This window comes from Anas platyrhynchos, chromosome 29, assembly GCF_047663525.1.
Source record: "Anas platyrhynchos isolate ZD024472 breed Pekin duck chromosome 29, IASCAAS_PekinDuck_T2T, whole genome shotgun sequence".
Lineage (NCBI taxonomy): Eukaryota > Metazoa > Chordata > Aves > Anseriformes > Anatidae > Anas > Anas platyrhynchos.
The window spans coordinates 7,415,766-7,559,944 of NC_092615.1; the positions used below are offsets into that span (position 1 = coordinate 7,415,766).

At 42.5% G+C, this 144,179-nt stretch overlaps 3 long non-coding RNA genes and 1 pseudogene across 5 annotated transcripts; 3 read left to right on the top strand and 1 right to left on the bottom strand.

The window, feature by feature from the left end:
- Nucleotides 1-40,751: 40,751 nt before the first annotated feature.
- LOC139999739 (serine/threonine-protein kinase RIO2-like) lies at nt 40,752-101,486 on the bottom strand (annotated as a pseudogene).
- LOC139999741 (uncharacterized) lies at nt 74,439-78,011 on the top strand. Its single transcript, XR_011805247.1, has 2 exons — nt 74,439-74,551; nt 77,296-78,011. It is a non-coding gene; the product is annotated as an uncharacterized lncRNA (long non-coding RNA).
- A 101-nt stretch (nt 101,487-101,587) lies between the features above and the next one.
- Nucleotides 101,588-107,315, top strand: LOC139999740 (uncharacterized). 2 transcript variants are annotated; one of them, XR_011805245.1, is made up of 4 exons: nt 101,588-102,456; nt 105,779-105,841; nt 106,387-106,504; nt 106,686-107,315. It is a non-coding gene; the product is annotated as an uncharacterized lncRNA (long non-coding RNA). The 2 variants fall into 2 exon arrangements; XR_011805246.1 differs by lacking the exon at nt 106,686-107,315 and having other exon boundaries at nt 101,588-102,048; nt 102,368-102,456; nt 106,387-106,674.
- Nucleotides 107,316-113,078: 5,763 nt separating this feature from the next.
- LOC139999749 (uncharacterized) lies at nt 113,079-130,977 on the top strand. 2 transcript variants are annotated; one of them, XR_011805257.1, is made up of 3 exons: nt 113,079-113,699; nt 130,008-130,057; nt 130,627-130,977. It is a non-coding gene; the product is annotated as an uncharacterized lncRNA (long non-coding RNA). The 2 variants fall into 2 exon arrangements; XR_011805256.1 differs by lacking the exon at nt 113,079-113,699 and adding an exon at nt 122,836-123,367.
- Nucleotides 130,978-144,179: the final 13,202 nt, after the last annotated feature.

Consider the following 144,179-nt stretch of genomic DNA (forward strand, 5'->3'; position numbering starts at 1 on the left):
GGAGCCTTTACGCAGCCCCACATGCAACTGGACCCTCCGGGTTCGCTGTTCCTGAGCAAAACTAAACGTAGCCCTAGCCGTCATCGGAGACGAGTGAAAAATCAGGCCCCAGGAAATGCGTTGCGAACCCCATTGGACCATCCAAACATGCCCCCAAAGGAAGGCTTTGGGTACAAGTGAACTCCCCAGGGGAGCCTTTACGCAGCCCCACATGCAACTAGACCATCCGGGTTCGATTTTTCCGAGCAACGCTAAATATATCACTAGCAGGCATGGGAGAAGACTGAAAACCCGGGCCCCAGAAAACGCGTTGCAAGCCCCTTTGGACCATCCAAAAGTGTCACCAAATGAAGGCTTTGGGTACAAGTGAACTCCCCAGGGGAGGCTTTACACTGCCCCACATGCAACTGGACCCTCCGGGTTCGCTGTTCATGAGCAAACCTAAACGTAGCCCTAGCCGTCATCGGAGACGAGTGAAAAATCAGGCCCCAGGAAATGCGTTCCGAGCCCTTTTCGCCCATCCAAAAGTGCCCCCAAAGGAAGGCTTTGGGTACAAGTGAACTCCCCAGGGGAGCCTTTACGCAGCCCCATATGCAACTGGACCCTCCGGGTTCGCTGTTTCCAAGCAACCCTAAACATAGCCCTAGCAGTCATCGGAGACGAGTGAAAAATCAGGCCCCAGGAAATGCGTTCCGAGCCCCTTTGGACCATCCAAAAGTGTCACCAAAGGAAGGCTTTGGGTACAAGTGAACTCCGCAGGGGAGCCTTTACGCAGCCCCACATGCAACTGGACCCTCCGGGATCGCTGTTTCCGAGCATCCCTAAACATAGCCCTAGCCGGCATCGATGACGACTGAAAAATCAGGCCCCAGGAAATGCGTTGCAAGCCCTTTTCGCCCATCCAAATGTGCCCCCAAAGGAAGGCTTTGGCTACAAGAGAACTCCCCAGGGGAGCCTTTACGCAGCCCCACATGCAACTGGACCCTCAGGGTTCGATGTTCCTGAGCATCCCTAAACATAGCCCTACCTGGCAACGATGATGACTGAAAAATGAGGTCCCAGGAAATGCGTTACAAGCCCCATTCGCCCATCCAAAATTGCCCCCAAATAAAGGCTTTGGGTACAAGTGAACTCCCCAGGGGAGCCTTTACGCAGCCCCACATGCAACTGGACCCTCCAGGTTCGCTGTTTCTGAGCATCCGTAAACATAGCCCTAGCCGGCATAGAAGACGACTGAAAAATAAGGCCCCAGGAAATGCGTTGCGAGCCCTTTTCGCCCATCCAAAAGTGCCCCCAAAGGAAGGCTTTGGGTAAAAGAGAACTCCCCAGGGGAGCCTTTACGCAGCCCCACATGCAACTGGACCCTCCGGGTTCGCTGTTCCTGAGCATCCCTAAACATAGCCCTAGCCGGCATCGATGATGACTGAAAAATCAGGCCCCAGAAAACGCGTTGCAAGCCCCTTTGGACCATCCCAAAGTGTCACCAAAGGAAGGCTTTGGGTACAAGTGAACTCCGCAGGGGAGCCTTTACGCAGCCCCACATGCAACTGGACCCTCCGGGTTCGCTGTTTCCGAGCATCCCTAAACATATCGCTAGCCGGCATCGATGACGACTGAAAAATCAGGCCCCAGGAAATGCGTTCCGAGCCCTTTTCACCCATCCAAAAGTGCCCCCAAAGGAAGGCTTTGGGTACAAGAGAACTCCCCAGGGGAGCCTTTACGCAGCCCCACATGCAACTGGACCCTCCGGGTTCGCTGTTCCTGAGCAAAACTAAACGTAGCCCTAGCCGTCATCGGAGACGAGTGAAAAATCAGGCCCCAGGAAATGCGTTGCGAACCCCATTGGACCATCCAAACATGCCCCCAAAGGAAGGCTTTGGGTACAAGTGAACTCCCCAGGGGAGCCTTTACGCAGCCCCACATGCAACTAGACCATCCGGGTTCGATTTTTCCGAGCAACGCTAAATATATCACTAGCAGGCATGGGAGAAGACTGAAAACCCGGGCCCCAGAAAACGCGTTGCAAGCCCCTTTGGACCATCCAAAAGTGTCACCAAATGAAGGCTTTGGGTACAAGTGAACTCCCCAGGGGAGGCTTTACACTGCCCCACATGCAACTGGACCCTCCGGGTTCGCTGTTCATGAGCAAACCTAAACGTAGCCCTAGCCGTCATCGGAGACGAGTGAAAAATTAGGCCCCAGGAAATGCGTTCCGAGCCCTTTTCGCCCATCCAAAAGTGCCCCCAAAGGAAGGCTTTGGGTACAAGTGAACTCCCCAGGGGAGCCTTTACGCAGCCCCATATGCAACTGGACCCTCCCGGTTCGCTGTTTCCAAGCAACCCTAAACATAGCCCTAGCAGTCATCGGAGACGAGTGAAAAATCAGGCCCCAGGAAATGCGTTCCGAGCCCCTTTGGACCATCCAAAAGTGTCACCAAAGGAAGTCTTTGGGTACAAGTGAACTCCGCAGGGGAGCCTTTACGCAGCCCCACATGCAACTGGACCCTCCGGGTTCGCTGTTTCCGAGCATCCCTAAACATAGCCCTAGCCGGCATCGATGACGACTGAAAAATCAGGCCCCAGGAAATGCGTTGCAAGCCCTTTTCGCCCATCCAAATGTGCCCCCAAAGGAAGGCTTTGGCTACAAGAGAACTCCCCAGGGGAGCCTTTACGCAGCCCCACATGCAACTGGACCCTCAGGGTTCGCTGTTCCTGAGCATCCCTAAACATAGCCCTACCTGGCATCGATGATGACTGAAAAATTAGGTCCCAGGAAATGCGTTACAAGCCCCATTCGCCCATCCAAAATTGCCCCCAAATAAAGGCTTTGGGTACAAGTGAACTCCCCAGGGGAGCCTTTACGCAGCCCCACATGCAACTGGACCCTCCAGGTTCGCTGTTTCTGAGCATCCGTAAACATAGCCCTAGCCGGCATAGAAGACGACTGAAAAATAAGGCCCCAGGAAATGCGTTGCGAGCCCTTTTCGCCCATCCAAAAGTGCCCCCAAAGGAAGGCTTTGGGTAAAAGAGAACTCCCCAGGGGAGCCTTTACGCAGCCCCACATGCAACTGGACCCTCCGGGTTCGCTGTTCCTGAGCATCCCTAAACATAGCCCTAGCCGGCATCGATGATGACTGAAAAATCAGGCCTCAGAAAACGCGTTGCAAGCCCCTTTGGACCATCCCAAAGTGTCACCAAAGGAAGGCTTTGGGTACAAGTGAACTCCGCAGGGGAGCCTTTACGCAGCCCCACATGCAACTGGACCCTCCGGGTTCGCTGTTTCCGAGCATCCCTAAACATATCGCTAGCCGGCATCGATGACGACTGAAAAATCAGGCCCCAGGAAATGCGTTCCGAGCCCTTTTCACCCATCCAAAAGTGCCCCCAAAGGAAGGCTTTGGGTACAAGAGAACTCCCCAGGGGAGCCTTTACGCAGCCCCACATGCAACTGGACCCTCCGGGTTCGCTGTTCCTGAGCAAAACTAAACGTAGCCTTAGCCGTCATCGGAGACGAGTGAAAAATCAGGCCCCAGGAAATGCGTTGCGAACCCCATTGGACCATCCAAAAGTGCCCCCATAGGAAGGCTTTGGGTACAAGTGAACTCCCCAGGGGAGCCTTTACGCAGCCCCACATGCAACTAGACCCTCCGGGTTCAATTTTTCCGAGCAACGCTAAATATATCACTAGCCGGCATGGGAGAAGACTGAAAATCTGGGCCCCAGAAAACGCGTTGCAAGCCCCTTTGGACCATCCAAAAGTGTCACCAAATGAAGGCTTTGGGTACAAGTGAACTCCCCAGGGGAGCCTTTACGCAGCCCCACATGCAACTGGACCCTCCGGGTTCGCTGTTTCCAAGCAACCCTAAACGTAGCCCTAGCAGTCATCGGAGACGAGTGAAAAATCAGGCCCCAGGAAATGCGTTGCGAGCCCCTTTGGACCATCCAAAAGTGTCACCAAAGGAAGGCTTTGGGTACAAGTGAACTCCCCAGGGGAGCCTTTACGCAGCCCCACATGCAACTGGACCCTCCGGGTTCGCTGTTTCCGAGCATCCCTGAACATAGCCAAGGCCGGCATCGAAGACGACTGAAAAATCAGGCCCCAGGAAATGCGTTGCAAGCCCTTTTCGCCCATCCAAATGTGCCCCCAAAGGAAGGCTTTGGGTACAAGTGAACTCCCCAGGGGAGCCTTTACGCAGCCCCACATGCAACTGGACCCTCCGGGTTCGCTGTTTCCAAGCAACCCTAAACGTAGCCCTAGCCGTCATCGGAGACGAGTGAAAAATCAGGCCCCAGGAAATGCGTTGCGAGCCCTTTTCGCCCATCCAAAAGTGCCCCCAAAGGAAGGCTTTGGGTACATCTGAAGTTCCCAGGGGAGCCTTTACGCAGCCACATATGCAACTGGCCCCTCCGAGTTCGCTGTTTCCAAGCAACCCTAAACATAGCCCTAGCAGTCATCGGAGACGAGTGAAAAATCAGGCCCCAGGAAATGCGTTCCGAGCCCCTTTGGACCATCCAAAAGTGTCACCAAAGGAAGGCTTTGGGTACAAGTGAACTCCCCAGGGGAGCCTTTACGCAGCCCCACATGCAACTGGACCCTCCGGGTTCGCTGTTCATGAGCAAACCTAAACGGAGCCCTAGCCGTCTTCGGAGACGAGTGAAAAATCAGGCCCAAGGAAATGCGTTGCGAGCCCCTTTGGACCATCCAAAAGTGTCACCAAAGGAAGGCATTGGGTACAAGTGAACTCCCCAGGGGAGCCTTTACGCAGCACCACATGCAACTGGACCCTCCGGGTTCGCTGTTCATGAGCAAACCTAAACGTAGCCCTAGCCGTCATTGGAGACGAGTGAAAAATCAGGCCCCAGGAAATGCGTTGCAAGCCCCTTTGGACCATCCAAAAGGGCCCCCAAAGGAAGGCTTTGGCTACAAGAGAACTCCCCAGGGGAGCCTTTACGCAGCCCCACATGCAACTGGACCCTCCGGGTTCGCTGTTCCTGAGCAAAACTAAACGTAGCCCTAGCCGTCATCGGAAACGAGTGAAAAATCAGGCCCCAGGAAATGCGTTGCGAGCCCCTTTGGACCATACAAAAGTGCCCCCAAAGAAGGCTTTTGGTACAAGTGAACTCCCCAGGGGAGCCTTTATGCAGCCCCACATGCAACTGGACCCTCCGGGTTTGCTGTTTCCGAGCAAAGCTAAACATATCCCTAGCAGTCATCGGAGACGAGTGAAGAATCAGGCCCCAGGAAATGCGTTCCGAGCCCCTTTGGACCATCCAAAAGTGTCACCAAAGGAAGGCATTGGGTACAAGTGAACTCCCCAGGGGAGCCTTTACGCAGCCCCACATGCAACTGGACCCTCAGGGTTCGCAGTTTCCGAGCATCCCTAAACATAGCCCTAGCCGGCATCGAAGACGACTGAAAAATCAGGCCCCAGGAAATGCGTTGCAAGCCCTTTTCGCCCATCCAAAAGTGCCCCCAAAGGAAGGCTTTGGGTACAAGAGAACTCCCCAGGGGAGCCTTTACGCAGCCCCACATGCAACTGGACCCTCCGGGTTCGCTGTTCCTGAGCATCCCTAAACATATCGCTAGCCGGCATCGATGATGACTGAAAAATGAGGCCCCAGGATATGCGTTACAAGACCCATTCGCCCATCCAAAATTGCCCCCAAAGGAAGGCTTTGCGTACAAGTGAATTCCCCAGGGGAGCCTTTATGCAGCCCCACATGCAACTGGACCCTCCGGGTTCGCTGTTTCCGAGCATCCCTAAACATATCGCTAGCCGGCATCGATGACGACTGAAAAATCAGGGCCCCAGGAAATGCGTTACAAGCCCTTTTCGCCCATCCCAAAGTGTCACCAAAGGAATGCTTTGGGTACAAGTGAACTCCCCAGGGGAGCCTTTACGCAGCCCCACATGCAACTGGACCCTCCGGGTTCGCTGTTTCCGAGCATCCCTGAACATGTCGCTAGCCGGCATCGATGACGACTGAAAAATCAGGCCCCAGGAAATGCGTTGCGAGCCCTTTTCGCCCATCTAAAAGTGCCCCCAAAGGAAGTCTTTGGGTACAAGAGAACTCCCCAGGGGAGCCTTTACGCAGCACCACATGCAACTGGACCCTCCGGGTTCGCTGTTCCTGAGCAAAACTAAACGTAGCCCTAGCCGTCATCGGAGACGAGTGAAAAATCAGGCCCCAGGAAATGCGTTGCGAACCCCATTGGACCATCCAAAAGTTCCCCCAAAGGAAGGCTTTGGGTACAAGAGAACTCCCCAGGGTAGCCTTTGCGCAGCCCCACATGCAACTAGACCCTCCGGGTTCGATTTTTCCGAGCAACGCTAAATATATCACTAGCCGGCATGGGAGAAGACTGAAAACCCGGGCCCCAGAAAAAGCGTTGCAAGCCCCTTTGGACCATCCAAAAGTGTCACCAAATGAAGGCTTTGGGTACAAGTGAACTCCCCAGGGGAGCCTTTACACTGCCCCACATGCAGCTGGACCCTCCGGGTTCGCTGTTCATGAGCAAACCTAAACGTAGCCCTAGCAGTCATCGGAGACGAGTGAAAAATCAGGCCCCCGGAAATGCGTTGCGAGCCCTTTTCGCCCATCCAAAAGTGTCACCAAAGGAAGGCTTTGGGTACAAGAGAACTCCCCAGGGGAGCCTTTACGCAGCACCACATGCAACTGGACCCTCAGGGTTCGCAGTTTCTGAACATCCCTAAACATAGCCCTAGCCGTCTTCGGAGACGAGTGAAAAATCAGGCCCCAGGAAATGCGTTACGAGCCCTTTTCACCCATCCAAAAGTGCCCCCAAAGGAAGGCTTTGGGTACAAGTGAATTCCCCTGGGGAGCCTTTACGCAGCACCACATGCAACTGGACCCTCCGGGTTCGCTGTTCCTGAGCAAAACTAAACGTAGCCCTAGCCGTCATCGGAAACGAGTGAAAAATCAGGCCCCAGGAAATGCGTTGCGAGCCCCTTTGGACCATCCAAAAGTGCCCCCAAAGGAAGGCTTTTGGTACTAGTGAACTCCCCAGGGGAGCCTTTATGCAGCCCCACATGCAACTGGACCCTCCGGGTTTACTGTTTCCGAGCAAAGCTAAACATAGCCCTAGCAGTCATCGGAGACGAGTGAAGAATCAGGCCCCAGGAAATGCGTTCCGAGCCCCTTTGGACCATCCAAAAGTGTCACCAAAGGAAGGCTTTGGGTACAAGTGAACTCCCCAGGGGAGCCTTTACGCAGCCCCACATGCAACTGGACCCTCTGGGTTCGCTGTTCCTGAGCATCCCTAAACATAGCCCTAGCCGGCATCGATGTTGACTGAAAAATGAGGCCCCAGGAAATGCGTTACAAGACCCATTCGCCCATCCAAAATTGCCCCCAAAGGAAGGCTTTGCGTACAAGTGAATTCCCCAGGGGAGCCTTTACGCAGCCCCACATGCAACTGGACCCTCCGGGTTCGCTGTTTCCGAGCATCCCTAAACATATCGCTAGCCGGCATCGATGACGACTGAAAAATCAGGGCCCCAGGAAATGCGTTCCTAGCCTTTTCGCCCATCCAAAAGTGTCACCAAAGGAATGCTTTGGGTACAAGTGAACTCGTCAGGGGAGCCTTTACGCAGCCCCACATGCAACTGGACCCTCCGGGTTCGCTGTTTCCGAGCATCCCTAAACATATCGCTAGCCGGCATCGATGACGACTGAAAAATCAGGCCCCAGGATATGCGTTCCGAGCCCTTTTCGCCCATCTAAAAGTGCCCGCAAAGGAAGTCTTTGGGTACAAAAGAACTCCCCAGGGGAGCCTTTACGCAGCACCACATGCAACTGGACCCTCCGGGTTCGCTGTTCCTGAGCAAAACTAAACGTAGCCCTAGCCGTCATCGGAGACGAGTGAAAAATCAGGCCCCAGGAAATGCGTTGCGAACCCCATTGGACCATCCAAAAGTGCCCCCAAAGGAAGGCTTTGGGTACAAGTGAACTCCCCAGGGGAGCCTTTACGCAGCCCCACATGCAACTAGACCCTCCGGGTTCGATTTTTCCGAGCAACGCTAAATATATCACTAGGCGGCATGACAGAAGACTGAAAACCCGGGCCCCAGAAAACGCGTTGCAAGCCCCTTTGGACCATCCAAAAGTGTCACCAAATGAAGGCTTTGGGTACAAGTGAACTCCCCAGGGGAGCCTTTACACTGCCCCACATGCAACTGGACCCTCCGGGTTCGCTGTTCATGAGCAAACCTAAACGTAGCCCTAGCCATCATCGGAGACGAGTGAAAAATCAGGCCCCAGGAAATGCGTTGCGAGCCCTTTTCGCCCATCCAAAAGGAAGGCTTTGGGTACAAGTGAACTCCCCAGGGGAGCCTTTACGCAGCCCCACATGCAACTGGACCCTCCGGGTTCGCAGTTTACAAGCAACCCTAAACATAGCCCTAGCCGGCATCGATGACGACTGAAAAATCAGGCCTCAGGAAATGCGTTACGAGCCCTTTTCACCCATCCAAAAGTGCCCCCAAAGGAAGGTTTTGGGTACAAGTGAATTCCCCAGGGGAGCCTTTACGCAGCCCCACATGCAACTGGACCCTCCGGGTTCGCTGTTTCCGAGCATCCCTAAACATAGCCCTAGCCGGCATCGAAGACGACTGAAAAATCTGGCCCCAGGAAATGAATTGCAAGCCCCTTTGGACCATCCAAAAGTGTCCCCAAAGGAAGGCTTTGGGTACAAGAGAACTCCCCAGGGGAGCCTTTACGCAGCCCCACATGCAACTGGACCCTCCGGGTTTGCTGTTTCCGAGCATCCCTAAACATAACACTAGCCGGCATCGAAGACGACTGAAAAATCAGGCCCCAGGAATTGCGTTGCGAGCCCTTTTCGCCCATCCAAAAGTGCCCCCAAAGGAAGGCTTTGGGTACAAGTGAATTCCCCAGGGGAGCCTTTACGCAGCCCCACATGCAACTGTACCCTCCGGGTTACTGTTTCCGAGCATTCCTAAACATAGCACTACCCGGCATCGAAAACGACTGAAAAATCTGGCCCCAGGAAATGCGTTACGAGCCCTTTTCGCCCATGCAAAAGTGCCCCCAAAGGAAGGCTTTGGGTACAAGTGAACTCCCCAGGGGAGCCTTTACGCAGCCCCACATGCAACTGGACCCTCCAGGTTCGCTGTTTCCGAGCATCCCTACACATATCGCTAGCCGGCATCGATGACGACTGAAAAATAAGGCCCCAGGAAATGCGTTCCGAGCCCTTTTCGCCCATCTAAAAGTGCCCCCAAAGGAAGGCTTTGGCTACAAGAGAACTCCCCAGGGGAGCCTTTACGCAGCCCCACATGCAACTGGACCCTCCGGGTTCGCTGTTCCTGAGCAAAACTAAACGTAGCCCTAGCAGTCATTGGAGACGAGTGAAAAATCAGGTCCCAGGAAATGCGTTGCGAGCCCTTTTCGCCCATCGAAAAGTGCCCCCAAAGGAAGGCTTTGGGTACAAGTGAACTCCCCAGGGGAGCCTTTACGCAGCCCCACATGCAACTGGACCCTCCGGGTTCGCTGTTTCCAAGCAACCCTAAACATAGCCCTAGCAGACATCGGAGAGGAGTGAAAAATCAGGCCCCAGGAAATGCGTTCCGAGCCCCTTTGGACCATCCAAAAGTGTCACCAAAGGAAGGCTTTGGGTACAAGTGAACTCCCCAGGGGAGCCTTTACGCAGCCCCACATGCAACTGGACCCTCCGGGTTCGCTGTTTCCGAGCATCCCTAAACATAACACTAGCCGGCATCGAAGACGACTGAAAAATCAGGCCCCAGGAATTGCGTTGCGAGCCCTTTTCGCCCATCCAAAAGTGTCACCAAAGGAAGGCTTTGGGTACAAGTGAACTCCCCAGGGGAGCCTTTACACTGCCCCACATGCAACTGGACCCTCCGGGTTCGCTGTTTCCGAGCATCCCTAAACATAGCGCTACCCGGCATCGAAGACGACTGAAAAATCTGGCCCCAGGAAATGCGTTACGAGCCCTTTTCGCCCATGCAAAAGTGCCCCCAAAGGAAGGCTTTGGGTACAAGTGAACTCCCCAGGGGAGCCTTTACGCAGCCCCACATGCAACTGGACCCTCCGGGTTCGCTGTTTCCGAGCATCCCTAAACATATCGCTAGCCGGCATCGATGACGACTGAAAAATAAGGCCCCAGGAAATGCGTTCCGAGCCCTTTTCGCCCATCGAAAAGTGCCCCCAAAGGAAGGCTTTGGCTACAAGTGAACTCCCCAGGGGAGCCTTTACGCAGCCCCACATGCAACTGGACCCTCCGGGTTCGCTGTTCCTGAGTAAAACTAAACGAAGCCCTAGCCGTCATTGGAGACGAGTGAAAAATCAGACCCCAGGAAATGCGTTGCGAAACCCATTGGACCATCCAAAAGTGCCCCCAAAGGAAGGCTTTGGGTACAAGTGAACTCCCCAGGGGAGCCTTTACGCAGCCCCACATGCAACTAGACCCTCCGGGTTCGATTTTTCCGAGCAACGCTAAATATATCACTAGGCGGCATGGGAGAAGACTGAAAACCCGGGCCCCAGAAAACGCGTTGCAAGCCCCTTTGGACCATCCAAAAGTGTCACCAAATGAAGGCTTTGGGTACAAGTGAACTCCCCAGGGGAGCCTTTACGCAGCCCCACATGCAACTGGACCCTCCGGGTTCGCTGTTCATGAGCAAACCTAAACGTAGCCCTAGCCGTCATCGGAGACGAGTGAAAAATCAGGCCCCAGGAATTGCGTTGCGAGCCCTTTTCGCCCATCCAAAAGTGTCACCAAAGGAAGGCTTTGGGTACAAGTGAACTCCGCAGGGGAGCCTTTACGCAGCCCCACATGCAACTGGACCCTCCGGGTTCGCTGTTTCCGAGCATCCCTAAACATAGCGCTACCCGGCATCGAAGATGACTGAAAAATCTGGCCCCAGGAAATGCGTTACGAGCCCTTTTCGCCCATGCAAAAGTGCCCCCAAAGGAAGGCTTTGGGTACAAGTGAACTCCCCAGGGGAGCCTTTACGCAGCCCCACATGCAACTGGACCCTCCGGGTTCGCTGTTTCCGAGCATCCCTAAACATATCGCTAGCTGACATCGAAGACGACTGAAAAATAAGGCCCCAGGAAATGCGTTCCGAGCCCTTTTCGCCCATCTAAAAGTGCCCCCAAAGGAAGGCTTTGGCTACAAGAGAACTCCCCAGGGGAGCCTTTACGCAGCCCCACATGCAACTGGACCCTCCGGGTTCGCTGTTCCTGATCAAAATTAAACGTAGCCCTAGCCGTCATTGGAGACGAGTGAAAAATCAGGCCCCAGGAAATGCGTTGCGAACCCCATTGGACCATCCAAAAGTGTCACCAAATGAAGGCTTTGGGTACAAGTGAACTCCCCAGGGGAGCCTTTACACTGCCCCACATGCAACTGGACCCTCCGGGTTCGCTGTTCATGAGCAAACCTAAACGTAGCCCTAGCCGTCATTGGAGACGAGTGAAAAATCAGGCCCCAGGAAATGCGTTGCGAGCCCTTTTCGCCCATCCAAAAGTGCCCCCAAAGGAAGGCTTTGGGTACAAGTGAACTCCCCAGGGGAGCCTTTACGCAGCCCCATATGCAACTGGACCCTCCGGGTTCGCTGTTTCCAAGCAACCCTAAACATAGCCCTAGCAGTCATCGGAGACGAGTGAAAAATCAGGCCCCAGGAAATGCGTTGCGAGCCCCTTTGGACCATCCAAAAGTGTCACAAAAGGAAGGCTTTGGGTACAAGTGAACTCCCCAGGGGAGCCTTTACGCAGCCCCACATGCAACTGGACCGTCCGGGTTCGCTGTTCCTGAGCATCCCTAAACATATCGCTAGCCGGCATCGATGATGACTGAAAAATGAGGCCCGAGGAAATGCGTTACAAGCCCCATTCGCCCATCCAAAATTGCCCCCAAAGGAAGGCTTTGCATACAAGTGAACTCCCCAGGGGAGCCTTTACGCAGCCCCACATGCAACTGGACCCTCCAGGTTCGCTGTTCCTGAGCAAAAGTAAACGTAGCCCTGGCCGTCATCGGAAACGAGTGAAAAATCAGGCCCCAGGAAATGCGTTGCGAGCCCCTTTGGACCATCCAAAAGTGCCCCCAAAGGAAGGCTTTTGGTACTAGTGAACTCCCCAGGGGAGCCTTTATGCAGCCCCACATGCAACTGGACCCTCCGGGTTCGCTGTTTCCGAGCAAACCTAAACATATCCCTAGCAGTCATCGGAGACGAGTGAAGCATCAGGCCCCAGGAAATGCGTTCCGAGCCCCTTTGGACCATCCAAAAGTGTCACCAAAGGAAGGCTTTGGGTACAAGAGAACTCCCCAGGGGAGCCTTTACGCAGCCCCACATGCAACTGGAAACTCAGGGTTCGCTGTTTCCCAGCATCCCTAAACATAGCCCTAGACGGCATCGATGACGACTGAAACATCTGGCCCCAGGAAATGCGTTGCAAGCCCTTTTCGCCCATCCAAAAGTGCCCCCAAAGGAAGGCTTTGGGTACAAGTGAACTCCCCAGGGGAGCCTTTACGCAGCCCCACATGCAACTGGACCCTCCGGGTTCGCTGTTTCCGAGCATCCCTAAACATAGCACTAGCCGGCATCGAAGACGACTGAAAAATCAGGCCCCAGGAAATGCGTTGCGAGCCCTTTTCGCCCATCTAAAAGTGCCCCCAAAGGAAGGCTTTGGCTACAAGAGAACTCCCCAGGGGAGCCTTTACGCAGCCCCACATGCAACTGGACCCTCCGGGTTCGCTGTTCCTGATCAAAACTAAACGTAGCCCTAGCCGTCATTGGAGACGAGTGAAAAATCAGGCCCCAGGAAATGCGTTGCGAACCCCATTGGACCATCCAAAAGTGCCCCCAAAGGAAGGCTTTGGGTACAAGTGAACTCCCCAGGGGAGCCTTTACGCAGCCCCACATGCAACTAGACCCTCCGGGTTCGATTTTTCCGAGCAACGCCAAATATATCACTAGGCGGCATGGGAGAAGACTGAAAACCCGGGCCCCAGAAAACGCGTTGCAAGCCCCTTTGGACCATCCAAAAGTGTCACCAAATGAAGGCTTTGGGTACAAGTGAACTCCCCAGGGGAGCCTTTACACTGCCCCACATGCAACTGGACCCTCCGGGTTCGCTGTTCATGAGCAAACCTAAACGTAGCCCTAGCCGTCATCGGAGACGAGTGAAAAATCAGGCCCCAGGAAATGCGTTGCGAGCCCTTTTCGCCCATCCAAAAGTGCCCCCAAAGGAAGGCTTTGGGTACAAGTGAACTCCCCAGGGGAGCCTTTACGCAGCCCCATATGCAACTGGACCCTCCGGGTTCGCTGTTTCCAAGCAACCCTAAACATAGCCCTAGCAGTCATCGGAGACGAGTGAAAAATCAGGCCCCAGGAAATGCGTTCCGAGCCCCTTTGGACCATCCAAAAGTGTCACAAAAGGAAGGCTTTGGGTACAAGTGAACTCCCCAGGGGAGCCTTTACGCAGCCCCACATGCAACTGGACCCTCCGGGTTCACTGTTTCCGAGCATCCCTAAACATATTGATAGCCGGCATCGAAGACGACTGAAAAATCAGGCCCCAGGAAATGCGTTGCAAGCCCTTTTCGCCCATCCAAAAGTGCCCCCAAAGGAAGGCTTTGGGTACAAGTGAACTCCCCAGGGGAGCCTTTACGCAGCCCCACATGCAACTGGACCCTCACGGTTCGCTGTTCATGAGGAAACGTAAACGTAACCCTAGCCGTCATCGGAGACGAGTGAAAAATCAGGCCCCAGGAAATGCGTTGCGAGCCTCTTTGGACCATCCAAAAGTGCCCCCAAAGGAAGGCTTTGGGTACATCTGAAGTTCCCAGGGGAGTCTTTACGCAGCCCCATATGCAAATGGACCCTCCGGGTTCGCTGTTTCCGAACAACCATAAACGTAGCCCTAGCAGTCATCGGAGACGAGTGAAAAATCAGGCCCCAGGAAATTCGTTGCGAGCCCCTTTGGACCATCCAAAAGTGTCACCAAAGGAAGGCTTTAGGTACAAGAGAACTCCCCAGGGGAACCTTTACGCAGCCCCACATGCAACTGGACCCTCCGGGTTCGCTGTTCCTGAGCAAAACTAAACGTAGCCCTAGCCGTCATCGGAGACGACTGAAAAATCAGGCCCCAGGAAATGCGTTGCGAACCCCTTTGGACCATCCAAAAGTGCCCCCAAAAGAAGGCTTTGGGTACAAGAGAACTCCCCAGGGGAGCCTTTACGCAGCCCCACATGCAACTGGACCCTCCGGGTTCGCTGTTTCCGAGCAAACCTAAACATAGCCCTAGCAGTCATCGGAGACGAGTGAAAAATCAGGCCCCAGGAAATGCGTTCCGAGCTCCTTTGGACCATCCCGAAGTGTCACCAAAGGAAGGCTTTGGGTACAAGTGAACTGCCCAGGGGAGCCTTTACGCAGCCCCACATGCAACTGGACCCTCCGGGTTCGCTGTTTCCGAGCATCCCTAAACATAACCCTAGCCGGCATCGAAGACGACTGAAAAATCAGGCCCCAGGAAATGCGTTGCGAGCCCTTTTCGCCCATCGAAAAGTGCCCCCAAAGGAAGGCTTTGGGTACAAGAGAACTCCCCAGGGGAGCCTTTACGCAGCCCCACATGCAACTGGACCCTTCGGGTTCGATTTTTCCAAGCAACCCTAAATATATCCCTAGCCAGCATAGGAGAAGACTGAAAACCCCGGCCCCAGAAAACGCGTTTCAAGCCCCTTTGGACCATCCCAAAGTGTCACCAAAGGAAGGCTTTGGGTACAAGAGAACTCCCCAGGGGAGCCTTTATGCAGCCCCACATGCAACTGGACCCTCTGGGTTCGCTGTTTCCGAGCATCCCTAAACATACCCCTAGCCGGCATCGAAGACGTCTGAAAAATCAGGCCCCAGGAATTGCGTTGCGAGCCCTTTTCGCCCATCCAAAAGTGCCCCCAAAGGAAGGCTTTGGGTACAAGTGAACTCCCCAGGGGAGCCTTTACGCAGCCCCACATGCAACTGGACCCTCCGGGTTCGCTGTTTCCGAGCATCCCTAAACATAGCCCTAGCCGGCATCGAAGACAACTGAAAAATCAGGCCCCAGGAAATGCGTTGCAAGCCCTTTTCGCCCATCCAAAAGTGCCCCCAAAGGAAGGCTTTGGGTACAAGTGAACTCCCCAGGGGAGCCTTTACGCAGCCCCACATGCAACTGGACCCTCCAGGTTCGCTGTTTCCGAGCATCCCTAAACATAGCGCTAGCCGGCATCGAAGACGACTGAAAAATCAGGCCCCAGGAAATGCGTTGCAAGCCCTTTTCGCCCATCCAAAAGTGCCCCCAAAGGAAGGCTTTTGGTACAAGTGAACTCCCCAGGGGAGCCTTTACGCAGCCCCACATGCAAATGGACCCTCAGGGTTCGCTGTTTCCGAGCATCCCTAAACATAGCCCTAGCCGGCATCGAAGACGACTGAAAAATCAGGCCCCAGGAAATGCGTTGCGAGCCCTTTTCGCTTATCAAAAAGTGCCCCCAAAGGAAGGCTTTGGGTACAAGAGACCTCCCCAGGGGAGCCTTTACGCAGCCCCACATGCAACTGGACCCTCCGGTTTCGCTGTTCCTGAGCAAAACTAAACGTATCCCTAGCCGTCATCAAAGATGAGTGAAATATCAGGCCCCAGGAAATGCGTTGCAAGCCCCTTTGGACCATCCAAAAGTGTCACCAAAGGAAGGCTTTGGGTACAAGTGAACTCCCCAGGGGAGCCTTTACGCAGCCCCACATGCAACTGGACCCTCCGGGTTTGCTGTTCATGAGCAAACCTAAACGTAGCCCTAGCCGTCTTCGGAGACGAGTGAAAAATCAGGCCCCAGGAAATGAGTTGCGAGCCCTTTTCGCCCATCCAAAAGTGCCCCCAAAGGAAGGCTTTGGGTACATCTGAAGTTCCCAGGGGAGCCTTTACGCAGCCCCATATGCAACTGGACCCTTTGGGTTCGCTGTTTCCAAGCAACCCTAAACATAGCCCTAGCAGTCATCGGAGACGAGTGAAAAATCAGACCCAGGAAATGCGTTCCGAGCCCCTTTGGACCATCCAAAAGTGTCACCAAAGGAAGGCTTTGGGTACAAGTGAACTCCCCAGGGGAGCCTTTACGCAGCCCCACATGCAACTGGACCCTCCGGGTTCGCTGTTTCCGAGCATCCCTAAACAAAGCGCTAGCCGGCATCGAAGACGACTGAATAATCAGGCCCCAGGAAATGCGTTACAAGCCCCATTCGCCCATCCAAAAGTGCCCCCAAAGAAAGGCTTTGGGTACAAGTGAACTCCCCAGGGGAGCCTTTACGCAGCCCCACATGCAACTGGACCCTCCGGGTTCGCTGTTCCTGAGAATCCCTAAACATAGCCCTAGCCGGCATCGAAGACGACTGAAAAATCAGGCCCCAGGAAATGCGTTGCAAGCCCTTTTCGCCCATCCAAAAGTGCCCCCAAAGGAAGGCTTTGGGTACAAGTGAACTCCCCAGGGGAGCCTTTACGCAGCCCCACATGCAACTGGACCCTCTGGGTTCGCTGTTTCCGAGCATCCCTAAACATATCGCTAGCTGACATCGAAGACGACTGAAAAATCAGGCCCCAGGAAATGCGTTACAAGCCCCATTCGCCCATCCAAAAGTGCCCCCAAAGGAAGTCTTTGGGTACAAGTGAACTCCAGAGGGGAGCCTTTACGCAGCCCCACATGCAACTGGACCCTCCGGGTTCGCTGTTTCCGAGCATCCCTAAACATAGCCCTAGCCGGCATGGAAGACGACTGAAAAATCAGGCCCCAGGAAATGCGTTGCAAGCCCTTTTCGCCCATCCAAAAGTGCCCCCAAAGGAAGGCTTTGGGTACAAGAGAACTCCCCAGGGGAGCCTTTACGCAGCCCCACATGCAACTGGACCCTCCGGGTTCTCTGTTTCGGAGCATCCCTAAACATAACCCTAGCCGGCATCGAAGAAGACTGAAAAATCAGGCCCCAGGAAATGCGTTTCGAGCCGTTTTCGCCCATCCAAAAGTGCAACCAAAGGAAGGCTTTGGGTACAAGTGAACTCCCCAGGGGAGCCTTTACGCAGCCCCACATGCAACTGGACCCTCCGGGTTCGCTGTTTCCGAGCATCCCTAAACATAGCGCTAGCGGGCATCGATGACGACTGAAAAATCAGGCCCCAGGAAAAGGGATACGAGCCCTTTTCGCCCATCCAAAAGTGCCCCCAAAGGAAGGCTTTGGGTACAAGAGAACTCCCCAGGGGAGCCTTTACGCAGCCCCACATGCAACTGGACCCTTCGGGTTCGATTTTTCCAAGCAACCCTAAATATATTCCTAGTCGGCATGTGAGAAGACTGAAAACCCGGGCCCCAGAAAACGCGTTGCAAGCCCCTTTGGACCATCCCAAAGTGTCACCAAAGGAAGGCTTTGGGTACAAGAGAACTCCCCAGGGGAGCCTTTACGCAGCCCCACATGCAACTGGACCCTCTGGGTTCGCTGTTTCCGAGCATCCCTAAACATAGCCCTAGCCGGCATCGATGACGACTGAAAAATCAGGCACCAGGAATTGCGTTGCGAGCCCTTTTCGCCCATCCAAAAGTGCCCCCAAAGGAAGGCTTTGGGTACAAGTGAACTCCCCAGGGGAGCCTTTACGCAGCCCCACATGCAACTGGACCCTCCGGGTTCGCTGTTTCCGAGCATCCCTAAACATAGCCCTAGCCGGCATCGAAGACAACTGAAAAATCAGGCCCCAGGAAATGCGTTGCAAGCCCTTTTCGCCCATCCAAAAGTGCCCCCAAAGGAAGGCTTTGGGTACAAGTGAACTCCCCAGGGGAGCCTTTACGCAGCCCCACATGCAACTGGACCCTCCAGGTTCGCTGTTTCCGAGCATCCCTAAACATAGCGCTAGCCGGCATCGAAGACGAGTGAAAAATCAGGCCCCAGGAAATGCGTTGCGAGCCCTTTTCGCCCATCCAAAAGTGCCCCCAAAGGAAGGCTTTGGGTACAAGTGAACTCCCCAGGGGAGCCTTTACGCAGCCCCACATGCAACTGGACCCTCCGGGTTCGCTGTTTCCGAGCATCCCTAAACATAGCCCTAGCCGGCATCGATGACGACTGAAAAATCAGGCCCCAGGAAATGCGTTGCGAGCCCTTTTCGCTTATCAAAAAGTGCAACCAAAGGAAGGCTTTGGCTACAAGAGACCTCCCCAGGGGAGCCTTTACGCAGCCCCACATGCAACTGGACCCTCCGGTTTCGCTGTTCCTGAGCAAAACTAAACGTATCCCTAGCCGTCATCAAAGATGAGTGTAATATCAGGCCCCAGGAAATGCGTTGCAAGCCCCTTTGGACCATATAAAAGTGTCACGAAAGGAAGGCTTTGGGTACAAGTGAACTCCCCAGGGGAGCCTTTACGCAGCCCCACATGCAACTGGACCCTCCGGGTTCGCTGTTTCCGAGCATCCCTAAACATAACGCTAAACGGCATCGATGACGACTGAAAAATCAGGCCGCAGGAAATGCGTTACGAGCCCTTTTCACCCATCCAAAAGTGCCCCCAAAGGAAGGCTTTGGGTACAAGAGAACTCCCCAGGGGAGCCTTTACGCAGCCCCACATGCAACTGGACCCTCCGGGTTCGATTTTTCCGAGCAACGGTAAATATATAACTAGCCGGCATGGGAGAAGACTGAAAACCCGGGCCCCAGAAAACGAGATGCAAGACCCTTTGGACCATCGAAAAGTGTCACCAAAGGAAGGCTTTGGGTACAAGTGAACTCCCCAGGGGAGCCTTTACGCAGCCCCACATGCAACTGGACCCTCCGGGTCCGCTGTTTCCGAGCATCCCTAAACATAGCGCTAGCCGGCATCGATGACGACTGAAAAATCAGGCCCCAGGAAATGCGTTGCGAGCCCTTTTCACCCATCCAAAAGTGCCCCCAAAGGAAGGCTTTGGGTACAAGAGAACTGCCCAGGGGAGCCTTTACGCAGCCCCACATGCAACTGGACCCTCCGGGTTCGCTGTTTCTCAGCATCCCTAAACATAGCCCTACCCGGCATCGAAGACGACTGAAAAATCAGGCCCCAGGAAATGCGTTTCGAGCCGTTTTCGCCCATCCAAAAGTGCCCCCAAAGGAAGGCTTTGGGTACAAGTGAACTCCAAAGCGGAGCCTTTACGCAGCCCCACATGCAACTGGACCGTCCTGGTTCGCTGTTTCCGAGCAACGCTAAATATATCACTAGTCGGCATGGGAGAAGACTGAAGTCCCGGGCCCTAGAAAATGCATTGCAAGCCCCTTTGGACCATCGAAAAGTGCCCCCAAAGGAAGGCTTTGGGTACATCAGAAGTTCCCAGGGGAGCCTTTACGCAGCCCCACATGCAACTGGACCCTCCGGGTTCGCTGTTTCCGAGCATCCCTAAACATATCGCTAGCTGACATCGAAGACGACTGAAAAATCAGGCCCCAGAAAATGCGTTACAAGCCCCATTCGCCCATCCAAAAGTGCCCCCAAAGGAAGGCTTTGGGTACAAGTGAACTCCCCAGGGGAGCCTTTACGCAGCCCCACATGCAACTGGACCCTCCGGGTTCGCTGTTCATGAGCAAACCTAAACGGAGCCCTAGCCGTCTTCGGAGACGAGTGAAAAATCACGCCCCAGGAAATGCGTTACAAGCCCTTTTTGCCCATCCAAAAGTGCCCCCAAAGGAAGGCTTTGGGTACAAGTGAACTCCCCAGGGGAGCCTTTACGCAGCCCCACATGCAACTGGACCCTCCGGGTTCGCTGTTTCCAAGCAACCCTAAACGTAACCCTAGCCGTCATCGGAGACGAGTGAAAAATCAGGCCCCAGGAAATGCGTTGCGAGCCCTTTTCGCCCATCCAAAAGTGCCCCCAAAGGAAGGCTTTGGGTACATCTGAAGTTCCCAGGGGAGCCTTTACGCAGCCCCATATGCAACTGGACCCTCCGGGTTCGCTGTTTCCAAGCAACCCTAAACATAGCCCTAGACGGCATCGAAGACGACTGAAAAATCTGGCCCCAGGAAATGCGTTGCAAGCCCTTGTCGCCCATCCAAAAGTGCCCCCAAAGGAAGGCTTTGGGTACAAGAGAACTCCCCAGGGGAGCCTTTACGCAGCCCCACATGCAACTGGACCCTCCGGGTTCGCTGTTTCCGAGCATCCCTAAACATAGCACTAGCCGGCATCGAAGACGACTGAAAAATCAGGCCCCAGGAAATGCGTTGCGAGCCCTTTTCGCCCATCGAAAAGTGCCCCCAATGGAAGGCTTTGGGTACAAGAGAACTCCCCAGGGGAGCCTTTACGCAGCCCCACATGCAACTGGACCCTCCGGGTTCGCTGTTTCCGAGCATCCCTAAACATAGCCCTAGCCGGCATCGAAGACAACTGAAAAATCAGGCCCCAGGAAATGCGTTGCAAGCCCTTTTCGCCCATCCAAAAGTGCCCCCAAAGGAAGGCTTTGGGTACAAGTGAACTCCCCAGGGGAGCCTTTACGCAGCCCCACATGCAACTGGACCCTCCGAGTTCGCTGTTCCTGAGCAAAACTAAACGTAGCCCTAGCCGTCATTGGAGATGACTGAAAAATCAGGCCCCCGGAAATGCGTTGCGAGCCCCTTTGGACCATCCAAAAGTGCCCCCAAAGGAAGGCTTTGGGTACAAGTGAACTCCCCAGGGGAGCCTTTACGCAGCCCCACATGCAACTGGACCCTCCGGGTTCGCTGTTTCCGAGCATCCCTAAACATAGCCCTAGCCGGCATCGAAGACGACTGAAAAATCAGGCCCCAGGAAATGCGTTGCAAGCCCTTTTCGCCCATCGAAAAGTGCCCCCAAAGGAAGGCTTTGGGTACAAGTGAACTCCCCAGGGGAGCCTTTACGCAGCCCCACATGCAACTGGACCGTCCGGGTTCGCTGTTCCTGAGCATCCCTAAACATATCGCTAGCCGGCATCGATGATGACTGAAAAATGAGGCCCCAGGAAATGCGTTACAAGCCGCATTCGCCCATCCAAAATTGCCCCCAAAGGAAGGCTTTGCGTACAAGTGAACTCCCCAGGGGAGCCTTTACGCAGCCCCACATGCAACTGGACCCTCCAGGTTCGCTGTTTCTGAGCATCCGTAAACATAGCCCTAGCCGGCATAGAAGACGACTGAAAAATCAGGCCCCAGGAAATGCGTTGCGAGCCCTTTTCGCCCATCCAAAAGTGCCCCCAAAGGAAGGCTTTGGGTACAAGTGAAGTCCCCAGGGGAGCCTTTACGCAGCCCCACATGCAACTGGACCCTCCGGGTTCGCTGTTCCTGAGCATCCCTAAACATATCCCAAGCCGGCATCGATGATGACTGAAAAATCAGGCCCCAGAAAATGCGTTGCAAGCCCCTTTGGACCATCCCAAAGTGTCACCAAAGGAAGGCTTTGGGTACAAGTGAACTCCCCAGGGGAGCCTTTATGCAGCCCCACATGCAACTGGACCCTCCGGGTTCGCTGTTTCCGAGCATCCCTAAACATAGCCCTTGCCGGCATCGAAGACGACTGAAAAATCAGGCCCCAGGAAATGCGTTGCGAGCCTTTTCGCCCATCCAAAAGTGCCCCCAAAGGAAGGCTTTGCGTACAAGTGAACTCCCCAGGGGAGCCTTTACGCAGCCCCACATGCAACTGGACCCTCCGGGTTCGCTGTTCATGAGCAAAACTAAACGTAGCCCTAGCCGTCATTGGAGACGAGTGAAAAATCAGGCCCCAGGAAATGCGTTGCGAGCCCCTTTGGACCATCCAAAAGTGCCCCCAAAGGAAGGCTTTTGGTACTAGTGAACTCCCCAGGGGAGCCTTTACGCAGCCCCACATGCAACTGGACCCTCAGGGTTCGCTGTTTCCGAGCATCCCTAAACATAGCCCTAGCCGGCATCGAAGACGACTGAAAAATCAGGGCCCAGGAAATGCGTTGCGAGCCCTTTTCGCCCATCCAAAAGTGCCCCCAAAGGAAGGCTTTGGGTACAAGAGAACTCCCCAGGGGAGCCTTTACGCAGCCCCACATGCAACTGGACCCTCCGGGTTCGCTGTTTCCGAGCATCCCTAAACATATTGCTAGCCGGCATCGATGACGACTGAAAAATCAGGGCCCAGGAAATGCGTTACAAGCCCTTTTCGCCCATTCCAAAGTGTCACCAAAGGAATGCTTTGGGTACAAGTGAACTCCCCAGGGGAGCCTTTACGCAGCCCCACATGCAACTGGACCCTCCGGGTTCGCTGTTTCCGAGCATCCCTAAACATATTGCTACCCGGCATCGATGACGACTGAAAAATAAGGCCCCAGGAAATGCGTTCCGAGCCCTTTTCGCCCATCTAAAAGTGCCCCCAAAGGAAGGCTTTGGCTACAAGAGAACTCCCCAGGGGAGCCTTTACGCAGCCCCACATGCAACTAGACCCTCCGGGTTCGATTTTTCCGAGCAACGCCAAATATATCACTAGCCGGCATGGGAGAAGACTGAAAACCCGGGCCCCAGAAAACGCGTTGCAAGCCCCTTTGGACCATCCAAAAGTGTCACCAAATGAAGGCTTTGGGTACAAGTGAACTCCCCAGGGGAGCCTTTACACTGCCCCACATGCAACTGGACCCTCCGGGTTCGCTGTTCATGAGCAAAACTAAACGTAGCCCTAGCCGTCATCGGAGACGAGTGAAAAATCAGGCCCCAGGAAATGCGTTGCGAGCCCTTTTCGCCCATCCAAAAGTGCCCCCAAAGGAAGGCTTTGGGTACAAGTGAACTCCCCAGGGGAGCCTTTACGCAGCCCCACATGCAACTGGACCCTCCGGGTTCGCTGTTTCCGAGCATCCCTAAACATATCCCTAGCCGGCATCGAAGACGACTGAAAAATCAGGCCCCAGGAAATGCGTTGCAAGCCCTTTTCGCCCATCCAAAAGTGCCCCCAAAGGAAGGCTTTGGGTACAAGTGAACTCCCCAGGGGAGCCTTTACGCAGCCCCACATGCAACTGGACCGTCCGGGTTCGCTGTTCCTGAGCATCCCTAAACATAGCCCTAGCCGGCATCGATGATGACTGAAAAATGAGGCCCCAGGAAATGCGTTACAAGCCGCATTCGCCCATCCAAAATTGCCCCCAAAGGAAGGCTTTGCGTACAAGTGAACTCCCCAGGGGAGCCTTTACGCAGCCCCACATGCAACTGGACCCTCCGGGTTCGCTGTTCCTGAGCATCCCTAAACATATCGCTAGCCGGCATCGATGATGACTGAAAAATGAGGCCCCAGGAAATGCGTTGCAAGCCCTTTTCGCCCATCCAAAAGTGCCCCCAAAGGAAGGCTTTGGGTACAAGTGAACTCCCCAGGGGAGCCTTTACGCAGCCCCACATGCAACTGGACCCTCCGGGTTCGCTGTTCCGAGCATCCCTAAACATAGCTCAAGCCGGCATCGATGATGACTGAAAAATCAGGCCCCAGAAAATGCGTTGCAAGCCCCTTTGGACCATCCCAAAGTGTCACCAAAGGAAGGCTTTGGGTACAAGTGAACTCCCCAGGGGAGCCTTTACGCAGCCCCACATTCAAGGGGACCCTCCGAGTTCACTCTTTCACAGCAAGCCTAAATATATCCATAGATGGCGTGGGAGAAGACTGAAAAACCAAGCCCGAGAAAACGCGTTGCGAGCCCCTTTCGCCCATCCAAAAGTGCCCCCAAAGGAATCATAGAATCATAGAATATCCTGAGTTGGAAGGGACCCTTAAGGATCATCAAGTCCAACTCTTGACACCGCACAGGTCTACCCAAGTTCAGACCATGTGACTAAGTGCACAGTCCAATCTCTTCTTAAATTCAGTCCGGCTCGGTGCAGTGACCACTTCCCTGGGGAGCCTGTTCCAGTGTGCAACCACTCTCTCTGTGAAGAACCCCTTCCTGATGTCCAGCCTAAACTTCCCCTGCCTCAGCTTAACTCCGTTCCCGCGGGTCCTGTCGCTGGTGTTAATGGAGAAAAGGTCTCCTGCCTCGTACAAGTGAACTCCCCAGGGGAGCCTTTACGCAGACCCACATGCAACTGGACCCTTCGGGTTCGTTGTTTCCGAGCAAGCCTAAATATATCCCTTACCGGCATGGGAGGAGACTGAAAATCCGGTCCCTAGAAAAAGCATTGCGAGCCCCGTTCGCCCATCCAAAAGAGACCCCAAAGGAAGGCTTTGGGTACATTTGAACTCCCCAGGGGAGCCTTTACGCAGACCCATATGCAACTGGACCCTCCGGGTTCGCTCTTTCCGAGCAAACCTCAATACAGCCCTAGCCGGAGTAGGAGAAAACTGAAAAACCAGGCCCCAGGAAACGCGTTGCGAGCCCCTTTCGCCCATCCAAAAGTGCCCCCAAAGGAAGGCTTTGGGTACAAGTGAACTCCCCAGGGGAGCCTTCACCCAGCCCCACATGCAACGGGACCATCCGGGTTCACTCTTTCACAACAAGCCTAAATATAGCCCTTACCGGCATGGGAGAAGACTGAAAATCCGGGCCCCAGGAAACGCATTCCGAGCCCCTGTCACCCATCCAAAATGCCCCCAAAGGAAGGCTTTGGGTACAAGTGAACTCCCCAGGGGAGCCTTTACGCAGCCCCACATGCAACTGGACCCTCCGGGTTCGCTGTTTCCAAGCAAGAGTTAATATATCCCTTACCGGCATAGAAGACGACTGAAAAATCGGGCCCTAGGAAACGCGTTTCATGCCACTTTCGCCCATCTAAAATTGCCCGCAAACGAAGGCTTTGGGTACAAGTGAACTCCCCAGGGGAGCCCTTACGCAGCCCCACATGCAACTGGACCCTCTGGGTTCGCACTTTCCGAGCAAACCTAAATATATCCTTAGCCGTCGTGGGTGAAGACTGAAAAACCGGGCCCCAGGAAACGCGTTGCGAACCCCTTTTCCCCATCCAAAAGTGCCCCCAAAGGAAGGCTATGCATATATCTGAACTCCCCAGGGGAGCCTTTACGCAGCCCCACATGCAACTGGACCCTCTGAGTTCACTCATTCCAAGCAACCCTAAATATATCTCTAGCCGTCATCAGAGACGACTGAAAAATCAGGCCACAGAAAAATCGTTGTGAGCCCCTTTCGCCCATCCAAAAGAGACCCCAAACGAAGGCTATGCGTATATCTGAACTCCCCAGGGGAGCCTTTACGCAGCCCCACATGCAACTGTACCCTTTGGGTTCACTGTTTCCGAGCAACCCTAAATATATCCCTAGCTAACTTCGAAGACGACTGAAAAATTGGGCCCCAGAAAACACGTTGCAAGCCCCTTTCGCCCATTCAAAAGTGCCCCCAAAGGAAGGCTTTGGGTACAAGTGATCTCCCCAGGGGAGCCTTTACGCAGCCCCACATGCAACGGGACCCTCCGGGTTCACTCTTTCTTAGCAAGCCTAAATATATCCCTTACATGCAACTAAGACTGAAAATCCGGACCCGAGGAAACGCAATCCGAGCCCCTTTCACCCATCCAAAAGTGCCCCCAAAGGAAGGCTTTGGGTACAAGTGAACTCCCCAGGGGAGCCTTCACGCAGCCCCACATGCAACTGGACCCTCCGGGTTCACTCTTTCACAGCAAGCCTAAATATACCCCTGGCGGGCGTCGGATAAGACTGAAAAACCGGGCCCCTGAAAAAGCGTTGCGAGCCCCTTTCGCCCATCCAAAAGTGCCCCCAAAGGAAGGCTTTGGGTAGAGTGAACTCCCCAGGGGAGCCTTTACGCAGCCCCACATGCAACTGGACCCTCCGGGGTCACTCATTCCAAGCAACCCGAAATATAACCCTAGCCGTCATCAGAGACGATTGAAAAACCGGGCCCCAGAAAAATCGTTGTGAGCCCCTTTCGCCCATCCAAAAGTGCCCCCAAAGGAAGGCTTTGGGTACAAGTGAACTCCCCAGGGGAGCCTTTACGCAGCCCCACATGCAACTGGACCCTCTGAGTTCACTCATCCCGAGCAACCCGAAACATATCCCTAGCCGGCATCAGAGATGACTGAAAAATCGGGCCCCAGAAAACGCGTTGCGAGGCCCTTGCACCCATCCAGAAGTGCCCACAAAGGAAGGCTTTGGGTACAAGTGATCTCCCCAGGGGAGCCTTTACGCAGCCCCACATGCAACGGGACCCTCCGGGTTCGCTCTTTCCGAGCAAACCTAAATATTTCCCTAGCCGTCATGGGTCAAGACTGAAAATCCGGGCCCCAGGAAACGCATTCCGAGCCCCTGTCGCCCATCCAAAATGCCCCCAAAGGAAGGCTTTGGGTACAAGTGAACTCCCCAGGGGAGCCTTTACGCAGCCCCACATGCAACGGGACCCTCCGCGTTCACTCTTTCACAGCAAGCCTAAATATATCCCTAGCTGGCGTGGGAGAAGACTGAAAAACCAAGCCCGAGAAAACGCGTTGTGAGCCCCTTTCGCCCATCCAAAAGTGCCCCCAAAGGAATCATAGAATCATAGAATATCCTGAGTTGGAAGGGACCCTTAAGGATCATCAAGTCCAACTCTTGACACCGCACAGGTCTACCCAAGTTCAGACCATGTGACTAAGTGCACAGTCCAATCTCTTCTTAAATTCAGTCCGGCTCGGTGCAGTGACCACTTCCCTGGGGAGCCTGTTCCAGTGTGCAACCACTCTCTCTGTGAAGAACCCCTTCCTGATGTCCAGCCTAAACTTCCCCTGCCTCAGCTTAACTCCGTTCCCGTGGGTCCTGTCGCTGGTGTTAATGGAGAAAAGGTCTCCTGCCTCGTACAAGTGAACTCCCCAGGGGAGCCTTTACGCAGCTCCACATGCAACTGGACCCTCCGGGTTCACTCTTTCACAACAAGCCTAAATATAGCCCTTACCGGCATGGGAGAAGACTGAAAATCTGGGCACCAGGAAAGGCATTCCTAGCCACTTTCACCCATCCAAAAATTCCCGCAAAGGAAGGCTTTGGGTACAAGTGAACTCCCCAGGGGAGCCTTTACGCAGACCCACATGCAACTGGACCCTCCGGGTTCACTCTTTCACAACAAGCCTAAATATAGCCCTTACCGGCATGGGAGGAGACTGAAAATCCGGTCCCTAGAAAAAGCGTTGCGAGCCCATTTCGCCCATCCAAAAGTGCCCCCAAAGGACGGCTTTGGGTACATTTGAACTCCCCAGGGGAGCCTTCACGCAGACCCATATGCAACTGGACCCTCCGGGTTCGCTCTTTCCGAGCAAACCTAAATACAGCCCTAGATGGATTAGGAGAAAACTGAAAAACCGGGCCCCAGGAAACGCGTTGCGAGCCCGTGTCGCCCATCCAAAAGTGCCCGCAAAGGAAGGCTTTGCGTACAAGTGAACTCCCCAGGGGAGCCTTTACGCAGCCCCACATGCAACTGGACCCTCTGGGTTCACTGTGTCCGAGGAAGCCTTCATATAGTCCTAGCTGGCATAGAACACGTCTGAAAAATTGGGCCCTAGGAAACGCGTTGCGAGCCCCTTCCGCCCATCCAAAATTGCCCCCAAAGGAAGGCTTTGGGTACAAGTGATCTCCCAAGGGGAGCCTTCACACAGCCCCACATGCAACTGGACCATGCAGGTTCACTCTTTCACAACAAGCCTAAATATATCCCTTACCGGCATGGGAGAAGACTGAAAATCTGGGCCCCAGGAAACGCATTCTGAGCCCCTGTCGCCCATTCAAAATGCCCCCAAAGGAAGGCTTTGGGTACAAGTGAACTCCCCAGGGGAGCCTTTACGCAGCCCCACATGCAACTGGACCCTCTGAGTTCACTCATTCCAAGCAACCCTAAATATATCTCTAGCCGTCATCAGAGACGACTGAAAAATCAGGCCACAGAAAAATCGTTGTGAGCCCCTTTCGCCCATCCAAAAGAGACCCCAAACGAAGGCTTTGTGTACAAGTGAACTCCCCAGGGGAGCCTTTACGCAGCCCCACATGCAACTGGACCCTCCGGGTTCGCTGTTTCCGAGCAAGAGTTAATATATCCCTTACCGGCATAGAAGACGACTGAAAAATTGGGCCCCAGGAAACGCATTTCGTGCCACTTTCGCCCATCTAAAATTGCCCGCAAAGGAAGGCTTTGGGTACAAGTGAACTCCCCAGGGGAGCCTTTACGCAGCCCCACATGCAACGGGACCCTCTGGGTTCGCACTTTCCGAGCAAACCTAAATATATCCTTAGCCGTCGTGGGTGAAGACTGAAAAACCGGAACCCAGGAAACGCGTTGCGAGCCCCTTTTCCCCATCCAAAAGTGCCCCCAAAGGAAGGCTATGCATATATCTGAACTCGCCAGGGGAGCCTTTACGCAGCCCCACATGCAACTGGACCCTTTGGGTTCACTGTTTCCGAGCAACCCTAAATATATCCCTAGATGGCATCGAAGAGGACTGAAAAATTGGGCCCCAGAAAACGCGTTGCAAGCCCCTTTCGCCCATTCAAAAGTGCCCCCAAAGGAAGGCTTTGGGTACAAGTGATCTCCCCAGGGGAGCCTTTACGCAGCTCCACATGCAACGGGACCCTCCGGGTTCACTCTTTCATAGCAAGCCTAAATAAATCCCTAACCTGCAACTAAGACTGAAAATCCGGACCCGAGGAAACGCATTCCGAGCCCCTTTCACCCATCCAAAAGTGCCCCCAAAGGAAGGCTTTGGGTACAAGTGAACTCCCCAGGGGAGCCTTCACGCAGCCCCACATGCAACTGGACCCTCCGGGTTCACTCTTTCATAGCAAGCCTAAATATATCCCTGGCGGGCGTGGGATAAGACTGAAAAACCGGGCCCCTGAAAAAGCGTTGCGAGCCCCTTTCGCCCATCCAAAAGTGCCCCCAAAGGAAGGCTTTGGGTACAAGTGAACTCCCCAGGGCAGCCTTTAGGCAGCCCCACATGGAACTGGACCCTCCGAGTTCACTCATCCCGAGCAACCCGAAATATATCCCTGGCCGGCATCAGAGACGACTGAAAAATCGGGCCCCAGAAAATGCGTTGCGAGGCCCTTACACCCATCCAAAAGTGCCCGCAAAGGAAGGCTTTGGGTACAAGTGAACTCCCCAGGGGAGACTTTATGCAGCCCCACATGCAACTGGACCCTCCGGGTTCACTCTTTCACAACAAGCCTAAATATAGCCCTTATCGGCATGGGAGAAGACTGAAAATCTGGGCACCAGGAAACGCATTCCTAGCCCCTTTCACCCATCCAAAAATTCCCGCAAAGGAAGGATTTGGGTACAAGTGAACTCCCCAGGGGAGCCTTTACGCAGCCCCACATGCAACGGGATCCTCCGGGTTCTCTCTTTCTGAGCAACCCTAAATATATCCCTAGCTGGCATCGAAGACGACTAAAATCTCGCCCCAGAAAACGCGTTGCGAGCCCCTTTCACCCACCCAAAAGTGCCCCCAAAGGAAGGCTTTGGGTACAAGTGACCTCCCCAGGGGGGCCTTTACGCAGCCCCACATGCAACTGGACCCTCCGGGTTCGTTGTTTCCGAGCAAGCCTTAATATAGCCCTAGCCAGCATAGAAGACGACTGAAAAATCGGGCCCCAGGAAACGCGTTGCGAGCCCCTTTCGCCCATCCAAAAGTGCCCCCAAAGGAAGGCTTTGGGTACAAGTGAACTCCCCAGGAGAGCCTTTACACAGCCCCACATGCAACTGGACCCTCTGGTTTCGTTGTTTCCGAGCAAGCCTTTATATAGCCCTAGCCGGCATAGAAGACGTCTGAAAAATTGGGCCCCAGGAAACGCGTTGCGAGCCCCTTTCGCCCATCCAAAAGTGCCCCCAAAGGAAGGCTTTGGGTACAAGTGAACTCCCCAGGAGAGCCTTTACGCAGCCCCACATGCAACTGGACCCTCCGGGTTCATTGTTTCCGAGCAAGCCTTAATGTATCCCTAGCCGGCATAGAAGACGTCTGAAAAATTGGGCCCCAGGAAACGCGTTGCGAGCCCCTTTCGCCCATCCAAAAGTGCCCGCAAAGGAAGGCTTTGGGTACAAGTGAACTCTCCAGGGGAGCCTTTAGCCAGTCCTACCTTACCAGTCAGGCGTTTTTGTTAAATGCTCCAGGGAATTCTATACATATTGTACAAGTGTGACTTTTGCTTCAATATGTACATTACAGACCCTTCACTTCAGAATGAGAACTACCAAGAATTCACGAGCTTCTTCCTCTAAGCCCAGAATGCACGTTGATGTGTTTGCGTTCTGCTCTGCAAAATGGCATGGCAACTTTACAACAGCTACAGACTTCTGCGTAGTAGCTTTTTACTTATTGTCAATCCCAGCTAAGATGCTTGCTTTTCCCACCCAGCTAAGATGCTTGCTTTTCCCATGAGTCTTGTTTTCCCCATTATTTTTCCACTTCAAGAAAGACATTTGGTTATCTCTTTTCCTTTATCCGCATGTGACACTGCTACCTGTGTTTTTCTCAGATCTATTTCATGGCTGATCTTTGTCTCCACTTCCTCTGTTATAAATCCCTACATCTGTTAGATTTGGACTCCTGTTTTCAAACACCTTGGTAACTTTTTGCTTTTTGAGATGCTTCTACTTTCTTAAAGAAGAAAGACCTGGATGTACAAGTCAAGTATCTCCAAAGAAAGGAAGCATGCAGAATTCATGAGAAAAGCCACAAAGCAAATTGCCAGCTGATTCACAGCATACCTGATCATTTTGTTTTCCAAGATATTAAAAACACCACGGCTGTGCTGGCCAAGAGGAAATGTGGCAATTCCCTTCGGGCTTGGAGTACTTACGACACTCAAGATACTAATGCTTATCTGGTATCTTTTCAATATTGAGTACCTTGTGTTCTTTTGCCCAAGGTGAAGACAGGCAGTTTTGGAACCAACAGACTACACCTGGGTAGCCAGATAGCATACCATATAGGCATCCTTCTTCACTTCTATGAAATTCTGAAGTGGTTCACCTGGGAAATACAACAGCAGCATAGTTGTTAGACAGCCAGTCATGTGAAAGGCTTTGTTCAATTGACTGCTGCTTGTAAGCAATAATTACATCATGACAGAAAGTGACAGAGTGACATAATTTTTTAGTGCATAACTCCGGTCTGTATGTGAATAGCTGGATTAGTATGAATGGGAAAGAACCACTTAAGTAAATCTACACAGGAAATAAAGATAGATAGAATCATTTTTGTCTGTTCTTCTAAAAGCTGTCTATTAATTATGAAGCCACAGCACTGCTTCAAATGCTGGAATTGACACTGTTCCTGTAAATTGACACTGTTCCTTTCATTTCATTAGACCAACTATACAGAGTTGTATAGAGAAGACTATTCTTGTGAAGAAGAGTTGTATAGCATAGCCTAAGTACCCTAAATCTAAGCAGGAAAAATCATACCTAGTAAAGAACATGTCTTTCTTTCATGAGGTAAGTGTAAGAGCATTCCCAAAATTCCGTCCTGACTTGGGGAACAACAAACCAAAACTGTGCAAAAGAAATCATGAGCCACTGGGATGAGTGCTCTGGCAAGCAGACCCAGATTCTTCAGATTCTTTGCAGCAAATCTACCCAGGCTATCATTTGCACTTCCTATCTACTTCAGTGCAACCAACTTTTGATTTATCCTCGGAGTATTTCTCAAGTTTTTCAGTCCTTCCCCAGACCTCTCCCCTTCACACGGTCCATGAAGCCCACCTTCAGCCAGAGAGGAGGCATGGCCACCCTGAAGAAAGAAAATGAATGGGGACAGTCCCTGCCACCTCATCCTAGTACTACGTACTGGGACCAGGTTGCCATAGGCATCTGTCCCTGGAGTGGAGCAGGGTGGAGCATTAATCAGAAAGGAATTTGTCTCTATTGCCGAGAGCAAGCCACATTCCTCATGGATATCACAAGTCTTCTTTTCATTCCCTGTGGAGCTCTTGAAGCCCTCTGCTCAGGGAACCTCACTGCTGGAGACCCCTGTATGTTCTACAGGGACTCCTGGTACCTCAAGTGACCTGAGGCGTGGATTTCACAGCTCAACTGGAAGCTTGAGCGATGCATAAGCCTTAGGTATTGCAACCTGTTCCTTCCTTAGATCTCTCCTTACCTACGTATGGACAAGATTGTCAGGTGTTGTTTTTGAACCTTCCAGTACCCACTAATCACTGAATTGAAAAAGCCAATCTGCAAGCAAGGACTAGATTTCCAACAAAAAACGGAGAGAAGCACTGGAAAAGCTGTTGTGAACAATAGCCCCCTCTTGTGTGTTAAAGGAGCAGCAGGTCTGTGTCTGCATAGGCCTGAGCTTTGGAGCTTTACGCAAACTTGGTAAACTTGTGAGGAAAGCAACCAGTGCAAGTGGCTTCCCCAAGGGGCGACTGGACAGAAGCGAACGCCTGACAGTGGCTGCCCAAGCTGACGGCTTAGCTCTGGTCTGGATATATCATAAGCTTTGTTGTGCAGGGTAGAAGTGAATTTCCGTCGTGAAAAACAGCCCGGTGCTGTATGATATCATGTTTATTTCATAAAGAAGCAAGGAGGGAGGAAAACTTGACTGTTTTCTAAGACTCTTGCACATCCTCAGCACATTGAGCACGTAGGTCCTAGCACTGCACTAGTAAGGGAAGACCTCAATCAGGAGCAGATTATTCTTGATTAATTTAAACTGGGTGAGCGGGAATCACACCAGACAAAGACGTCCTTTTCACCAACATAGTTTATTTTGCCTGTCACGGCTCTACACGAAGACAGTAAAAAGGTAACAAATAAGGCAATATTCCCTCCTTCCCCTTCCCTCTCCTCCCCTCCACTTCCTTCCCCGACTCTCTCCTCCCCTATACTCCCATACATTCCCCCCACACACACTCCCCTACACTCTCCTCACCTACACTCCCCTACACACACCTCCCCTACACACTGCTCCCCTACACTCCTCTACACTCTGCTCCCCTACCCTCTTCTTCACCCAGTTCCCCTACACTCCCCTACACTCTGCTCCCCTACCCTCTTCTTCACTCAGTTCCCCTACACTCCCCTACACTCTGCTCCCCTACCCTCTTCTTCACTCAGTTCCCCTACACTCTCCTACACTCTGCTCCCCTACCCTCCCCTACATTCTGCTCCCCTACCCTCTTCTTCACTCAGTTCCCCTACACTCCCCTACACACACCTCCCCTACCTTCCCCTTCACTCTGTTCCCCTACACTCCCCTTCCCTACACTCCCCTCCACTCTCCTCTCCTACACTCCCCTATACTCTCCTCCCCTACGCTCCCCTACACTCTCCTCACCAAACAATCCCCTCCCCTACACTACCCTACACTACCATACACTACCCTACACTCCACTACACTCTGCTCCCCTGCCCTCCCCTGCCCTCCCGTGCCCTCCCCTGCCCTCCCCAGAACTCCCCTGCCCTCCCCTGCCCTTCCCTCCCCTCCCATTCTCGTTTTTACCCTTCCCTCCCCTCCCTCCCGTTCTCTTCATTCCCTCCCCTTCCCTCCCGTCTTCTCCTTTCTTCTTCTCCTCTCTTCTCCTTTCTTTCACAAATTGCAATGGAGAACAGGGAGAAGCATCACTTCCAGTCACTTCCGTCGTTCTCGTAGCTTGTGTCACTGCCTGATTCGTGGCAATCCATCAGCAGTATCCAGAAGCGTTCCAGCTGCTGTGCTACTAGGTGAGCAGCAGTCTCCAAGGGGCAATCACGGACTTCTTGCTGTGGCTCGGACACGGCACTTTCAAGTCCACCCTGGCTTGGCCATGTCCTCTTGCTACGTCCCCACCTACATTACAGTTCTGCTTAGAAGCCGAAGCACGGTGCTGAAGTAGTTCCACTCCTTCCATTTGCAATGATTGAGTTTGTCTAGCCAAGTGGTTTCTGTCCATAGAACACAAGAAAGAGGTTTTGCTTAGAAACAACGCAAGGAGGACTTCTTTTCCACATGGGCAAGGAATAGTCACGCTTTTCTAATGGAGACTCTAGTGGAAGAGAGAATGACAGATCATTCCGAGAGCTTTGAAATATCCCTTGGGGATGCTTAGTGCAGAGGACCAGAGGAAAGCTGTCCAAAGGACACCAGAGAATCACTCTGAATTACTTCCTCACAGACACATGTCCTTACTATGTCTGATATGGCTTCATGTCTGATATGGCTTCAGCTGGTTTCAGGGTTCTTGTTCACCTAAAACCTAAATTCGGAGTTGTAAATGAAGATGGAAAGATTGACAAATGTATAAATCACTGATGGGGAAAAAAAAAAAAAGAAAAAAAAGTGCTTTGAGAACTTTGGCCATTAGCCCTGGAAAGCATCAAAGTACTGTCCTCTGAAGCAAATGCCTTCTTCTCTTGATACCTAAAGAGGTAAATCAATCCAATGTTGTAACATTAGAAAAGCAAACACTAAACACAAGCAAAGGAGAAGAACACAAGTAAGCAATTGCAATGCTTATGGGGCTATTGCAGGGTTAGGCAAAGAACTATTGTACCATGAAATCTTGGGATAGAAGAAATATTATGTGCATTTTTTACTGTTTCATTTGTTGAGCTAATTTAGAAGTGGATATAAAATTGTTTTCTTTTTTTTTTTTTTTCCTCTTGAGTTCACTCCTTTTTATAGGATTTCATAATAGAATAGATATATACAAAAAAAAAAAAAAAAAAAAAAAAAAAGATTCCAAGCAGGTAATCATATTCACAATTATTTTTTCAATCCAGAAACAATAGCAAGGATGAGCTGAAAAGTATTTCTATGCCATTAGAGTGTCAAGGTGTGTCCCATACGTTAGTAACAGTCAGAGGATTCATTTTGGAGAACAAAAGATATCTTGAAAGAAGTAAAGACAGAAGTAAATATGTATGCATGTACATCTCTCTCTCTCTACAGAAACCTAAGAAACTCGTATGCAGGTTAGCTTCTTGTGCTCTCTTCTCAAAGTTCTAGTGAATACAGCATCAGTGTGTGTTCCAAACATTACCCTCAGTCCAGCACGGATACACACGAGAGGTCAGTCTGCAGGTTGCGCAGGCCAAGAAACTGCTCTGGCTTGATGGGAAGAGCCAAGGCAGAAGTTGCTGTCAGAGAAAAGATGCTGTCAAAGCGTGTCACGTCCATGCTAGAGCCTCTCTCCCACCATCTAGCTCTACTGCATCTAGATGCATCTATACTAGAGCGTCGCTACTTAGCCAGTCTGGGGGATCTTAGGAGCCTTCTGAAGACCCAGAGGAGGGGCTCTTTGTCCTTTCTGTTTTAACAGCCAGTGAAAACTCTTAGCGTTTGACACAGAGTGGCTGAAAAACACAAAGTGGACTTGCAATCTTCACAGCTTCGAAGCAAGTGGAGATTGTGGAGGTTGTGGAGTAACCAAGGAAACTGTTGATCTAGAAGCAGCCTACAGATTGTGTTTAGCCAGGGTCTTGTATTGCCCTTCTGGCTGATCTGCCAGCAATTCAAGAAAGTCTCCCTGGCAAGCCAGCCCTGGAGTCACCCAAAACTTGGTGAAACCCATGAGATTAGAAAGGAGACAGTTGCACTCCATAAACTGCAGGTTTCTGTGCTTTTTGATTGCTTGCTTGCTTGCTTGTTTTCCAGGCTGAATTGGATTAGCTGGACAAGTTGGCAGCTGCCTACAGACAAATACCTTATCAGGAGTCTAAACTACGGGATTGCTCTAACTGAGAACAATGAATTGGACTTGACGTTCTTAGGAAGTCTTTCCAGCTACGCTTTCTACCACTACAGAAATGCACCTGATTCTTTCACAAAGCTTACGGGTGCTGACTGCAAATAGTCCTCATCATTCTCCATTGCCTTCCTCATCTCCATTCTCTTTTGGTGAAGCTTTTCCGAGCAGAGATGAAGAGCAGCTCTAATACGCAGTCTGGGATTCTGCAAAGGAAAAGAAGAATCCTCCTGAAAACTCTTTGCAACCTCACCCACCATCCCCAAAGCAAAGAAGAGCAAAAGAACACCGCTTGATCACAGCAAGCATCAACTCGAGCATAGGTCTCCTGCAAGTGTAGCGGGGTTCAACAGCTGCCGAACAAGCTTAAGGAGCACACCCAGAATCAAGTCCATCAAACCGTGTCTTCAAACAGGTGCTTGAAAGAGTTAGGTTTTCTTAGGCGTGAGGAATGAAAAAGAAAGCAAGAACTGACAACTTACCAGCACACAGTTTCCCTCGAGCTTGCTTGGCTTCATTCCGCACCTGAGGCTGGGCTCCCAAGCAGGATTGAGCAGCATTGTGCAGAAATGCCAAAGCCTCCCCAGCTGTGCTGGATCTTCAGCCCGAAGGGCTTTGGCTCTGTTGCCTCCTCAGCAACATGGGCAATTGCCCAGGCAAGCCGGTGTCCAGCAGCTTGACTCAGGAAGCACAGCCCCCCCTTGCCACCGCTTGCCGCTCACACCAGGAGCCCCCGCGGTGGTGGCAGCCGTTGCGCGGCGCTTGGTGCAGTGCGGTGCGTTGCGGGCAGAGGGCTGCGGGCTCCTTCTCCTCGGGGGCGGCTCTGCCATGGGGCGTCCGCCACGGGGCTGCTGAGGCGGCGGGGGGCTCCATGGGGGAGTGGAGGGCGACGTGCGCTGGGGCTGGGATGGGCCTGGGGCTGGGGCACCGCGCCGCCGCCACCATGCCAAGCAGCACTCCTGGCATCTGTGCTGCAGAGCCAGCCAGTGTGATGCCTTGGCGTTTGTGACTTCACAGAATCACAGAATGTCTACGTTGGAAGAGACCTCAAGACCATCGAGTGCCAAACAAAGGCAACTCTGCATTTCCTTCTTAAACACCCGGTTTCTTCAGAAAAACAAAACAAAACAAAACAAAACAAAAACAAAACAAAAAACACAGAACTTCATCCCTCACACGGGATTCCCGAAGTGAGCCTGCAGGGGCTGCCAAAGGCAGCAGCTCCTCAAGCACTGCTCCCACATGGCTCCCTACCACGGGCTCCATCCATCCCCCAGGAGCAAACTTGGTCAAACTAAGCCCCTTTGGAGATATTGGATGGCAGGCCTTACCAAATGCCGGACAAAGGAGAAGATCTAACCCATTTCGGAAACCAATATTTGCAACAACATCTTACAGTTTGGTGCAAGCAACTAGAACAAATCAATGTTTTAGGCACTAGACCTTTTATTTGCCTCCCAAGGGGAAGGATGCACTTTAATCAATATTAGTTGCTGTATGTGTGTAAATGAGGCAGGAGGAATTGAGACTGAGCACGAAAACATTTGGGGAAAGACTACGGTAATAAGGTGATTAGTCTAAGGTGATTACATAAGGTAATTCAAGATGACACCTCCTGGGGTTTTCGAGAATTATGCAACAAAATCACCTTTTTGGTTACCCAACTTTTCTTGGCTTAAGCAATCGTTTAGAGGAATCCTGATCTTCTTTTTAAGAGTAGTAGTCTTGACTTGTGTAGTGGTACAATGTGCATTTTGGTGCTGTATGAAGGACTAGATTATGATACCTGGAAGTGTAACTGAAGCAAGCACCAAGTCAAAACTGGTAAGAATTTAATGAAAACTTTTAATCAAGAAGGATTGTAATAAGCCAAAGAATTTGCTTAGGCTCAAGAAAAGGGGGGACTTGAGACAGGGAACAAGATAAAGACTGGTTATTCCTAGGTCTGAGCTAGCACCATTGTATGTTAAGGACCCGAAAGACGAGGAAGTAAAAGACTGTGTCTTTTACTTTCCGCTGGCTCTTTGCTTGTAATACAAGCTTCACCATTCTAACTTGCAATTTAGGCAATCTTAAAACAACTGAACCATGACAGTAAAATATGAAATTCTTCGTATTTTCAAAAGTAGTCTGCAATTTCAGTAGCAGAACACACAAAACATAGTCTTTGAATGTGACTTTAATGTACACAGGGATTTTTGTTATTTTTAAAGCTCATCACTTTTTTATTACATTGTATTATGCCCCAAAATATATTCAGAGGAAAGATAACTAAAGGTAATTATACAAAAATACTGAGCGCTTCTTACAAACGTTACAAACATATGGATTTGAAAAAGTTAGAAATTCACAGGGACATTCACCCTTCTACATTTCGCTACAGTTTGGCTGCGATGGATGTTTCCTCACAGCAAAACATGTCCTGGACTACATGTTTCTTTGTGTATTAGACACAGAATAATCTTCCCCATGCTCATTTACAGTCCAACCTGTGCAATATTCATGTTCACACCGTCACAGCATACTTTCGACTAATGAACCTCTAGGCTTATTATCCTGCCTGGAGAGCTAAACCTCAATTCACTCTGGTAGCAACAGATGCATATGTGACCAGCATCTACGTGTTACAAAGACATGGCACTACCTCAAGTGTGACGAAATAGAACCATCAGTTAAGAGGAAGAATGAGTCACGCTGAGCCTTAAGACGAAACACGGGGCCAAGAAGGCTGCACTGTGCGTGTGGTGGTGGCAGTGTGAGGTGTAAGACAACCAAGATAATGACAATGATTAAACCATTTTTGCTTCTACACTAGAACTACTTCATTTTAAGTTTGAGTTGTGGTTAGTAGGACCTGGAACAATCAAAAAAACTTTTCATAGTTGTTTGTTGGTCCTTTTTTTTTTTTTTTTTTTTTTTTTTTTTTTTTTTGGTCAAAGCATAGATCACATTAGGAAGCTTATCTTCTTACTACAAATATCTAGGTCTTTTAACCTTAATAAAGAATGATTTTAGTTAACTGGAAGTATGGACCTCCTCATTGACAATCTTCCAAGAAATAACTTCTATGAAATCAAGTGCTGGCAGCAAAATCAAGTTGATTGTTTAAAATACTGGCATCTAAAAGCATAGCATATTACACATTTGTTAATTATAATGCCATTCAGAGTCTTTCAGATCATAAAATACCGTTTTCTCAACCACAACAGTGTGAGACTGTAGCTTCTGAAATTATGCTCGAATCCACAGAAAACCAAACACGAATTTAGAACAGTGTTATACCACTGCCTCTATTACAAACTGATGTTGTCTCTCCTTTGCAAGTGTGGGGAGATGTAGTACCTTCCTGGATAAGAGTTAGTTCAGTAAAAATATGAGTTTTATGTCTATCTGATATAATTCTGTCTGTTTGCTACCCCTCAAATGATCTACTGACAAACACAAAAGCATTTTAAGATCATGTACTTACATTTAGTAGGTGCCATTAGTTGATGGGGTGACTCTCCAAAAAAGCCCTTCAATTTCTTCTTCAGCTCTCTGCTGGTTTTCTCTAGAATAAAAGAAGTCTTTTTCCAGTTGCTGGACTTTTACTTCATACTCTTTCAAGGTTTCTGCAATACCTTCACCATCTTGTTCTAGGGCAAGTAAAACTAGTATGAGAATCAAATCTTCACTTCACTTCTCTGTGCCAAAATCAAGATGCCCAGCTAGAGAATGTCCTGTATTTTGCTGACACTCTGCTTTCAGGGTGTACATTTAAACTAGTATGACAGAGGAGCAAAAAGCCCATGCCAACCCCAATTCTCCATTTTAATAGGAGCATTTAGAGGATAAAGATCAAGGGGATTACTATCTTTCACCTTTCCAATGTCAACAAATTGAATATAAAAATGTGACAATTCTGACCGTTTTTTAAAAATGGTCAGCTTTTTTCTTTTATACAAGCACCTTGTGTCTGTTCATCAGCATCCTACATGACATCAGAATTAGTAACAGCCAAAATGCTATCTTTCTACCTCATATCTTCTTTTTTCTTTCATATGAAACACAGTATTTCTCAACAGTGACTAAAGATAATATCTGCTGTACAATTCCCCTTGGAAAACAAACAAGCACCCTTGAAATGATGCAGTATCAACTGTAGTTTTTTCTCATGTTCTCTGTGTTGTAGCGTCAGCTGCCTGTCACACTGCAACTTGATGTGCTCAAGTGCAGATTCCAATTCACGTATTATATTTTCCTGGTCTATGACCTTCATCTCCTGTTCTTCAGTCTGCAGTTGTAATTTACGTTCAGACTCTCGCAGGCCAACAATCTAAGACAATCTAATACACTTCTATCAAACCATTTCAACAAATGCTTTTACAGTTCTGCTTAATAGATGAATGGATACAAAAGCAATTGTCTGTATAAGCTGTAAGCTTATACTGGAAACAGATTTGCCTGCTGACACGAGTTCACACTTCAGAATTGAGCTCTGTAGATTTTGATCACGTGGACTAGTGGATTTTTTAATGCCCTGTGCAGAACTTAAACTGATACAAGAGTTTTTTTCCTGTTTCTGGAAAACTGCCAATTTGTGTACCACAGACAACTTGTTCACAAAATCACCCAAGGTTCACCCATGGGCAAAGAGAGACACCAAGTCCTAATGCATTTCTTTTTTATGTTTCCAGGTGTCATTACGATTCTTCAGTATATGGTGGTAAGCGCTTGTTTGCAGAAAGATTTTATAATGGATTTGGAAAAAAGAAATACTATCCTGAGGTTAATAAAGACTGCAGGTGGGAAGAATTTCAATACGACACCACTGTTTAAATATGTTGCTACTTGAGAAGTTAGCAGCATAAAGCAGTGGAAAGGAGCAAGGAAATTTCCAGAGTTGCAACACCTTTTAAGCTAATGACACCAAAACAAGATACAAACAAGTAATAGAAAAGCATCTTTTTTTATGTTGATGTCAAGATGCAAAATATCCAAATTAACAACAGATGTGAGTAACCTAAGCAGGCTTTCAAGGAAAGTGGATTAAATTGACTTTACTTCTTGACACTATTTCATTTAACTATTTAGTGCAATAACAGGTAATAGGATAAAATATTGATCATTAGCCAAAGCAAACCTTGTTAAAGTATTTGAAGAGGATAGCTCTGAGCTCATCAGCAGACAAGGAAACTAGTTTTCCTATTGCATTATCCTCACTCTGTGAAAGGATCTGTGAAGAGGATCTAAGCAAGTACTGGCGACTCTGAATACTTTCATTCTTGTAATTAATAGCAGCCTCCAGGGCTTCAATTCCTTCTTCCAGCTGCAAAAGGACATGTTCTTCCTACACAGAAACACAGGAGTGAGATTGTAAAAAAAGTACAAAACAAACCTTTGTGTGCATAAGACATTAACTTCATTCTCAAAGGTGAATCTAAATTGAAGAGCAAGACTAACTAGTAGTAGTACAGAGAATGGAATGGGAAAAATAAGAGGAAGAGTACAAATCTAGAACCTGTTTGGAGCAAGCAGGAAATGTCTTGATATCCCTTCCACAGACCAGAGTTCAAACAAATGGTTCATCACCACAAAAGCCTACATTCTATTCTTCCTCCATTTTCCCCTCCCCACAATTTGATGACTTCTATTACTTTTTCAGTTGAACTAGTTTTCTAATTAGCGATTAATGAACCAATCAGATCTGTAAGCAGTTTGGTGACCATTATCTGTGCAGGAAGGTGGCAGAAATTCATGCCCTGAAGTATTGCAGAAGATTCTGTGGAGTGAAGCAAATAGGATTCTTTCTGGCATGCTATCAGCTCAGTAATAGGCCCCAACTGCTGCTTCTCAAGACCTAAAACAAATCTGTGTATTTTACATCAATTTATTCAATCTTCAACTTAATTATACTGATCAATTCAAGTGTGTAACATCCACAATATGGCTTATTTTCATTGTAACTATATGGAGGCCTTCAGGTGAGGTTTGGTCTTTCACAAAAGCCTATGAAAAAAAAAATCAAGGGACATCACTATTAGAGTACTTCACCTTGTTCTATGTCCTGATAGGAAAATAGCTGCCTAAGATAAATTGATGGACATCCTGTTTCATTATTTCTAATTATAGAATTGTTAGGCCAGCGACATTTGTCCGGACTCTAGCTAAAGTAAGTAAGTTCCTCTGAAAGTATATGTTGTTCACTGTTATGGAAGTAGTGCCATTATAGCAGTATTTTCATGTCGGCTGTTAACAAAAACACCCAACCTCAGTTCCTTGATTCTCTACTGTCTAATACTGGGAGACATTTTAGGTCATGATTGGAATACTTTATTATACAACATTGCCTAAAACTTTGATGTATCTCAGAGATAGTTACTTACTTCAGCTGACAACACTTTTCAGTTACCCTCTTTCAGTTTCTCATCCACACTATTTCTTCTTCTGAGTAGCTGATCCCTTTCCTTCTGAAGAACCTGAATTTTTTCCAGAATGTCTGTCTTATCTTCAGTAGTGCTGTCCTGAAGCTGCATACCTTTATCACACAATTCCTGGTCCAGCATACTTAAGCGAGTAGACAATTTCATACTATCTTTGTTTAAAGCCTTTAAAAAAAGAAAAAAAAGAGAGAGAGAGAGAGAAAGAAATAAGAGGAAGAATGAAAGAAACCGTAAATATAAAACTCCTTCCCCATAAACATGTACATGAGACTGTCGCATCCTAAAGTGGAAGACCTGTCTACTTCTTGTAAAGGGACGCCATTTAGGCTAAGTAGACAGCTACCATAAAATTTACTATTTAATCAAAAGATGAAAGAAAACAAAGAAAAGCAATGTGCAGTTTTCTACATATCTTACATGAGTTAGTCATTACGGTGACAATGACATTTCAATTTCTGTTTCTCAGTAGCCAAAGTAAATAATACAGAATGTTTCTCTGCCATGTTCTCTACTTTGCAGGCATTGAGCAATTTTTTAGATATTGTTATTTAATGTGCTGCAATAACAGAACTTTGGAAGTCAGATTTTGTTTTGTTGTTAGAATTTCGGGGATATCATGTAAATAAAGGTTATTACATTCTATTATTCATGTTTAAAATGTTCATTTGATCAAGCCACACAATAATGTAATGGCAGCGCTAGAGATACAAGTCGCATGGCTTAAACCTCTTCTGTTATCCGGCTGCCCTCCTCCCATAGTCTTTTCAGGCAGCTCTACAATTGTGTTAAATTTCTTTCTTTCTTTCTTTCTTTTTTTTCTTAAATCACCTGGCTAGATCTCAGTTTCTTGATTTCTAGGAGGCTCTTCTCTTGCAATAATGCTTCTTTTTTAGCTACAATGGCTTCTCTTTTCTTTAAATCTTCTTCTAGTTCCGCTAACTGTTGGTGCTGTTGAAGAATTCTTTCCATTTCTTCATCCAGCCATTTCTTTTGCTCTTCTAACTTCTACAATTTAAACAGAGATCCAGAGAGCATTAACGAGGACTATTTGGGTCAGAATTTTATGACTATGTTTTTCCTCTTTTAGAGTAACTGATAAAACGTGAGAAATCAACATTTCAATTCTTAACATTAAGTGTTCAACAGAATCCTGATTCAGGATAATACAGAAATAGGACTGACTTAAGGAGAGGCTCAGCAATGTTATATTACTACATCTTATGCAAACAATTTTATCAGATGCTTTTAAGGAAATGTATTATTTTCCTAAAAACAGTTATAGAAATAGATGTCATATATAGAATGACAACAACTAAGTTTGAAAGGTACCACAAGAAATCAGCTAGCCCATCCTCATTGCATGATTCTTGCCCAAGACCAAGATTTGTGGAAAAACACATCGTGATGAGAAACTGTGATGCTGAAAGAAAGAAAAAATGGGAGTTCTGATCCTGCTAGCAGAGTCTATTATAAGTCTCTTCTGAAGCAATGGTTTATCAGTGGGCATATTGCTGGTATGGCTAAGAAGTTGCTTTTATTTCGTTTTTTAAATTGATTTTCACCTCTAAAGACTTTGGTTAACTCATGAAACTCTCATGTTCCAATGTCTAGTTCTGAAATCATGCAGGTAGCACTGTTGCACAGGAAACCTACTATTCTAACACTGTCATGAACAACCAAAACCATAGCCGTCTGTCATATTTGTCAGATGGGAAAAGAAATAAACAAACAAACCGTGCAACATTTATAACAGAGCTCATCAGAATCACCTTCAAGCCTACCAGACAACCAAACTCGTTGAATTTCCAGCTATCTGAATTACTACCTTTGACAAGTCATAGAAAAAACAAAGACATTACAGCCCTCTCCTTTCGTTCATTCAAAACCAGTTAAAGAGCTTCTTGACTTGTCTCAGTTTTTGCTACAAAAAAAAAAAAAAAAAAAAAAAAAAAACAATTTAAAAAAAAAACAGGGGAGGGAGGACGGAATACTCTTCTTCCAAACGCTTTACAAAGATGACACGGGGTGAATAAAGACACCTTTCTTTTCAGTGTCCACACAGATTTGGAATAGATTAGCTACCTCTGATTTCTGTAAAGTCCACACCGAGTTATTTTTCTTCTTTTTAAATGCAGCAATCTCTCTGTCTTTAAGAATCTTCTGTTGCTGTTCCATCTTAAGCTGAAGTTCCTCTAAACAAAAACAAACAAAACTTTCTTTCTGCCTCAGTCAGTGTGTTTTTCAAACACATTTAATGACAGAATCTACACAATCATGAAATCAGAAATATTGAACTAATTTACATGCAAAATTGCAACTCAGGGCTAGACATCACATAATAACATTCAAAAAAATAGCTGAAGAGAAAGGAAGAATGAAGATTTCTGTGAAAATACTTATACACAATTTCTTCAGTGTCAAGTAAGCAATTACTTAAAAGGACAAAATCTGGTAGTATAGTACATTGCCTTTGGGAAAACAAAGGTCAAACTGGTTGATCTTATTCTTTGTCATAAGGAAACAGAAAGAATCCTACTTTAATTTGTAGCTGGTCCCGCTGAAGCTCTGCTTCTAGTTGCTTCTTTTTTTTCACTCTCCTCACGCAGTCTTTTCTCTAGCAGGGTCTGCTGATGCTTCATCTGAGCCACGTTCTGTTCAAGTTCTATTGCTCGTTTTTCACTTTGGTTAGATAGAGAAGCCAGATTCTTAGTGTCTTGCTTCTTCTTCTGTAAGGCCTGAATGTTCATGGAAAATTTCAGCTTAACAACAGGAAAACTTAAAACTAAAACCCGACTCAGGTTAATTCTCTATTTCACTGAGTTAGGACAGTGAGCAAGACTTGCTACATTTTGCCACAACAATCACACATTATCTCTAAGGTCTCTGAGCCTTCGTAAAATCATCAAAGACAGAACTATCTAACTACTTAGTTGTTAAATAGTAGTGGGTATAACTGTGTGAAGGTTCTCATTGGCTACTTCAATCCAACTAGCTTCAATTGTGTGAAGCTGGTGAGAGTTTCACAAGCAGAGTGTACGGATGATAGTGTCTCAGGTGATGCTGAGACAGGAATTTGCAAATCCTAATGGTCATATTGGAAATACCTGCACTTTCAGCTTAGCTGCATCCATCTTCTTTCAGAACTCTCTTTGCAGCTTGGCTTTCTCAGGAAGCTCTCTCAGCTCCTTATTCTCCAGCTCCTGAAGCTGTTTTTGAGTTTCGGCCAGTTCCATTTTGGCCTGCTCGGATTCTTGCTCCGGTTTAGTTATCTTCAAAGAATATTGCCTGCTTACACACTCTGCATCCTTACCTTAAAGACATCATATCCAAATAGTTTTAAAACAGCAAGCTAATAATTTGCAATGTATCACTTAAACCTGTAATTGAATCGTTACTTACTTCATCCTGATTAAACCAAAAATTTCTGAGACATTTTCCAAACCTAAACAAACAGCTCCCTTATAACACTGAAATATAGATGAACAAAGGAATTTTAAATCTGAACTCTTCATAAACCATCTGATGTCACCAAAGAAAGTAACACCTGAGTGCCACATCAAGTGAAAATTTTCTGCCTACTGCAGTCCTTGACAAAATAGCTTGCCTGTATTATTATGTTTTTTGTTGTTTGTTTGTATGTTTGTTTGTTTGTTCCCCAGAAGAATATGCTACATATTTCTCAGCTTTCAACTTGGTAATCAGCAAAAAACTCTCGATTGTGTTTCTACTGATTTGCCCTGTTCGGGCAATCTGATTTGCTCTGTTTGGGATTCCGTAAGTACTGTTACTGGGGGCGCACAATGTTTCTCAATGCCAAAAGACTGCCTCAGGAGAATATGTACACACTAGAAGAGTGTGATTGAAACAGGTAAGCACAGATCTTTAGGGTCATCACAATGATAAGTTTCTGGCAAGCATATATGTATCAGGACAGGTGTGTAATGATATAGGCTAACAGGGACACTGACCTTTTCCCTCATCCACTTCTGACTCCTGCTTCTCTACTGCTATGATGGCAATGCAAGCATTCCCAGCACAGTGTCGTATCTTCTCTCCTATCCCAGACACTGGGTGACAAACACATGTCCATGAAGAGATCAGTTGCACTAAGCATACATGAAAAATTACACTATAGGTGGATAAACACAATAAGCTACAAAACACAAAAAAATATTTAACAAACAAATCTGCAGATCACAGCTGAGTAGGACACAATAAAAATTTGCAGCCTTCAATGCACTCATAGCAAGTAATTCATAGAAGTTAGGAAACTGTAAGTTACCAGAAGTATTCCCGCAGAAGAAAATTACCCAAAAACTAAGATATGCAGGTCTTCAGAAGTTTTGTGTCTTTTTTCTTGCTTATTTCTGAATGTCTTCATTTCAATTTTTCAGTCACTTACCTGTTCTTACTAATTCCTTAATAAGTTCTTCTTTCATTTTGATGTTAAGTGCAAGTTCTCCCATTTTTTGCTTGGCCTCAGTGAGTCTCAACTCTGAATTCTTTAACTTCTGCATGTTAAAAACATGACTTTTCTGGAGGCAGTCGATTTCTTCACTTTGAAAGAAAACAAAATAATGTGGAGACCAAAAAAAAAAGGAATAAAAAAGGAATAAAAGGAATACACTCTTTAGCCAAAAGACAGTGATCTGAAATATAGTATGTATAGAATTCTTACAAATGAAGCGAAAGAGCCAAAAGGAGAGAGTATTGCAAAGAGTCTTTTCCCTGCCGTCTAAATATGGAAATGACAGCATGCATTAGCATTTCAAGAATGCTAATGAATGCTAATCTGAGAGAGAAAAAACATATTTAATTTAAGCATTTTCAGTGCATCTCTGATGAAATAATAGCATGTTTCCTTTTCTTGAACTAGTACTAGATTTGTAGGTCAAGTGCTTTCTCGCTAGTAAGTAGTACTCAAACATTAAGGTCACTGATGTCAATTTCAGAAAAGGGAAAAGGAAAATAATTAAAAAATAAATTTATGTTGAGCTATAATGAAAAAAGTATTTGTAGCAAATAAAGACATTTTGATGAGAAAAATAATTACATGTGATAAAGACATTATTGCATATTCTAGTATTATATCTAACACAATTTACTCTCATGACTTCCATTTTACCTGTGGCTGTATCAGTCTGTGGCACAGATTTGTCACATAAGCTGGACTTGTCAACTTGACATTTCATGTCACTTTGCTCAAAGGGAAAGCACAGAGAAGCCTGTTTTCGTGTCCATTTTTGGTTTATTGAATGCCTAAGAAAGAATGGAAAACATGATACATTCTAAACACAAAGGGATTTTTTTTTCTTTTAACTTTATATAAAGTACATGATATTAAAGAGAAGAGTGCCAAACTGAGAAAGCTTACATAAGCATTTGCACCTTCTTCTTCCCATGCTTGATCTTGTTGGATGATGTCCCCAAAAAAAAGATCATGCAATCTTTATCGCATCAAAAAAATGTGGTTTTTAAACTAGTTTCATAATATGCCTAGTTGGTCCTGCAAATTTATTTTAAGTAGTATCACAAATGGCCTCACATTACAGTAGGATTAGGCAGTAATATTGTATTTGCTATATATTTATCTGTAACAAAAGTTAAAGAAAAAATTACCTAAATGAGAAAAAAAAAATAAATTACTTTTGACTGTCTGTATTTTCTTTCTCTTCATCACTCTGATAGAGAGGTGGCAGTGAAGGACTTCATCTTGATCTTCTATGTAGCTCAGTATCATCTGGCTACGAGCACGGAATCCTGCCATCATCCGAGCCAGGGAAAAAGCAGGGGGACTGGTATACACCTGCCAAAAAGCACCAAAAAAACACTTGGAATAGTTCAGTAATTCTTTATTGATATTCCAATAGTATTTCAGTTTAAAAGTCTTTCACTACCTGACCTTGTATGCAGAATTGCAGGTGTTTAAATAATATTTCTGAGTACCTGTGTACCAGAAGGTTTTGCAAGAGAAGGTTCTGCTTAGAACACTTGTCCCAAGTGCAAAAGAAGGTACTGTTACCAACTTATTACCCAAAATGTTCAGTTTATCAGTACAGAATAATCATTCATTTTGGGAATGCTTCCTATCTGAACTGTTAAACATTGCACAAAAAGATCACTAAAGACTACAGCTTTATGACTGTGATAAATTCTGTGTTTTAAGTCAATTTGTATGGGGCTTTGAGCAACCTGATCTAGTGAAAGGTGTCTCTGTCCATGGCAGAGTTGGACTAGATGATTTTTAAAGGTCCCTTCAAACTCCAGCCATTCTGGGATTCAAAATGTAAACCCATAGATTTTGGACAACTGGGACATAGCGTGTGTCGCAAGACATTCGAAAGTACTTTTTCAGTCTTCAATGCTAAAATGCTTCAAAGCCAAACAGCAGCTGACAATAGGTCACCATAATTTGTCACGCCCAATAGAATTATTGAACGATAACTGTTAAAAAAAATGTAATGCTTAGGTAGACCTTACCTTTCGTGTCTCTGTCCCTGAAGATGGGTAAAGGGAGTGTAGCAGACTCTTTGTGAGTGGGACACTGTATGGCCTTCTTGCAGATGCCGTAACAGCAGGCCCATCTCCACAAGCACTTGAGAAGTCCCAAGTTTTCACAACCATAAACTTCTCTAATTTTTCTTTTAGCTGATCAATAAGGATTTGCTGTTCCACCATTTTTTCATTCTCATATGAAAAAAACAAAAACAAAAACAAAAACGGTTGCTGATCATCAGGTTTGCATCATACCTTTCTAAATTCATTATAAAGGTCAGTCTTCTTGTATATCATTCACCAACTCTAAATTCTTCTGCAGTGCACAGGCAAATTCTGCAACAAACTGAAAATTCTCTGGCATGACAGGTAGAATCTTACCTCTCCCCAAACTCCAATCATTTTTTTTTTGAGACATTTTTGTCTCTAAAGGACCTGTCCTATATAAATTATGTCAGCTAGATTTAGACATCTAGTGAGAAGTAGATGACATATTTATCAGCCCTTGCTTGCCTTATTTGTGTGTTCATGGATAAATAAAACGGTAATTCAAGAAAAATGTTCAAATGAAGCACATGGTCTGAGTTTAAAGAATGAAATGTACATACATGTAGGCTTCCTCTTCCTCTTGGAGTGGTCCAACTTGAAAGATTATTTTTATTAATTAACATTCATAAAATTGGACGTGACCCCAGGATCCCCTGTATCAACCGTTACTTTCTTTTCTACCCAGCCTCAAATTTGTCGGTAATGCTAGTTTGAAGAACTTACTTGCCTTTCCTACAGCAATCTCTGTGCATTGTTCAAAATTACATATCTTCACTGAACTGATTTATCCATAAGGCCAAGACCATACAATTTTCAGTCTTCTCTGTTCCTTTCAGAATACATCGAAAATCTTGCCTACCAACAGGAAATTTGAATAACAGCTAGAGATAGTTAACTAAAGTATGCATTCTCCTACTTTGAATCATATATTTTTTATTTATTCTTTTTTTCTCATCTTCTTAGACTGCAAGTCCTTTCCCCATACATAGACAATGCCCCACAAATTGACATTTTGTTGGAATACAATACATAATATTTCTGTGTCATAGCAAAAAGAATATATATGTCAATACCATACATTTTATGATTGTGGAAGTAGTAATGGGCAACTCCACCTTACAACTTTTTTTTTTTTTTAATCCCTATAAGACTCTGTCCCTTATGCCCTTGTACATACAACCCCATAGTGCATAACCTGTTACATAAATACATGGGTACAAACATTTACATGCTACTTTTACAGTTCTTATTCTATCATGTATCATTGAAACGACACTTTCCTGTGCATACAACTTTAAGCCATTTGACACAAGCATTTGATTTAATTATTATACTGATTTTTCTGTTTTTAAGTAAAAGTGAGAGCTGCGATCTTTTGCCTACAGTACAACTGTTTCTGTTCATAACATCTGCCTCGTATCCTCCATAGGATACAATTATAAGCATAATCGTATATAAGCATCTATGTGTATTAGAAGCATGGATTGTTTCAGTCTAATAAGCTGACAATATGCAGTATGGGTTAAAAAAGGAAAACACACAAAAAAAGCCTATCCAGAGATGACAGAACAGAAAAAAAGTTACAGAGGGAAGGAAAAGATGGTGACCAGTGTACTTACCTTTCATTCATTGACTCTCCCCAAGCCATCAGCAAAGAAGAGGAAAAAGGAGGATAAGGAGGAAAAGGAGAGTAAGGAGGAAAAGGAGAATAAGGAGAATAAGGAAAAAAAGGAGAAAAAGGAGAAGAGTACTAACTAGCCATGTTTATGCTGTTCCCTTTAAAAAAGGTCAGATCTATCATCCTATAAAGTTAGATCTATCAACTATCCTATATATGGTCTCCTGGATCTTGAAATGCTATTCACTTACTACCCATTACAATTTCATTAGCATATACAAGATCTAGAGAGGGAAGGAGGCAAGCAGTGTTTCCACTGTGTCACTCAGCTTCTTGTAATAGTAAACTCTCAGAATACTAGGATGAAATTCTGTCTTAAAAAGTCAAAAGGCAACAATACTTTACTCTCACACTGAATAAAGATATAACAAAGCATGTTTCTACACAGCCTTTCAATTAAAGCATTCTGTAGGAACTTGATGGTCTTTTTGAGATTCTAAACAATCTTTTAAAGCCTTTCAAGTCCTAAATCATGAATCGTCCTGAAACAACTTAGCAACAACACAGATCTGGAGGAAGGCAGGAAGCAAAGAGAGGGTGAATGAATCACTTAATATCATACAGGAAGGCTGTGGCAGTTAGGCTGATACACAAACTTCAGGAATCACAGTACTGTGATTCACCCACTAGATGATCTCAGCTCATTAGGGAATACAGCTCTAATTCAAACAAGGTGCTTGTAAGACTGGTAGGTGTTTACATCCAAAAAAATTCTGAAGGATCTGTCTTGAAATCATGAGTACATTCCTATAGTGGACGGATGGTTTGATATAGATATATGTAATATATGCCAGAGGAAAAATACCTGTAATCTATGTCTTTCTTCAGCCTTCTTTAAAGATTCCAGTTGCTCTTCATTTTCCTGTATTAATGTCTTTATCTGATTCTGCAATATCTTCAATTCATGATCCTTCTGGCTGAATACTTCTTCATCCATAGCTAGAGCCTGCTAGATAATAAAAGGAAAATTCAGCCAGTGGAAAAGCAGGCATTGTTATTCTTGAAGTTGGAAAATTAAATACATACATACATTTATTTGTTGTTCAAAGATGTGAGTGGAACTGCAAAGTTGTGACGTATATATGGCAAATTCTCCCACCATGGAATCACAGAACAGCTGAGGCTGGAAAGGACCTCTGGAGGTCACCTGGTTTAACCCCTGGCTCAAGCAAGGCCACCTTGAGCAGGTTGCCCAGGACCATGTCCAGGTGGCTTTTGCAGGTCTCAGAGGATGACTCCACTTCTTTGGGCAACTTGTTCCAGTGCACAGCCACGGCCACCACACAGTACACAAGTGCTTCCAGATGTTTGCCTAGAAGCTCTTGTGTTCCAGTATATGCCCACTGCCTTTTGTCCTGGCTGCACGTTCACTGCACCTTCCCTTCAGGTATTTGTAAGACATTGCTAAAATCCCCCACTGAGCCTCCTCTTCTCCAAACTGAACAGTCCCATCTCTCTCAGCCTTTCCTCATTGGAGAGGTGCTCCAGTCCCTTAAGCATCTTTGTGGCCCTCTGCTGCACTTTTTCCATTATGTCCCTGAATCTCTTGCATGGGGGAGCCCGGAACTGAACAGAATCAAGCAGAATGCAGTAGAGAAGTTGGAAAGGACCTACAAAGATCATCAAGTCCAACTGGCTGACCACTTCAGGACTAACCTAAAGTTACAGCATGTTATTGCGGGCAGTGCCCAAACGCCTCCTGAATACTGACAGGCATGGGGCACCAAACAGCTCGCTAGGAAGCCGGTGCCAGTGTCTGACCATCCTCATGGTACAGAAATTTTCCCTGATGTCCAGCGTGAACTGGACATCCCCCACAGCTTTGTGCCATTCCCATGCATTCTTCCCTCAGTTACCAGCAGCACAGACCAGCACCTTCCCTCCTCAGCAAGTTGCTGAGAGCCATGAGGTCGCCTCTTGGCCTCCTATTCTTCAGACTGGACAACACAAGTGTTCTCAGTCTCTCCTCATAGGACCTGCCTTCCAGCCCTTCTACCAGCTTTGTTGCCTTCCTCTTCACACTTTCAATTATCTTCACATCCTTTTTCAACTGGGGTGCCCCTGAGCACACGATACTCAAGGTGAGGCCACATCAATGCTAAATATGGTGGGAGACTCCTCTTTTGACTGGCTGCCTATGCTGTGTATAACGCACCACAAAATACAGTTTGCAACTGCAACTGGACACACTACTCCAGCTGTGGCCTCACTGAGCGGAAGGATCACATCTGTTGACCTGTTAGTGACACTTTGCCTAGTGCAGCCAACAAAACCACTAGCCTTCTTAGGAGGAAGGGCACATGGCTGACTCATGTTCAACTTGGTGGCCACCAGGATGCCCAGCTCCTTTTCTGCAGGGCTGCTTTCCAGCAGGGTGGCCCCCGGCATGCACTAGTGCCTGCAGTTGTTCCTCTTCAGGTGCAGGACTCTGAACTTGCCCTTGCTGAACTTCATGAGGTTCTTGTCAGCCCACCTTTCTAGGCTGTCAAGGTCCCTGTGGCTATGGCAGCATGGCCCTCTGGGGAATCAGCTGCTCCCTTCAAAAGTGGTTTCCACCAGTCGTTTCTTTACTTCTGTTTCTCATCTATTGATTTTGTTTTGACAAGTTTCTTTCTCCCAAAGGAAATAATGGACCCATAACCAACACTACCTTACAAAGTGGGTATTTAAATCCAATTACTTTCTTCGGTGTGCTGTGAGATTTGGCTGTAAAATCTCAGCATCAATCATAATATTAATACACTTCTCAAACAAAAAAATAAGGATGGCCCTCCTCATTTTTCATCTCAAAGAAGAGCCTAAAGATTAAAGAAATTATAATGTTATTTTTTTTCAGATGTTTTTCTGGGCAAGTGATCCAATAGTGATTGAAGGTTACTTCCAAATGTAGTTGGCCTTCCAGAAAACCTTTAGGAGCCAAATGCAAAGTATAGACACACTATGTCTTACCATTCTAAAGACAGATACTTCTGTACAACTGTATCTTTTCTGTACAACCTATATCTTTCAAGTAAATACAACTCTTAAGAGCTGCTCAAGAGCCTTTATTGCCCTGTTTATTTTAGCATCTCCCTAACCATCTCCTCCGAGCTGTGGATGGCATGCTTACCTGGGTATCTTTCAGTTTAAACCCAGCTCTTACACTGTTTTGAACCTGGGAAGCAGAGCTTTACAATAAGCCAGAGAAAAAAAATGAAGAATAAATAACAGAGCTGTAATTTAGGATGATGAGAACCAAGAAAAGCCAGAATTTGTGTATGCGATTGCGAGGTAACAATCTACAGGCTTACCAGAATTCAGTGTGAAAAATGAAAATAGGTTGATTTTATAAAATTCTAACTTGTTGGAACTCTATCTCCTCCTCCTACGAGACAGACACATTAGCTTTCCTGATTTGTTCATAGGTACCTAAACAATCAACTTAGAATGAAATACCTGGCAGTTCTTTAGTTCTCTCCTCAGCTGAAGAATTGTGATATGATGGGGCTCTTGCATGGTGCCAGTTCCAGTGTCAATTTGCTGCACGGTGAGAGCTTCCTGCTTTTTAAGCTAACATCATCATTCAAATCAACCAGGAATGGGAAGGCTTCATCCAAACAGTTTCTGTAGCTGAAGCACTGAGCTTGAAGCTGGGTGAGCTGTTCTTCTAGCAAACTGATTCGGGTTCTTTCTTGATTTAAGTCATGTCAACACTGATTACCAACTTGTTGGTTCTGCAAAGCTTCTCGGAGCAATCTGATTTCAAGTTCCATTTCATCAATCCGGTCTTGATCAGGGTTGTAGTTGACAACTGGTTTATTTCTAATGTTTTTGGCTCTGTTTGCATATTTGAGCGAATTTACAGATTCATCAAAGTCTGATGAGGATGGACTTATACATGTTATCATGACAGTCTTGGCGTTCCCTCCTAGGGAGTCTTTCAGAATGCGAGTGATTTTAGCATCCCTGTATGGAATATGTACGCTTTTCCTTTTTGGGTCTCCAAGCGCACTGATGACATTTCCCAAGGCCAACAAACCACTATTGATTTGAATTGATTCTTTGAATCCTTCACTGGTATTTCCAGTCTTTGTCACCCTCTCTGATCCTGCCAAATCCACAAAATGGAACTTTGAAGCAATCATCTGGACTGATTTCCAAGATGAATCCTGTGGATCACTATTTTTTTGGAGACTCTGCAGATTGTTTCTGACAAATACTGATAGTAAAAATGGCATGTGATCGACTAGAGTGTTCGTTCATTTGTGTTGTGCCTGCGTGACGAGCTGCATTGCCACTTTCCAACAGGCTCATCACTTCATCTGCACATTCTACTTGGAATTCCTTAGCACCAACAATCACTTCAAACACCAAAAGAAAATCAGAATAATTACATTAATTTTAAACTTTTCAGTAAAAGCTTACTGCAATTATGAAGAGTCAATCTATAAACACAAATCACACAAGCATACAAGCCTGCATTATTATAAGGTCGTAGCACATAGCTAAATAAAATAAAACAGTATGTGGAAAGCACGAAGTACAGCACATCTGAAACCTGCAGAAATAGAATATATGGGTGTATTTTGTCACACCATTTGAAACAGTATTGTAAACAGAATACACAGAATACACTTAGGTGTTTACACATCGTCTTATGCAATTTGCAACCTAGTGCTATCTAGAAAAAAAGTATGAGCAAACCTAGCTCAAAGCTTACTTTGTCAGTTAAAAAAAAAAAAAAGACAGAAATTTTGAAAGTTTGTAGTAAAAGTGACTCCCACCCTATGTTAAGAACATAGTTCTTAGTGGAATGGAAGCAGATATTTACAGCATAAGTAGCTTAACAAATATAACTTTGAAGTGAGAAGCAAAGGCTTAATCTTAAAGCATTCATTCAACTGAATAATCATGCACAATTGTGTTTCTATGCTGAATTTGCAGAAACAGTAACAGTACTACCTTACCACCTGATGCTGCTTCTGGAGGAACATTGATATTGTTCATAGGAATCTCAAATGAAGGCTGCTTCAGATCAGCTAAACTGAATTGATATTTTGAAAACGTGACTTCGTCTAGTATTAGTCATCGGTAAGCTCTCTTTTCAAGAGATGGAAACAATAATTTGTGCACACAACAGAAATCAAATGCACGAAGTTCTAGAGCTGAAATCCTACCTGTATTTCCGTTTTCATCTTCTCAGATATGTAAATCTTTCACAGAGGTCTCCAACTCCAATAAATCTCAAAGTTCTTCCTCGTAAACCTCTATATAAGATACCTTCACTCGGAAATCGATGTTATGGTTTTCAGAAATATGCTGAAATAACTCCTGAATAGCCCGTGGGATTATGCCTTTTTCATCCTCTGAAACTGATGCTAAAATAGAAACACAGATGTCACAGACACTTGCAGTCATTCTGTCACACAAATTACAAAGACTAAAACTAAAGAGAAGTCTGCGAGGTTTATCACTCAATATAATAAGGAATAGGAAGAGCTCAGTTTTCCCAAGTTTTCATGTAAAGATTTGCTTTTCTGTTGATCAGAAATGCATGGAAATGATACAGAACTTTACTACTTTCTGCGGGTACGAGACTACAAGAAAATTAAATTAGTAAAAAATCACGCTAGAAGAAAAAAATATTTTGAACTTGCTAATGAATTAATGATAAAACTTCAAATCCTTTATGCAAAAAGAACGAATTTCAGGGTTTCAAATTCAGAATCAAGGACCAAGAAAAATCCAGATAGTCTTCTAATTCCTGCTACTCCACTTCTTCTCTCTTATTCAGCAGAACAGACAAACAAATTGTGACTTCTCGATACGGAAGGGAAGATAACCAGAGCTGGTGATACACGATTTCAGGGAAAGTCAGAAAGCAAAATTGTATACATGCAGAAGCTGAAGAATTCTTCTGCGAACTAATACAGAAAAATAGTAGTTTCCAGTCTCAGGTGTTTGAGAAACACTGACTTGGAAATACCAAGTAAGTCGAATAGTAGAGTTTCAGATATCTGCCTTTAAAAAAGCAAAATTTGAATTCCACATAAAGTTCAACAAGGCCAATATGCAAGGTTCTGCACTTGTGCTGGAACAGTTACAAGCACAACTACAGTCTGGACAGAAAACAGATTGAGAGCAGCCTTGAGGAGAAGGACCTGGCGGTGTTGGTTGATCAGAATCTCCACCTGAGCCAGCAATGTGTGCTTCCAGCCCAGAAAGCCAACCATATCCTGGGCTGCATCAAAAGCAGCATGGCCAGCAGGGGGAGGGAAGTGATTGTCCCCCTCTGCTCTGCTCTCGTGAGACCCCACCTGGAGCTCTGGGTCCCCCAGCACGAGGACGTGGAAGTATTTGAGAGAGTCCAGGAGGGCCACAGGGATACTTAGAGAGATGGAGCACCTCTCTTACGAAGACAGGCTGAGGGAGTTGGAGTTGTGCAGCCTGGAGAAGAGGCTTTAGGCACAGCAGCCTGCCAGTGCCTAAAGGGGGCCTACAGGAAAGCTGGGGAGGGACTCTGGAGGGACTCTTTGGCAGGTGGTGTAATGATAGGACAAGGAGGAATGGCTTTCCAACTAAAAGAGGGTTGATTTGGATTAGATATTCAGAAGAAATTCTTTACTCAGAGGGTGGCAAGGCACTGGCACAGGTTGCCCAAAGAAGCTGTGGATGCCCCATCCCTGGGGGTGTTCAAGGCCAGGCTGGATGGGGCCCTGGGCAACCCGGTCTAGTGGGTGACATCTTTGCCCGTGGCGGGGGGTTGCAACTGGGTGATCTTTAAGGTCCCTTCCAACCCAAATCATTCTAGGATTCTATTCCATGAAATTTATCTATGAAATCTCTTTGTCAGACTCTGAAAAAAGTCCAAGAGTGAGTTTGCTTCATACAATTACCTAAAGCAGATACTTTCTAAGTAGGATAAATGGAGCCAAAATTTCTAAAGCACTGTGTTTCAGAAAGTAGGGTAAGTTGCCTGTTAGAATAGAGAATGGGAAAGAGCACTTTAATTTTTTTTTATTTTTTTTTTCTCTCATACTTTTGGTATAGCCTAACGGACACAGAATTTGTGTTTAGAACACAACCATCACATAAACTTTGGAATATATATGTCTTTTTTTGCTATACATTTTTTCATTATCTCTTAAAAATTCTCAAGCATCATCTGTTATGTATTAAATACTTAATTTGCAGAACTACATTGTTCACACACACACAAAAAAAGACTTTTTACAACGTACCAATGTGACCACCTCCAATGGTGTAAGTCTTCCCAGAACCTGTCTGTCCGTATGCAAATACTGTAGCATTATATCCCTCAGCCAAAGACACTAGAAGAGGTTTAATGCAAACTGGATAAACTTCTTCTTGGGTTGAGTTTTTGCCAAATACAACATCAAAAGTGAAGACACGGTCTTTCCCAATGATTATTTGTTGTGTATTTGGGACTAATCTCACGCATACTTGGTGGTTATGAAGTACTTCCTTGGAAAGCAGAGGTCTGACCCTTACTGCAACTTTAACCAGGATCTCCTCCATGCCGGCCTCCATCTCTGTGCTCCCCACTCAATATTCAGGAAGTCATTACGAGATCTGTTACAATTCCTCTGTTCACCTCATTTGCAATTTTCTGCACCTAAGAAAAAATGTTTTCCGAGTTAAAGAAGAAAGAATTAACTCCCTGCTGAAGCAGAATGTTGAAGAGTTTCCCAAAGAATACATAAGCAACATTACACCCTGGAAAGGAACTGTGATAAAAAAGCAGATATGTTAACAACTGTTAAACCAGTGCAGAAACTAATTTTGCTTCTATTACCTTCTAAGCTAGCAGACTTAACCTTTGGTCTGAAAGTGGTCAGACTTTCTGTTTGGACGTTATACTGCCGGATGAAGCAACAATATTGTAAGATCTTGTTAATGAACTCTTGATAAAGCATAGACTTACAATGAACCTTATTTTCTCACTGCTACAGTACCGATGCATAGGCAACAGAAATTATTCAAAAAAACCTTTTTATCCGGAATTAATACCTATAGACACACACGTGCTTGAAAGCCATCTTCTGCTTACAAGGGCCAAGTATTTAGAATTTCAGAAGCACAGAAAGCTGTCGTGTTGCTTACATGGTGGGTATGATTTTAAATAGTTGTGATTACTACACACCAAGCATTCCTCTGATTTTAATCCGTCTCTTTATGCCCATATGGAACTATTTTTTATTAGTTATATATTTCAGCAACCATGGTTCCTTATACTGCCCCCCATCTATTAATTCTGAAGCACAAGAAGAAGCATCGAATAGGATTTCTTTACAAATGTCTACCAGAAACACTCCAAAGCCTCGATGGGTATCAAATGCTGCCGGATCCCAAACACATCTTCTGCTCTTGCTGATTCTCAGTCAAGGAGGCTTTGCCATGCAAAGGACAGTTTGCTGAACTTCCTTCTTGCTCAACTCCCACGCAGCCTTTTTTGCTCTGTTACCCAACTGGCAGAACTCACCAGCTAAGCACATCAAATTCAGCCTGCATGAAAATGCAACCAGATTGAAACACAAGTCTTCTGTGGTTGCAAAGAGAAGAGTTTTGGCATTTCACTCACACCCATTTGCATTGAGGGCTTGTCCATTCAGAGCTGAGAAACTTTGGAAGCTGACAAAAAGCCTTGTTGTACAGAACAGAGCAAAGGGAAGCCAAGAAAGAGAAGCAAGAGCCTGAAATCCTGCTCATTTCAGAAAGGGCACGGCAATCACGAGCACATGCTGAAAACTTACTGACTCCCCCCCCGCCCCCCCCTCCCAAAATGACACCCAAACCAGTCGCGGGAGGGGAGGGGCGGAGGAGGGGAGAGATCCCATCTCCTACTTCCTCAAACAAACACCAAGCAAAATGCCGGCTCAGCGGCGCTGTGGGGCGGCTCCCCCCAGCCCCAGCCCCGGCCCCGTCGCTCCCCGCTCCAAACCTGCTCCGGGCGGCGGGAGGCAGCCTCCGGGCGGGCTGAGGGGCCGGCGGGCCGCGCCTGGGCCGCCCGCGCTGCTGGTGACAGCACCTCGCTAGGCAACGTCCGCAACCTTCGGCGGCGCCGCCCCGCCGCGCACAGTGGCCCCCCGCAGCAGGAGGGCGCAGGCGGAGTGGGGGTTGAGGGGTGGGTGTGAGGGGACACCGGGGGGCAGCGGGGGGCAGCCCCCGGCCCCCAGGGACGCGCACAGCTCGCCCTCGAGTCCTGGGGAGGGTGGAGGGGGCCGTCTGCTTGTGGTCAAAGCAGGGGTGCGAAATGCGGCTTCCATCGCCGCGCTCGTCATGGAGGAGAGCGTCTCCTTATGGCTCCGGTGGAGCTCAGCGGTAAAGGCTGAGTTTTCCCTCAAACACAAGCGGTCTCCAAGTAGGCGAGCCACGCTCACAACTGCTCGCAGCTGCTGGCCCAGCAGCCGCCGGGAGTGCCCAGGCACACGTCCACACACAGACACATCTGTAGACACAATGCCGACAGAGCTCAAGGCAACAACCTTACTCACTGTTGAAAATATAATCCCTTTACATCATTGGCCTCACTCTGCTGATGTTCTCTCCTTTTTCTTCTTTTCTCTCCTTTCTTCACATTTATAGATCTACACCCTGAAGCTAGAGATTTACCAGCACGTCGGCCACTTCTGCCTTTTCCAGGCTCTGAATCAGTATCACTTTCCAGTTGTAGTAAGGCAAAACGAGACGCAATGGTAGGGACTGAACTGATTAGAGCAGATTCCACTGCCATGTCTGAAATTCTAGGGAGCTGGCTTCTTTTAATTATCAGTTTCCTGGGAAAGTAGCACAGAAGGTAGAATGAAAACATTGTTTGATCAAACAAGCAAAAATTCATATCATTAAACCACAGAAGTGGTTTTTTTTGGCTCAGAAAGCATAAGACAGGGCTGGAATTGGGGGAATGAGGGAGAAATCAAAAAGATACAGTATAATTTATTTATATTTTAACCGACTACACTGTATTACCTTAGGTAACTAAAGAAGAATTACATAAAATAAAAAAAAAAAAAACAACAATCTACCAAACATATTTTAGGCTAATACATTCGCTCTTGAGAGATTTCGTGGAAAAAAGGTGGCTCTACAAGAAGCTGGTCTTCATGTTCTGGGTGGAAATAGACACAATTAGAATAGAATAGAATAGAATAGAATAGAATAGAATAGAATAGAATAGAATAGAATAGAATAGAATAGAATAGAATAGAATAGAATAGAATAGAATAGAATAGAATAGAATAGAATAGAATAGAATAGAATAGAATAATTTAGTGCTTAAAAACTATTTCAGATGCCATCCCCAGAGCCTGACAAACACAATTTAAAAATGAAGTAGATAATACACATACGCAAGCTCCAGTTTGGGGTAAGCAGCCTTATCTCTTCTTTTACAAGAAGTTTAATTTTGTTTGCAATGCACTGGAGATTCAGCAAGCAGTTTTCTCCACAGGGAGGTGAACCCAGCATTTCAGCTGGTACCGTCCACAAACATCAAGTTCACCTGTTCTTAGAGCAAGACACAGAGGATACGTTGGGAGGAGACAGAACTAAGTAACACTTATGCCTTCTGTTGTTGCCTGTAGCTAAAAGCAACATGTACATCCCTGGGACACCATTCTAAAGATCAAATCATTTACCTAACATTAAAGCTAGATCCTGCGTATATCTATGTTTGTCCAACTGCAATTTTTCCATGCAGAGTTTGGTCAATTAGCAGAGTATTGAAAGTGATGATATCCATCTCTGATTACAAATTTCATAGAAAACAGACATCTAGATATGCTGACATATTATGACAGCGGTGTAGTGAGATAATACATACTTCTTGAAATTACTGTTCAAAAGGGATCTTTAGATTTTGAAACAAGTTCTTGAGTTATCTGCTTAGATAACCTACAAATCTGTTCCTTATTAAGTACTATTACAAAAGAACATGAGACTCTGCAGAAGTTTCCACAGGCTCTCTTTACCACTTAACTCCAGAATTTCTCCAGTCCAAAATTGTATAGGTGCTCCATATATACTCAGATATGTCAACATGCAACAATAGCATGGCAGAGACCATTCCCCAAAATAATGATTTAAAAGGAATATGTCATTTCACTTTTCAGAGATGAAAGAACCATGCTCTACTCTTAAGTTTACAGGAGACAAAAAGGTTATAGAAAAGAGCATTCTCGTCACACAAAGTTACTCAACTCCATTTCTCTCAAAAGAAGAGAAAATGAAGCTGGTCATCTTAGGAGAAAACGGCCATTGAGCTGTGAATCTACTTGATGCTGATATTCAGATTAGCTGATCAGACCACAACTATGTATCTAGAAAATACAGGTCAATCATATCTACATCATAAGTAATTCATATTTGTCACTCTTTAAATGACAGAACAGGATACATTTGGATTTTTGTGCAGACAAGACTGTGCACATATGCACACATGTGCATACATTGACAAATATTTTAATGCTAAATAACTATATAGTTAACCAGCTGAGGAAATTAGTTAAAGTTGAGAGACTTCATGCTCTTACTAGCTGGACACAAAATATGTTGAAACTTGAAGCTCAGAGAAAAGATTACAGGTGCATCTTTACAGCAAGAAAAAGCACCAGATAAAAGTGCTCAGTCATGTTCCACAAGAACTTATGATGCTGGATGTTGCTCTAAAGCAGACAACACTCAAAGTTTTGTCTGCAGACTCCCTGCTGTGCTTGGCTTAAGAAAAAAAAAAAAAAGAACTATAGTATGACTCTTCAGTAAAAGCCTGGAATTTCTAGTCTCTCTCTACTGTGGTGTATTTATAGTTAATGTAAACAGTACAACGGCACAACAGTCTTTATTTGTACAGTGGCAGCAGTGGCTAATGCTGCCAAATCCTTCTTTTTGCACATACAATCTGAAAACAATTACACGTAGCTGAACCTCTACACAGGTACATAAAGTGGCTGCAAACTCCCTTCTTTCGTCTATAAATACACCAATATAAATACACCAGTAAGTATACCTTTGCTGTCTTATCGTAGTTGGCATGCAATTAAGAGCCCAGCTGACAAGTACATTTAACAAGTACTACCCATGGAATTCTGCTGTTCCAATTCACTGAAATACTATAGTGACAACATGATATCAATTTACAAAACCTTATTCCTGAATTCGGTGTTTCTACATCATCATCATCATAATGGATGGCAATGAGTTTATAAAGTGAATTGCAAATACATGAGATTGCAGGTTATTTTCTAGTTGAGTCGCAGATAGTTGTTAACATTGCTAATTCAGTTGGTAGGACATTTCAATACTATTCATATTACAGCAGGATCAAATTATCCCACTTCTGCAACACCTAAAGACGGATCCAGTGATTCACCAAGGCCTACCACCATGCCAGGCTTCATATTTTAGCACCACACCTACAATTCTGGCAGACCCATTTTATTAAGCACCTAGCACTTCAGTTTCAAAGTATGGCTCCCATTCCCCCCTCCCTGAAAAAACAATGGGCTGATACCTCAAAAGCTTTCAGCTAATTAGAGGTGCTTGCTAGCACCCTTTCAGAGGCTGGTATAGTTCCCCCCACCTCAGGAATTATGAGCAGTGTTATTCTGTATTGCTATAGAAATAACCAGCCGTAGAAAATTAAAAACACACTGGTGTAATTGAGCTTGAGGCTGTGTTTAAGGAAGCTTTTTGATCACAGAAAGAAAGTGTTCAAATATGATTCAAAGATCGAAGCCGAAATTCCTTTAAGTGGTATAGTCTTTATTGCAGCGCTGGATGATGCACAGGGGATCTCTCCACCTATCGTGCATACCCAAGGCGGAAAGCAGTCTTGAATTTATACAATCAATCTCTCAATATTCTACAAGTGCCTATACATATTCCTTACCTATCCCCGCCTTCCCTTGCTTCTCATGCTAATTAGCCTTTTGGCACCTTGCACCTGCGTAGAGCCTCCCAAGAATTGTGGGCAGGGGTCTTTGGGAGGAAGACCCCGAGTCTTCCTCACAGTGTACTTTTCACCTTTGGTCAGGAATCTGCTGAGTTGGCATGTTTCTTAATTGCAAGCGCTGGTTGTTGCTAATTCTTCCATTTGTTGTATCTTTATAATGAATTCCAATGTCCAGTTTTGAGATTTATAGTCCTTCCATTTGTTTCTCTGTCTGTCTACCGCTTCCTTATCATGAGTTGCAGCGTCTTGTTTCGAGATATACAGTCCTTGTCTGGGGATTGTCCTTGCCTCCCCAATGCCTCCCCAATGCCTCCTTAATCAAATACCACAAGGAGTTTCATAATTCCACAGATCAAACTATGACCTGAAGCATCATTTCAACTTCTACAGTAGTTTTCAAGGAAGAGTTTTGAAGTGCGGTAAAATATTGGAAGTAAATAACAGCCTGTTGCCCAAACCCTATTTATCTGAAAACAATATTCCCTACTACATAGGCTACAGGAAAAATCCGCATGAAGGTAAAAGGAAGCAAAGCCTGCTAGCAAGTATTTGAAATTGTTTCCATTTGTGTTATGTATTAGCAAGAGCCATAGTCTTGAGAGAAGGCTTTCACTAATGTGTCAAGGAAGTAAGTAACCCCGTTACAAAAAGATCCCTCAATAATCCAACTTGCAACACCATCATGGCATGGATTGACAGCTCCCATAAATGACCCAGTTCCCAAACGTTCTGATCTGCATATCACTAGCAGGCTGTTAGTGCAACTCTCTGTGCAGTCTGCTCCAAGCAGTAAGAGTTGTGAACACAGCTCCTGCAGCCAAAAGTACCTGTTACTCAGATTCATGCATCACCAACAGAAGATGAGCATTATATACATGTACCATATAATTTTAAGGCAACATTATAGCAATGGTTATTTCTAGCAAGTAGTAATTTATTTATTTATTTATTTAGTGCTTTACTCATTTGTAGGTCATGCTTTTCTACAAACCATGTCAGCATACGTGAATGGATTATTTCAGATTTTTATATTAAAACAACAGATAAGACCAAGTCGGTCCTACTAATGACATGGAACACTGCTTTAGCATGTCTGATGCAGCAATTTGTAAGTACACAGAGCTTACTCCACCCTAAAGACTTGATAAACAAAGAGACATTTAGAAAGCTAAACTGTGAAATGACTGAAACAAAAGGGTGTATTTCTAGCTTCAGTTCCCTAAAGCATTTAAGTACTTCTCAGAAACAGAAGACAGGACAATGCCCTGAAGAGCTTCAGTCTAGTTTTAGACATGATGTAACAAAGCTAACTATGATAAAAGTAACATATCCAGTGTTTCAGTAACACCGAATCCCTTTTCTATGTTACCCACCTTAACCCACACTGCAGGTCAAATAGCTCTACTGTAAGCACTGCTGTAAGCCCCCAACACACATGTTAAGAGGAGCGTAATGCACACCCAGAAACTCAGTTGGAGCATCAGCAGCTTCCTGGTCTGCGTACAGCTTTGTATACATGCATGAATTTACAGTTAACTGGCAAATGTTCAAACACCACAAAGAAATGAGCAGCACATCACAATTTAGGACTCTAGGCTGACGTTAGGAGCAGACTTTCAAGCATTTGTGGAATAACCACATAGCTTTAAATACAGTGATCTACTGTTTCAAGGAAAATACGCTGAATAGCCCAAAAACACAACTCAGTTCCTCTTGAACCACTTCCATCTTCAACTAAACTAATAAAGCCACAGATTTCCAAGAACTTTGAAAAGAGCATCTTCCCACACGCTGTCTCCTTGTGTCTATTACTAACATGCTTATTTGCCACCATCTATCATCGAAACACGTGCTCAGCTAACACCTAAAGTACTGACTGTACTAACTCACCACTGTGTCTCTTATTTTTTTCCTTCATCTTCTGAGATTTGATTTCCTCAAGTGTTTTTATTCCAAAATTCAGATTTCCCTCTGAAAATAGGAAACAGTTCATGAGACTGGCTTAGAGGCACTCACTGAGGACCACAGCTCCTCAGGCTTCTTAGCGCTCAGCAACTTTCTGAAGTATTTAGAATAAAGCCTGTCAACACTCCTCACAAGTGAAAGAGCCAGAGAACCAAGGGCATTTTGCCCCTCCTTTCATCCTTCAGGCTTAAAAATGTAGTTTTAATTTTAATCCATTTACACGATATTAGATCCCTCTATCGTTAGATATGGCTTATCAACAGTGGTTGCAAGGCTGCACATGCAGCCATTTCAACTCCATGCTGTGGCCCTGTTTTGTTCTCCAAAAGTAAAGAAAAGGAGTTCACCTTTCTGACCCAATTGGCACATGATGGTATTCATGGCAGAAATGAGATCATGGAAATAACCGAGTCCATTCAGCACCCCTACATTTTGTTGTGTTTTTACACCACACTGCTTTTGAGTTAACTGTCAAGTTCTTCTGATTTATCCTACTAAGGTGCTGGAATACCTTGTTTAGTAGCAGTAGAACTGCCTTTGCGAGTGGAAATCACCCGTAATCCATTTTTGCCTTCCACAGCTGGTTGCTGGACAGGAGTTTTAGTTTCTTCTTCCTCAGAAAGTTGGTCTGAAGGGGAAAAATCTATTCAGTTATGCATAGACCAGATTGTTCATGATTAAGTAGCTCATGCAGTGACACTTCAGCCCATGCTTCATATAAAAAACTTTGTTGCTCTTTTGTTTTGTTTTGTTTTTTAAAGAGCTACATTGACCTGATGAACTCCTAAGTAGAATACACTAGGACAAAACATCTAGGACTCTAGATTCTCTCTGCAGCTTTAACTACTACACAACACATTGCTCTTCAGACAGAAAAAAGAAATTTCCTTCCTAGTTTCACATAGAACTTTACACAACAGACCAGCTAAAGCCAGGAGTGGTTCTAAGCTTTCCTCCAACGTTTCAGGTTCTGTCCACTGACTGCCGGACAAAGCCACCAGTGACCTGGCCACACTGCCTGCCCTATCGCTAGTCAGACCTCAGGTCATCTGTGATTTCTACATTCCTTTACAGCACAGATTCCTTCAAGAACCAAAGATTTACACAATCATTTACAGCACAAATTCCTTCCAAGAACCAAAACATGCTCACCATCATCATCTTCATCATCATCTGCAGCATTGATTACAACTGGAGGGTGTGTAGGGCTTGGGACATTTTCAGAGTTTTCCACTTTCATCACCCCCTTAGCTGTGGAGAGGGATTTGACTGGACAGAAAGTTTGTTTTGCTGCAGTGACATCTGAGCCACTTTCAAATCATCGTCCGCGGACTCAGGCGGACTTGGCAGTGTAGCTAGAGGAAGAGGATGATCATCGGTAATATGGCAGTTTAAAACTTTGACCACAATTTAGCAAAGAGGTGGTAGGAAAGGCAGATAACCCGCACAGACAATGAATTCATCATCTCCTTTTGCCCATCCCATCACTGTTTACACCGTCAACAAAGACTTCCCTTCGAACAACAACACATCTCCCTACCACCCAGCAAAAGATGAAACAACAGGAAGCAAACTGCAAGGCAAACATCACACAAAGCCAAGAGAAGCTGAGCACGAAAGCAGAAAACAAACACCAGCAGTACACTCCGTGCAGTACACCTATGACTGCAGACCTTTTCCTGTACTCACAAATGAACAGTTACCTGATGCCCCCTACAGGATTGGCACCCACTAAGTAATACTCCAAATTAAGTCTTCAGCACTTCAAGAAAAAGGACCTAAACTCACTCTTGCTTGGTGGGAAGAATTGTCCATCGATGTAACGTCCCTTTGCATGATGAAAAGCACAGTTGGCTTTCTGACAGCCTCCCGGCTGCTTCTCCCAGTAGCAAGGAATCTCACTGCACTTTTTCTGAAGACAGAAAGAAAGAAAAGCTCGTGATAACATGCACCTGAGGCTTGCAAAGAGATGCGCAGCTCCAGATCATGACAGCTGTCACAACACAGTGCTGAAACATCATTCCAAAGGTCAGTTTCTCAGTTAAGTGGAGTATTTCTGGGCATATTCACAAAGTTTGCATAAGCTGGAACCACTATGCACATTTAGATTTGTCATCATTCAGTTAGAGAAGACAGGCACTCTCAGACACCAGTTGAGGGTGGGTTAAACTAATACACCTAGGATTATACTAGCATTATTCAGAGGGAAAAAGAACATCTGAAATTGCCTAGGTTAACCCTGTCTAGAACTACTTCTTGGAGACTTAGTTCTTCTGCACCTTTAACTTTCCCCACTTCCTACCCCAGGCAGCGAGAACAGCGTTATCGGAAGGACTGTGGGTCAGAAGAGACCTGAGAGTTCATTATCAAGCCTGCTCCCATGACGATAGAACAGCCTGTTTATTACCCCCCTGCTCCAGCAGGTTTTAGCAGTCTATTTAACAGCTATTCTGCATCTGTTGAGAAAACTGTCAGCATCTAATAAAAATATATATATCTTGCTAAGACATACCTAAGGCATTGATTTTATTTTCCTCTGCTTCCTCCCACCCCCTCTCTTGGTAACAGAAACCAGTATGATTTTGAAGCAAACAAATCTATCCTGCAAAAGCACAATCAGTACACCTACGGCACTGAAAAATGCTTTTGTTGATTGATTTTGAGAACACATCGTTAGGCACTCACGTCAATTTCCATGTGTCTGAATCGGCAGACGTTCCTGAAACAACGACCCTCCTGCCACAGCTTGCAGACCGTCTCATTGCCCAGAGCAGCTTCGCAGTGGCGGTAGGCACATTTGTCTCCCTGGAACCAAAAGGAAACCAACGAGGAAAATAGAGTACAGCCTCAAAAATGGCCATGCTGCTGCCTAATGTTGCTACAACTGAATTCAGAATCTATCTGGTTCTCAAGTTAACCAAAGACCAGCGTGCTTCCTCCTCCTAATCTACTCCTTCCTGAAAAAAAATGGGGAAAAAAAAGCAAAGCAAAGGAAAGCCAGCCATACCTTGGTACAGGTAGAATAGAAATAGAAGTAGCAATCGTCTCCTTGTTTAGACATGCCGACGAGTTCTGCTAACAAGCTCGGCTTCTCTCCACAGGGCCTTCCTCTGCTCTTGGAGAGAGCTGTCTTCACCCTTGCTTGGGCTGAAAGTCTTCTACTGGCTTGTGAGCAGGGAAATCTTCTTTTGAAAAGTAACCCTAAAGAAAGTAACAAGTGAAAAATAATGAGGAACCAACATTTTTCCAGCTTTCTTCAGTTCATCAAATCAAGTTATCAGTCTCTCGAAGAGAGCAAAGCCTTGAAATCAGCTGCTACATGAACTAACTAAATATGAAAGTTCCGTAAAGCTGCCAGGAGCTTTGTCAGCAAGCGTTCTCTTCCACATCCTCAATAAGATGACTTGGAGCACATCTGGAAGCCTGAAAACGGAGTCACTCCTTAAAAAACCACCTGATCATACATGCAAGTCAATAATCAACTCTGGCTACAAATAACTTCTCTAGAACACAGTTAGGACGCATTAAACAGCACGTTCCAGGCACTGTGGGTCTTCCATTTCACCTACCTAGACAACCTCAGCAAAGTTATCGATCTTCAAAGACTTCCAGTTAACTTCTCCTGTAGGCCAAACCAAGACTGAATCCGTGAATTAAAAATAAAGGGGTAGGAAGAATTTTCCTCCTCACTTTGCCAAGGGAACCTCTCATCCACAATTCAAACATAGGATGTGCTTTTAAACAGCTTATAACTAATAGAGGAAGCAAGTCCATTTGAATGCTCTCTCAGACTGGAGACAGCCAGGGATAGTTAGCTCTTCAAAAAAATAAAAACCAAAAAAACAAAACAAAACAAAAACAAAAAACCCAGCGCATTTAGAGATGAACTCATGATTCAAAGTGGCTGCAAAAATGAGGCTCCATCTTCCACAGCCGGACAATTTAACTTTTTTTTTTTTTTTTTAATTTAAAATTCAGTATGTTCCAATCTCTGGTCTTCAAGATTTCTTCACCTATTAAGAAAACACAAAAACCTTTCCCCGTCTTTATTACCTGTACAGCAAAAAACATACCAGTGCATATAAATCCACAGATGTGCATACGCATACACACATCTGTGTTTATACACACACGAGGAGGGAGTGAGAGAAAGTTAGCGAGAGCGACAGTGAAAATCAGAATTTTTGCCTTTTCGACACAGAGAGCGCGTAAAAATTCTCTCATTTTGAGGGAACTAGAAAAAAATGGAGGCTCTACAAAAGATTTTGATGAGTATGCCTTCGAGGCCGATGCTTTGTAACATGAGTGATCTGGGGGCCAGCACACAAATATGCAGACGTATGTACATGCATACAGGATAAACAGATCTATACACACAAGCGTGCACAGTATATGTTGTATGATCTCCATAGCGAGAACAACTCGTAGCCCTGATCAGACACGTAGAGTTGCAATCAATTAACAGCAGGAAGACAGCAGATCAAGGGTACAGCAAGCTTTGAGAGGCAGGGGAATGCTCACTTTGCCAGTGGCATGACTGCATGATGCCAAGGATTTTGAATTAGTCGGATTTTTTGGAAGCAATTGGGTTTTTCTTTCTGCGCTGTAGCAAATACCACAGGTTTGCCACCACGTGCTGTTCCCTAATCCATATATCCATCCTCATCCATTGCTGCAGGATCATGAAAGGTTAGAGAAGACGACTTAGGTCCAATTTAACAGCCAATGATTTTTCGATGAGCAGAGCTGCAACAGATTTTATTTAGCCACAAGCATTTTTTTTTCTTTTTTCTGAGATGAAGTCAGAAATTTTAATTATTATTTTTTTTAAAGACACTAAACACAAAACCTGCAACCAGACCAGATAAAGTTCAAATTAGAGTGATTCTGAAACCTTTCATTAAAACGCTGCACATTTCTGTGCAAATTATTTCTGACTCTTCTGGACAAAAGTGGATGAAATAGTTCTTACAAATTAATAATCAAAGGTTGAAACCTTTTACTCACACAAACACTAGTGAATTTTCCAGGAAATATTTTTTTGGCAGGGAATTTTCCCAAATCTAAAATAAAGAGAGGAAAAGTTGGCTTCTCATATTAGTTACTGCTTTTGACTGCTGGGCAAAGGGAATAAAACAGTAGTTAAGTGCAAGCTTTCCTTCTCTTCTTTACTATGGATAGGAATCGTCACTTCGCACCTTTAGCACCTTCAGAAACACACCCAGTGCCATGCAGGTTCCTCTGCATCTACTTCTAACAATTACTGGTGCTCCTTAGCATGGAAGTTTGACTCAAAACACTCTCCAGATTTAGCTCTTTTGACTGCCCAAGGAGCTCATCATTTTGCTTGTTGCCTTCCAGTTTCCTGAACAGACCGGGAACGCTGTTCAGAATCTGAATGGATCTGGTCTAAGGAATGGGAAGAAAGCAAAACCAAGCATACCTCGCAGCCCTAAATTCCAAAAAAGCAGTCTCATTTTAAAAAGGACCTCAAAAGCTTTTTTTTTTTTAAACTGACACCTGCTAACACGGCAATCCGGGCGCTAAACCAACTGAAGTTGCCCCTGAAAGCCTGAATAAAAATGAGTAACTCTGGTGCACTCAGCAGGTCTGTAATAGAAGTTGGTAAGATTTTTAGATTTCTTTTTTTTGCTCCAGGGTGCTGGTAAAATGTTTGCATTAAGAGATTTTGAACCTTTTGTACCAAAGAATTAGAGATGCGCTACAGTGCCAGTAGCTGGGGGTCTGGAAATACACACCAACAAGTGTCATAAGCTTTGCCTTTGCTGAAGGAAGATGAATAGTACCAAGAAAATCTGTCTAGTTTGTTTTACAGGCTTGTCTTTCTCAGTATGGAACAAACTGACCTCCCTGGTCTAACTTTGCAGTTGCCTATTCTGCCTTTGTCCTGGAGAGAAGAGCAAGAAAGGAACAAATCTATTTTTGCACTCCAAAAACGCATTAGAGGAGGATTATCACACCCACCTAAGGGTACTTCCTTGTTTGTTTATAAAGCACCAAGTATTTCTCTTGGACAGTCTCTGTAGCTGGTCTGTTTTGTGCCTTCCATTTATAATAAAGATATTAAGATGCTTACCCCTTGTTTTTTGTTTTTTGTTTTTGTTTTTGTTTTTTTTCTAACGAACAGTGGAAGTGGAGAGTCGGATGACAAGCAAGAACAAACACTAGAAACTCCTTGTTCTGCCCCTGCTTTTTAATCACCCAGCATCACCCCGGCTGCAAAACAGCCTCTGCTGATTTACCTGCTTGTTAAAGCACCCCACAGGCTGCAAGTGCGGTGTGCTAGGTGTCAAGTTCTATTTAACGGTGCACAGGTAACCATTCATCTTCCCACAGTCGAAGCACAGAACAGCCTCTTGCTAACAGAACTCATCCCTGCTGCTGCAAGAAACCTCATGGCCTGCAGGAAAACCTCAAGCTAAGAGTTCCAAAGCAAAAGCAGAAAACGCATGATTTGTACTCTTTATATTTGAGTGAATTCTAGCTGCTAAACGCTGCCTACATCTGAGGGCACGTGCTGAGGCTGGGGGGAAGGACACTCAACACCCACTGACAGCAGGAGTGCAAAGATGACAGCCAAGAAGGCAAAGGTTAGAGCTGAACGCTGCCTCAGCTTCCTCCAGCAGCCAGCTGGGGGTCACCTTTCACCACGCTCTCTGAGACTCTGAGCCCCGAGTTACCGCAGCCGCCAGGTACAGCTGCTCCTTGCTGGCCCAAACTATTGGAAGAGTCTTCAAACTTCAGGGACCTGTTTTATGACAGCCTCGAGATCCAATTAATCTGTTCCTGAAGGCGCTGATCGTCCTGGTGTTTCTGGAGCTGTCCAAGAACAATCCTGAACTGAGGCACTCGTCTGATCAGACAGTGCTTTGGCACAGATTTGTCTTTAGCTTGACACATCAAGGTAAAGAGGAATCGATTCTTGCAAGCAACCTCTCAAGCAGGGATCTAATAAGGTGAGCAAAACAACAGATCTGTTGTGCAGATCTGAGCACGTCCCTCTGCAGGGAATCACTTTCAAGCCTAAGATATTTCACCCATCTCCCTGCCCCAGAGCGACACAAGTAAAGCTCTTAAGCAATTGCTAACCTGTTCTCAGTGCTCACGAGTCCCAAATCACTCATTTTACAATCTATAAACCATGGCAGCTGGCACCTAGTTGGCACACGGTGACACTGCACACGTTGGCAGTGTCGTCAGGAGCTGCAAAGTCAGGGCTGAGGGGGTTAAGGGAAAACCACACATCAGTTTAGCAACTTGGCTCCCGTAGGATACTTCCTACGGCAGGAGTTTCAGCAAAGCCACTCAGAGGGACCTGCTGGCTAATTCAAACGGGACTTCTGCTGGAGCAGTCAGAAGGCAGCAGGAGATATCCAGTGGGCATCGCTGTCAGTCTGTGGCAGTTTGGGGTCCAGGTATCAGTGGTTAGGTGGGGTTTTCTCTGCTTCACTTTCTCCAAAGCTGTGAAAAAATATTTCTTTTAAAGCACTGTACAGTCCCACGTTAAGGATGGAACCAGCTGCATCAACTTCCAGTACGACGGTGTTGGAAAAAGGTGCCTTTGGTGGTCAGGAGCACAACAGCTCTGCTGATGTGTTATTTAAGTGTGTTCTTACATCTGAGTTTCCTCACAGCAGTATGTAGCTGAGGGGGTCCTACTTTCCTAGGGAAGATTTATGGTTTTTCTCCTACCAAGCACCAGCTCAGTATACAAAGCTCTGTTAATAACACCCAAGCATGTAGATGGAATGCAATTGTTTTCCTTACAACCCCCCAGTTATTTCCATGTCTGTTCTGGACCTTGGGATCTCTTTTGGGAGCTACATTACGCAGAGCAATACAATAAGGCTGAGATCACCGCTGCCTCAATGTAATGCAAAGGTGAAGGCCTTTATGACAGGCAGTTTGGAAATGAATGCAGCCCCATCTTGTCAGCATCAGAGCAGAGCCAGCTCCAGATGGCTCCAAAAAGGAGCTGCTGCTGGCCAGAGCCGAGGCAGGGAGTGCTGCTGGGTGGGCTTCGGGGGAGCAGATTTAAGGAAGGGGGGAAAATACTGCTGTGCAACAGCAGCTGGGAGAGAGGATTGTGAAAGTGTGAGAGAAGCAGCCCTGCAGCCCCCCAGGTGAGCGCCGCAGGAGGGCAGGAGGTGCTGCAGGCAGGCAGCAGCAGTTCCCCTGCGGGCTGTGCAGGGAGAGGCCCCTGGTGGAGCAGGCTGTCCCCCTGCACCCATGGGTCCCACATGGAGCAGATCTCCACGCTGCAGCCCCCCCATGGGTGGAGGAGCCCCCGGTGGAGCAGGTGGATGTGGCCTGGAGGAGGCTGCGGCCCATGGAGAGTCCCCGCAGGAGCAGGCCCCGGGCCGGAGCTGCAGCCCGTGGACAGGAGCCCACGTGGAGCAGGGGCAAAGAGGGACCGAGAAGGAGTGGTGGAGATGAAGTGCTACAGACTGACCACAACCCCCAGTCCAGTCCCCCTGTTCCCCTGCGCTGCACGGGGGGAGGAGCTGGAAGAGCTCAGATGGGGGGAAGGAAGGTGTTTTTGGTTTCTTTCCTTTGGTTCTCACTTGTCTAGCCTGGTAGTAGTAGTAGTTAGGCAGGAAATCTTACTGTCTCCCTATGCTGCATCTGCTTTGCCCATCACGATCCTTGTTGAGCGATCTCCCTGTCCTTGTCTCAACCCTTGAGCCCTTTGCATCGTATTTTCTCTCCCTTTTCTTTGAGGAGGGGGAGGGAGAGAGTGGCCGTGATGGAGCTCGGCTGCCCACCCACCGAAAAGCACTGCAGCTGCAAAGTACTGGAAAAGTTTTCAGAAGCAACAAGGTGTTTAACAAGGAAATGTATAGTTTCCTTTTTCACGCTTCCTAAATAATTGGGCTTATTTCATATTCCCAACTCGGAGGAGGAGAATTGTTGATTTCACCTTCTTTTTTCTTCCTTGGAAATCAAAGGTGAACAGCTCTAAAAGGAAGGGGAACATATCAGAAGCAAGCTTTTTTTGGCTTGTAATCCTTTCTTAAGGCAAAGATTTCTCACACACCTTCCCCAGATGTAGGGGGGCAGAGAATAATTTTGGAACTACTCCAATTAAAGTCAGCTTGGGGAGAGTGGGACTTCTCTACTTGTTTCAGAGACATTCGCATTAGCAAGAGAGAGTGTTGTGTTGCCGCTGCCAGGGGCCTACGGTGATGACTTCAGAAACAGAATTGAATGATGTCACTGTGACACCTTGGTAACAGCTGCCTCTGAGCAAGTTTAGCGAGGAGGGACAGAGAAGTGTGCTGGATGAAACCACGTGAGGACTTGTGGATCCCACGTTGAGGTGCATCGAGAGGGCCCACCCTTCTGTAAGTGTTTGGATGCTTCATTTTAGATTTCTGTAGTTTGTGTAAAGTCCTTTCACAAGCATGAAGTTTGGTACTTTGGCTCAGGGATGTAGCTGCACAGAGTGACAGGTGCACCATGTGGCTGAGGGCCTCTGCACGTTCTCTCTTTCCCACACACGATCAAGAAAGAAGGGTAGACAAATAAGAGTGTGCTGTGGTCCTGCCATAGACCTCAAGTACTACAGCATAAACAAGAGACTTAAAAGTAGCCCATCACATTCAACTTCAGGACAGCAATGCACTTCATCAGCTGGTCTGGCCTGTTGAGTGGAGTGTCTCAGGATGGAGTGTATGAAGATGCACTCCATCTGCTTTCAGATTAGCACTTGCAGTGAGCAAGCTGCCTGGCCTTAACATTTTTCATTTCATTTTTCACCCGACTTTTGCTGGTTCTTCTTGGTCTAGAAAAAAAAAAAAAAAAAAAAAAAAAAAAAAAAAAAAAAAGTGAACTCAGATCAAAATAGAAGGATTTCCTTTTCATTAATTCCATGTTCTTAACTTGACAGGTTTGGTTATTGACGTAGAAGGGACATATCTGGCCTGACTTGAGTTACTCATAATGTTTCACTTCATTGTAGATATGACTGGAAACCAGAGACAAGACTGGTAAAATCATTCCTAGAACTCTGTGTTGTTTTCCTTCAGGTACCTTGTCTCTCAAGTCGGTGAGGGCTGGGACAGAATGAGATTGGAAAAGTCAAGTGTAGTATTCATTGTTACAGAAGTAGTTGTCCTGTATCTTCTATGGCAAAAGAATTTTCCTGAATAAATATATAAATAAATAGATAAAATTCCCCTGGCAAAGATTGGAAGCTGACACTTACCTGAAAGTTACCAAAGCAACTTCCTCCCGGCAAGGTAACATAGCTCACAAATGGTGGGCCCAGGGAGCTCAGTGATTCATACACAATGATGCCTTCACTTGGGAATACGGCCTTCTGCTTCTGTTTGCTTTCCCAGAACTCCTGCAATATTGCTACGACATTCACTGTCAAAGACATAAAAATGCTGAATGTAGGATGCATACATGTCCTTGATCTTAGTGTTTTCTGTGTTACACAAGAAATGCAGACATATGAGCTTGATACATTTATTATTGATAATAAAATGTCTGTGATTATTTCTGCTGGTGTGAAAAATATGATTTTGTGGCAATTTTGGACTTTCTGGGATTGCAGGCTACTGTAGTACATAAATTGCAGGTCAGCAATATTGTACTATTAAGTCAATGTGTTGGAACTTTGATATCACAGCAGCCATTAAGCTGCTCACTTTCAAACATGAGAAAATGTTATACTCAGATTCCTCTTTTCCATTCTCAAAAAAAAACAAAAACAAAAACAAAAACACATGGTCATGCAAGGAAAGCAGCTGACTTTTAATGCAAAACTTTATGAAGTAGCTGGAAAAAAAGGTGTTGTATATTATGATGATAATAGTTGCAGGCTAATGTGAAAATAGAAATGTGAAAACCAGAAATCCAATTGACATCATGACTATTGAGCCAGTACTCCAAAGTTTTACGTTCTGTGTTGGGGTTTTCTCAACACTTTTCGGCTTGGACTCGAAAAGAATTTTAGTATAGTTTATCTAGACTCCTTTTACAGAGCCATGTGTAGCTTAGAGATAATTTTCTTTCTTTCTGGGCATCGTTCAGCAGGTGGTGAGCAATTGCATTGTGCATCACTTGTTTTGTACACATTAGTGGTATTAATACTCTTATCATCATTATTATTATTTTCCTTTTTTTTCTTCTTCTTTTTTTTTTTTTTTCCTCTCTCCAAATAAACTGTCTTTATCTCAACCTACAGGCTTTCTTTCCTTTTTTTTTTTTTTTTCTTTTTCTTTTTCCTGATTCTCTCCCCCATCCCACAGAGGGAGGGAGGAGGGTAAGCAAATGGCTGCGTGGTGCTTAGCTGCCTAATAGGTTAAACCACAACACTATGCAAAAACAAACAAATGAACAAACAAACAAAAAAAAAACAGCTGTGTATGATGTTCATCATTTCTCACTTGAAAATTTAAATTCAGAAGGTAAGAAGTATGTTTCTTAATTTGGACCTTCCAGTGGAAGTATGGAAGCCCTAGGCAGCAGTATGGGTCCTTCAGAGTACTGATACTGGTTCAGTATCAAGTGTTAGTGCATACAGGAATCAGTGGCAGAGATAATTTTCCTCATACATGTATAATTTTCCTCTTTCTTCATCTCGTCTGACCTTGTTAGTAGTGGAATAATGTAGAAGTGATCCATTTTGAGACAGTGTCACCCTGGTGGTAGCTCACATGCAATCTATGGACAGGGCATTGCTCTGTTTGCTGCAGGGTGAGCAATGTGAGCTCCAATATTGTCACCGCCTGTTTCCTGACTTCTGGCAGCTGCACTGCTCTCACAGACAACAGCTTTTCTTGGCATTTAGCCATGACAAGGGCAGACACACAGAGTGTGGTCATCACCAGTTCCCTTTTTGCTGTGCTCAAGCCATGAGGAAGTGCGGGTGGCGTGGTCTGAGCTCTGGGGAGGCGAGGCAGGGTGTTTGGAGCACACTGCTGTCTGCCACTGGATGGTGTCACGGATGCAGCAGCAGTGTTGGCTCCTACCAGTTCTGGCATTTTGAGCATTTAAAGCTGCAGAACTCTCATGGCATTGGAATATTGCTTCACCGTAAAGAAGAAAGCTATCTGAATAAATTTTGTATTTGTAACAGGAAACACGTTGGGATAACCACTGTCTCAGTGCAGCTGTGAGAAAAAACTGAAATATTGAGGAACTCTTAACCACAGAAACTGACTTCTGCTTTTCTAAATGATGATGAATGTGGGAGAAAAACTGGTCTACTAGCCAGGGAAACTGCTACCGGTACGGACTCCAAATGGTAATCCACCTTCAGAAATTGGTCTCTGGCTGAATACCTCACTGATGTAAACATCTGAGTGGTTTTTTTTTCTTCTTTTTTTTTTTTCTTTTTTATGAGACCTTCTGCTCCACAGAGCATGCACACATTGGGTAACAATCTAATTTTAAACCCATTAAGTGAAAACTGATATTTGAACATAAAATTCATGAATGTAAAATTTCCAAGTTTAAACATGACAATTCAGTAGGAGCTGTTGCTTCAGTGTGAGAATGGTATTGGTGACATTCAGTCCTTTACTGGTATTGAAATAGATAGCAACAGAAAGTATCAGCTTTAAGAATATCACTGATTTAGGATGTTTCCATAAAGTGCTTTGGTTTTTGAAACAACTGTTGTCCAAGAGTGCAGTCCTTAAAAACAATAATGCAAAGTCCACAGGAATAATGAATTTGGTGGTGTAGGTAACCCACAGTACTCTTTCTGGTCTCATCATTCAGCCTGTATGATACAACTTTTGGTAAAACAATAAATAAATAAATTTTAATAAAGCTTGATTTCTCCCACATCATGATGAGATCGATTATTCTGTAGGTAATAAACTGTTGAGTCTTCTAAGAAGATGTACAATGCAATTGGCAAAGCTGCACAGGGAAATCCCAAGCATGATCATTTTTTGTCCAGTCCAAGTCCCTAGATTTTAGTATCCTAAGCCCCTCATTGATGGAGGGGAAACTACCCATAAATATCATGCGTGCTTTTGCTTACCAAGAGGAAATTATACTGGTATAGTGGTCTATAAAAGAAACAGGTATTTAAACTGTTTAGTATCAATGATAGCAATAAGTGACCTAAATTGCTGTGTGTCTGATCCTTGCTTCTCTTCTGTTGTTAGTTTTACAGAAATTAAGAGTTCAGAGTGTAAAATTTCTGTTTTAATTTCCATTCTTGTTCATGAGTCCTTTCGATGGTAATTCAGCATTTAGACAGCCTGCATCTCTCACTTGGCTGAAAGTTTCCACTCTGAAAACTAATATTCAAAAGACTTTTTAGAGCTATAGAGAGGTATCTACTTTCACTGCAATACACCAACAGAAATATATTTCCCTTCTTTTCCTGAAATCCTGAAACATGCTTTAAGCTGTCTCAAATTTTACAGATAAAGCAATATTTTACCAGAGGACTAGTAAGCAGTGAGTAGCTGCTACAGATTAAACTAATACGTGTATGACTAACACAGAAACAGTAGCTGAGCAGCATCATTTTTATTCTGTTTAGAATTTCTGTCAAATGAAAGCTATGTGCCTATCCCACAGTGCAGCTGGATATCTCTGTAATTAAGTCATTAAAAGTGCCTGGGTTTGTACTGAATTGGATAAACATAAAACCTGGCTTAGCTGTGAGGATGGTAGCAGGAAATACTTGGTGGTATATATGTAGTGGCAGCATCAAATTATCACTGCAGTTTTTGCTGTGATTTTTTCAATCCTAGCCAAAACTAGCACCTCAAAACAGTGATGAACATGAAGATGCATCAGGTTAAACTACAGAATGCAGCCATGATATCAAAGCCTCAAACTTTTTTTTCCCCAAGAATTCTTTATGTTTTGATTTAATTAATTTTATTTTACTCAACTGTTTAGCTTGAATCAGTATGTTTATCATCATTAAATTAAAACAGCATATCAATTTCAAATATATAATTAAAACAATTTCAGCTAAACTTGTAAAAATTCGGTGTGTGTGAAAACAGTTCTCTACTAAAAAAAAAAAAAAAGATTTTATTTATGCCTAACAGCCACTACAGCCACTATTATTTTTTTTTCCTTCATTATGTATCACATGGATTTGTAGTAGTTTAGGAAGATGTGAAAAATGTATACATATGATCAGATGCACAATCAAATATACTAAGTTACTATTCTAAGATAGTAACTAATGATTACTAATATGATGATTACTAATGTTGTATTAAGATCTCTCAATATTCATTTTTCCTGCAATCACATGCATTGTTTGCCTTCATTTCTAAACATTCCAGGCAGAATGTTGTTCAGTCTCTATGCTGTATATCGGTATTTGGAATCCAACTGGCTTAAGTCTAAAAATGCAGTATGGAAAACAATGAGAATTTTCAGAAGTACATAAATGAAACAACAAGATTCATGGTTTAATGCAGCAAAATACTGTAATTTACGTCTCATTTTGAAAGGACATTCTCATTGTAATTGACTTTCGTATTTTGAAAGATGCCTATGATGTGGTTGAGTTTTTAAGATAATGCTTATAGTATTTGTATGCAATGACAAACAATTTTCTTCAGGATTAAATCATCCATGCTTTAAAACAATTTATTTTGTACACTGTCAGTTGCTGAATTAGTTAACAGTATTGATTTTGTTGTAGGCAATGCCAAGACCCCATTCAGACAATATTTTATCCACTTTATACCTCAGATCTTTCTCAGTTAGAGTTTCATAGTAGTACGTGCATCACCAAGTTCAAGAGCAAGAATTCCATATACCCTCCTTTAGTACTCTCCCATCTGTGAATATTAATGGTTCCACAACAGTCTATTTGAAGCTGGCTGTAATGCCTAGTTACGAGGTGAGAAGATGATTTTTCTTCTCTACTTTGCTTTTTACTCAGCTGGAAAAGCCTCTTGCCCAGGGGCTGAGCATTGTACCAAATGAAGCTGTCCCCAAGTGCAAATCCTGGTAGAGTTCTTGAAGTTTTCCTAGACTCTAAGGACTTTTTATTATTTATTTATTTATATATATATATATATTTGAATTTAGGACAGGCTGCGAGTTCTGTGGAACAACAAATATGTGGGTTATACAGCTGCATTTACCCTAAATGAACCCTGAGCTCTTTTGAGAGTTCAGAAATACAGTTTGATGTGAACTGTGTTTGAAAGAGGATTAAATGATAACACATTTATTATAACACAACATTGTTTTCCAGACAATTTCTCACCTTTCAGTAGCAACTGTCTTGCCTCTGCTCAAGGAAGTCTGTGAGTCAAATTAAATATCATTCTAAGTGGGAAACAGAACTCTCCAACTTGGATTATGTCAGTAAGTTTGCACTGCATTGATGCCAGAAAAAAAATAGCTCCAGGTTTCTGTGAATTACTGCTAAAAATACTGGCTAGGCATTCACCTCAACCAAGGCAAACAAACAATGCCATAAACAGGAGGCTGGCCAACTGGGAGGGGGGTGTTTTGGCCAAGACTGGAAGGGCAAATCGGAGTGGGAGCCAAGTGACTCTGCCACTGAAGTGGAATGGAGTCATATACTTGACAACGTCTCACTGCCGAGAGAGTGGAGTATAAAGAACACACACACAAGATAACCACCTACTTTGTCATTTTAAAACTTAAAACAGCTGTTTCTAAAAGTCCTTTTAACTGCCTTCGTGGATTTAATTTAATACGTGAATGCAGAAGAAAAATACAAGCTTTTTGAATGAAAGAAATATGTAATATGAAATCTATTAAAGAAGATTCTTCAGTGAGAGGCTAGTAAAGTTCCCTTACATGTCTTAAATCAAGCCATGGCACATAATCAGTAAAACTATATCGTTTAAACAAAGTTCATAAGTTACAAGTGCACCCTTCCCCAGCTGCAGCCTATTAAGGCTTGTAACTTAATGCATACATCTTAGGGAAGCTGTTAAATTGGGCTCAGGCTAGCAAAGAGATACTGTTTAAATCTCTAGAAAAAAAAAAAAAAAAAGGCAGCAACTGGAGTGGGATCCAGCTGTTTTGAGGGAAGGTTTTATTGCTTCTCTTTTGATTTATTTTGCATATTTTTAAACATATAAATAATAGCTTTAGGAAAAAAAAGGTACAAATGTGAGTAGGCAATATCAATTAATTTTCCCATGATCTTACTATGCATTTATCATATATATTATGTTATGTATTAGCATGTTAGCAGTGATTTTGTTAGGATATTCTGGTCCATATGCTATACTATTCTGTTCTCCATGTATATGTACAAAAATAAAAAGCCCCATATCCTTACTAAACCTAATGAAATTAGGTATATTGTTAAATATATATAAAAACATTATCAAGTATCATGTACTGGGACACCAACAATATGCTGAGAGGACTTCAGGGGCATTTTTCCTTCTCCATGATGGATTTGGATGCTATATGAGTGAGCTGATCTAGCAGTGGACTACTAGGTGATTCTGTCTAAAACCCTTAAAAAGCACAAAAAGTAGCAAGATGTTGTTTCAGGAAAAGAAGATCTGATTGTGGGGTGAGATTCCACTTGTGAGAAGCAACATCTTTAATTGGCAATGGCTACCTTAAATCCAGCACTGACTGACAGTTCCTAGACTTCAAGGATTTGGAAAAAGAACAAAATAAAATTAAATAAATGAACTGGATGGCCTCCTCAAGAGCCATTCTGAACATGTTACCAAGTAAAGGAAGAAAGAAGAAGATGTTGGAGGCAAGCAGCTCAGAGAATGGTGTAGGCTTTGTGAACCATTGGTATGTTTGTAGTCACAGCAGATTTAGATGCAGCTAGGGAAAGGAAGGGTAGAGACTGGGAGGGTTTCACTGACACCACCGTTGGACTGAGGCAAAAAGTCAATCCCTGCAGCATTATGAATTGAGTAAGCAGGTTATCACTTGGAACAGAATGAGTAGACATACTAAAGTCAGGTGTTTTTAAGCTGATAGTCTGAAGACAACTGTTAATCATTGCCGAAGAGCTTGGCTTGGTCTACATTCTTATGTAGCATTACATGGGAAAATGATAAGAACCTTGGTATAATTTCAGCATCTGAATATAGCAATAAAGAATTATAAATTGGTCAATCTCCTGTGATAATCAGAAGTATAACTGATTCGCACAGGAATAGTATAGTAATAATAACATTAATCTAGAAAGGAAAAGACTTTGTTTGATAAAACTTTTAATCTTGTAATATTTCTCCAAGGCAACTGACTTACTCTGGCTATAGTGCACTTCAATTTAAAAGCTTGTATCAGAGAGCTAGTATGGTACCCACTGACAAATCTATTTCAATGTTAAATGAAGAAAAGTGAGCTGGGCTGATTCTACCAAAAATTATGGGCAGATCCCCATAAGTTAACATACTTTCTTATTAAAAACTCTACAGTCTAACCTGTCCATCTATTGCTGACCTGAAATCTTTGCTGGCAAAACGTGCAAAGGAAAACGTGCGATTTGTTGCTACCAGTAAAAAGAAATGGAGACACAGTGCTGTTCAGCTGATGTAAAATCACTTTGCTAAATGTTCACAAACCAACCAAGTAGCAATCCAGCTAGGAACCATGAATTCAAGTCAGGGCTTAAAAAGACTTTCTGGAAGTACTTAGCTTTTTTCCAAGCTTTATCGTAACTCCTACCTGATACCATAATATTTTTTGATATGAAAACGAAGTTGTAATAAGGTCAGCATATGGATTAGACCAGTGCTGGGGTTAATTAGGTCTGCATGGTAGAAAGCATTATCTTTTTATCATGTTATCTGGGATGGAAGCTACATACAGCGCACAGTTCAGGGAAACACACACACCAAAAAGCAAACACAACTCTTGCAGTAGCATGGGTTGAGCACTGGGCTCCTTCTTCTTGCCTTCCTCCTCCATGTCTTTGCCTGTCCCATTCTTGCTGGAGCTGCCAGCCCCTCTGCAGCCCACTGTTCCCCGTCCCCCATCGGTGGGCTGGTGACAGGCCTGCACCACGGGGCCTTGCTCAGACCCCTGCTCTCTGCCAAAGATTGTTTACCACTATAAGGATAAAGCATTCTCATGGCAGGGAGGAACTTGTGAGAAACAAATTATCCCTGCTGTCTTGTTGCCAGGGCACCCAGCCATGATCTTGCATCTTTTCCAAATCCCATCATCTCTGCCTCTGCTGGGCAGATGCTAGCCCAGAAGGAGCACTGCTGCAGCAGGCACAGCACCACTCACTGTATTTGCTCCTGCAAGCTGCACCCAGGAGGGCAGGGACTTTTGAACATCTTGTCTCTCCCTGCTGCTGTTGAAGAAAGCCCTCTGTGAGACATTCCCAACAGAACAAAGTGTTGGGACAGTGCAAGCCAAGACCTCTAGGTTGGAATGGGAACAAAAAGTGTATGTGGTGCTGAGCAGTGATGAGCAGACTTGCTCTGACATCTTGCCCTAGCAAAACTCAGTCCTGTTGACATACTGAGTCACACCACATTGTGAAAAGGGTAGATGCTGCTGCAACAAAGTAGATCCTGAATGGACTTCATTCTTACTTTGTTCTTTCCAATAAGGTCTGAAAGTAATGCGTTTGTAAGAGATGTGGACGTGGTCCCATGGGGAAACATGAGACACTATGTTCTTTCTAGTCTAATACTTGCTTGCTGTATTTAAATCTGATTAAAAGTCAGAGATGGACACCACCTAGATCTAAAGATGACTTTTTGCTGAAGATAAAAAGAATGCATGTAAATTCTCATCTGACTTACAGACAAAGCACTATGAATGTCTGTCACCAGTCAGAATTAGTGGCACACACTCATAGCAACTTCAAGCCTGTATAGGTTAAATTTATATTAGAATGCCTTCAAAATTCTTTTCATACCTCAGAAAATCTAAAGTAGAAAAAAAAAAAAAAAAAACTACACGAATCCACTCGCACTTTTGTTTCTATTTAATCATCTCTCCCTCCCTTAGATCTGTGGGTGGTTACAAATGCATTGTCCAAGCAGCTTGTACATACACTTTCAATAAAAGCCTTGTCAGTAGACCTGCAGGAACTGGTTACCAGTGGAAACTTATGAAAGGGAATGCCCCTCTCCTCGAGCCCACCCCCCACACTGCACCCCGATCAAATTCTTTGTTCCTGTGATGTGTGTACATTCACAGACTGCTCCACGAGGTCCCAAGACTGCAACAGTAATACAAACCTACCCAGCAGCATACAAACCTCCTGCAGGGTGGCCTGAGAAACAGATGTCAGACTCCTAAGCTCTGGGACAGATCCTTATGCTACATTCACACAAGAGTAGCATCCTTCTACAAGAGTAAATCCAACTTAGTCCCAGGGAACTACTGGGTCAGCCTCTGACTTTTCAGTGTGGCTATGAGCATAAGAATCTGGCAAGTGGAGTTGTTTAATGCAGATGTACATGGGTTTTTCCCCTAGGTCCATCACTAGCCATGTCTTTAAGTCTTTATTCCTTTTACAGCAAGTTTAGAAGGCAACAGTTGAGGTCATCAGTATGAGACTGATTTTATTAACTCTAACAGAGCTGTTGACAAAAGAATGAAGTGGAGATTAAATAAATGTCTCTGCAGTGTGCCTCAGGTCACACGGGAGATTACAATTAGAAGTGAATGTTAAATAAATAAATAAATAAAACTCCCTTCTAAAAATCTAACATTGTTCCAGCATTGTTTGCATGTTAAATGATTGACTAGGTGATTCAGACTGAAATGACACCCAGCAAAATACTAATTTTACAATCAAATTGTTTATGTAGGACCAGATTTGGGGGCATGACATCAAGAGATCTCATTCACCTGTGAAGAAAACTGAGAACAATGGAATTTAACTATTGTTTCATTTGATCTGTTGAAGAGGGTTTTTTCCATTGTATGAAATCTGTGGATGTATTTTCTAAGAAATTACTAATTAAATAGCACTTTGTTCCATGCATAGCCCCACTCAAATCATAAATTCAAATTTAAATACTCTTATTTCCGTGATGTGAGTTGCATTGAACTCTGTTTCAAGGGATGCATCAGGCCAGTTTATTATGTGCCATCTACTGAAAGGTACTTCAGAACATTTCACAAGGGATAGTTTGTAAAATGAGAGAGAAAGAGAGAATAAAGTGTTTTGGCCAGGTTTAAAAAGTGCATCCATAGTCAAGTCTGATATGGGGGGGGGGGGGAGGGAAATCACATTCCATATACTTGCAGGAAAACATCTTATGTTTTAAGATTGCAATATTTGATATTTTGCAGTACTACAGTCAAGAAAGGTAATTTATAGGACAAACTAACCACAGAAAGAGAGTTGGCATAAAGTTTTCCAAAATTGTCAAGCAGTAAAGTTTTTACCATGTTATTAGAATGTAATTAAATATCCTAGGTAAAAGTTGTGAATCAGTTTTCTGAAATGCAAACTTAAAAAATAAGCAGCAACACTGCCTTCAAATAGGCAAGATAAAATAATGATAGTTTGTGGTATGCACACGAATACATGTACAAGCATGTTAATTACTTCTCTCTCTTAATTTGTTGGGTACAACAGACATTTGAATTAAATACACTCACTATCAGGGAAATAAAATCATTATCTTTGGTACTTACAGTCTTTAAAAACCAGGGCAGGGTCTCGATGAGGCAGAACTTGGGCAATTACAAGTTGCAGAGACTCCAAGGTTCTATCCATCTCTGCTCTGCTTTTCCAGAAAGCAGCCACAAGCTGCCCTCATGCCTGAGTCAGGCAAGTCCTGTACCAACTCTGGATTCCTGAGGAATCTCCCCACGTCTCCCAATCAGGCATTGCCTCAAACCCCACGACCCTCCGCAGGGTCCACCTCCCCGGACTGCTTATCTTTGCTGTATGCTGAGCTAATTAGCTGCAAAGGCAGGCTGACAGGCGCATTCCTACTCCTTCCTTCTGTTAAACACACCCACCTACAGGCCAGGGAGAGAAGCTAATCACCAGAAAGAAGTTTGTTTCATCGGTTTATTGGCGATGTGCTGAGGCAAAGACCTCTCTGGTTCATACCAAATGAATAAAGAGACTCTCTTGCTCACCCAAACCCTCAAATTATGGAAAAGATTGCAAATATAAGGAAATACTTATGTAAAGCTATACTAAACGTGATAGCCTGAAAGCAGCATGCAGGCTCTTGTTTGAAAACAACAAATTCGATAAAAAGTATGGTGTTTTTTTTTTTCTTCCTGTAACTATGTAACTGGAGAAGAAGGATATTAATGGCAAATAGAAAATTAATCCGATTAGCAAAATTAAACTTGTGATATATTAGGTTAACCCAATTTGAATCTGGTTTCCTGAAAAGCAGTTTCCTTACTCCCTATACAATAAATGTATTAAAATACCAGTGAATTAAACTTTTTACATCTAAAAGGACCTGTGGGATATGCAGAGGTCTGAAGAGGCACTCCAATCAAGGCAAACACAGATGCAGTGGCAAAAGCTTGAAGCACGAATGTAAATACATTGCTGTCACACACATTTGTGTAAGAGTCATAAACTGTACAAAATAGTTGCTTTGCTCAGCTTACTTTTATTTCAATTCCAGTAAAGTCTTCTTTTTGATTTGGAAAAAATCCCAAAGTAAGGATGTGTGTTCTTTAATTACCGTACAGTCTTTCCCAAAGAAAAATTATTTTTTTCTTTTTTTCTTTTTAAAGATGCAGCAGTGGAAAACTGCTGGGCAACCTTTTATCTCCATCACTTGCAAGTTTCAGTACATACTGTTTCATTTATAGAGTGTGCGTTGCACAAGGTGTATCTACTCTTTATCTTCATGTTTTGTTTACAAATTAATGAACTAACATTGTGTTTGTTTACTAAAACATTTAAAACCCATTTTGTTATTACCCGCACATTCCTTGCTAGGTGAATTCGCTAAGATAATCAATAATGCTATTGTCTTAACCTCTGCATTTTCCCAAGTTCACTCTAAGAGAACTCTAAACTTCATCCCATGTGTAAACTTTGTGGCGACCTTTGATGACTTCAGATATTTCAGGAATTCTGCTGCTTTGAAAAAAAAAAAAAAAAAAAAAAGGCTTAATAAAGATATATTAAGCTGTAACTCCCTCACTTACTCTACTCTCTGAAAAGTCTCGTCTGGCAGAGTAAATGAAAATGATAACTTACAGCCATCCATTAGAATACCTTTAAAAGAGTTAATGGATGCTTTAAAGGAACGTTTTGAAAATAAACAGCATGGATTTCCATCATTCCATCCTTTCTATTCTCATGGAGCACAATAAAACGGGACAGGCTTTGTATATTTTTGGAACCCATTACCAAGACAGACTTCAGGTCATGCACCAGAAAGAACTCACCCACTGTGAAAAGCTCTAAATTAGAAGCCAAAAAGTGTGTGCACATCTTATGCAAAGAGCTTCAACTGAAATCTCATTAAGCAGTCACTGAAACAACCCCTTAACAGATAAGAGTGTAGAAACATAAAAGTATGTTTTTTCCCTTTACATTTAAAATGGAAATAAAATTAAATTCAATTAGGCTGCTTTTCTGCCCGTGCTAAAAAGAGCTATTTGCATCAGGAAACAGCCCTACATACCTTGATAACAATCACATTTAAGATTTAATTGGACTTCCTTACTTCTGTCACCAGACCTTCCTGCAGCTTTGATGCTAAAAGAAACACTTATCTATTACATCTCTGCTCCGGCCTGCCATGCTTTTAAGAATGTATACCGCTGCTAGCTAAGACTAGTTTTTTTATTGTAAAAGCAAAAAGACAGAAGTTGAAAACTTTCAAAGCAGAGCATGCTGCAAGACAGGACAGAGGCTGTAATTCTCAATAGACTAAAAGCTGATTTTCAGTTAGGGTAAAGTAGAATATAGATAGTATCAGGTGTGAGTAAAAAATCAACCTCAAATCCAAACTTCCTCATTTCCCCAGCCAAGTAAAAGATTTAAAACGTTGCAAACTATGGGTTGATGACAAACTTTACCATGTCATAGGTCTCTAGGAAGGCTCTTCACCTAAATCACAGATACATCAAGATACTTGTTTTTCTAGGTCTTCAGAGACCCAAAATAACATAAAAAAAACCATGGTAATATTTTTTAAAAAGAGAAGTTCAGAATGCTCACCACTTTATGTAAATTGTTAAATGAATTAGATTTATTGGTAACTGCACAGCCAAATTCAAAACCTGAGTGACTGCCAGATCTCTACAGCACTGACTTATTCCTTTTCTCTTATCTATAGATCTTTTCAAGATCTATACAAGATCCTGGAGTGAAAGGAAAAACAAGTAAGAATTGCTTGGTTCAAAGAATGTACATTATCATGTTGTTTGATGATCCTTGTACAGGTTCAAAAGAAATTTTAGAGTGTTAAAAGCTATCAGTTTTTATTTCCTTTTGATTTTTAATTAAATCAAACAAATATCTGTTTGTAACCTGAGGGCAGAATTTCACATTTAAATTTTATGTTGTAGGAACAAAGGAAAATTTTTAAAGAGGAATCCTCTGCACATCAGAAGATTCATAATCTATACAAAAACAGTAAAATTGACCTAAAACAAGATACTGTTGGAAATACTGTACTTAAATGATCGTACCTAGTACTACTAATTTATTTTAAATCACAGTCAATATTTTTAACTAGGAACACAAAATAAAATCATGCAAACAAAACCAGAGGAACCAGCGTGATGTTTATTAGTTTCCAAAAATACACGGTATCGTTAAGAACTTTTTCCTCCACTGTATAAAAGGATGCTTGGTTATTAGGTAACTGTTTTAGCTGTATGTACTGTGAGTTTTCTCATGTTCGGTGGCAGCTATGATAAATTATCCCCAGAAACTAGCTGCATCCAAGCTTGACTTAATGTTGTGCATATTTTCTCGACGTTGTTTGGTATAAACGTTTGCCTCTCCTTTCTGTAGTCGTCGCCTCAGAGCAGACTTCTGCTGTTTTGTCAGCTGACGTTTTATCTTCCTTTTCACCAGTTCCTACAAATAAATAAACAATTCAGTATCAGAAGTTTTTGAACATCATTTAGTACTAACATTACCATAATGATACTGTATTCTCAGTACTAACATGAACATGTGGTAGTGAACCTGTCGAGAAGACCACCATGCGCTGAGCAGCTGGTGATCCACACCAGGGTTAACTCGAGTTTGCCCAGGCCTGCCCTGTGCTGTGCTGCCCATACTGTGTGGCCCCAGAACCCCCTGTGGGGCTGCACAAATCCCTTGGCCTGGGGCAAACTCAGCCAGCTTCTTGGGACAGAGGAGCCTGCAGGCAGCTTCCGCCTGGTTCCAGTGATTACCACTGCTCTGTGGTCTTGCCTTTATCTAACAGAGCAGAAAGAAGTTATAATAAGAACTTCACCTCTTCTCAACAGCAGAAATTGAGCAAGCAGAGTTGTTTCTTTGTAAGAAAATCATGTAATTATCTCAACTGAGTGAAAGGGGAGAACCTCTGCTACAGACAAGGTCTACAGTATAGCTATGTGGTTTGGAGTCAGGGTCAGGGCTCTAGCATTTGAAGGGGTGTACGATCACCTGTGCTATTTTTTTTTTCTTTTAGCGTTAGCTCTAATAAAAAGCATCTTAGGTGATATCTTGCAGAGTTTAGGTGCCTTTCATTCAGGAATCATAATGAACCAGTACTTTTCAGTGCAAAACATATGCCTTCAGCAAAAATGATAATGTCCTGTGCTTGGAGATTTGACAAACATCTTGTAAGTAGAAAAAGGACCAAGAGAGTTTGCTCCAGCACAAGGAGAGATCTCCTTGTCCTTATCACAACCCATGAGTATTTTTTACATCATCATGTTTTCTCCCCCTTTTTCCACCTGAGGACAGGGCTAAGAGAAGCATGGAGGAGCTGAGGTACCTGCTGGTGCAAAATTACCCCACAATCTAGTAACATTTCTTTTGCATTTACCCCAATTTCTCTTGCCTTGTTTTTTGTTTATGATACTGTCAGCACATTAAGTAGTAAGTTGGTAGTTAAGTCAGGAACCAGAAAGAATTCTTTTGGCACTGTTTAAAAACTGCTGTGACTAATACAACTAAATTATGCAAATACAAGGTAGTAAATAAATCCAGGTACCCAATGCTGATTTCAGTAAGAATGCTGTAGTAATTACATAGTATTCACCTGAATAGTAGTTTCCTAAGCTTTACCACATGCAGGTTGACTATCAAAAATGTGAATAAAAAGAGTAGTATAAGATCTGTCTTTCTTTCCTCGGAAGCTTAGCAGAACTCAGTATTTAAACAAGAGCATTTTGGAAATTAAATCTGTGAATGCTCTTTAAAAATATTCCAGAAGAAATTCCTGAGGAAAGCTGGTAAGAACTAGTTTAAACTGGGCCACTGATGTTTTTCTTCTGTCAGTAAGACAATTGTCATCCTCTGCTTTTTATAGGCAGAGCTCTGAAAGAAGGCTTCTCTACTTCTCCCACTTCAGTGGACAGATGACTTCCTTCACAGTTCATACAAGGCTCGCTAGAAGAAACTTTGCAATACAAATACCAGATATTTTCACTATGCAAAAATGTAAATTCACAAAATACTACTGCTCAACCACAGCATGCAAGTCTCACTAGTCTCTCCATCATCCTAAGCCTGACTGTAAGCAAAATGAATAAACAAATCTATCATTTATTATTTAAATTTTTGCATAGTTTGCATTATTTCCTATAATTAAATTGCAGCAGTCCCTACAAAGATTTGTACAAGCACAACAAGACATTTTATTTTGTCTGGAATAGCTTATTGTCTGTAACTCATAAGGCTTTCTTTTTGGCACAGTCACCCAGCTATGACTGCACCTACTGCTATTACTGCTATTGTTTATACATGCCCATATGAATTCCTTCTGTGTGTTTAATCTGGAAACCTGCTTATGTTTTAATGTGTTTCTTCATTGAGAAAGCTATATAAACAACAGAGAAGTGCTAGAAGCAGTAACAGGCATTGGCTCTAAGCAGCTCAGTGGGTCTTACTGCAGTGCCTTTTGTGTTTTTCGTTTTGCAATCACGTTCTGATGTTACAAATAGCTCATCATGCATATCCTTTCTTTAGTTCTAGTATTCAAAAGTTCAAATAAGATTTAACAATGGGCAGAAACATTTTACTTAGCGTAAGAGCATATAAATGGAAAGATTACACAAAGTAAATTGACACAGGATGTTTATGTGGCTGAATCTCTTGAAAGCTGCTTCTGCTTTTATCTTTCTTTTAGAACAGAATATTAGGTACTTAAATGCCATTTGAATATTTTAACAAGTTCGATGTGTCTGCCTACAGAAAAAACATGTGTTCGCTAAACAATCAGGAAGGTTTCTACAGTGAGTGACCACTGCTACCACCTACTGGTGTACAGAAATATAATTTCAAATAGGGATCTATAGGCGATTCCAAAAGAAATCCTACACATTTAGGTTAGCAAACTGAAAGGGAAAAAATATGTATCGCATGGATCAGAAGCCAGGCGATTCCTAGCATTTATCCTAGCATTTATCCTAGCTCTTCTTTACTTCATTTCATAATTCAAGGCTAATTCTTTTTCTCCTTAATAAGGCACAAGGCCATGTCCTACAGTAAGAACAGGGATGACTAACAAAAGTCTCTCTTTCCTTCACACGAAGTCCTGTAAAAGTCTTACACAACTTGCAAACATGCTGTTCCCTAACACATTTTTTTATGCATAAAACTGGCCTTTCTTCCATTTAAAATTTAGACACACTCTTTAAAATGTGATAGAGGTAGCCATACTGGATAGTATACTGAGTAGGGATGAAGAAAGATGTAAAATTCTGCCACAAAGTATTGATTTATGTAATGCTGAAAGTCAAATTCATATTGCCAAAGACACCATGACTACAATGAATTCATATCTATGTTTCAGAAATGTGGTAAGAGATGTGTTAAAAAGACAGATGAAAAAAGGCCAAGTTAAATCTTTACTCACGCATGCAAATTTAAAATACAAAAACATTAATTATGGGCAACAGAATTGAAATTAAAGTTGCTAATGCCGGAGTAGAGCTTTTGTGAAAGAGCAAAGAACAACACATGAAGTACAGCACTGGATATAATTCACTTGTAAACATGTAGAAAGCATCAGACCTATTTTCTGTGAACATGGAACTACAAACCAAAGATGTACATAGTAGTAATCAATTAAAGACAGTTACTGCTAACTACGTATTTGTAAAAATATCTTCAACAGCTACGTCCTAAGATGGTATCAGAGTAAACCAGACAGTAGCAGTAATAATTACCGGTGGAATGGTTGAACAGCTCCCAACACTGCTGGTTGACGTACTTTTAGTTCTTGTTCTGTGCTCCGCAATATGAACCATACTGTCTTCATTTCTAAAATATGTAAATTAATGTTTTATTCCATTCAGTGAGCATCATGTTTCAGTCATTTTTTTGATATACAATCAAAAGTGCTAGCAGAACATTTGAGTACTACAGAAAGAACATTTACATTTGAAATATTAACACTAGTTCAAAAAACACATTTTATGACAGGAAGGATTATAGTGCAATAGCCACATACATACTACACAAAGTAGTGTAAGAAAAAGAAGCTTCAGAACACTAAAAAGATTAATTCAGATTCTGTACATTGCCTAGGCGTAGAATTTCACGAAAAAGGAAAAATTCAAAAAGAAAACAGGGTATATGAACTTTATATATGCATTCAGGTACATGGGGAGCTTGCAAACTAATAGTTTGAATTTTATATAAGAAGGGGTTAGCTTAAAGGTAAGAAGGAATTTCCAAGTGTGTCAGTAAAGGCATTAAAAGCCACATGGTATGACGTTCAGTAAAATATATTTGAATAATATATTCCAAAGAGCTTGTTCTTGCTAATTTCAGCCGAATGAGGGGCAGAGGCTGAGAAAGAGCACTCTAATTATAAACTCACTTGTCAAAGCTACTTAGCAGCAGCAGCGTTTTAATATAAAAAAAACCTTTTACTCACATTATTACTAGAAATAAAGAAAAAAGAAGAAAATTTCACCACACCACTAGACAGTAAATATAAGTATTTACCTGTAAGGTCTCAATTCCTTATTTAAAGTTGACAAGTCAACCAGATCAGGGCATTCATCGTTGTCCTTATCACTGCTGCCCTCTGTCTGATTTTCAGCAGCATTGTCAGGTATTCTTTTGTGCTCAGAAAAACCAAGTGCACAACTCTCTGCATCTTCACTGGACTTCGAAAGCACAGGCTGCCCTTCAACCTTTTCTAAGGCTGAACTCAACTCTGACATACTCAGTCCTTGTGAATTTTCACTACTTTCTGTGGCTTCAGCATCTTCACTGTGATAACAAGTCTTCAGAGGTTCTGCTTTCAGAAACCACTTCATATATGAAGTCTGCATTGTTTTCTTTATCTTGGCTGAGGAAGTTGGCGTTACTTTCAGCATCTTCTACAAATTCCCTCTCCTCTGTTGTATGATCATCCTCATCAGAGCACTCTGGGAAAAGCAGCTCATCATCTTCCTGCATTTCCTTTGTATAACCACTGGCAGCAATCTCTATGTCAAGAGAACTCTCTCTCCTGAAAGAAATAGAAGTGAGCTTTCTTTTAATATATCAAATCATTATGCTGTATTTTGGATTAAAAATACTATCCAGTTAGACTATAATTACCATGCTATTAACAAAAAGAGTATACTCCATTGGAACATAGGTAACATATTACAGTGCAGGGCTTTGGGTAGTTAGCAGAATGTAGCCTGACAGAACCAGACTTTCATACAAGATGATTCCATCTTCATAATCAGCACTTACTGAAAGCAAACAATTTGATTTTAACAAATATAATACTTAAATTATGCTTGTGCAAACAGAACGATGAAGGACATGTTGACACACACACAGACAATTCCCCTTTGAGAAAGGGCTCAGAGTGATATAAAACCCTTTTAACTGAATCAGCTTTGCTCTTAAAATATGTGAGAAAATTGTTTGCTTTTCAAAAGGGACAAGCTACAGTAGGAAAATTTTGAAGATAATATTTGAAGAGGCGGTCACCACATGTACTAGCATTTTTGAAAATTAAATTTAAAATTAAAAACTAAGTTAATACTTGATCCCCCAGGACTGTTAAATATGGTTTTAAGAGTCAGAGAAACTAATTCTGCGTCACCGTAACATTTACGGCATTTGGATGTATCTCCTTCCCCTAGCTGCAAGAGGTAAGACGAAGGAGACAGCAGATTTTAAGACGTGCTTCAGTTTTTGGAAACCACTTTTAGTAACTGCCAGTGAAGAAAGTATGTATCCTTTTTACTGTAAGAATGACAAAAATATTTCAAATTGGCTCTTTTTTCCCCTGTTCACTTCTAAAATCATCTCTCAGAGGCATCCATTTTTCTCAGAAAACCAACGTAACTACCATAACATGGGGGAATTACGAGTCAGCTGGCATTTTTTACCTGATATCTTGGAATGATGGGAAGAGCTCACTCTCATAGTTGAAGCATTTCTTAAAAAACTCCTTAATGCAGTTAACATCCCTGTCAAAATACCTGTTTAAAAAATACAGAATTGTAAAAATGCAATAATCAAGGAAATTAAGTCTACTGGTATGACAAACTTTTACTCTACTTTCTTGCCTTTTATTTGAATATTAATAACCATCAGTGACTCGAAGTGAGAAAGTACACGTGTAGGTATACATACATAAATGCAGATTATTTCTATTCATTTCTTAATTGAAAGAAATAATATTAACTGAGAAGCAATTAATTACACATTTATCCTAAGGAGATTTCTACTCATTCATGAAACAAATTGCATTTGTAATGTATGGTGAAAACAGTAGAAAAAGAATTTGAAGCAGGCTTATGAAAACAAATCATGGTTGACTATTTGTTGTTATCAGCACTTAACTGGTTTATTTTGCATACATCATTTGTACGTACCATTCAGCATTTGGATGTGATGTTGATATCATCTGAGGGAAATCAATCATAGTGACATGATCATCATTATCCAGTATGAGATTAAATTCATTGAAATCCCCATGAATCAAACCATGATTGCCAAGTTTTACAATTAGATCCATTAATTCACTGTAGACAGCGGCAGGGTCTTCGATGTGGTGTACTTGGCATCTGGAAAGTTAAATAAAAAAGAAAATATCCTGAACCCTGAAGGAATTAATTTAAAAATATAGACAAGGCATATGAGTTACATCTGAGAGAATGACAGGGTCACAATTTGAGTCGTAAGGGATCTCCAGAGGTTACTAGTCCAATACTCTGCTCATAGCTATGTCAATTCTGAGATTAGATGAGACTAATCAGAGCTCTACCAATGCGGGCTTGAAAGTTTCCAGGGATGGAAACATACTGTGCAATCTCCACCACACTGCCCTCATGGGGAGAAAGCTTCTCCTATCTCCAGGTTAAATCCCTCGTTTTAACTAAAGCCCTTTGTCTCTTGTACTCCTATCAAACACGATGGTTATGCTGCCTAATTTAAACAATGGATCAGTGAATTTTTATGTCTGGATTGTTTTAGGTAACTTAGGTCTTCTTGTATTCAAATGCCATTCAAATGTCTCACAAAAAAGTGTTTTCAAGACTAAGCTGGGGATAAGGCAAAGCCAAAAAAAAAAAAAAAAAAAAGCTTAAAGCACTCCAGAATATACTCCAGCATAAACTCCAGAATAAAAGCAAAGTATATGTTTTGCCCCAAAAGTGCGCAGAATAGACATCACCTTATTTTTACAAGCAGAATAAATAGGCAGCTGTCTTATTATACCAGGAGCTGTCAAGAAGCCGTCATTTACAGCTAATTTGTGATATATTTTGGCCTGAATGCAACACTGTAGTGTTATGAGAACATATCAGTTGCACATACAAACAAAACACAATGGAATTCAAGCAGCTCTGTAATAGGCTGCTGTTGAATATTTTCATATTAACAGCAAAATTAATTGGTGACATTTCTTATAGCCAGAGGTCTGTATCATAAAATATATCATTTGTTCTTTGAATTTGGAAGTCATCTAAACTGGTATCTTCTGAGATGCTGATCACCTGAAATAATTTCTCATCTAGTACAGCATCTCCTTCAGGAAATGCTTAGTTAAAATTGCAGAACTGGGATAGCATGGTAAGCCTCACCTGCAATGCCCACATGTAACTTTAAAGCTTTCTGTCTACAGGACAGATGTGGAACTATTTAACAAAGGCGGGGAAACGGGATAGAATAAAGTCTTAAAAGGCACTTCTTCAATGTAACTCTTCAACTGTATACTTTGGGATTAATTACACTGAACCTTTGTTACTGTACATTATACAGAGTATCAAATAGCTATTTTGCATTCTGCTATGGAAACAAAACAAGCCATTCATTCACATACAAAATTCAACATTTTTTCATGTTTCTGGATGTTGAAAAACTGAAGAAAAGTAATCTTCCTTGAGCAAAAAACAGCGTTCAATGCACACAAATACATAAAATAAAAAATAAAACAAACAAAAAACAAACACCCCCCAAAAAAATCAACACAGAAGTTCTACAATGGCAACTGTACAAGTTGTAATCCTACCTGAATCTTTACCACAACATGGATCATGAACTGGAGCTCAGAACGTGGAGGATACACAACTCAATACTGAATATTTGATATACTGAATATATCAATATTGAATATCATTGAATAGATAACATATAGAACATAAAATTTCTGTGTAGAAAATGGTTGTAGCACTAACCTCTGTATCACATTGCTCCTCTGATGTATTCCGTACTTAAAAAAAAAAAAAAAGTCTATTTCCACCAGTCTTTTTGGACAAAGAGAGTATGTTTTTAGTTTTCCTTCTCTCACCAATTTCTCCAAATATAATGAAGCAGAACCCTAGCTGTTCTGGGCCTGACTTTATTCATGCTTTATTCAGCATGATCAGAACTGACTCACACGATAAGGAAAAACGTCATCCCTGCTGTCTTACTGAACCTATCGTTGTTAGGGTTTCTGTAAAACAGACTTCAAGCTTCCAAACTTACTAAGGGTAGCCATCAAGGAGTTCCATAATAACTGCATGCCTGTTGTAGTCTACAGGTTTTGGAACAGGAAATCCTCTGTCATACAAAGCCTGGAAAGAGACAACATATTGAAAAAATAAAAGATAACCATTAAGAAAACATTACATACCTGACAAACTACAAATATAAGATAAGCAGTTAAGCACCATTGCGGAAGCAGCATCCTACACATTATTCAACTGCTAACTGTAAAAGTCAAATCATGTGCTTAAGGAGGAAGAGCAATCTGAATTTTCACTACTAACTATGCTTCTGTATTTTCCAGAGTTTAGTTATCCTGCAGGTGGCAGGAAAACACAACAGGATAGAAAAACAGCAGAATCGTATCTGGTCTGTTAGCTTAAGAAACCACCAGCAGATAATTGGGAATAGGGTGTTAGAAAAAGGTTCAACAGTTCTTGTAAATACAGTTTGGCCTGGTCAGGTAATCCACACTCAGTCTCAGTAAGGCAAAAGTTTCTTCTTAAATATTAATATCCAGTATTACACTACATTAAAGATTAACTAAAGGTAGGCCATAGTATTTTGTAGCTCTGTTAGCTTGCTCTAACCATATTTACCAAATCATTCACTTGATTCACAGAATGGCTCAGGTTGGAAGGAACCTTAAAGACCACCTGGTTCCACCCCTTCTGCCATGGGCAGGGACACCTCCACTAGACCAGGCTGCTGAAAGCCCCATCCATCCTGGCCTTGAACACCTCCAGGGATGGGGCATCCACAGCTTCTCTGGGCAGCCTATGCCAGTGCCTCACCATCTTGAGCACAGAATTTCCTCCTAGTATCTAATCTCAATCTACCATTATTTTAATTTAAAACTGTTACTCCTTGTCCTATCACAACACTCCCTGAAAGAGTCCCTCCCCAGCTTACCAGTAGGCCCCCTTAAGTACTGCAGGCTGCTATTAGCATTCCCTTAAGCCTTCTCTTCTCCAAGCTAAATAACCCTGACTCTCAGCTTTTCTTCACAGGAGAGGTGCTTCACCCCTCTGATCACCTTTGTGGTCCTCCTCTGGGCCCACTCTAACAGCTCCACATACTTCTTGTGCTGGGGGCCCCAAACCTGGATGCAGCACTCCAAGTGGGGCCTCACAAGGGCAGAGCAGAGGGAGACAATCACCTCTCTCCACCTGCTGGCCACTCCTCTGTTGATGCAGCTCAGGAGGCTGCTGGCCTTCAGGGATGCAAACAAATACTTCTGGCTTATGTCAAGCTTTTCATCCACCAGAACATCCAAGTCCTTCTCTGCAGGGCTGCTCTCAGTGTGCTCTCCTCCCAGTTTGAAACTCATCGCTTACAGACCTAACAAATACTCTGTAATTATGTTTGTGGAAGTGATCCAAATTGACAAGACTAAAATACTAGTAGATACTTCACGAATTTTCCCTAGCATATAGTCTTTCCTAAGACAAGGTTAAGTGAAATGGCGATAGTTTATTCACTGCCTTTATTAAGACTCAGATGACTGGACAGCTTCACCTGAAATTTTATGGAAATTGCTTCAGTTCCATACGACTTCCATGGCAAAGTTTGATTTTGTCACTTGAAAGTATACAAAATGCATCAGCACTGTCATTCTCTGAAATGTATACTTTAAGTCCACTAAAAAAAACAAATAAAAAGCATACATCCTAACATATACTGCAAATATGAAGTGATGAGAAGATAATCTGAGAAGTACATTCCAGACTATTACATCGTTGTTAATATGGTGCAAACAACCACCTACCTTCATGTAGGCAAACTCTTTCATTGCTGCTAGCCGGGATAAATACAGCCATGACATTTTGTGCCTGTGCTTATGGTAGTCACGCTTATTTTTCAGGCTGCGAAAGGAAGTTCTTCCAAGCCTGTGCAATTTCATTGCAAACTGCTGCTCGTCTTCATTTGCAACAATATAAATATCTAGGAGAAAAAACAGCAGCACAGATCTGAGAAATAAATGGTATCTGACAGGTATATAATGCAACAGTGCAGTGAGAAATCGGTTACTTGACTTCTTGTAACTGCTATTTCTGGAATAGCAAAGTCTACTACACTTCTTTTAACAGAAAAGACAACCAAATTTGTATATTATGTATTACAAATCTGAACAAGAAGAAGTCATTGGTGAAGAGATTATGCTGCTCCACTAGTAGAATATCATAGAATCATTACGGTTGGAAAAGACCTCCAAGATCATCTGGTTGAACCATCCATCTGATCTGAAACATATTTCAGACTAGGGGATAAGAAGTAACTTAATGGCACACTAGAAAAGACTTCTCCTGACTGGACAGAAAACTCAAGGTACCTCTTACTTTAAAACAGTGTTAGCAATTGGCTATGTTTCATTTTTACCATTTGTCCCCAATAATCCTCTTTTTTTTTTTTTCGTCATTTTTTAATGACAAAAGACATGCTGTGCCAAATTACAATCAACATATGAGCATGAGAAACCAAGATAGCACTCCAATAGTTTGGACTGTATATTACTTTTTTTTTTTTTTTTAGGTGGGATGAAACATTTGATGTTAATCTTTTTGACAGAAGGCTTCAAAATTCTTTGCAAGTCACAAGACAACTGTCACCTGTTTGCAAAATACCTTTTAAGGAACCATCCAAGAATTGTACAAAATGGTCAAAGTGGAACAACACTTGTGAAAAAAATCAGATGTAGTCAAGACTCACACAGAACTTGAAGTGACCATAAATTTTGGTGTTTGACAGATTAACTGATATGACTATCCAAAGGTAAATTCACCAAGTTTCCAACAAATTAACAAAAATACAGACCCATTTCTTCTAAAAAAAAAAATTATATACTGAAAACACTTTTTTAAATTACCTGATTCTTTGCCAACACCCATCTGGTTTCCAACAGAACTGATGACTTGCCGGGAAGACAGAGTTCTCAAGGCAAGGTAATCATATCCTGCCTTAGTTAACCGATAGCCCTGGACAGCTAGGAAAAAATAAATTACACAACATTTCATTCCATATTATGCATGTGTTTCTTTTAAAAGAAGTTTCATTTTGGTCTCTCTTTTTTTTTTTTCCTGCTTATGGTACACAACACTCAAATAGTATTTTCACTGTTGGCTAGTATCAACCCAACTTGACAGTAAGTTTAAATTCGTGCAAGCCTTTTGAAAACCAACTGGATAAAAAGTAGACATTTTGTTAGCCCCTTGGTAACGCAGGCAGTGACAATGGTTCAAGTTGCATAGGATTACTTTGAAAGATGATTACTTAGGAGACACGGCAAGGATTCAGGATTGTTTCAAAGACCTAAACCAAACCTTAATGGTCTGAAAAACGGAGACAAAAAGGAGATGAATTTCATGAAGACTCCCACATTGTGCTTGCAAAGCCAGATGCAAGTGCAAGACTAAAGGAAATCCAACGCTACTAACAGAATGGGACAGAATAAATACTACTTTAGTGATCGTTCCTGACCGGCTGAAGGTATAAGGCTTTTGCAGTCCGCTCCAGTTTGTCTGCTGTAAGACTGTAACACATTTGGGCTGATCCCTATGTGAACTTAAATACTACCTTAGCTAACAATTATTTATTTTATCCACGAATTTGGACGAACGAATCCATGAATTTCAGAAATCACCAACACCATTTGTTGCTGAAGGAGTTCACATTCCCCAGCTAGCCCCAAGGCGAGACGGGGCTCACAAACGCCCCGGATACCCGAATGACCAAGCTACCGCACTTCTGTGGCGCTGAAGAACCGGGAGGGCCGGGAGGAGGCTCCCAGCGCAGGCCCCACACTCACTTTTGGTCCGCTCGTAGGCCAGGAGCTTGTGCTTGGCCAGCTCCCGCAGCACCTTGTTGCAGCCGCCGTGCTTCAGGCTGGCGATGGGCGCCACCAGGCTGCCAGGCACGATCTCGTGGTTCTTCATGCCCATCTCCACCTGCCGGGGGGCGAGAGGGAACGGTCGGCGGCATCAGCGGGGAGGGGACGGGAGGGGAGGGGGGGGGGGGGGAGCTGCGCCTTCCCTTCCCTTCCCTTCCCTTCCCTTCCCTTCCCTTCCCTTCCCTTCCCTTCCCTTCCCTTCCCTTCCCTTCCCTTCCCCTGTCCCCGTCCCGTCCCGTCTCACCGCGGTGAGCACCCTGAAGTGCTGCCCGCTGAGGTACCGCAGCACGGCCACGTTCAGCTTCCCCATGGCGGCCGCGCCCGCACCCCCCTCACAGGGCTGGCCGGCCTCACGCGGACGCACCGCGCATGCGCACGCCCCCCTCTCCCCTACCTCGCCCTACCGGCGGAGCTTGTTTTGGGTCCTGGCAGCTACATAGAGACGCGTGTCCTCCGATGTATCTTCGCATACCGAGCCGGTAGCAAAGTCACTTACAACTCAAAATAGAGACAAAACAAGCCTCTACGAATCGAGACAGAATAAGCCTTAAGGTGATGGCTTAACCCCTCGCTCTACTCTAAAAGAGTTAATGGGGTTGCATGTGTATCTGCCCAGACCGATCCAGTGGGAACACCACCCACGGCACCAGACACCCAGAGCGCTGCCCCCCGGCTGCAACTGCGCATGCGCGGCCACCGCCCACGGCCATGAGGGTGTGTGTGGGGGGGGGGGGTGGAGGCTCCCAGTGCGCATGCGCCTGGCAGCCCCGCTCGGTGCGCACGCAGAGGGCAGTGGGGCGGGGCGGGGCGGTTCCAGACCCGGGGGTTGCGGGTTCGAGTCCCGGGGCGGACACGTTTCTTCGCCGTGACACCCCGTTATTGCCATAACTAATACCGGGGCCCAAAGAGGCAGAAATACAGCTGCAGCCATCCCATCCGTGTGTGGTTAGGTAGCAATACCTGGGAACAAATCATGTCTAACCTGCGGTGTGATGTTGCTCACGGAGGCTGGTTTTCCATTATATGTTATCACGGTTACCTCTGTCTGCACCGGTTAACGCGAAAACGCCCAGCAATGTTTCTCATGCGCTCAAATTTTGCTCGAATTTTGCAAATTTTAGCTGACAGAGCTGCAGCTCGCGAACCGCTGCCTCTGGGGGGCGGCAGTGTTTTAGAGATGAAACTGAAGTGTTTTTTGGTGGTGGTTCCTTCCCCCTCCGTCCTGCAAGATGGCATGGCAGAGAAATTATTTTCTGGTTTCTCATGTAGGTCCTCGTGTAGTCCTTCTTATAAGCTGCCTATATGGACTAGTCTATAAAGTATTTCTGCTAGAAACATGAGGAATATGTGACTGCAACGTGAGTATCCAAATGAGGTAACTCCATGCAAAAAAAGGGGATGTTAACTCCCTGTATAATCAGCTAATTAAGAGGCTGGCTGTTTCAATATATGCATAATATAGTGGACAGTAAGGCTATCCAGAATTTAATTCTTGGCTCTTAAGGCATCTGGAAAGTTGAATTTGTGAAATCAGATCTTAAATTTCAGCATGAACAGACGAACAGTTCAAACAAACAAAAAAGCAAAAAACAAAATGTGATCTTAAAGTCAGAAGTTTAACCATGAAACTTCTCTAGAAGTCTGTACTGATGTAACTGTTAATAAGCACTGTAAAAAATACTGTTATTTTTGACTGGTCAGTATACTTCTAAGGACCTGGCTGACATCATGAAGAATACACATAAGTACATTCAAATTTTTGTATTTTTAAGCATTATAGGTTTCACCCATTTTATATGCATGCATGTATATGTGTATGTACATGAATGATCATTGTGGTGTCAGAAAAAACTCAGTGTTTATAAAGTTTTTCTAATGAATAGCAGAATCCATGCCAAGTGTACAAATGCTGCACATTCTCTTCTGCAAGGAGTTTTATAAATCCCCAAAAGCTGTAGGTTAGTGTAAGGTTTGAACAGTGCAGTTCATATAGTGGGCTCTTTCATAGTAGTTTTAGGAAACTACTGTTCTCAAGATAGATATGAATGCTTAGCAGTTTTATTGCTTCAGGTGTTCCGTTTCAAATGAAAATTAGTAATAAACCTAAAGGGAATAGATTGTGGGAGCGTTAAAGTTTATAGTTTAGGTAATTGCTAAGGTGTGTGAATTAGTAAAAAAAAAAAAAAAAAAAAAAAAGTAATTGCTGTATGTATAAAGAGCCCACAGTGGTGGCTCTATGTTACCTACATGTTTATATCTGGAATTTTAGATCAGCATTTGGCACTTGTCAAGGAAGTGTTTAGTCACTTCATGAGCCTTAGTTGGTGGTCAGACAGCTCCGTTTGCATTGGAGTTGAGGCTTGTCTGATACGTGTGAGGTCTAGCTGGGGTCTATTCCCCCATCGTAGCTGAAAACAGCCTCCAAAAGGCTGTAAAGCAGGGTAGTGGATATTTTTAGAGTGGATAACATGGGAACCTTTCAGCTTTAATTCAGTGATACAGAATATTTAACACTTAAGTCTTTCCTAAAATACTTACTAATTCAGCTTTTCAGATTCTTTTATTTGTTAAAAACTATAGGGCTTGCAAAGCACACCATTATTTTAATGCTCATGTTGAGCAGTATGTAAAGCTTAGTGCTCGTGCAGTACATTAGTGAGGTTTCTTTCCACACATGCAGGCTTCTCAGCTCTGCCTCATCGTGGTGGTACTGCTCTCATTAGTAGGGATAAACATAAAGTCTGAAAGGTTGGCTCGTTTGCTAAGCTAGTTAAGTTTCTTATGTTTGGTGAGAGACTTCCAACAAGTTCTATACACGGTAGTGTGTTTTTTAGACATTAAACATTTAACATTAAAGGCAGGTAACAGCCCCTTCCTGCAGACTGAGTGGTGCTAACTTAAGGTGTGTGGCAGTCAGAGGTGGGTACAAGTTGATGCCATGTGGTAAAATTGTATACATGTATATGCCATTGGCAGTTCTTCTGACTGGTTACTAAGGTTCTGTAAGCCAAATTCTATAATCATCAATCATCTGTTGTTTGCAAATGTCTTAAGGAGGGCAGTCATTTTTCTTTGTCATTGTGATAACTGCTTAGTTTTCAAAAAAGGAAGGAAAGACAGAGAGCTTTATTATTATTATTATTATTATTATTATTATTATTATTATTTGAATTTGAATTTGAATTGCTGTCCAGCCAGAGACATGGGTGCAGAGGGAGTTTGTCTGTCAGATGCCATTTAGAGAGCTCTGGTACATAAATTAGAGTGGAGAGATCAGAATGAGCCTCGATACTACTTCATTTATTTGATCACAGTGTGGGGAGAATTGAGACTTTGAAGCCAGTTTCTATGTGTTCAGATGGAGAATAAAACCATGAGAAGAAAAAGAGTAGAGCTCTCTCCTGGGCATAGAAAACTGGCAGGCTGTGACAAAGCGAGAGCTCTCAAAACCTTCCTATCAAACCTCAAACTTGGACCTGTCATTTTCTGGATGGCCAGTTTCCTGCCAGCCCACCTATTAGGTCATTAGAGATTGGAGGTATGTCCCTTCTAGGCCCTGGGTAGACTACCAGAGGGGCAGTGTCTAGCATCAAATGAACCTAGCTGCTCATTTTTGAAGTAGTAAGGACCTAGTGTCAGAAACTGGTTTTGTTATTTGAGCCAGGTTCTACTGACTGCATATGATTGACTCCAAGCCTGGACAGATATTCTCTCCACTTGAATACGTCTTTTACCAGAGCATAACAATCAATTAACAATCAATTAACAATCGACCTCATCGCAGTCTACAACTTCCTAGTAAGGGGGTGTCGAGAGGAAGGAGACCTTTTCTCCATTAACACCAGTGACAGGACCCGCGGGAACGGGGTTAAGCTGAGGCAGGGGAAGTTTAGGCTTGACATCAGGAGGGGGTTCTTCACAGAGAGGGTGGTTGCACACTGGAACAGGCTCCCCAGGGAAGTGGTCACTGCACCGAGCCTGATTGAATTTAAGAAGAGATTGGACTGTGCACTTAGTCACATGGTCTGAACTTTTGGGTAGACCTGTGCGGTGTCAAGAGTTGGACTTGATGATCCTTAAGGGTCCCTTCCAACTCAGGATATTCTATGATTCTATGAATTTACGCTGACATACTTCTCAATTTTTATGTTTTTCCACCTGTAGATTGCATCTCACTGTAGGTTGCATTTTAGTCTCCTAATTTATTCCCTGATTTTTATTTTTATTTTTGTACCACCTCATTAGTGAATGTAGAAGAAAATGCATACTAGCTGGGCTGCATCCGGAAGTGCAAACCAAAGTGCTATAGATAGCATGAATGTAGGAAAAACACACTTTATTGTCTTAATGAAGAAAAATAAGCTTTAAACTGACTTTAAATATGTCATAAGACTTCATGGTATTAGAAAACATGCTAAAACAGGCTGAAAAAACTATTATGAATCTCTCGTTTTCCAATACATTCTTAGACCAAATCCTTTGAGATTCAGAGCTATTGTCCTCACTTTAATGTGACCTTCTTTAATGCAACCTCATAATACCTTGAATATACATCTCTATGAGCCTGTGATAATATTAAACAATCATAAAGTCAATTGTTTTATAACTATTACATTATGAATTCTTTGTGTTTGTGGTACACTGAAAATTTGTTCATTGATCTTTTGCTTAATTCTACAGATACTTTTCTTACTACAGCCTGCATACAGAATGTTCTTTAAATGAGCACAGAATGTGCTTCAGGTAATTTAAAGGCTTCCTGGCTATCTTAAAAATTATATTGATTTTCACCTTGAATATTCACCTGTCCTTTATTTTTAGAGATATACAGGGAATGTGGGAGGGGAAGTGCGCCTTTTCCCCTTTTTTTTTTTTGTCACTCAGCACAAGGACAGTTATTGCCCAGCAATAACAGTATGTTCCATTTAGAGTCCAAAGCACTAATATCATTACTTTTTCTCTAGCTTTGATGTAAAAAAGATCCTGATTGTGGTTACAGAATCATAATCCTTCAGTATTTATTTTGAGGAGCTGTGAAGCCAACTTTTAACTGCCTTTGTATTCTACAGCTTTTTGTTTACAGCCTTTCTTCCTCTCTTTTTTCAATCTTATTTTTAGAAAAAATATAATAATGTTGCTGATAAGAGAAATGTAGCAGTCTTTCAGGCAAGTAAGAATAACCAGTATTAAACAAAAGGTAGAAAATCAGAAAACTATTGGCTAAAAGCTGCTATCTTGAAATGAGACTTGTTTGTTTTCAATAAGTAATTTTCTTATTTCTCTTCAAGAATGAAAGATTCTCAGTGAAAGCTAGTAGTTAAAATTAATATCCACTTGATGTGAAAATGGAACAAACATCAGAAGGACCAAGCATTTTGCTTGGCTAAAGAAACTGCAGTTCTCAAGGTAGGATAATAATTCTAAGTGAAAAATTTTCGTTTTTAAATACTTTTAATATTTCACTTTTAGAATTTGCATTTGCTTTCAAAAAGCAAATGTGGTTGGATTAGAAGGGTGTAAACTTGTACGTTCTCGTTTATTTTTAAAAGTGTTAACTTAGGATTTTTTTATTTTTATTTTTGAACAGAGGAGGAATTTATCTACGTTGTGAATTTGTTAATAGATAATTGATGTATACAATGGATATGCATATACCATTTGGATTTTTTTTCTACTGTAGCTTCACGCAATTTTTGGCATTGTAATCTTTCAAGATGTCAATGCTTCTTTATACATTTCATGCGCTTATATGTAAAGTATGTTTAAATAAGCCACTGTTTTCAGTAGATCCTGCTTTTTCAGTGAAACTCGCGTTTTGAATATTGTGGTTGTCAGAATTCTGAAGCAGCAATGCAATAAAAGAAGTTGTATAAGATCTTTTATATACAGAAACCTAGATGTACACTTTGCATATATGTATAAGTGCTTTTCTCTGGTTACAGTGTTTGCAGTCTAGTGCTAGTAATCTTTACTATGAAAGGACTTTCTATTTTTAATCCTTTAGATAATTTTTCTTTATAAAGAAATATAATTAAAAGTGACTTTATTGCGAACAGTTTTGAAGTGCTGAAATTACACATGCTGCCTATTTTTCAAAGCCTGTTACTGCTAATGAGTTTTTTATCATTATTCTGCAAAGAATGGTGATGTTATGAATTGGTATGTTATATTGTCAACAAGCATTGTTTTTGAAGAAAAGGTTTGAAGATATTCAAAACTATCACTGTTGCAACAAATCTATTGCTTTCTTTTAAATAGTTGCGCCATCCATTACAGTCCTTTGAATTCTGACAGTAATTCAGGCAAACAGGAGGAACCAAAGACCAGATGATGCTTGTGTAGCAGGCATTTTTCTGTTCATTGCCAAGTGCACAGTTCACTGTTCGGTCACCTGTGTCGGCTGGTTTAGTGCCTTTAATGCAGTTCTCTGCATGCTCCCTATTCTATAAAGCTTACTTGGGGACTTCAGACATGGCCTGTCTTATTATTCCCTAAGGAAGGGTAAGGCCTTTACTGTCCAGCTGGAAGGATCACTAATTAGAGCCCTTGCTTTGGCACAGAGTGTGTCAAGCCTGCAAGCCTTCCTGCTGGGATCAATGGCATTCATGTTTGCTTTCATGAATGCACAATGGACAGGGATCTTGGCAAAGAACTGCCTATTTAGCTTGTGCTGAGAAGCTGAGTCTTCACAACATTTTAAAGTAATTGTAGAGGTAGAAAGGGAGCTATAAGAATACACCCTTATTATTCTGCTCAAAAAAAAAAAAAAAAAAAAAGAAGAAAAGTATTCTCTCTAACGAGAATCCAATCCGCAGTCAAAACCCAGCATATATTTTTGCCCACGTAATGCTCGTAAAGAAATTTAGAGTCATTACTCCTCTATGCTTGCAACTTTCTGAGAATTTAGGATACATTTGTATTTTAACCATCTATAAAAATTTAAAACTTACCTTGCAGTAAATGCAAACTCTGTAAGCAATATGATTAATTCAGACTATGTGTGAGGTGTTGCCATTAATAAATAATGGTTATTGGCAGGGCAAATGCTTCATTTAATTCTTTCTTTTTTTCCTCTTTCCCTTTAGAGACAGGTATGTTTCTGCAAAGGGGGTAAGATTTTTAAAATGAGCTTGTTTTGGCATGTATTTTTCATGGAAATACAGACTTGGGTCTGTATTCTGGAGTGTCTCTTCAGGGGTCACCCAAATACACCATGAATATTATTTACCAGTAAAACAGCTTGACCGTGGCAACTGCCAGGTGCCCACCTAGCCTCCTCCAGCCTCCCACACCCTGTCCTTGACAGGGCAGGGTGGAAAAGCTCCTAACCTGTGATAAGAACATGGAAATCACCAATTACCATCATGGCCAAAAAACCCTTGACTAGGGGAAATTTATTATAGTTTATTGTCAAGTAAAAATAGAGAAGCGTGGTGAGAAACAAAACAAAAACAGCTGCCCCTCACCTGCTCCTTCTTCCCAGGCTCAACTTCACTCCCAACTCTTCCACCTCAGCACCCTGAGCCCTGAATGGTGTGAGAAGCTGGCAGTGGAGGTTGTGGTCTCTTCGTAACAGGTAGCCTCTGTCACTCCTTCCTCCTAACAAGTTCCCCTTTCTCCCTGGCTGCCATTCTTCAAGAACGCTCCAGTGGGGTGCAGTCCTCCAGCAGCAGACTGCTCAGGCATGGGCCCAACTTGGGCCACAGTTCTGCCAAAAAAACACCTGTGTGGGCTCTCCATGGGCAGCAGCATTTTTCAGAGCACAATCAACTGCTGCAGGGGCCTCCGTGGTCTGCAGGAGGACTGCTTCACTGTGGTCTTCTCCACAGTCTGGAGGGCAATCTCTGCCAAAACCTTGCCTCATAAACCCAACACAGTGTGGTAGATACTGGATGCCTTCACTTTATGTTCTTTTATCATTAGAAATAATGGATTTTTTAAAATAAACTTTAGAATAAAAATTTGAGCATGATGTTAATATAATAAAGGATGCTAGCCCCAGTAAATGAAATGTTATCTAATTGTATTTCACAGAATCACAGAATTTCTAGGTTGGAAGAGACCTCAAGATCATCGAGTCCAACCTCTAACCTAACACTAACAGTCCCCACTAAACCATATCCCTAAGCTCTACATCTAAACGTCTTTTGAAGACTTCCAGGGATGGTGACTCCACCACCTCCCTGGGCAGCCCGTTCCAGTGCCTAACAACCCTTTCAGTAAAGAAATTCTTCCTAACATCTAACCTAAAACTCCCCTGGTGTAACTTTAGCCCATTCCCCCTCGTCCTGTCACCAGGCACATGGGAGAACAGGCCAACCCCCACATTGCTACAGCCTCCTTTAATGTACTTATACAGAGCGATAAGGTCACCCCTGAGCCTCCTCTTCTCTAGGCTGAACAAGCCCAGCTCCTTCAGCCGCTCCTCATAGGACTTGCTCTCCAGGCCCCTCACCAGCTTCGTCGCCCTTCTTTGGACCCGCTCAAGCACCTCGATGTCCTTCTTGTAGCGAGGGGCCCAAAACTGAACACAGTACTCGAGGTGCGGCCTCACCAGAGCCGAGTACAGGGGGACGATCACCTCCCTAGCCCTGCTGGTCACAGTGTTTCTGATACAAGCCAGGATGCCGTTGGCCTTCTTGGCCACCTGAGCACACTGCTGGCTCATATTCAGCCGACTGTCCACCATCACTCCCAGGTCCTTCTCTGCCTGGCAGCTCTCCAACCATTCCTCTCCCAGCCTGTAGTTCTGCTTGGGGTTATTGCGCCCCAGGTGCAGGACCCGGCACTTGGCCTTGTTGAACTTCATACAGTTGACCTCAGCCCATCGGTGCAGCCTATCCAGATCCTCCTGCAGAGCCTTCCTACCCTCGAGCAGATCGACACACGCACCTAGCTTGGTGTCATCTGCAAACTTACTGAGGGTGCACTCAGTGCCGTCATCCAGATCATTGATGAAGATGTTAAAGAGGACCGGCCCCAGCACCGAGCCCTGGGGGACGCCACTAGTGACTGGCCTCCAACTGGACTGGGCTCCATTTACCACAACTCTTTGGGCCCGGCTATCCAGCCAGTTTCTAACCCAACGAAGCATGCGCCAGTCCAAGCCAAGAGCAGCCAGTTTCTTGAGGAGAATGCTGTGGGAGACGGTGTCAAAAGCCTTGCTGAAGTCAAGGTAGACCACATCCACAGCCTTTCCCTCATCCACCCAGCGCGTCACTTTGTCGTAGAAGGAGATCAGGTTTGTCAAGCAGGACCTGCCTTCCATAAACCCATGCTGGCTGGGCCTGATCGCCTGCTTGCCCTTCAAGTGCCGCATGATGACTCCCAAGAGGATCTGCTCCATGAGCTTCCCTGGTACTGAGGTCAAACTGACCGGCCTGTAGTTCCCCGGGTCTGCCCTCCAGCCCTTCTTGTAGATGGGCGTCACATTTGCTAGTCGCCTGTTGAGGGATTTCTTGAAACAGCAAAAATCCCATGGCTTGCTGTAGCTGAGCAAACCAAGCTACCAGGGCAACTATGAGAAGTTCCCATGACAGTGTTCCCACATCGCCCAATTGAGGAACTCAGAAAAATATTGTTACCAGTAGCTGGCTTCAAGGACAAGGTCTATGTGACTGCTAATCACAAGGGGGTTGTTTTCTCGCAGGTGGGGTTGTTTTCTTGCAGTTGTTTGTCTGAGTGCTTTTGACCAATAATCTTGTGTGAAACACTGTCCACCCCTGTTAAGTTCTCTATAAAAGTTAGGCTATTCGGGCAATAAAATGGAGCATGATCTGACTCTACTGTGTGTCTGTCGTGCTTTCGGCCGTGCTTCCTGCAACAGTCGCCAGTCAGCTGGGACCTCCCCCGATAGCCAGGACTGCTGATAAATGATGGATAGGGGCTTGGCCAGCTCCTCTGCCAGTTCTCTCAGTACCCTTGGGTGGATCCCATCCGGCCCCATCGATTTGTGGACATCCAAGTGCCGTAGCAGGTCACCAACCAGTTCTTCGTGGATGGTGAGGGCCACATCCTGCTCCCCGTCCCCTTCCACCAGTTCTGGGTACTGGGTATCCAGAGAGCAACCAGTTTTGCCGCTAAAGACTGAGGCAAAGAAGGCATTGAGCACCTCCGCCTTTTCCTCATCTCTTGTAACTAAGTTTCCCCCTGCATCCAGTAAAGGATGGAGATTCTTCCTAGTCCTCCTTTTGGTGTTGATGTATTTATAAAAGCGTTTTTTGTTATCTTTAACAGCAGTAGCCAGATTGAGCTCCAGATGAGCTTTGGCCTTCCTAATCTTGTCCCTGCACAGCCTCGCTACATCCTTATAGTCCTCCTTAGTGGCCTGCCCAATTTTCCAAAGATTATAAACCCTCTTTTTTTTCCTAAGCTCAAGCCACAATTCTCTGTTGAGCCAGGCTGGTCTTCTTCCCCGCTGGCTCATCTTTGGGCGCATGGGAATAGACCGCTCCTGCGCCATTAGGATTTGCCTCTTAAAGAGCGCCCAGCCTTTCTGGACCCCTCTGCCCTTCAGAACCGCCTCCCATGGGACTCCACCAACTAGTGTCCTGAGCAGCCCAAAGTCAGCCCTCCGAAAGTCCAATACAGTGGTTTTACTGGTTCCCTTCCTGGCCCCGCCAAGAATAGTGAACTCCACCATTTCGTGGTCACTCTGCCCAAGACTGTTCCCGACAATCACATCCTCCACCAGTCCTTCTCTGTTTGTGAAGAGAAGGTCTAGCAGGGCACCACCCCTGGTAGGTTCACTAATCAGCTGCGTCAGGAAGCTATCTTCCACTTTCTCCAGAAACCTCCTAGACTGCTTCCTCTGGGCTGTGTTGTGCTTCCAGGATATGTCAGGGAAGTTGAAGTCCCCCACGAGTACAAGCGCCGACGATTTCGCAACTTCTGTCAGCTGCCTGTAGAACTCCTCATCCGTCTCCTCATCCTGGTTCGGCGGTCTATAGCAGACCCCGACCAGGACACTAGCCTTGTTGTCCCTGCCGATCCTAACCCAAAGGGACTCGATCTTGTCATTCCTAGCCTCGAGTTCTACAACATCGAAAGACTCTCTAATATAGAGAGCCACACCACCACCCCTTCTGTGCTGCCTGTCCCTTCTGAAGAGCCTATAGCCAGGCATCACAGCACTCCAGTCATGAGACTGGTCCCACCACGTTTCCGTGATGGCAACCAAGTCGTAGCCTGCCCGCTGCACGATGGCTTCCAGCTCCTCCTGTTTGTTACCCATGCTGCGTGCATTGGTGTAGATGCACTTCAGCTGGGCCTTTACCTTATCCTCCGGCCTTGCCATTGCTCCCCCTGGCACAGCCCCAACAGTCCTTGCTTCAGCCCCATCCCCCTTCTTACCTAGTTTAAAGCCCTATCAATGAGCCCCGCCAGCTCCTGGCCCAGGATCCTTTTTCCCCTAAAGGATAGGGACCCGTCTACGGCCATCAGACCAGGTGCTGAGTAAACTGCCCCATGGTCAAAAAAAACAAGATTTCTGCGTAGGCACCAGCCCCGGAGCCATGTGTTTAACAGGTGGGCTTTCCTTGTCCTCTCCGTACCCCTCCCTGTCAACGTAGGGATGGATGAAAATACTACCTGCACTCCTGCTCCGTCCACTAACCGTCCCAGCCCCCTAAAGTCTCTTTTGATAGCCTTCAGGCTTCTGTCATCAATGTCATCACTGCCCGCCTGGACTATCAGGAGAGGATAACAATCAGAGGGGCGTACCAGGCTGGGGAGCTTCCTGGCAACATCCCTGACCCCGGCCCCAGGGAGGCAGCAGACTTCCCTACGGGTAGGGTCAGGCCGACAAATAGGGCCCTCTGTCCCCCTAAGGATAGAGTCTCCCACGACAATCACCCTTCTTTCTTTCTTGGTGGAGGCAGTCCTGATGCGTAGAGTCGACCTCCTCGCCCTAGGCATCCTCCTGGGAACACTTTCTATCTCTTCCTCAGTTGCTGGTCTCTCAATCTCCAGGGCCTCAAACCTGTTTTGTAAGGACACCTGGGAAGGTGGGGCCGGAAGGGGAGGGCATCGCCTGCCATGTCGAGCAGGGACCTGTCTCCACTCCTCCTCAACTCCCAGATCCCCTCCCTCTGTCCGACGGCGACAGGGCAGGGGGTCCACCCCCATTTGGGGTGTCTCACCCCGGTACCTCTCCTTGAGGCCCTGCAGGGAGTTGCTCCAGGAGTCTATCTCCCGCTCACATTCCCTGATGGCCCTCAGCCTCTCCACCTCCTCCTTGAGCTCCGCCACCATGCGGATCAGGTCATCCACTTGCTCACATCTCACGCACGCAGTGTCTCTGCCTCCCGCCGACGGCAGCAGCAGGCTCTGACACTCCCTGCATCCGGTGACCTGAACCGCTGCATTCTTTAACGGGCAGTCGGTCTGGGTGTGTACCGACCTCCTGCAGAGCGCTCCGTGCCTTGTGGAGACCATTATCGCCTAGCTAAAGACCGTCGTTAAGAGGCGTTCGTGTGGGCGGGGGTTGCTCTCCTCCCTTCCTGCTCGCCCTGCCTGCGCGACCTGTTTGATTTCACAGTGGAGAAGATTTTAAAAATGACTAATCTAAGAAGAACAAAAGGCAGGCTGCAGCAGGGAAAAGGTAAAGTTGCTTTTGTACTTTGCAAGATGTGGTAAAGTATCAGCCTTTTAAGGCCAATAATAATTCAATTCTCTGATTAAAAAATGAAAGAGGTGAGAGGAAATATGTGAATGAAAGGATTATGGATAATGTTGAGTTCTGCTGTGCTTCTGTTTTTAAAAGGCAACCAAAGTGCAATATCTTGTTACATTTCATGTGTGCTGGAAATGAAATAATACATTCTGGGATAGCTCAAGTTTCATATGAGAGAGAGATTTTTAATTTTAATTTTTATTATTATTATATATTTTTTGAGATAAAGGGGCTACATGAAACATTGTCAGGTTGTCAGGACTTGCATTTTAAAACAGAAGTGCATCAAGATTCTGTTCTGGGTCTTCTATGTTTTCTCTGAACTGTGAAGCGATAGACTAAGCAGTTCTCTTAATGCAGTAAAATTTAGTTTTGCATTGCATTTTGTGGATGCAAATGTAGTACTTTAGCACTGGCAGGTAATTGGTGAAAGAGACAGCTGCTGTCTTTCTCCTAACTTTGCTCTCCAATTTAAAATGCACTAGGTGAGTGGGTGAGTCATTTTTTTTTAAATAATTACTAACTTTTGACTCTGTTTTTAAAACCTTAAATATTCTCTCCTGTCTTTGGTAAGATTGTGGTTTTATTGTTGATATTGCTGATCATAGGACACCTGTGCTATTGCTACTATATGTTTTTGCTCCACTGTGATGAAATTCTTGTTTGTACACGAAAGTAGCGTGTGAAGAGTTCCTCTTTCACTTGTGTGTGTGTTAGCTCCCTGTCAGATTTAACCCCCCCACCTTCCAAACCAGTAATTTGCCTTTCATGCCAAATGCTATGTGAAGTTACAGTGTTTGAGTGGTGATCACTCATGTGGGTAACATTGCCTGATTTTTCCTAATATGAGAAAATATCTGGATGCTATAATGTGCTGATTTTTAAAAGAGATACCAGAGAAGAGACCTTGTGCTCTGTATCTCTGTTGTGCTCTCATGCCATCATTGGGTGTGCACCCCTTCCCCCGTGTGCCCTCTGTTACGCACTCTCTTCATTTTACCTCTTGCTCACGTGCTGTCTCTCATTGTCTTGGCTCTTGCCTTTTCACTTGCTGTTCATCAGTCTTCTGTATGCTCCTTTGTGTTCAGTCATGGGCACGTGCTCTCTTGCTCTGTCTTTCTCACACGTGCTTCTTCATGCTTAGTCTTGTGTGCTTGCCCAAGTCTTTTTCTTACACAGTCACATTGTCCCTCTTCATCTCTCATACCGTCTTGTGCTCTGGCTCACTCTACTTTATTGCTTCTTCCAAATTTCTCATTCACTTATACACTACGTACATCAGGTACGGAGGCATACACTACATCAGTTGTTTATTCTAAATAGTGGATATGTTGAACCCTTCTTTGTAACATGTTGCATGTTTTATGGCTAATCTGATGATCCATCAGTGAATGACAAACTGCTCCATTAATTGGATCATTAATACTAATCCAATATTAATGCTTGGTTTTGTTTACTTCCACTACTTTATTAATATTATTCTCATTTTGTTTTAGAAACTCCAAGTGGAAAATAAAAAATCAAGTATTAGAGAATTTAAGGTCTTTGGGATTTGCTAAATTCAGTTAAGAACTGATTCATTATTAATTCCAATGTCCAATAAAAATTGAATCTCACTGGGCAGGGTTTAAAATTCTGGCAAGGGTATTATCCATACAACAGCCTAGTCTGTCAGTGGCTAAGCATGTTGCAGTGGAAAAACTGAAGTCATAGCTTCAGGTAGTACTGTAGTCCAGCAGAAGGAATTTAAAAAAAAATAAAAATTAGGACTGTAGGCCTACTGCTAGCTAATATTTATCGACCCTAGCCTTGGTTAAATGATGCAAACACTAAGCAAATGTTTTCAGTAATATGGTCTATCAGAATTCATTGGAACTTAGAACTGAAACGTAATTAAAGTCAAATATAAATTATTGAGAGCAAATAGTTTCAGGTTAAGGAGTTGAACAAAGATAAGCTAGTAACTACTTTCCTCCATGAGAAGGGATGATGTATGAAGAAATTACATATTTCCATTAACTTTTTGTGTGTTGCCTGCAGTCTGCTTTGGAGAACATACCAGTTCCTCAACCTGAACTTATATATCAAATTCCAGGTGTCAAACCAACAAGTAGATGTGTCAAAATGTTTGATTCCTGGGTTCTCAGTTAGAGGTTCTGAACCCTCTACAAAGAAAAATGGGCAGAAATAAATGGGTCATCTTGAAGTTGGGGACTAATAATGATGGAGAAGAAAAAGAAATTTAAGTAAGCAGAAAATGTGACAAAAAGAAGTGGCTATCTCTGAGAGAAAAACAAAACAAAACAAACAAAAAAAAACCAGGAATCTGTAGGTGCTGCTAAAAGACTTCATGTAGACCTTCACTCAGCTTGATGCAGAAAGTGGGCTTGTCCTACACATGTATGGAAGACTGGTGACACTGACTGTGTAGCTTTGTGTCAAGGAAGCTGCAACATAGTCCTGACTGTATGTGATCGTCTCTAGCACAGAACACAATTATCAGATTCAGTTCAAAGAGAAATTCCAGACTTTGGTCAAACATACATTGAAGGTCAGCTTATGATTTTTTAATTATGTATTTTGTTTCCTAGAGATCATTATCGTTATAGATGAAATGGCAAAAATTTTTATCAGTTTACTGAAAGCACAAGTAATACAGTTGTAGAGGCTAGTAATAACGTGAAAGAATGCAAAATTATTACACAAGTTTATATTTCAAAGAATCATTCCTGATTCCGTTTCTTATACAGGAATATCAAAGAATGGCATTCATTCAATTGAAATGAGAGTGCACTATAGCAGTTTCCAAATATTAAGATTGCTGGAGGGAACTCCTGTAACAATAAGTATATATCTTCCAACATACTTAGGTATGCACAGCAGAAACCGATGCCATTTACAACAAAGTGTATTGGTTCTTTTCTTTGTAATCGTCTGTCACTTCTTGTCTGGTAGTAACATGCATTATTCATTGATAATAATTTATATTTGTTATAGTTTTTGAATTTTATAGAGGTTTTCCTCATTATTGAAACATTATGTACACAGATTTTGTTAAACTTGGAACTTAGAAAATGGAAAGAAGTGGTTTCAAGTAGAGTATTTGGAAGATCATAAGAATGTGGATGAAGAACTTCATGCTTCTTGTCATCTTAAATGAATTTTATTATTTAAGTTCCTCTTTGGCTGTATATAATTGCTTTATAAATATTAAAGTGTCTAATAATCACTAATATTGAAACTGTGAAGGTTTACAGATATCTTCAAGGCAAAAATGGCAGGGAGAGTAACATTTTTAGCTAGACCAATACAGTTAAAAAAAAAACAGGCAAACTTTTGGATATGAAGCCATTTTCTGGCACCTACGCAAAAAGACACTTAAATAAGGCATGAAATAAATTCTCTTATGTTCCTGCAAGATTGAGAACTGTTGCAAAACTTTCATAACGAGTTATAATGTAGTTCAGAAACATCTGTCAGTGCTGTTGGTCTAAATTTCTTGATACTTTTAACATCCATTAATAACTTTTTTTCCATTTAATAACTTTTTTTTTTCTCTCTAGATTTATAGTTTAAAGAAAAAAAATAGCCTATCACACAGAAATAGTTTCCTATTAAAACTTTATTAACAATATATCTTCTTATTAACACTCTTATTTAAAGAAAAGCAAACAGACACTATATATATATATGTTTATATATATATATATATAAACAGTAATGACAAAAGAGCCTCACAACATTTACATCCATATCTTTGTTTTTTTCTTCTTCCTCTTCTTCTGAATGTTTGTGTAGAGTCTGCTTCCAAAGAAAAAATGTTGATGGCTTTATTTCCTCTTTCACATAAAAGGAATATTTAATGCAAGAGGCTATCACTGAAAATTGCAGGTTCTGACCATCTCCTAAATTCCTGGTTTTATGCGTGTCTGAGTATTAAAAAGAGTAGCCACTGGGTGGCTGCTGTGGTTGAGAGAATAATGAAATTCTTTGTAATGGTTATAGCATGACATTCTCTTTCAGAGTAAAGAGTGCTGTAGTGGATGAAGATCTTCATTTTCTTCTATTATGGATTGTCCTATCATATAAAAGAATGCGTTTTATGTGATATAAAAGTATCTTTAAAAATGTATTGGAACTCTGAGAACCCACTTGCAAGAATCTAAATGATTTTCACTTCATTCTTGAACACGGCTAAGTGCTTTAGTTGTTATTACTGAATATGATTTCATCCTGTAATTAAGTAATTCAGTGTGAGGCTAATAAAAGTTGTGTTTTGCAATTTGTGCATAAGAACAACAGAAAATATCATGAGAATCACCTTGACTAATTTTAAATTAATGAAATAACATTATCTTTAATGCTTTCCTGAAAGCAATTTGCAAATTATGTTAAAAAAACAAACAAACAAACAAAAACATAATGGGAAAGAGTAGTTTGGGGGTTAAATAGTAATTAGTAAGATTAGAATAGTAAGACGGAAATAAAGGATCAGTGCCTTAAAAGATGTCAGGGTAAAAACTTCCATTCTCTAGAAGGACATTCTTTCACTTAAAAAGAAAATTTTGGGTGTCTAGTATGGAGGGGGACGGTAAGCTGGTAACAATGTCACTACTAGCAAAGACTGGTACTTGGAACAAATGACAATTATTTGCTGTAACGAGTAATTGCCCAAGATTAGGAAAGGTGCTGGGGCTATATGGGTGAAATTATTTTAATCCCCTTAATAAATAAATAAATAAATAAAAGTTAAAAAAGAAACAAAAATCACTTCAAGATTCATTTAGAATACCTGACTACAAGGTAACATTCAACGAAATCAAGCTCTTCATGATGGATAGATTCCACTGCAATAGTGTAATCTTCAAATTGAGAGTGGAAAAATAGTAAAAGAAAGTGTCAAAAATGAGACTTCGGAAGAAGTAATGAATTCTTTTAAACTAACTTAGTACTTAAGAAGAATTAAAAAAAGAAAATGGCAAATGTAGTAAAAATAGCAAAAGAGTAATAGGAGAAGTGGCAAGGGAAAAAGGAAGATATAAATACTGATAATAGGGATAACCAGATATGTAACTCCATTGAAGAATGGATTTGATTATTAATTAGTTGTGGTTAGCATGCCACTATAGAGGTGTTCGTGTGGAATGGGGGAAGTCTCATAGACATAGGAACATATGTCTAGACATAGGAACTTGATCTGCTTGAACCCCAGCTCTATAGGTTAACTAACGAAAGTAATTACAAAAATTAAGATGATGTTCAGAGAAAATAGAAAGGAAGCTAAGATGTGTGGTCAATAACATTGTTTCTTGAGTCAGTGAAGTCTGGAAGAGATACTAAGGAATTTCTGATGAGGTAGTTTTTGGAAACTGTAGATCTCTCTAACAGTATTAAAGGGAAAAAAGTAGATAGGAGTGTTCACTCTAGTCATATATGACATTTTAGCTTTCTAAATATGGATTATGGGGAAAAAAATGGTAGTAATAATCCAAGAGCCTAGGTACTGACATTCAACCAGTATCTTCATTGATTTCTTTGCCATGACAAATCTGATATTGAGGATTAAGAAAAATTTTAGGAAAAAACAAAAGAACTTTAGATCCTATGATTCTTCATTGATTTGCTTTAACTTAAATGGGTAAACAGGAAGAGATCTTTAATGCCCTTGGTTTTTAAAGGGCAAACTCAGAGAAATTAAATATTTACAAATACAACACTGAGGAGCCCAAATACTCAAAAGTGAGACATAAATTCAACATGAAAATTTGTTTTTGTTCCCAGAAATGTAGGTTGAAAGAGGGCCTGCAGCTGTCTGAAGAGTACTGACTTCCAAAAGGGTAGTAAGGAAAGAGGATGTGAGAATCCCAGAATCATAGAATGGTTTGGTTTGGAAGGTACCTTAAAGATAATTGAGTTCCAAGCCCCCTGACAAGGGCAGGGACACCTCCCTGGTGCCCAAGGACCAGGTTGCCCAAGGACCCATCCAGCCTGGCCTTGAATACTTCCAGGGGTGGGGAAGTGTTCCACATCTTCTCTGTGGGTAAGTGCATCCACAGCTTCTCTGGGCAACCTGTTGCTGTACCTCTCCACCCTCAGAGCAAATAATTTCTTCTTTATATCTAAACTAAGCCTCCCCTCTTTAGGTTACTCCTTGCCTGTAAAGCAATTCCGTGTTTCTCTTAGATAAACATTATTTTACCTAAAGTTACTTAGTAATGCACCAGGAATTTATTCAAAATAGTATATTGCTTTTTGTGTGTACTAATATTTCTAAATAATTTAAAATTTATGTACTTCCTTGCAGTAAACTTACGTTTTGTCTTCTAATCTTTTCTAAATGAAACATATTTGGTAAGGTGTCACTCTCAGCTCTGTTTCCAAGCAAGTGTTGGAAATAGGTGGAGAATTCATTCAAAATTTTAGTAAACTGCACCAATTTTGTGATTCTGGAGATGAATGAGGTTAACATTATTTAAGAGAGAACATGGTGAAAGCAGTATTGGACCATTTGCATGGAATTGCTGAAGTGCCTAAATTCTCCATACAGATAAGAATGTTTGAAATTGAATGGTTTTCACACATGCCAAATAGTGTATGCATGACTTCCCTGCTTAAATGCTTTATGCTTCCTGAAATTTGGTGACTTGTTGCCTCTTCAGGTGTAGGTAGAATATGTGTTGTTCTAAGACATTAGAAAACAAGAAGAGAAATTATTTTTGTGCCCTTATTTCCTTTGTTGGGGAAAGGGGCATAGGCCAGTAAGATTCTGAACAACTGAAATGTTAAAGCTTGTGGGCGTTGCAAAAAAATGACTACATATATAAGTCTTTGCAACTGTTTGGAGCTGCTTTTATGAAAATGGTAATATACAATGAGAAGTAGTCCATGGAAACTAGTGCCTAGAACAAAAAGCCAATGTATTTTTTCTTTATTATATAATGTTCAATTATATGTGCCCGATAGCCATCCTGTGCAAAGAACATATCAAGAGCTTTAAACAAAATCTGATTATAGTTATATTCAAAGCTATTAGAATTGATTTCAGAAAAGCTCTCCATAACATTTACAGAGCCATTTGCAATTCTGGCTATAGCGGTGGGGGGGGCGAGGGGACAAAGAGATTGTGGTCTCCTAGAGTACACAAACCTTTACAAAATCTTTTCTTACTCTTTGCTCCTATGAATCTCTGTGGTCAGTAATTCTGAGAAATTCCTTTGTTACTATTAAGATGGCCAATCCTTTCAGTTCTCTGAAGTACACTTGTCTAAAGCTAAACCCATAAGTATAGACTATGTTAGAGGGAGGACTGCCATTTGTCTGGAAAATAGGAATTAAACCTGTGTTATCCTCATTGCGTTCTGTTAGGGTTTCTAGAAAAGATAGAAACTGCAAACAATTCAGCTTGATTTCCATATCTGTGTGGACATACAACAGGTCAGGTGCTTGGTAATTCCTTATTTTGTAGCTCAACCGTGCATACGAGAGAAACTGACTTCTTACCAAGAGACACAAATGCATGATGTATCTAACTTCAAAACTGCTCACTCAGAATTAATTTGCTGTTTGCTAAGAAATGTGCAGATGCATATGGAGTTCTTTGTCTTTTTTTTTTCCTTTCAGTGCCATGAGCACTAGGTTAATTGAGGTGCTGGGTACTATCATTTAAATGTTAAAATTGCATTGTGGTTATCTTCTTCAACAAAGATATGTGCCTTGATGTAATAAACTTGGCATGATATTTAATTGTTTGTAATAAGTGTGGTAAAATCACGGTCATTCATATTTTACAAAATCACAGAATCATCTAGGTTGGAAGAGGACTCCAGTATCACCTATTCCAACCTCTGACCTAACACTAACAAGTCCTCCACTAAACCATATCACTAAGCTCTACATCTAAACGTCATTTAAAGATTTGTTACAGAAAATGTCCAGTGCCAATCCATTAAAAAAAAAAAAAAGTAATAAAAAGGTGTGCTTGTATATATATGTAATTAATAGTGGAATTTTAATTTGCAAGTGTAATTATGCAAATACCCAAAATATATTTGAAGGCTTTAAACTTATGCTGGCTTCGTATTTTTATAGCAAACTTTAATCTGAAAATAGACACAGCTCACAGCCTGTTAATAAAAATATATCAGTAATATCAGTATTAATTTATCTTCAATCCATCCATGATTCTTTTTAATTTTATTGTCCACTTCCCATCCCACAGTTAGAAAGACATAGTCTAGAAATGAAAAATTGAAAACAAGTGGTCTGGAAATTAAAAGTTGTGCTTAGATTGATCATAGCAACTATTAAAGAAGTTTCCTATTATTGTTTTTAAGACGTTCATGAAAATTTTAACTTCCATGTTTAAGGTTTCCATGATTTGTCTACTGTAGCATGCAGTAGGCAAGCAAGCATATTGTCCTTATCATTCTGCTTTCTCCTGAATAGGCAGAAGGCACGGTACAAAAACATACCTGGTACAAAAGGCTTGACAAGCAGAGATAAAACAAGGCACTTACAAAGTTATAAGTTGAGAAAAGTGGTATTGCAGTAAACTGACTGCTCCACCTGATCCTCCTGTGCACATCGGATTACTTGCAAACTAGCTGGATGCAGACGTTCTGTGTCTGAAGAAACAGATTGTTCTACCATTCTCTGAATTTGTATTGACCATGTCTTTCATCTTCATTTTATGACGAGATCAGTTGACTGGACTTAAAAAGGTCTAGGAGCTAATGATTTACCTTGAAGGCTTTCCATCATAGCTGTTTTTTTCCTGGTGGCTACAGCCTGTTGCCTTTTTTTTTTTTTTTTACTGCTTATAGTGAATTGAGCGTCCCGCCCTAGAAGTGAAGAATGGGAGATAGTTAGAGAAAGAATGAAGTGATAAACTGTTCCCTCCTTGTCACATTCATCCTGGTTTCCTAATAAGGGACTTTTTAAAATTGAGCCTTGCGCTACTGTGCATCAGGAAGAGATCTAAGCAACCAAGAGGTGACATACATAGAAGTTTGCTGTGGTAAGTGGAAAGTTTAAATTCGTGATTTAAACTTTCTGGCTCAGCTCTGGCCAGCAGCCAGAACCTTTTGGAGCCGGCCGGAGCTAGCTCTGCTCTGACATGAGGCAGCTGCTGGGCTCTGCTCACCCCTGCAGCCAAACCTTTACCATGTGTACCCAGTACACAAAGCTTGGCTGGAATGCTACAGTACAGTTCCAACAATTCATAGAATCACAGAATGGTTTGGATTGGAAGGGCCCTTAAAACCACCTGGTTCCACCCCTTCTGCCATGGGCAGGGACACCTCCCACCAGACCAGGTTGCTCAAAGTCCCATCCAGCCTGGCCTTGGGCACTGCCAGGGATGGGGCACCCACAGCTCCTCTGGGCAGCCTGTGCCACTGCCTCACCACCCTCATAGTGGGTGAAATTTGTTTAATGCACTTCTTCACAGATTTAGTCTTAATTTCTGACTCTGGGATTAAAGCTACAGCTGCCTAGAGGAGCCTGCTAAAAATTGATCAAGGGAACTGTCATCATCTTTCTTTTTCTCTTATGAAGTATGTATTTCTGTATGGACACCATTGGCACACAGAGATGAGGTAGGAATGGAGCACAGATGTGTTAAAACTTCAATTAAAAGCAAATTTCAAGCCTTAGGAGAGGTGATACTTTGGGATAGGGTGCGTGTGTTTTTCTTTCTTTGTTTTTCATGAAAAGCAGATAAAAACACTCATATCCTTATGGACAGTACTTAATAAGTTTATCTTTTTATTTGACGTGAGGGTATGGAACTGGATTTAAGTTTTTTTTTGACCCATACAAGTGACTGGAAATTTTGGTACAGTTGCCAGAGACAACATCTGATTTTTTCACTGGTCTCTATTGCAAATTATATTTCCATCAGAGTACTTTTCATGACGAATTGTTCATGAAAATGATTTCAGGAGGTAGAGCACCTGCTGAAGTCCTGCATTGCATATTAATGTAAAGGCGACAGGTCTTGCAATTCTTGTGTGATGTTCAACTCTGGCAACATGCAAACTGCTTTTTGTTAATGAATTGTGCTAAGTAATGCTTTACTCTTTTATGTATGTAATTATTAATATGTAAATTACCAATGCAGGTTGGCAGTTTGGCAGAGCAAGACCTTTTTATAGTTTGTCTTGTTTAGACTGAAGAAAATCAGAGGCAGTTATGGAAAAAAAAGGAAAATGGCTGAAATATATAGTTGCAATAGTTGTAAGCTGTGAGTAGGCATGAAACATTAGTTAAAATACATTAAATGTTTACTTAGTCAAATAGTGACTTCAGTCATGCAACAGAATGGTTCCCTGCTAGTTCAATAAATCTAATGAGGCAAAGCAGTACCTTTCCTGATGTTACTGGTTTACAGCCATTCAAAGGATACTACAGTGAGCAAATGGCTACTTCATTTCTTGATGCCAAGGACATTTAGCATAGCTAATGAGGGACCAAGACAAAAAAGGCTGTAAATTATTTTTGACGATTGGAGCTCCTGGATTAGTGAAAAACTAAGAGTTAAATCTCGGTGTCTGTTGCAGGAAATCTGTGCTTTTGGGTCTGTTCTTGTTTTAAATATTTATTGCCATATGAAATCAGGCTATGTCTAGCAAAAACATTGGAAGACTTGCAGAGAAGCAGGATCCAGAAAGATTAAAAATTTGGGCAAGTGCTTGGGTTATTGAAAGACCAAAGCAAATTTTGTCTGTAGACTTTCAGACTTTGGAAAGAGTTCAGTTACTTTTTGTTTGTGATTGCTATTTTCTGTCTCTTAATGAAATAAAATAGAAATCCATGTGTTCATATGAGATGTTAATTTGCATGTAATTATGAGAAATAATGATTCAGAACACTTCGAATCAAAAACAGTGATAGGATTCAAGTTTCCATAAAAATATCATCTTTAAGTGGTAGTTTTAATTCCAGGTTCTTTGCATTTCAATATGAAATATAAGACTTTACATCAGAGATTTTACATTACTTTACAAGCTATGTAATAAGTTGTAATAAAAACTTCCCATTTAAAAAAAAAAAAAAGAAAGAAAAAAAAGAAAAAATAAAGATAACCAGCTGATGCATTGCCTGAGTACATATTTTCTCAGCCATTTGCCTCATTTTATGTACAGCTTAATATGTATTTTCTCTCTACTTTGTCTATAAATATATATTTTCATATCCATAAGAATATACTCATGTTCTTAGTAAATGAAGGCATGCTTTCAATAAATTGAATGTCCAGCTGGCTGAAGATTTAAACAGAAAAAGGATACAAGAAGATATTTGGTAGATAAACATGTTCTTGTTTAGTCTTTTTTGATACTGATTGTTTAGAACTCTGAGTGCTTGCTTATGCTAGCTTTGGGCTGTTCTTCAAAAAGTCAATCAGCACAGTCTAGATGGTGGCTTTGATCTTTGTTTTTATATTTGTTTTAAGAGACTAAAAGACACGAAATTTGTGATTACATGGTTTGTGAGATCATCCCCCCCTCCACACATTATCCACAGATGGTTTAAGGGGACTAAAGAAAGGCTGCCCGCCTGAGGTTTTGACATCTTCATTATAGTCCCAGCAGGCTACTTTATAAACATCAGCATTTTTGCAGTTGTTCTTGCAGGTGCTTAAAGGAGATTGTGGCCTTTCACCTAGCATAATCAGCTTCCTTTTATTTCACAACATTTACTATTCCTTTGCATAGCCTTATTGTTTTTACACAGTGCTCTTAAAGGAAAACTTAACGAATTATTCCAACACCTGCTTGCCACAAGGCAAACACTGATCTTCATGTTAGTCCTATGAGAGCTTACCACAGCCTCCCTAAGGCACATTTATCATGCAACTAGACGTCATCAGTCTCTGAAGGAATGTGATAGTGACTTGCTTACTTTCACATCGTGTGTCATCTGCACTGTGCAAAATTTACATTTCTAAACTTTGTATTTTATAGTTCAGTAAATAATAAAACCAAATTTTACAGACTTTTGGCAGAATATTTCTTAGGTCCAAATCCTTACATTTTAAATCACCTAAATTATGCTTGCTGCATTTGTCTGTTGCTTTTATGCATATCATTTTCCCATGTTTCTAGTTATGCTTCTCTATGCTTTGGATAAGTGGATAAGTATGATAATCAAAGTTTGTTTGTAATTTAAAATATTTATCAGCATGAAGAGTGATGCAATCCATTTTTTCCAGATGTGCCAACCTATGCAAAATAATTCTGTTGATCAGTGAGGATTCCTGATTATGTTCAGTGAAGGAAGATAAATGAGAAAATGCTGATTCTTGGATCACTTCTGATTCAGAGATAATAAAAGACTTTTGAAACTTTTTTGTCTGTATAGCGACTGATTCATAGGCAGCCCTGTAATAAAACAGCAAGACCTTACCATCTCATGGGTGGGTTTTTTTTAGCTGTATAGATGAAATATGCTTATGTGGTTTCAAATGAATAGGCAATTGTCTCCACTAGAACTTGCAATGACTTGAACCTCTCTGTAGAGTCTCAGTAGGGAAGACAGATTTTGAAACGTAAATAATCAAGCAGGAGATCGGGTTTGATTTCACAAGCCAGTATTGTGGTGTCTGTGTTTGTAAGTAGTGTATTTGTTAAATGGTAAAATTAAATGCTTGGTTAGTTTGTTTTGTTGTATTAGAGAGCATGAACAGAACAACTGAGGCAGGTTTTGCTCTGTTTCTGCGTATGAGACAATTATAGCAATTTGTAAGAAATGTCAAGCTTGAAAGTGTTTGCTTACTTGTTAATAGCAGGTGATGCTCGTAAGTTATGCATCGTAGAAAAGGTGGATAACACTGTTGCACACTGTATTGGGGGGTGGGGTGAGAGAGTGGTTGTGGTGTTTGGCTGCCTAGCACAGTAGAACCACCACACACACACACAGATTTAAGGTTGCACGATAAAGTGGGCTTCTTTATCTAGCTGTCTCTGAGCATACATATTTTAACACATAAACATGCTTTTCCATGAGAGTCATCAGGGGTTACAGGTGATTTCAAGGAACTCAGAAATGTGCTGTATGAGAATAACGCCAGAGGGATCATTCTGTTCAGAGAAAATTTAAGAGCAGGAGGTCTAGAATTTAATCCCTAACTAGAAAGTAGAAAATAAAACATTAGATACTGCAGACTGTAGGTCAACTTTTGTACAGCAAGAACAAGAAAGGTGGATGGCTTGAGAACTTCATTTTTAGCGACAGACTTGTCTAATCAAGAAGTCAACAAAGTGACAAAAACAGGAAAAATAGAACAAATGGAATGTACTTAAAATAACATGATTTTGAGAACAGCAACAACAACAACCAAAAAAAAAAAAAACACAAAACACAAAAATGTGAAAGAAATTATTTAATTGCCAGTGCTAGAATAATATACAAGAATTAGATTTGTTTATTTATCTGCTTAATAACAAACTAACTAGAGAAAAAAACTAACTGAGAGAAGGAATGTTTAGCAAATTTGTTTCTCTGATGAATGAACAGGGCTATAGCCCTGGTAATGGAAGTGCTCAGCATTGCTTTTTTTCAAAGTTCAGCTTTGAATTCTAACTGAATTACTCTGGCCAAGCCCCCAGATAGTTGATCCCCAGTGTCTCAAAAGCTACAAATGAACATGATCAGAGATCTAGAAATCTTTATCTGCTAGGTACAAGTGAATGAATTGCAGCTGCTTAGTCCAAGAAGTTTAGAAAAACTCTGAATATTTAGAAACATAGATATTTGACCATAAAAAAGTCTGCTACACAGAGAAAGGTGTCCATTTCAGATTTGGGCAATGTATTTTAAGATATGTAACAGATATAAACTGAAAGAAAGAACTTCAGACAACACTTCAGGAGAAAAAAAAATATATATATAAAAGTAATGGAATCATACAGGAATGGGCTACATGTGTCCATGAGTTTTTAGAGTTTTTCCTACCAGAATTCTAGAAATATCATTGTCAGGACTATCTAGAGATACAGCTTTTCCTGTCATAGTGCTGAGAAATGAAGCATGTGAAATGCTGAGGTCCCTTTTAGTGTAATGTGAATAAGTAAGTGGCCTAAACCAGAATGTTTTCTAACTAGAAAAACTTTTTTTTTTCCCTTGAAACAAAATTGTTTCCATCTTTGTGAAGCCATAGGAATAATAATAATAATAAACGAAAAAAAATCAAAAATTCAAAAAATTCAAAAGTTCAAATTGTAGTATACCAATATTGGATGTGTAATTCCCCAAACTCAGTCATATCATTTGAACCCAGGACAGTGTAGCAAACTAAGTGAGTTGATTCTTGTGAATTGTTTGTTCATTGTTTGATTTGTTGGTTATTTTTTAAAATGACTTCAAGCTTTGGAAGTCAAGATTAGAGTCTTGGTTAAGTTATGAAAACAGGTTTCAAAAGTGATTTGAGAGGAAGTGCAAGTGTGGTCATGACAAGTTGCAAATTTTATTTTTATTTTTATTTTTATTTTTATTTTTATTTTTATTTTTATTTTTATTTTTATTTTTATTTTTTTTATTCATCTTGCTTTATTAAATGTTTCATTTTCTTGCTTGAATTCATGTCTGTGTGCAATAATATCACAACATAATTCAGTTGTAAATTTAAGTAGTTTCATGTTACTGCTGTCCTTGTATTTTATGTAACAACTCCCTCTTTGCTAAGAAGGTTGTTGAATTAAAAACATTAACAACAGAGAAATGACACACGTCCACATTGCAAAAAGTAAAGAATATCTGTAGAAATCCTGAACTTGAGTTGTTTGTCCTGTACCCATACCATGAGTGACAAAAGAAAATATGCCATTCAATATGCAGAATTCAAGAATGGCTGACCCTTTGTGTAAATAGGACCTCTTTATTCAGGCCTCCAGAAATGTAAATACACTTAACCATGAGCAGAAAATAGATTTGCTATTCTGAAGTTTGAAGTGGCCTTTAGCATATCCCTCACATTGTTGAATTTTAGTTATTAGCTATAAAATTTAAGCTTTGTAGCATGATTAACACAAAAGGTGCCATCTACTGCAAGGCATAAAACTAATTCCTAGTTGCTGCCATGATAGAATAAGGGATGATAGAATAAGGGATTGATCAGTGAGATTCTTGAAGACAAGTACTGTGGGAAGTATTATTTTTTCATGCATATACGTGTTTGTACATGCACACACACACAAATTTATCATGAAAGGATGCTTATATTTTCTGAAGCAAAGGATTGTTTGGAAGTATTTATTTTCTCTTAAAAAAAAAGCTCAATATGAATTTGAAATGGCTGTATAACTGGCATAATTCAGCAGTAGTCTCAGTTTTAAGAGAATATAATTCTTGCCTTTAAGAATATAATTACATTTTCAGTCAAAATAAAACTGAGTGCATGTGTAGAGTTTAGAAACAAACAATTTTGTTTTAAAATCTTTATTATGAAAGCTTTGTTAGCAGCTTCCTGGTTGAAATTGTAGCAATATTTTCAATTAAAACAGGATTCAAATCTTACTGTTTCATGCTTCAATGACATTTGACAGGAAATCCAAAGTTCCAACATGCTAGATCTTCAGAAGTGTAATGTATTTTCCAGTTAAATTTATTTTTAGTAAACTATTTTCTCTATTAGAAGAAAAAAAATTCTTCTGTAGAAGTTCACAGTGAACTCATTTGTGGATTTGTGGAGGTCTGGCATAAAATCTCATGCATATCCGTATTCATGTATTTCAGGTAATCACAAAACAAGCTATAACCACATTAATAAGCCAGTAGCCATTACTTTGCATGTGCAGAACCTTTTAGAAAGGTCTTTGGAGAAAGGTGTTGCTAAGGCCTTCCCTTCTGCCCACTGCCAGGACCACAGCTGCAGAGATGTCTCATGGTTTCCAGGAGGCTGGCCCTGGAACAGTGCTCTCCTGCTTTTGCAGGATGCTCTTTTCTAAGCCAATTTAAAATGTGGCTACAACCTTTTCTGCTGAGAGTTCGAGACATCATCCTCTTTTGCTTCTTAGTCTCTTATACCAGGTAGCCTATAATTCCCTGGAAATGGGAGTAATAACTCTCTTCATGGCAGACTAGCTGAGATTTACTCAGACCCTGCTGTTTGAACAGCTACTGAGGCCTCCCACAGTGTGAAAAGTGCATCTCTGCTTGCACAGTGTGTGACTGCCATTTGTGTTTCCATCCATGTTTTATCCTCTTCTTTCTTCACTTATGGCCTCTGTTGCTTTACAGACTTGGGAGAAGATGGCAAGAATAGTTAAAAGAAGGGAATTTCAGGCAAGGTAAGTTGTATTTATTAACTCAGAGGAATGCTGCGTTTCTTAAAAGAAGAGCATTAGTTACTGCTTTCACAAGGGATGGCCTAGCAATTGCACCAGCGTCCTATGCCAGGCAATAAGACCTTCAGAAAGGACAGTTTCTGAGACAAATTGGGAGGTGTAGGAAGACACTAGTTCAGTATTTGTAAATCGTTGTACTCAGACTAGTTGTTCACTGGGGAAAATACTGAGTAGAACCGAAAGACAAGGATTAGATTGCCTTCTGCTTCCAAGACTGCAAGTAATAATGTCATTAAATGGACTTGTGAGGAAAAGTTGATGTTAAGTTACATAACAAGGTTCAGGTAAAGCTTTCCACAAGAAGTTTATAGAAAAGAATATGCTAAGCAGATGCTGTTAGTATGAAGTATTAGTTGTGGTGGTGATGGGTGAAGATTCGTGAAGAATGACTGAGAGAAATGAAGCAGAAACAAAGCTTATTTTTATATTGATGACTACAAATATTTAATGATTGTTATTCCATTCCTTCCCCAAAATGTTTTCAAAAAACTAAAGCAAGCTATGGTTCTCAGTTTCTTCTAGATGATGATGATGATTTGATGAGGAGAGCCAAAACTTTTAAGATTTTGACTTTAAATCAAAGATCAAGAAACTTCCTGGAAATGAAGAAAAAGGAGGAGGAAAACTAAGAGATATTAAGAGACACAAAATGCAACAGGGAAAGATATATTGAATTTTCTGTGCAAGCATAAATTCCTCCTAATTAATGTAAATGTATTAGAAAACGCACTAAGCAACAGTATTTGTATAATAAATACTGCTATTCTTAAGCATTTTTGTTAATAACAGAAGTAAAACAAAATTCTGTGGTAACAGAGTAGAAGAAATGAAGCTACAGAAATAATAAATTTCCCTTTTAATTAGTTATACATGTATTGGTGTGGAGTAAAGAAGAGAGCATTGCAAGTTGGATTTTTTTTTCCCATAACTTTATCATTTCGGTTTATAACTGAAGGCATATGTCCTTTACGCACCGGCTTCCTCTTTTGTGTGTTCTGTGTTACTATGTTGCTGTTTTTAAAATGAAGGTATGTTTATCTGGAAATGCTTGAAAAGTAACAGTACCTTTGAATAAAATTGAGTAGTATATTCCAGGGGAATTTTCTTCAACAGTACAAAGAGACTGTTTCCAGCAAAAAAAGTTGAGAAATGAGATTGAACTATCATGTCAGTTGATGTCTGTGCAGAGTGAATCTGCTTATTCTGTGTAAATGACTGCAGAGGTAAGGTTTTCCAAGTTAGGACAGCATGATAGAATCAAACTCTTTTCAGCTGATGGGGTAATATAAAAACAAAAGCCTACCTCATTCAGATTAGTTTTAAAAGATAAAGCTTGAAGTGCACAATTGTAGAGCAGATTCTCACTGTCTAATTCAGTGGTGAAATCACAAGACTAGCATGTTGGGACTTCCCAATTATCTTTCCACATGCACCTTGTCATGGCCAGCCTAGGTGGCAGTTCCATGAGCAACTCTGCCTTTGGAGCCAGCTGGGGAAGTGTCCTGAGAAGGGACTGTGCAGATAAGATGCTTCATCTTCTGGCATGCTGTGGTACAGAGTTTCCTGTTACACATTCACCATACATGCTCAGTGCATACTGTTAACAAGATTTAGAGATTTCAGTACCTACAAAGTGCCTACACTTTATTTTATGTAATAAATTTATCTAGCAATAGCTCTGATTTGGTAAAGTGTTTATATTTAATTAGTATTAATTAATATAAACTAGATTATTTTTAAAATGTACATTATAATTGAAGTAGATGGGAAAGTATGTAACAGTGAAATCTTGTGACATTCTCTTCACAGAGCAGTGAACTTTTTCATGATTTGCTGAATCATCGTATTTTCAGTTCTGTCCTGACACAGCAATATTCTGAGGCTGATTATCATTACAGCTACTGCTGGTAAGCACAGACTTGGAACTTGTGGTTCTGTGGCATAGATGACTGCGGGAGTGATATGAAGGACCTGTTCCCTTTTTGTTGCTCATTTCTAGTAATTATGGCTCAAAAAAAATTCTGTTCTTTCCAACAGGAAAAAAGACAGATGTACCCTTCATTCCTTTTCATTCCTTTTCAGTGATATCTAAAAAGAAATTCAGTACTCTGCAGTAAAGTGACTGTGGACTGTTACTGTTTTGTCAAGTTCTAGTAATTCTTTGGCTTGACCCTTTCAAATATTCATAATAAGTGTTTTTGTTTGTTTGTTTGGTAGTTATTATTTTGCATATACATGTATGTTGATGTTTTATTTTTTAAATATCAGGAAAGCATATAAGTTTTTGGTCGTATTCCTGTTTCAGCTTTTTGCATTTTACAAGGTGAAGGTGAAACTTTAGTAAGGTAGAACACACTTTGATTTAGAAGATATCTAGGTTCTACAAAATGCATAGTGTCTGTTTATTGAAAGATGGAGTGTAAGCCTTCATTTTGCTTCCAGCTGTCTTATGATGAGACTGTCTTCAAAACAGTGATTTGCTGGCTGAGCTGACAGGAGACATAAACATGCATAATTATTAATGAATAATTAATAGAGATAAATGCACACATAATTATCTGTAATCTGTTCTTTGAACATGGATCCTGCTTATAACTGAAAATAACCACCCACCTTCCCTAGAGTGTCATAATCAGTTATTTATGGTGCTAGTAGAGAAGGACATACAGTGCCTTGGGTTATAGTAACACTTATAGTGGGTGGCTGTGATATAATATTTATTAGTACCTTGTGATTTTCACTGTGACAGAGAGGAAATTCAAATGGGTCTCTTAATACTTTCTGGATTACCCAATATTCCAGAGGTAGTGGGGATGGAGAGGTGTCATAAAATATGATTATTCCTATCCAGGTTACTCTACAAGCTGTATCATATAGCTCTGTTGTTAACATTTTATCAGCTACTGTGGCCTTAAAACTAAAAATTCACATCAAAGCACTGGTTGCATATACTATCTCCTGTGAATTTTTATTTAACTTTTTTTGTTGCTATTGGCTTGATGGCTTATGTTTATACCAAAGTGTTACTGCTATAGGTGTCAAACAGCACACTGCAGTTGGCCCTTTCTAACACAAGAGAGTATGCTGGCTTCTTCTTCAGAAGAAGCGTTTCCATGAAGCAAGTGGGTCCCTTCCAACTCAAGATATTCTATGATTCTATGATTCTAAGTCAGTAAATGTCCATATCAGAACTTTGCCCTCTTGCTAATTGTGCATACAGACTTATCCATCCAGACCAGTTTACGTAGCAATTTTCAAAGATTTCTGCTGGTTTCTTTTAGTTACAGATTTTATTTTCATTGTAGCTGATTATTCTAATCATAAAAACTTCCTATTGCTTTTTCTCCATACACATATTCAGTCTGAAACATAATGCTTTTTCCATATTAATGCATTAATTTCTATATTAATGCATAAATGTCTCGAACAGCTGAATATATAAATAAAAAAAAAAACATTTTTTTTTTTTCTCCCTAAGAATGACTTTGGAAATGAAAAAGTGACTAATACTCAGATTCAAGATTGCCAGCTAAAGAAAGCTCAATTATCTCTACCTCTCTGACAGAAGCCATTTTAAACTGATCAGTGTGAATGCCGACATCCAAATGTACTCATTTAAAACATCTACTTGTTCATCCTAAAACTATATTTAAACTTTTTGTTTTGTGTATTATACTAGTAGTTCTAGTGATCTTACAGATTTTTGTTTGTTTGTTTATTTACTTTTTTGCTCCTCAGCTGTATGTGTATTAAATATCTGGAATTGTCAGACAAAATTTTCCGATTAAATTCAATGCAAAGACTAAGCAAGTAGGATCACAATTTAGTGTTTTTATCTCTAAAACAAAGAAACTTTCTCCTCTGTAAATATGTAAGTATAATGATTCATATGGGAATGACATCCATTATCTTAGTCAACATTTCACATATGACAGAAGAACAAAATTATTATCAAGGCTAATTGCTTTTTATTTAAAGAGATACACCTAAATATTTATATCAGTACTTACCTCCTGATTCTCTGCTGTTGTTTTATAAATGTATGTAGTTATGAAAACAACAAATAAAGCTGTTTTCTAGAATATATACAATCATAAGTGCGTAATTCCCAGTATACTATAAGGTCTTTTAATTTTGTTTTATTGTTGTCAAATACCACATATGTTTTGAAATCCAATAGCAGAAATGTCAAATTCTAAAGCAACTTTGCAAATTCATGGTTTCACTTTTGGTTTGTTTTACTGGGGTACCCTAATATTTCTTTTAACTAAATGAAGAATCTATTTATCAAAATACATACACTAGCTGAAGGATACCTTACATAAATACTAATGGCATCTGAGAGGGCTTTTTTTTTTTGCCTATGTTATTGTTGCTTTGTTTAAATTAGTCAGAGCTATTTAAATTATTTTGAACTGGTAGTAGCATAAAATAGGCCATAACTTGAACGAGTGTGTGCTATGGCAAAATCACAGCCTTTGAAGACTGTGACACATTTTTTCAGCATATACATCCATCTGGAAAACTGGGGTCAATCCTTTATGAATTATAAATGAAAGCAGCTTTAAGTTTGTACAAGATCTACAGCTGTACTGAACGGAAGTTAAATCACTCTCACTGATCTGAAGGAGCCTTGCAGATGGTTTATGCCATCCTGCTATAAACAAAATCTTGTTTTTCATCCAGGAGGAAAAAAGTCAAGCTGTTTTCTTTGTAAACAGATGGAATCAGTTCAGTAAGGTTGGAAGCAACCAACCGCTTAGTTCCACCTCTGCAACAGAAGATTGGAAAAGAAAAAAATTGTAATCTAGGCTTCTCAACAAATAGGCATGTACTTAAACTTTTTCTTTAAAACAAATCTGCTAAATTTAGGTGTAAATGTAAGGAGAAAATAGTTTCTAATGTTCAATATTCAAAATCTTCTGTGCCTGCCATAGCTGTCGATAATATGTCTTAGAACCTTTTAAGCTTATGTACAGGTCACACACAATTAATTATAACAGTGCAAAATGAATCCTGAGTAAAGGATATTAAACTTTTGAAATGTGCTTCTTTGAAACTGTACCTGAAGCAGGTGCTGCTTGTAAAGCTATGTGTAGTATCACAGGTGAATGATCAGTTGTGGGACTGAAATTTACCAATTTCAGCATTAGTTTAGGCAGCCAGGCCTTTTGTAAATTCTACTTTCCAATGTTTTGGGGTACTTTGTGCCGCTTAAAAATCAGAACCATCTGTCATTTAGTTCCTTTGTCTGTGATCTCTGTAAATTGTTAGTGGTTTCTTTCTTAATGATGAAGATGAAAACCAAAAAAATCCTCTTTCATATAGTCATGCAAATGCTTATTCTGGTCATAGACAGTGATAGGAGAAAGCCACAAAAACACCTACAAAGCCAACACCTACAAGCTATTGTCTGTTGCCTTAGTGCACTGTTGATCACTTATAGTAAACAGTTACTTTGATCTCTCTGACAAATAGAAGATTATCCAAAATTCCTGCCAAATTGGACTTATTTTTTTCTTCTCTACTTTATCTCACATCTCATAGAGTTGCAGACTATTTTAGTTTGGAAGTGACCTCTAGCAGTCATCTTGTCCAACCTGCTGTTCAAGCAGTGCCGGCCACAGCAGGCTGCCCAGGACCATGCCCAGTCAGCTTTTGAAGATCTCCAAGGAAGGAGACCCCACAATCTCTCAGGACAACCTGTGCCAGTGCTCTGTCACCTGTACAGCAGAGGGGGAATATTACTTTTGGTCTGCACCAGCCTTGTCCCTAAGTTTGACTGTTTTGCTCTGAAAATTAGTGTGTCATTCAAAAATATATAACTTGCTTCATTTACAGTGACAGTCAGTAGATAGAGAACACGTGATGCTGAACAGAAAGTAAAGAAGCAACAGCATGTAGGTATTATGTCAGTGTCACAAGGGAGCAGATAATGCAGGAAACTGGGAGGACAGTGTACAAAGAATTTTCCATGCAGATTTTTTTCTGTATACCTGGGCAGCTGGTTTGCGGACCCTTCCAAAAAATTGGCTAGGTCCATGCAAAATGGAACCTCAAAACAGTAATCAATACACAGGTTGTCCGTGTTTTCTAAAATGTGTATGAAGGTTTGAAAGCTTGCAGTAAAATAGCCATCTTGATGGGGTTATTTATGGTTTTAAGCACAGCTTCAGATGTAGCTGAGGGAAGGAGATAAGGTGGTGTGAATTTTATATCCACCCTGAAGCTGAGTGCAAACCTTTGCAGAGAAAATTTTGTAGAAAATAGAGGGAGAACAGCGGCATAAATTTTAAAGCCCTTTTAAAATCAACTGGATAATCCATTATGTTTGTATGGGTACTGAGCCAGGACATGGCCTTTCTGTTTCAGAATAATTGGCTCTATTTTTCCGTAGTGTTTTGAGAGATATATAAATACATTTTTGGAAGTGAATGCAGCTGAGGGGAACCTTCATCTTCTCTACTCAAACTATAGCAGGAACTTGGCAGCGCATGCTCCAGATGCTGTGCATCAGTATCACTTGTAACATCAAGGAATAAGTGAACCCTTGATGCCCATCACTTCTATTTTCTGACAGTGTCTGTTCTTTTTTTTTTTTTTTATGCATGTGTAGCACTTGATTTTATTTTGTTTTACAATTGTTATGGCTGCTCTGCAATGTACTGTAGCTGGCTAGTAATCAATCATATACATGTAATCTTCTGTTTTCTTTCCAGCAGCAGTTCAGCAGGTTTTTTTTTTTTTGTTGTTGTTTTGATTTTTTTTTTTTTAACTATTTCCTTTCAACTACGTGTGCAGTTTCTGTTAGCAAAAATAAATCAAAGTAGGCCTCAACACTTCCAACTTCAAAGGCAAGAACTATATTTATTAGACTGGCTTTCTGATCTCTGTCTATGAACCCCTGGAAATGTGTTTGATATGCAAGCTAATAGGGTAGTGTTGATTGCCGAGTTCAAAGCTCATGTTTATGATTGCCAAGGGTTGGCTCATATATTTTGTCTTTCCAGCTGAAGGAAGAGTGTATATTTAGTTGTAGTTTGTACCACTGGAAGATCATCTGAGTTGCTTCTCGAACAGATCTGTTTTTATCTTGTCATTGGCTTCTCATTGTGCTGAGCTGAGACAAGTATCAACAGCCAGTGCTTATCAGTTGTGATCAGATAGAATAGGCTGGCTTCAAAACGGAGTTTGTGGTAGTAAGAGGAAGAGTTGTGGGCGTGGTAGAGGCTAGAGATGGACATAATAGGAAAGAAGTGATGAAGATGGCTTTGTGAAATATAGTCGTAACATTTTTGGTGAGCACAAGCTGAAAGGCCCTTTTGTATCCAGTCTCACCTGCTATTCTGTGATTCAAGGATCATTGTTCCATTGAGATTACATGGACATTTTTGAGAACTGAAGATAGATGCTATGATACATCTGAGGCTAAGACCATTGATGACAGAATGATTCCATCTGAAGAAAATTCCTATTGCATCATTTTGAAATATTACATGATGCAGGGCAAAGTCAAGTGCTTTAGGCCAGTGTCATCTCCTTCCTTCTCTACCCATGGAAAAGAATAAATTAATTTTTGTTTGGGATACAGCAGATAAAATATCTTAAAATCCATGTTGTATCAAATTCTGTGCAGGAGTAGAGAAAAATGATGCATTTTGAAAATGAAGAGAGGAAATAATATCTATCCAAACATCATATGTTAGAATACAAAAGCACTGAGAACTGCCTTTAAATACTGTTAGAAGTCTTCAACTCTTCAGAGTCTGTCCCTGTGGTCTTGCTGTAACACCAATTCAAGGCACAATACAGGAACTTCTATATTTCCATCACATCAATATGTGTGCTCCTACAGTCCATTTCCATAGTACCAAACCTGTAAGTGGAAAAAATTATGTCTTTGCTGGGAATGTTTGCTTGGACTTGTACAAAACAGAAATCAGAAGTATATAATTTGGTCTCTGAAAGACATCTTGTTAACTGTCATATTCAAAGCCAGATCAGTTTAGATTGGCTTGTTAAGTGAATTGTCCAGTCAAGTTTTAATATCTCCAGGGATGGACATATCATGAATATATGGTTGCTCAGAGCGGTTGACTCTTTTTCCAGTTGTTGTTATCTGAGTTGAAAATGATGATTACCAAATATACATATAGCCAGTGGAAGCTGCTATTGTGACTGTCCCAAATTAAAATACTAATTTGTCACATTCCATAGCAGGGCTAGTAGTGTAGAAGTATACAGTTGTATTAGCAGAGATTAAGACAGCTAGCAGGCAAGAATCCGTGAAGACTTCAAGTATTTTAACGTAGTTTCCACAATTTGGAAAGGGTTTTCAGTTATCTGAAAGGTTAGTGACTGCAGCATAAGTGCACTGATAATTTTCAATAAAATTTATTTATTTTTTCTGTATTCTGCCCCAAACCAAAGATTGCACTAGCCCCTTTAGAAGGTTAGCTGGGAAGTTCAGATGCAATCATTTGATCATGTTAAATACCATTATTTTGACCACCTTCTGCTGTCAGTCTTTTGAGAAGAGGAAAAATTGAAACAGAATATGAGTTTATGACGTTTCATATTCTGCTGTTTAAGTCTAGCCTGGCAAATATCCACACAGTCCATATTGGACATTGAGAGTCAGCAAACAATCTACTTTGGTTGTGAAGGTGAGGCTGAATTCTTATGTGCTTCATCTTTTTTTATTCCTGTTATACAAAGGATGAACTTACACAAGAAATCAGTAGAAGAATCAATCAAGTCATTGGTTCTGTATCCAAAAGATTTCAACAGGTAAAAAGTCTGTAAAATGAAATCTTTGTCAAAGGCTGAGGGTGGAAAAACTTGTTAGATGCTCTAAAATGATATGGGGCTGCTTATTGTTGAATGTAACAAAACTGCACTCCAATCTGTTCTTCTGTACTCTGAAGATTTAGAACAGTAATTTATTTCTGTAGGATAAAATACCTCATAATCTGCATAGACCAATATGAAACCTGGTGCCACAGGCCTGTATCTTAGCCAAGTTTGCTCTTCTACAGTGGAGGTCTAGGGTAGATACTGTCCTCAATCTACTTGCATAGATTATCTATCAGAAAACAATCCAGGTCACTTCATTGCACACATTACATTTTGTTTTGTTTTGTTTTGCTTCTTAATAAAAGTAGTTGGTAACTAATTACTCATGAAATAGACAGGCAGGTAAATTAATTTTTGAAGTCAGAATGACTTCAGTGTGCTGAAGTGCACTAGAAAATCGAGGTACCAGCTTGTTTAAATGAAGCAAACACTGACAAATAGAAAAACCTTTTTAAGTATGGGTAGGACTAAGGGAAGATTCTTTCAAGAAACATGCTTAAAAATGATTGCAAAAACAAACAAACAACAACAAAAAAGCAAACAACAAAAAACCCATCCTGTTCACAATTTTATGTTTGACTTTTACACATCATTAAAAATTTTCCACTTGAAAGATGAGAAGTGTCAAATTAAACCATAACAGTCTGCAAGTACATAAATACTGAATCCGTATGTGCAGATACAACAAATACATTAAAAAATACACAACTTCAGAAACTTGTAAAATCTGTGGTTGTTTTTGTTTTTATGGCCCAGGCTTAGTTTGTACGGGAAAGGAGAAGCCATTTTTCTCTGTCCATTATTTACCTCCTAAAAGAAAGAGAAGAGATACATGGTTTGGGGGTACTGTAAATACGGTAAGAAATTACTACATTCTAAACAAATCAAACGGCTTCTGTGCAGAACTAACTCACTAATCTGACTAGTCCTGTGAGGTGCCTCAAAATAGCAAAGCCTTTTCAGCCTGTTTCATTTTCATGACAGATTTTGTGCTTCAAATACCTTCCTATACTTCACACTTCACAGATTTTGCAGAACTTTGCACCTTCTTCAGGCATTGAAGAAGCAGGTACAATTCGTTCCCTTTTAGATATTTCTTGGCTTTAACTAGTTATTGAAGACAGATTCTGTAAACAGTGTGGGCATGAAGAAGGAAAGGGCTTAAAGAAGGCAGGGCAGGGAGGAAGAGAGTAATGGTTCTGGAAATGCTTCCTTGTATGATGACAGCAGCTTCCTTTCTGTAACTGCCATATTAATCATAAGATTTAATTTAATAAAGCCTTGATAGTATATGTGGAAAAATAAGGATTACATCATAACTTTTATTGCGGCACAAGAAGCAAGAACCTTAGCTTAGCTGGAAGGAGGGAGAGCAAAGTCTTGCTCTTCTTCTTTTGAAAGAAGAAAAAAAAAAGATTCTGGAGGTGAAAAGCCCTACTCTGTTTTAAGATAACACCTAAATTTGGAACTTTTCACATAGTATAATAGTGGTAGATTCAGATCCTGAACAGAGGAAGATTTAGGAACAGCTTAAAAACCAGCTTGTTAGAATGTTCTGATGCACACCACAGACTGCTTTTCTGACAGGGTTGCAGACTGTTACTTCACTACCAGCAGTTTTCTAAAGCTGCAAAAAAAATTTGGCTTTTGAGTTGGCCAAATTCCATTTAATGTGAGTAACTCACACAGAAAATGGAATACCAGACATTTTTATTCATTAATTAAATGAAAGACTTAATCAAAAAAATCTTATGTTATCTGCCTTGAAACATCGGAACTGTAGCAAGACGGTTAATACCAGTACTGGTGACAGTGTGATGTGTCACTGGTTCCTTTTTAGGGTAATTTTGACAAAATAAAGAAATCAGAATTATTAGAAGATTGGAAATTATTTTTTTCTCTCCCTTCAGGGGGAATAAATTGAATCACTCTGCCAGCAGTTCTCATTTAATTTCTAAAAAGATTTGATGCCCTAAATTTTGTTGGTGAGCTGTGAATAATTTATGAACCTTATTTATCCTGTGCTTTCTCATGTAAATGACCATCCAGAATCACAGAATCACAGAATTTCTAGGTTGGAAGAGACCTCAAGATCATCGAGTCCAACCTCTAACCTAACACTAACAGTCCCCACTAAACCATATCCCTAAGCTCTACAATTTTTTTTTTTTTTTTTGATTTTCTTTTAATTTCTAAAAGGTCTCCCTATATATCTTTCTTGTACAGCCATAGCCACTGAAAAAGTAAGCTTTTACATGCTTAGAAGTGTGTTTTTTTTGTAGGAACACGAGTTTAAGAAAATACTGCATACACAATGTTCACAGCCTTCTATTACGGGCTTCCAAAGAAGTTACTTATTTGCAAAGTCAGCACGTGGGGAAAAAAAAAAAAAAACAACAAAAAACAAAAATTACCAACAGTTTCTACTTTAAGGCAACCTCAAGCTGTGTCTTAGGAGTGCATTTTGCCTCACATACTGCAGAGGACCTACAGATGTTCTCGTTTGAGGTGTGTCAAAGTTTGGAATCTGTCAATATACAGTTTACTTGGATGATATATATAATTTTTTTTTTTTTTTTAAGGCCTCATATGCCTGTTTTTGGTTTCTTTTTAAATAAAAATATTGCATTTCCTCAAAATCAAAATGCAAAGTGTGAGATAAAGATGTAGTGAAAAATTCTTGCATTTGTTTAAACAGAGCAAGGAACTAACCTGGCACACCACGGAGCTGAAACAGTTTCACTAGTTCTTCAGTGGTTCCCAGCTACACCAAGTAATTGCTTTCAAGTTATAGAGTTGTGCTAGATGACCACAAACACCTGCCCAGTTTCCATGAAGCCCTCATTTTTTCTAGTGTCTCTAAGAAGTTGATCAGAAGCAAGTTTGCACTTGCAGGAAATGGATGCATATCATTAAATACACCTGAGATTTTGAATCTTGTATTCAGTAAAAACTGACTAAAAGTTTCAGATACTAGGAGTCAGAGTCTCTAAAGCTTGTTCTGTGAACTGTACAGAAACAACAGGACACAGCTGACACAGCTTCACCTAGTAAAGAGACTTTTTTTTTTTTTTTCGAATAAGGCATTAAGTTAGTTTTTATGATCCCTTCTACCATGTTACAAACTTTGTCACCTCTTATCTCCCACTCGTTTCTAATTTCTGCACACCTCCAGTTCTGTTTGCTGCCAGTTCGCTCTGGCAGAACGCATTGATAGTTTCCAGGCTTCCTACAGACACAGTTTTGTAACTATTTAGGCACATCCAATAATGCCATTACACAGCTCAAGGATCCTTAGCACACAAGGATCCGCCCACAGTTTCCTCTGAATTGGATTCTAACCAGATTATCCTTGTTCTTTCTAATTTATTGAGCTAGCATGTAATGTATTTATATAAAATTAGTAATTTAACCACTTCCTTGATGAAAAACATAGCTGCTGTAATTTAATTATGAGTTTTAATCAGGGGAAAAAAGAACGACCTTTCTAAAGGCTAAGGAGCTAGTTTTATTCCTTAGTATCTTTGTAAGATTACAAATCAATTTGATTTAATTAAGCCATATGTTGGAAATATGTTGTTGATCACTAAGTATTTATTTTCTAAAACCTTAAAAGAGCATTTAATAAATTAATTTTCAAAACAAAAAGGTTGTTTTCTTTGAGTAAATTTTGTTGGAAAGCTTAGCATCTGTTTCACAGAAAAAAAAAAAAAGGTTGGCTTTTTCTTTTGAAACATAGCTTCGTTGTTATTGTTGTTTAATATTTTTTAAAACCTCTGCAGGAGTGATATTTACTTTTTTAGCCATGTTAATGAGATAGCACAAAGCTTCTAGTCTTATGGAAATTTGTTGTAATATTCTAACAACCACCTTTTTATGGCACCCAGAAGTCTGTCACGTGAAGGTTGTTCTTTCATAGGATCTGAATTAATTTCAGGGTAAAGTGCTATCTTGTTTATTGCTCCTTTATTTATTCCTTCCCACCTCCTCCTAACTCTTACAGGACTATGCTTAGATTCAGAGTCACTGCAGCTAAAGTGAAATGGCAAGAAAGACTGTTCAAAGGGTTTTTTTGTTTGGTTGGTTTTGGTTTTTTTTGTTTGTTTGTCTCGCTGTCTGTTTGTTTGTTTGTTCCCATATTCTCCTAGTGAATTTAGGAGCCAAACTCAACGCTTAAGAGTATTAGTTAAGGGGTTAAATTTTCCACCTGTCTTATCAACATAGAATGGTTTGTATTGGAAGGGACCTTAAAGATCATCATGTTTGATCCCCTACCATGGGCTGGGATACCCTCTGCTGGACTAGGTTGCTCAAAGCCCCATCCAACCTGGTCTTGGGCACTTCCAGGGGCATCCCATCCACAGCTTCTTAGAGCAACCTGTTCCAGTGCCTCACCACCATTAGAATAAATAATTTCTTCCTAGTACCTAATCTAAATGTACCTTTTTTTTAAATTTGAAACCATTACCCCGTGTCCCCTTCACTGTACACTGCCTGATAAAGAGTCTCTTCCCAGCTTTACTGTAGGCCCCATTTAGGTAATGGAAGGCCACTGTAAGGTCCCCCCAGACCCTTCTCTTCTTTAGGCTCAACAACCCCAACTCCCTCAGCCTGTCTTCATAGGAGAGGTGCTTCCTGCTCAGGGCTGTTCCCAACACATTCTCAGAGAAGGACTAGTGTGTTTACAAAATAATGTATTTAATTTGTAAAGTTAGTAATAGCAATTAAAAATAATGATGCTAACAACTGATTGAGTAATACCAATTAAAAATTTCAGAAAAACTGAGGAAATGTCTCCCTTCCCTCTTTCTGTTTCCATTTTTGCAGGCCTCTTCCTCACTTTTTTGTTTGTTTGTTTGTTTGTCTGGCACAGGAACTCTGTTGCATTCTCAGAAATTTTAATATTAACACTTCAAAGGACTGTGCCTGCTGCAGAGCACTGGAGGTTCTTTTTTTTTCTTTGTTGCCATTGGTAGGCAACATGCTAATGACTAATCATGCTCTATTTTGTTAGTAACGAATGAACAAGACTCTCACAAATGTCAGAAATGAATAAACAAATTTCCTCTATATCATTTTTAATAGGAAGAGTTGATGAGAATGGGTCAAAAACCTTGCTGAAAAAGAATACAAAGGGGAAGAGCTATTCATACAGGCAGGCAACTGGACAGCTGACATCTTACTCATGCCTATGAAATTTGTAGATTAT